At 33.2% G+C, this 144,179-nt stretch overlaps 2 protein-coding genes and 1 long non-coding RNA gene across 3 annotated transcripts; 2 read left to right on the top strand and 1 right to left on the bottom strand.

Moving 5' to 3' along the window:
• Positions 1–31,371: 31,371 nt before the first annotated feature.
• LOC123656647 (protein singed wings 2) lies at positions 31,372–84,445 on the top strand. The gene is given in 10 exon segments (XM_045592313.1): positions 31,372–31,399; positions 36,076–36,155; positions 38,314–38,471; positions 39,279–39,438; positions 48,661–48,823; positions 52,710–52,867; positions 55,504–55,677; positions 71,564–71,722; positions 72,526–72,726; positions 84,260–84,445. Coding segments are annotated over 10 exon segments (1,467 nt in total).
• A 13,922-nt stretch (positions 84,446–98,367) lies between these two features.
• Positions 98,368–99,024, top strand: LOC123656646 (autophagy-related protein 101-like). Its single transcript, XM_045592312.1, has one exon. The coding sequence runs from the start codon at positions 98,368–98,370 to the stop codon at positions 99,022–99,024; it is 657 nt and encodes a 218-aa protein (XP_045448268.1).
• A 3,357-nt stretch (positions 99,025–102,381) lies between these two features.
• On the bottom strand, positions 102,382–117,554 carry LOC123656651. The gene is made up of 2 exons (XR_006743569.1): positions 117,485–117,554; positions 102,382–102,490 (listed from the first exon to the last, which is right to left on the bottom strand). It is a non-coding gene; the product is annotated as an uncharacterized LOC123656651 (long non-coding RNA).
• Positions 117,555–144,179: the final 26,625 nt, after the last annotated feature.

Below are 144,179 nucleotides of genomic sequence, written 5' to 3'. Positions count from 1 at the left end.
AGTAATGGGGGTATCCTCTATCTCATAGCGAACATTACCGATAATTTTTGAGATTCGAAATGGCCCTACACATTTAGACAATAATTTGCGACTCTGTCCCGGATCTGAACGGATATCTCTCTCGACTCTTACTAAATCTCCTAATTTATATTGTGTTGGTTTTTTGTGAGACCTATCAAAACGTTCTTTCTGTTTTTGCTGATTAATTTGAATTCGGGACTCTGCATCAGACCTAATCTTAACTCGATCTAACGCGGAATGAGAATCCGCGACTATAGGGTTCATGATGCCGTCCGAAACGCCTGTTGTTTGAACACCAAACAACATCTCAGAAGGAGTGCGATTGGTGCTTTTGTTAATACTATTGTTTAGTGACCATTGAATTTGTGGTAAGCATAAATCCCATTCATTTTCAGGTTTACCGTGATTAGCAGCAGTTATGGCATCGACTATAGTCCGGTTGTACCTTTCAACCTGACCATTTGCCCTGGGAGAGGCAACAGCATTCAAAATATCCTTGATACCTCTACCATTAATAAAGTTTGAAAACTCTTTGCTAGTGAAACTTGTACCACGATCTGATATTATACGGCGTGGTACTCCAAACAGCGAGAAATATTCTGTAAATACTTGAATAGTGGTGCTACTCTTAGTATTTTTAACTGGTTTTATGTATATAAATTTCGTAAAGGCATCAATGATTACTAAAATGTGACAATTTTTCTTTTTACTTATAGGAAATGGACCGCAATGGTCAGTGTGGAGCGTATCAAATGGTTTGCTAATTTTAGGTATAGGATGGAGCTCCCCTTCTTTAGCACCGGCCGGTAGTTTGTTATATGCGCAGCTTAAGCAAGAATTGCAATACTTTTTAATAAATCGTCGCATTTTCTTAAACCAATAAATTTGATTAACTCTACTGTAAGTTTTTTCAAAACCGAAATGACCAACATCGTCGTGATTCATACGAACTACCTGCCATCTTACCGATTTCGGAACTACCCACTTTAAATTGACTTCATTATTTTTATCAATTACTACTCTATATAAACGATCATTTTTTATTGTATAGTTCTTATGAATATCGTCTATATCTTTAGTGTCTGGATCATTTAGGATGCTAATTATTCTTTGTATCTCTGAGTCCTGTTCCTGCACTGTACTCAGCCACGCATCATCATCTATTGCTAAAACATCGACAACGTCTACCACGACCTTCGATTCAGACGTACTGGGATTGCGCGATAAGGCATCAACATGACTCATTTTAGCCCCATCTCTATGCTCTACTGTGAAATCGTATTCTTGCATAGTTAAGTACCAGCGAGCTACTCTAGGAATCAAATCCTTTTTAGTCATTGTGCTACGTATAGCGGCACAGTCCGTAACAACTTTAAACGTTTTTCCTAAAACATAGACTCTGAATCGAATTAAAGCACAAACTACTGCCAGAGTCTCTAACTCATACGAGTGTAGTTTGCTTTCATCTGATGTGGTCTGACGACTGTAATATGCTATAGGGTGGAAAGTCTCTAAATTTATACGTTGCATTAATATGGCGCCTATACCGATTTTACTAGCATCTGTATGAATTTCTAATTCGGCCTGGGGGTCATATAATGCTAAAACGGGTCTGGTGGTTAATTTAGATTTTAATTCATTGAAAGCCTTTATCTGTGGCTCATCAAAACACCACACAGCATTCCTTTTTGTAAGATTCGTCAGAGGTTTTGCTATCACTGAAAAATTGTGAATAAAACGTCGGAAATAGCTAGTGAGCCCAACAAACTGTCGAACCTCGTGAACGTTTTTAGGTATGGGAAAATCAATTACCGCCTGAATTTTAGCTACCCCAGGGCGTATACCGTCTGCACTGATCTCATACCCCAAATAGTTTATTCGAGTCTGAAAGAAATCGCACTTTTTTATATTTAACTTAAGTTGAGCTGATCTTAACAATTGAAAAACTCTTTCTAACTTGTCTAAGCCTTCTTCTATTGTTTGTGATGTCACTAAAAGATCATCCATATATGCTAATGCTAGGTTTTGTTTACCTTTCAGCATAGAGTTAATGATTCGCTGGAAAACGCTAGGTGCATTAGCAAGCCCGAATGGCATTCTCTCAAACTCAAACAAACCATCCGGTGTTGCAAATGCAGTATACCGTTTACTGTTTTCACACATGGGCACCTGGTAATACCCTGATGTTAGATCAAGGCTTGTAAAGAATTGATTACCCCCTAACCTATCTAATTGATCCTCAATGCGAGGCAAAGGATATTTATCTTTAAGTGTCTTTCTATTTAAGGCTCTATAATCGACACATAGGCGTTTATCGCCATTTTTCTTACTGACTAAAATAACTGGACTTGAATAATCAGAAGTGCTTTCACGTATGATACCATTGGAAAGTAAATCTTCTATAATCTTATTTAGGTATTCACGTTCACTCTGGGAAACTCTATATGGATTATATACTACAGGTCTATTGTCAGTTAGGTTAATTTCCATTTCAGTTAGATTTGTTTTACCTAATTCTCCTAAATTCATTGCAAAGCAATCTCTGTATTTTTCGATTAATTTAAACAATTTTTGTTTCTGATCCTCGGCCACTATTGTACTTATTTTTACATCCGCTAAAGGTAAAGGTTCATACTGTTTGGTTTCTGTAGTTATACCTACATATTCTTTATTTATTTCGTGGTATTGCTGTCCCCGAGCTAACAAAGCTCCTTTAGTAATTTTTAAATCATTAAGTGACAAGTTGGCTAGCATTAGATACCCTTTACCTGCTTTGAACTGAAATATACCAGGTAGAACAATATATTCGTTGTTAGGTAAAGTTCGAAGATTATATTGAACAAATAACCCTTCCGAGTATTTACTATTTGTAGTGACATCAATGGGCATAGTAGTTTTTGGTTCAATAACGTAATCACTTTCTGCATACACTTTAATTTTTAAATCACTATTAATCACATCTGGGGTTTGTATAAAAACTAAATCATCATTTGTTTTCAAAAGTATTACATTAGGTTTTTCCGTAAATGACTGCCCAACCAGAATTGATGTTTTTAAATAATGATTTTCTACGACTAGAATTTCCGTTTCAGCCTTAACGGCGCCTATTTGTAAAGTGACTACTACTTTACCAATTGGTTTTACAGAAGAATTGCCAAAACCCTGCAAAATCGGTAAGTTATCAGTAGCCCAAGTATCATGCAAGAGTTTTGCGTCAGATTCTCGTATAAGAGTACACTTACTACCTAGGTCAACGTATCCTCGCAATGTTATATCACCCACTTTGACGTCTTTGTAAAATTTTGCATTATCGGACTCACTATTGGTAATACTCATGACACCCTTAGTTCGTTCCGTCGAACTGTTATTTTTATTAGCTTCGCCAGTATTATTACTGTTCTTGCGACAATCTTTAGTTTCGTGGCCTAATTTTAAACAAAAGTTACACCTTTTTATTGGTTTATTACATTTTAAACTTATGTGTCCCATTTCATTACAATTGAAACATCTAACTGTATCTGTGCTATTATTGCCTTTAATTTGTTCATTTGTTACCTTATTAAACTGTCTGGATTGTTGATGACTATTCCGGTTGCGATTATTGATGGATGGCGTGTTGGTTTCATGTTGAGATACCGTGCGCAAGTAGTTAAGGACCTGTTCTGGTTCCTCAAACATACAGGCACCTGCTCCCATTCGTACAAACTTGTCATCGATACCATGTATAAGGCAACCGACTGCCTTTTTACCAGTTATATCACATTTATTTATAAGCGCAATTTTGTCATAGTAATAATGTTCTAGAGGTTGGCCAAACCTACACCTAAGTTTTAACATTGTTGTTAATAAATCACCGTAGTTTTCGTTTGAAGGAAATGCTAATTTTAATTTTTGTGTCCACTCATCCCAATTATATAGGACTGAGGATAAACCCTGATACCACTTTTGGCTAAACCACTTAATTTAGGAAGAGCATAATGACATATTTGGCGGTCATTCCAAGAATAAATCTGCGCACATTCGTTAACCTTGTTTATCCAATTTTCTATTGTTTGACTATTTTCACTAGGATCAAATTCTGGAACAACACTGAACGCCACCGGAAAATTGTTTTGAGCCCAAAAATTTGAAGTTACTGGCGCAGAATTACTGTTAGGGTTATTTAATCTAGTAACATTATTTATTGCGCTGTTATTGTTCGACAAACAAAGATCAGTTTGATCATTAACTGCAATGGGTATATTTAACCTATTTAATCGAATCGGCGATGTCAACGGGGGAGTTTTAGTCGACCCCCGGTTAACATTCCTACTGAGAGATTTATGTCTGCGACGCTCAGAATGCGCTTGTTTTTTACCATGTCTTTTATGGCTATGCTTACGACCTCGATTAAGTTTCGTTCTACGTCGTGACCTACGTTCATAATCATCACTATCACTAAAACTAGAATCTGTAGAAGTACTATCTACGCTCGATTCCCGCCGTTTTCGCTTAGATTTTCCCATTATCTCCACTAGTGATGCAATGAGTAAATGATTCAAGATATACTTGAACAACAAATACAAAATTTTATATATATAACAAAACTAAATATATACTATCACAATATTAAACACAGCATTAATAGACACCGGCAGTAAATCCGGAAACAGCGGCAATAAGTAGGTACATGGAACCTCAATTAAGATATATACACACCAATAACTATATAGTTTAAATTAATAATAATAAAAAAAGTCATATAAGATTAATAATAACAGTTTAAAAACAAAGATCAACGATAATTGTACATTTCTATTTCGAAACACATCGCGTAGTCTACGTGTAGGTACTTCAAAAGAAAAAATAAAAAATAATAATAACAGCTTAAATAGTTTTCACTTGTAAATTAAAAAAAAGAACACCAACGCTGACCTGATTATTATAGTTTAGGTATTAAATAGATCACTTTCACTAAACTTCCAAAAACATGTGTGCAGTTTGTTGTTTACCGCTCGCGTACCTTCTGCATATGAGATATGCGAATGAGATAATCAGGAGCAATTTAAATTTTGAAGGACTTCGCAGTAGCTCGCTAGTAGAATTTTCCTCGCTTTGGTTCGATATCGATTTTGAGGCGGCAAATGTTAACGTAGCCACGTGAAAGTCAAATAACACTTTAAGATCTGACCTTAACATCCAAGATCGAGGAGACCGCAGCATCGGGCACGTAGATTAACTTTGTCACTTCTGACTGTTAGAAAAACTAAATATGCACTATTATAAAGTTTATTAATTAAGACATCAGTACTTAACGCCACTAAGTAGTATCGAGACCGCCTTTTACGTCTGATCCGTAGTCAGTATATATTCTCTCTGCTTTTGATCTACCACCGCCAAAGCTAAATAAAATAATTCCCCGTCAACGTCCATTCCCCTTTTAAGTGTCAACTGTGTTGCCATGACAAACGAGCTATCAAAGGCCTGGCAATTAACCGATTTTACTGATATTAAAATGATAGTGTTGCTAAACCTTAAAATAAATGTTTTGATAATTGATCCATATTTTTAATACTCTAACACTACGTTACTCAAGTTTAATCATGTCATGACATGAATGATCCGACGCCGCGCCACCAGTGAATTGATAGGTACCTACAGACATACGATTTGTGAATGTTTAATTGTAAGAGTTGTATGAATTATAAAATTAGACGAAATCGGTTATACCTACTTCCTATTATTGAAAACTATTACTTGTAATTATTAGACTGATAAGGTACTACTGAGAAATGAAAAGGCGAGGTTCATTCAGTATAGTTATAGTTCAGTATAAGAATACTTAATTTAATTAAATACACACTAATAAATCGATCGATGTTTTATTTGCTCACAGAAAATGTTGAATATTTTCATTGAGTATAATATATTTCATTGAGTAGTAGGTAAGTATTAATTTGTAAAAAATATCCTGTTTTTTATCAAACCATCAACTAAATATTCATTAAAATTTCATAGTTTTTTAGAGACTAATTTTTTTTATTCAAAATACAATAAGCTAAAATGAAATATTATATAGAAATCAACAAAGAAATATAAATTACCGACTTATAACAGAACGTCACTAGTGCAGGTGATTCGAGAACGCCATCACCGTAATATTACGTGCAGCTCAAGATTAACTAGTCATATTTTGAATAAACGTCGGTTGCGCTAGCGCCGCACAGTGGGACAGAACCGTGCGTACCGTCTCAAAAATCTGTAACTTTTTTGTTGATTGAAATAAATCGCTGAAATTTGGTATGTAGTGTCTCCAGAGTACATACAATCCAAAAATGAATGTATCATTGTCAAATGTTTAATAAATAATATAAAATAAAATAAAAGAAAATAAAAATGTATTATTTTAATGTTAAACCATGGTTTGGTTAACTTATTGAATTATAATTTTACAGTTTTATGATATTAATAAACCTATTTTATGTTATTTTATATAAAATATGAATCTTACATTTAAATAAATGACAAATATATAATAACCCACTCCAAAAGTATGTTTTACAAATAATGTACGAAATTATTTCGATTTTAATAGCTAGAGAAAGATCTTAGCTTCCTCCAACAATTTCTTGGATATAGTGAAATGATGGTTTTCTGATACTTGATATATAAGGATCTGACGTAAATAGAAGACCATGAAATACGTCTTCGTTTGTTGCGGACCTAGAGCATTTTCTAGCACGATGCAATCTGAATTTTTTGTAATCTTTATTACGCGATTCTTGGGCATTCTCAGATAAATGACCAATGGGCAGAACAGCAAAATGTCTTATTATACTTTCACCATGTATTAAGATTTTATGTACTGAAGAAAGCATATTATAACACATATATTTTGTTACGTACAGTTGTGCGGTTGCACGAGTATATTCACCAATTTTTTCTGGATTTACAGCAATACCGGATGCCATGGTTTGCAGAATAACATAGAACCTTTTAATAAGTTCCTCGTAATTCTCTGTAATTTCTGAAGCGCAGTAGTAGTTCTCAAAAAAACGCCGAGCTGTATTGCCGTCATTACTGTTTCCACTTCCTTGTCGGGGCTTATTAACGTGCAATCCCATCCGGCTTCGAAACAAACTTTGTACAAGCTTTTTCTTGTCTTCTTTACTTTTTTTATCTTCCGAAGTTCTCGCAGCCCATTTTTGAAATGAAAGGTTATATGAAACATGTAAAATTAGCTCCATGCACCTGATCCACACGTATAACGTAGATAAACCGTATTCGTAAGCATTTATATTATCTGGCTTTGATGCAATCTTCTCCAAATTATTCATTTCACTTGGCTTTGCCCCACACACTGTACATACAGCTCCAGAACTTGTGTCAGTAAGAACTTGTGTAACTTTTCCATCCACCATAGTTAGAAATAGATCGTGACTTATTTCAATTACCTGCGTCTCCTTGTGTATCTTTGATGTTTGCAAATTATTAATTTGACCCCGAATATCACCAACCACTGATCGGGTTTTCTCGGGCGTTTCTTTTGCAAGTTCCTTCAGGATTGGTCGGCAATAACGAATAGAAGAACAAGCCGGATTTTGCCAAATTATCTCATGTGTTTCTGTGTCAGTCAGCTTTATTGGTACCAAAGACGCTATAAATAAGTTTGTATCTGAGACAGTCACTCTCATTTGTTAAAACTTGTTTATATTCGCTTTGCCCTGATGAACCATCACATCCCCACTTAGTAAACAATTTAAGAGATTTTCTTCTTGGGTTGTAAACATTTTCAATCTTTAAGATGCAAGCACAAGTGTGATCCAGCAAATCTTGTAGATTTACTTTAGCACTTATATCGGTTGTTTGAATGCTGGATAGTGGAGGATAACACAGTTCTTTGGCGTTCGTCAGTATATTATATGATGGCAATATGTCGAAGTTTTTGTTAATCAAACTTGCTCGAAGAAATCCGTATTGTGATTTCGAAAGATCTAAATCTGCAAACATACTTAAAGCTTCATCCACCGTAAAATCTGTTCCATTGCGACTTTCATGCAATAATTTTTCCTTCATGATCCTTTTTTCATTTCTTTCACAATTCCGCATCATTGAAACAATAGTAGCTTCTTCGATTTCTCCTTCAGCCCGCAATCCTTGAACGTGCATACGTTACGTTAATTATGCATATACTCGAGTCCATATTCTTGTACCAATTCCATATTCTTTCTTTTTTTCGATTTCTCTGATAGATCCTCATAAGACTTTGGTGGACGTCCACGTTCTTCAGATGTTGTAGGTGTAATATCCATCGGTGCTTCTTCGAATTGTACCTTAAATTCACCGTCTAACCACGATATATTATTACTAAAGAAACGTTCTTTAGCTCGGTTAGATTTGGTCCACCGATCGTTAAACGCTGTTATAAGCGTTTTTTGAATACGTTTCACAATTAATTCACTTTTTCCAGACGACAAATGGTGGTGTCGTTCTAAGTATTTTTGAATATCTTCTGATTTTGTTTCATGGCCAATAAAAATTCGCATAATACTCGTCGAGGCACAACAAATTCACTCATTTTGTTTTTATTTTTAACTACTTTTTTTTACCGAGGTTGGTGAAGACTATATTATGTTAAAGCACACTAAAGTACTGGTAAATGACAACGTAAATCAATAACTTTTATACTGAAATTTCGTGTGAAAAAATATTACTATCTGGTGTCATTATCAAGTTTCTAACCACTATCTATGAAGGTGGTTAGTAGTAGGTAGGTACTGATAATGTACACTAACAACTATAACTAGATACCTCTTGCTCCCTTTTTCTTCACCGCGATAGAGAAATACATAAAATATATGAGAAACATGTAATTCACACAGTGATAACAAAACATTAACCACATCTGACCGCACGATAAAAAAAATATACTACATACTAATACATTACCCAAAACTCTCACTTTACCTAAAGATTTAGTAAATAGATAATATTGTTTAAGAAAAAAAGGTCAAAAGTGATCTAAATATCCAAAAATGTCATTAATCATAACTAAAATAATTTTTGGAATATTTTGTATTTTCTCCCCATTAGCCATTTTTCTTTTCATTTCAAGGGGGGCAGATTCGGGCACTCAATTTTTTTGCCCTGATTTTTACATTAGCTGCTTTATACGATGCTACCAAAATTACGACAAGAGCAGACACCGCTAACTGTCAAAAGTCTATGTAAAGTTTCTAATAAGGATAGAACATTAGGTCCTGAAATAAAAATTCTTTACCTCCCCAGGTTTCACATAATGGTTCACTTAAATTATTTTTAAATAGAGTACTTCATCACCATTCTAACCATATATCACACTCACAAATTTGCTGGTAAAGTAATGCAAATATGACCATGTAAACTGGTGGAATTGTGTTCTACATAATTGAGATAATTTTGAGCGTCAACTTGCAAGCCTTATTCTAATACAAAAAATGAGAAATAGTGTATTTCAACTGCTATATAATATGCATTGAACATTCAGTTAGACATATGCATTAACAAAATATTCAATATAGAACATTACGAAAAGCTATTTTTGAGACTATACGCACGGTTCTGTCCCACTGTGCGCCGTCGCCGTGATAACTCGTGCATACTTTATGATTAGTTCTTTGCTAGTGTCTAGTAGTTGTTGATGATGTTCTACGACGACGAAGAACTAATAAATATAGGTTTAAAGAACTTAATATTCACTTAAAATGAGATATATTTCAAAAATCAAGCAATGTGATTTATAGCAGTGGCAATTCAACGGAGAGTGATATTGAATCGGTAGGTTATTTTTTTTCCATGTCTGTCATAGGTGTAGGTATATGAACATCATTTTAATACGTAATGTTCGTGCAAAAGACGCCCGTGTCCATCTCCAGATTATTAATTTTTTTATGAAGTTAACGTATGTTTGCAGATTAATTTATGTGCGGTACTATACTTAATAAAGAAATTAAACCTTTGTTTAAAATTTTGTAATTTTCATTTATTTCATTACTTTGTTTATCGATAACTAAACTTTACCACACTATGCAAAATTGCACCTAAAGGTTGCTGGCGCTACAGGCATTTTACGCGAATTATGACATGGCGGTTAAAGGGTTAAATGACAACCAGCAGCGTGACGTCTTGTATCGAAGTATATTTATAATGTAGACTTATAGAGACAGCTTTGGGCTCACTACTATTAGCGTAGTTACTGAAGTAACGGAATCTTGCGAAGGACTAACTTTACATTGGGGTGGAGTATTATTATAAATTAGAACAATGAAGAATAAAAACAATGAACAACATTAATTTCTACTTACTATTACATAATATTATTTAGTTGTTCTTGACTGGTGATTTGATAGCTACTAAGTGTTGTTTATTTTCAAACTTAATATGAAAGTACAATCGTATACAAAATATGATGTATTAAAAGATGTGCATTCAGCTCCATAAATATGTAGATATTACAAAGCAACTACACACCAAAACATTCATTCGTGTTTCGTACCTACGTACTCGGCGAATACGTGCTGCGTCGGCAAGCTCAAAATATGACGTCACACGCTGGAGTGCCGCGTGTAACAAAACTATTTCAACTTGTAAGCGCTACTTTAAAGTCCCATAACTTTCTAATTTCCTAAGATATTTAATCGATTATTTCACGTGTTTGTTTTATTTTACTTAATTTTATATTATGCATATATTAATACGCGAAGCAAAAACTTTCTAATCCTTTTTACGAAAACTGCGCGGCCGGAGGAGTATAAAATTTCACGCACTTATAGTTCATAAGGAGAAGGAGTGCGGAATCCTAACATTTTTTTTTAAATATCGAGGAGTATGAAATATCGGGCACTAATCACTACATAGTATAAAACAAAGTCGCTTTCTCTGTCCCTGCACATGTATGTACGCTTAGATCTTTAAAACTACGCAACGGATTTTGATGCGGTTTTTTTTAATAGATAGATTGATTCAAGAGGAAGGTTTATATGTATAATAACATCCATTAAATAGTGGAAAAATACTGTTATTTTTGAGTTTTCTAATGTTATGTCGTAAATAATAATTTTTTTTTTCGCTTAAATTGCAAACGCAGCCTGAACCCTACGAGATTTATCAAAATAATGTACTAAGTATTGTACACATTGAAAAGGTCTACACAAAACTCCGCGATGGTATATACCTATCTCTTATGGATATCCCACAATAACATTTTTTTGTCATTTACTTTTTACGACAAATAATGGCTAATTTTCGAAGCGATTTTAACCAATACAGCATTAATCCTTATCCAATTAAATACCTTAAATATGTTTTTTATCTAATATAGATCTATATGGCCTTTTACAGCATATGATTTAAATGAATATTTTCGAAGATATTACAGATTTAAAAATCGCGGTACGTAGCGTTTGCGGCAGTTCCAGCCGGCTTTTACTCTAAGTTAACGCGTGCGGGCCACGGGCAGTAATGAATAAATCAAAACTACTGGATCGATTTTAATCATTTTTTCAGTGAATGACATAGGCTATAATTATATTTTATACCCGTGCGAAGCCGGAGCGGGTCGCTAGTAGTTTATATAGAGAAGAAGTGCAGAATACTAATATATTTTTTTAAATTATGTATAATAACTGTGTTTGCTAGGCAACGAAAAAAAACGTCGACACGGTACGTCGGAGACGCGGGTTCGAACCCCGCTGGAGCGGTCAATTTTTGATATGATATTCAAAAATGTTTAGAATTCCTAATGTGGGTAACACAAAAATAAAATCTTAGATATTAAAAATAGCACGGTGTCGTCTCCTGTCAAAGATTTTCATTGTAATATGAAACTTTGAATAGTTACGGGTTTCTGTAAAGAGCTCACTATAGACGGCGTCACGGTTCGCTTAAACCGTAATTTAAAATTATCATATCGAAAGTTTCGCTCGGGCGGGTGTATCGTTCCATAGCTTAATTGGCTAGAGCGCCGACACGGTACGTCGGAGACGCGGGTTCGAACCCCGCTGGAGCGGTCAATTTTTGATATGATATTCAAAAATGTTTAGAATTCCTAATGTGGGTAACACAAAAATAAAATCTTAGATATTAAAAATAGCACGGTGTCGTCTCCTGTCAAAGATTTTCATTGTAATATGAAACTTTGAATAGTTACGGGTTTCTGTAAAGAGCTCACTATAGACGGCGTCACGGTTCGCTTAAACCGTAATTTAAAATTATCATATCGAAAGTTTCGCTCGGGCGGGTGTATCGTTCCATAGCTTAATTGGCTAGAGCACCGACACGGTACGTCGGAGACGCGGGTTCGAACCCCGCTGGAGCGGTCAATTTTTGATATGATATTCAAAAATGTTTAGAATTCCTAATGTGGGTAACACAAAAATAAAATCTTAGATAACGAAAAAAAAAACCGACTTCCATTACATCGACAAGTAATACAACGTAAGTAGACGAAAAAAATTAACAAATGCAGTAGTCGTCACTACGATTTTCGAGCGTTTCCCTCGATTTCTCTGGGATTCAATTATCAGATCCTGGTTTCCTTATCATGGTACCACCCTTGGGATTTTTCCTTTCCAATAAAAAAAATAAGAATTATCAAAATCGGTTCATAAACGACGAAGTTATCCCCGAACATAAATATATATACGGTCGAATTGAGTAACCTCCTCCTTTTTTGAAGTCGTTTAAATTTTTTATTAAACCAATAAAAAAACATTACACACACACGCATTTATATATTATTGTGTTTAATAATGTTCAAACTTATAATTTAATTTAATTATGGTCGAATTTAGACCACTGGGCGACCACTAACTAGTATTTATAATTTATCCATAAAAAATGGAAACGTCTTCATTGTTTATGTTTGCAAACGAAAAAAAAACCGACTTTCAATTACATCAACTAATATAAATGAACGAAAAAATAGTCAACTAAATACGCATTATTACATACTTATAACACAAAAAGTACTTGTTAGATCTCAATAACAATTAAATGGGACCCCATGACACGCGACACCTTTAGTTTAAAATAAATCATCAAAATCGGTCCACCGAATCAGTCAAGAGTTCTAGGGTAAAATACATAAAAAACAAAAAAATAAAACAATCGAATTGAGAACCTCCTTCTTTTTTAGAAGTCAGTTAAAAAGTGCATATCTCAGTTTTATAATATTACTTACTAGCTGATCTGGCGAACTTCGGACCGCTACATTTTTTTTTAATTTTGGAATAAAAATATTAATTAAAATGCACGCCGAGAGTAAAACATATTTTATGTAATATAAACCCGTCGATGTTGTGAAATATTCTTTTCTTTTTATACGCTTCAGCCTGTAATATCCCACAACTGGGCATAGGCCTCTTTCCCCATGTAGGAGAAGGATCAAAGCTTAATCCACCACGCTGCTCCAATGCGGGTTGGCTTTTTTTTTTAACCTATATTAAATATGGCCTATATTTTAAGTTCGACAAATTACATATCTGTGCAATTTTTTTATTAAAATTGATCAAGTAGTTTCGGAGATTAGCGTAGACAAACATCGTGATACGAGATTAGTATAATGTAAAAAATAGAATGATAAAAACATACCTGTATATTTTGACACAAAAATTCTTAGTGTTACATTATTTTTATTTTTAACACATATTCCTTAAACAAGCTGACGATAAAAAACTGAAAACAAATTGATTTTACTGACTTATAATACAAAAACATTCTCATCTGCTTGCCGGCCGGCAGAGAACTGACGGACACCAGCAGGCTGTATAATCTATGCCAGCAGGCCTAGCATGCGTACAGTGTTGCCAACCCCAGCATAGAGTTAAACTGTAGATATGCCAGAAAAAAACTGTAGAAAACTGTAAATATCAAATTAAAAAACAGTAAATCTACAGCTTTGTCTTTTTATTACCCGACTGCCAAGGAAGGGTTATGTTTTTCGCGCGTATCTTGTATGTATGTATGTAATATTCTTTACTACCTCATATTTCCAGAACCACTGAACGGATTTACATAATTGAGGTATCGTTAAGTTCGTCTTAGCTGCCCAAGTGTTCTTAGATAGGTGACATTAAAAAAAAAAATCAAACATGGCGGCTGCGCGAAGCCATTAATGAAAAAAAAATTTTTTCTCGAATACTACAATATGGGTATCAAATTGAAGGGCACAATACAAGCATTTTAAAAAGGTATATCATGATTATTATTACCGTAATACTAATAAAGAAATACAATATTAAAGTTTAAAAAATGTGGACTTTGCTCTTTCCCACGCCTATGCCATGCCAAACTCGCCTCGTAGGCGACGATCAACTTCGGGGTGCCTTTCCAATAAAATACAATGGTTAAAAAAAAAACATACAATTAAAATTACAAATAAAAATTAATAAATCACACCAATTTACAATTACATTAATAAAATCAATAACAAATACATAATACCAAATACAAACAAATAATTTTCATAATAATTTCATTATATTAAAACTAATAGTTGTTGACTTAAACAGTCACCTATTTGCTAAAGGTCAGGCTTACGTTGCTTTGAGCAGAGTGAGATCTTTCTCCGGGCTTGTTATCAGTTCTCTTGACCCTAAAAAATTACTTAATCAACCACATGATATAAACTGTTTTAATGAATTTAACCGATTACGTAATTTGTCTGACTAAAAAGACATAAATAAAATAATAATTAAAAAAAAAAAACAAAAAACCCGCCTGCGTGAAGAACAACTAATAGAAAATCAACTGAAAAAGCTGGAACAAGATAAAAATTCAATATGCACACAAAGTCAGCGAAATAAATAGAAACAATATCAAACATTTTGTGCTGTACATTTAAAATATATTAATACGATAGTCCTTCGAAACTTTATGCAACGTCGTAGATAATATGCAGTCGGAGGCATGAAATTGAAGGATAAGTCAAATCATTCTCTCTTCGCGCATTTACGATCACAGTCGCATGCAGAGCAATAAAAATAAGTGTTGCCTTTTTTACTTTTTGCAAGCCATCCGCTAAACTTTTTATCGTTGAGCCAAGAGTCAATAAATTTTTGCTCGTATCTCACTGTTTTCTTCTTTCTTGCTGGGGATTTGTCAACATCTGACTCACTATCACTACTACAGCTATGCATATTCGTAAATTTTTGCTCAACTCACAACGTTAACCGAACAATCAGACGAATGACTGAATACACGGTCAAGTACATATATCTCGACAGTCAAAGCATTCGTGGGGATTTCCCAGTAAGAAAAACAAAATGTCGGTAAAACTAACATCGACCGAAACAATCTAAGGCTGTCTACTAATAACGCCATCTATTAAATTGATTGATGACCATTACCTCCGGTTCGATGATAGTAGGTTTTACTTAAGCTGACTTAGTGCACGAACTACTACGTAGCAAACAAAATGGATGGCGCTAGCATCTTAAGCAAAAAACTGTAGATTTTAAGGCCTAAACTAAAAACTGAGAGAATTTCCAAAAAACTATAGATCTACAGTTAAAACTGTAAGGTTGGCTACACAGCATGCGTACCATAGATTATACACTTATGCGTACAACGAGATATCTCTTGATGAGAGAGAGAGATAATGTCTACATCGAGTATTTTCTCGATTACCCTAACATGCGCACTACGAGAGACAAATTTCTCTTCCGACTTACTTTTACTTCGCCTTGTCGAGTAGAGAAACTTGTGCTGCCCTTACAAAAAAATATACCATTTTTTTATAATGCAACACTGGTATCATTCTAAATTTACACTACGTATAATTATATTTAATTTTTTATTGAGTACTTTGATTGAGTATTAATTGACACTTGTCAGCATTAGACGTGGGTTATAACAGGTGAAACATGTTACCTGTTATATCTGTTACTGTTATAGAAAAATAACAGATATCAATACCTGTTATAAAATAACAACCTGTTATTTAAGTTTATGCGGATAACGAATTTTGTTCTTGTAAATTGTAAACTAAACAATTCCCTTCATCAACCGACTTCAAAAAAAGGAGGAGGTTCTCAATTCGAGTGTATTTTTTTTAATGTGAATGATTCCAATGTTTCACTTACTTTTTTATTATATTATATATTTTATTGCACTCAAAAAATAGATATAAAACATACAATAATAGAAAGGTTTATGGCAAAGGTGGACTTATCTCTGAAAGAGATTTCTTCCAGTCAACCCATGGTCATGAGTAAGTGTTTCATATAGCGAGGCAAACAGTGCAAGAAGTATTCATTCAGAAGAAAATAAAAAATAAATAATAAATATTAAAAAAAAAACACCAAAGAAAAAAATAAATAAAATAAAAGAATAAAATTTATATATATATACAAAAATGTAACATACTACACATTAACAAATACATATAAAGATACATACCAAAATATAAATATACTTATACATATACATAAACATATACATACTATAATATATAAGTAAATACATACATATTCTATAATATACAGATGATTACACATTAGCTAGTGAAAGCAAGTGTTTCTTTAATTTATATTTAAAGGAAACAAGGGAAGGACTAGTTTGAATGACTCTTGGGAGTTTGTTCCATAGTATGGAAGCGCGTACCGAATAAGAATTTAACTTAAATTTTGTATTACATTTTGGTATGTCTAGCTTAGCTGTAATGCCGGAGCGCCTGGAACGAGTAGGAGAGGGCAGTAGGTGAAATCGGGATCGAAGATACGATGGAGCATTTGGATCGTGAAGGATATTAAAGAGAGTGGAAAGGATGTGCATATCACGCCGAAGACGAATGGGGAGCCATTTTAACTGAGCACGAAATTGAGAGATGCGATCAAATTTTCGCAGGCCAAAAATGAATCTTATGGCAAGATTTTGGAGACGCTCTAACTTTGTAAGTAGCTCCTCAGTCACATCCAGATAGCATACATCAGCATAATCAAGGATAGGCAGTAGAAGGGTTTGCGCAAGCATAATTTTGGTTTGGAAAGGAAGAAAATATTGGAGACGCTTGAGAGAGTGAAATGTGTAGTGTATTCTTCTGCTGACCTCGCTGACATGAGCTGACCATGACAAATTGCAATCCATAATAAGCCCTAAATTCCTAACTTTATCACAGTAAGGAATTGGGACCCCAGAGTACGAGATTTTAGGAACCAATTCCCAGTCAAGTCTGCTTCTCAATCGACTACTTCCAATAATGATAGCTTGTGATTTAGCAGGATTGACCACCAGACCAAAAGACCTAGCCCAGTCCTGAACTGCGACAAGGTCACTATTTAAATTTTCAACAGCCTCATGTAACTCAGTCAACTGAAAGTGTCTGTATATTTGTAAGTCATCTGCATACAAATGGAAGGGAGAAGTGATAACACGAGAAACATTGTTAATGAACACAGAAAATAGCAATGGAGATAAGACGCCACCTTGTGGAACACCAGCAGTAAGTTCCATCCAATCTGACGTATTGCCGTTGAAAGTAACGCACTGCTGGCGTCCAGAAAGATAGGAGTGAAACCAGTCAATAACTGCAGGTGAAATGTTAACCGCACGCAGAGTACCAAGAAGAATGTCGTAATCAACTGAGTTAAAAGCACTGCTAAAGTCTAGCAGGATCATGGCAGTGAGCTTGGTTTGATCCATTGCACACCGCACATCCTCTGCCACATTCAGCAGTGCTCCAACAGTGCTGTGGGAGGGACGGAAACCGGATTGATAAGGAGATATAAAATTGTAAGAGGAGAGATGAGTATAAATTTGATTATGAACAACGGATTCTAGGACTTTGGAGAGTATGGGAAGAATGGATATGGGTCGAAATTGAGAAGGGATAGTAGGATTAGAGGTTTTAGGTAAGGGTATGACAAGAGCTTTCTTCCATAGCGATGGAAAGACATTGCATGTAAGTGAAAAATTTATTATATGAGTAATTACAGGTGCAATGTCCTCCAACACCGGAAGAATCATGTCGAGGCTGAGGCTATCGTTACCAATTGCTTTAGTTGATATAGAACGTACATGCTTCTTAATATCCTCCTGCGAGACTGTTTCAAATGAAAAACTAGGTAGGTCAGGTGAGACAAAAGTGGATAAAAAAGAAAGCGTTGCAGCCCTAGTATTAGAATCCACAGTTACAGGTGGAGTAATAAAATGTGTGTTCAGAGAATTTAGATTCACGGAACTTTGACAGGTTACCGTGGATTTGCCCACCCCTAGCGACCTAAGGAATCTCCAAACTTGGGATTGGCAGAGACCCTGAATTGACGAGTGGATGTAACGGCGCTTAGCGTCCCTACACATTCTATTGCAGATGTTACGTAGTTTTTTGTATATGTTTAAGTTTTCTTGGGTTGGATTTTGTTTGTTTTTTGTTTTAGCTGTGTCGCGCTTTGCCATTGTTCTTTTGATTACAGGTGTTAGCCAGGGAGCGGGAGCGTGTTTGATTCGCACAGGTTTTACAGGTGCGTGTGTATGATACATTTTAATCACTTCAGCAGTAAATGAGACGACCATTTCATCGATGTTGTCCGCCGCGAGTACAGTTGACCAGTCTGTGTTTCTTATATCCTCTCTCAAGCGTTCTACGTCCATATGCTTAAAGTCACGCTGAAAAAGAACTTTACCCCTAACCCTAGGTGGGCGTACTTTGTAAGCAAGAAAAATGAGGTCATGATGTGAAAATGGAGCTGTCATTTGCCCATGAGAGATCGCAAGGTTAGGGTTAGAGACAAAGATAAGGTCAATAAGTGAAGGTCTACAGTTGGGAAAGTAGTGCGTTGGAGAAGGGAAAGGAATGGTGTACAGATCGAATGATGAAAGGATGGAATTTAAAGTATGAGCCCTCACATCCTGTTTAAGTAGGCATGTGTTTAGATCACTCATGCAAATTACATGATCGACAGTGGGTACAAGTCTCTCTAGAACATCTTCCAGTTCGTCAAAATAATTTATTTTGTCGTTTGGGCAGTAAAGAACACCAAGCAATATTTTTTTGTGACGGATTACCAGTTCTAAGAACAGATATTCAAGAGTACCAGTTACCTGAGGGCTAGAGTGGCAAACAACACTGGCGGGAATGTGGCTGCGTAGGTAAATGCCGACACCTCCACCTCCCCGATCAGCGCGATCATTTCGATATAACTGAAAACCAGGCAGAGAACAGCAAGTGGATGGGATTGAGGGTTTAAGCCAGGTTTCCGATACAAGGATACCGTCGATTGTGCCAGTGCTGAAGGATGTGAGAAGATCCGAGTAGTGAGCCAAAATGCTCTGCGCGTTGATATGCACAAAGGAAAGAGAGTTGAGGTTATCAGGAAGTACTTTTGACAATTTATCTTCGAGTAAGTCCGAATCAGATGGGGAAGAGTCAAAACTATTTTCGGCGCTTGCGTAATCGTCTGAGGAACAAGTTATATAATCATCACAAAACATAATATATATTAAAAGGCTACACTAAACTATATATATATGATTATTATACTAATAAATAAATAAATAATGCACAAAAAAAAATATAATTTATAAAAATAGGAATATATATATATATATATATATATATATATATATATATATATATATATATATATATATAAAAATAGAAAACTAAAAATTTTATAAAAAAAAAAACAAAAAACAACACTTGCGCATGCATAAGCTGACTAATCACTCTATACATATTAAAAAGTCCAATTTTCACACTAAAAGAAAAAGTTTACAAAGAAATGGATAAAAGAACAAAAATAAATCAAGTTTAAAGTAGTAACGAAACGCAATTTCAGTAACGTTAACTAATCTGTTGTGACAGTTGACAGGTGATAGTAAACAATGTAAAGTTTGCTATGAATATGTACGGTGAATCTAAATATTAGTGAAATATAGTAAAACAACAAAGAAAAAACAACAAGAAACAAAAAAAAAACAAAAAGTTAGGATTACCCAACAATAGAATTACCAAAGGTTGTATGAGTAATAATGAACTGAATGAATAATGCAATTAAGGTAATCACTTATTGTCAGAAGACTCACTTCACTTCACTTTTTGGATGTTGTGATATTATTTGTTTTAGCTCCGACATCGTGGTAACTTTCCTTCGGGACTTGTCCGGAAGTAGAATCACAATAATCCCATCAGCTGTCCAGCATTTTTTCATGCCGAAATAATTACGGGCTGTCATAAAGATATCTTGCCGGGACTTAGTTAAAAACTCGGATATTGTGATTTTAGTACCTTTCAAATTTGTTTTAGCTTTCCAAGCCTTAGAACGAAGCTGCACGTCAGCAAAACGCACAAGTATGGGTCGAGCAGTGTCTTTTTTAGTACCAAGTCTGTGGCAAGAACTAAGATGTTCTTCCTTTATGTCAGATATCTTCATTTCATTAGATAGCACTGCAAGGATACTTTTTTGCACATCCTCATCCTTGTCTTCCCTTATGCCATGGAAAAGGAGAAGTTTCCTGCGGGATTGTGTCTCTATTCGATCCATGCCTTGAGCCAACAATTCGATTTGGGACTTGAGCAAGCCAAGAGTTGTCCATACCAGGGATTTAAAGGCATAGAAGTCTGCTGCCAAGGACTTAACAGTAGGAGTTGCTGTACTGGATGTCGAAAGATTCTTTTCAAAATCACCCATCCTGCAGGCAACCATTGAAGACAGTTCCTCCATATTTTTCTGAAGATGCTCGATTGAGGTGTTCATCTTGGCACTTTGTTGTTTCAAATTAGTGTGAAAGGTGTGGAGAGAGTCAACTTACACTGTGGTAACTTAAATTTTGCACATATATGTATATAACAAATTATAATTAAAAATAAGTAAGAGCACTAAAAAAATACGTCTTTACACTTTCGTGTCTACCCGCCGAAAAGACATAAAAATAGGTAAAAATTGTACACCTAAACCTAAGTCCTAACAAATAATAAGAAAACAAACTAACTATACACTATTTTTAATCGAAATCTAAACTATATATACAATGAATATAAACACTAACTATAATATAACTAAATATTACTAACTAACAACACTAACTAACTATTAAACTAATTTAAAACGGCGTGAACTCATGTGTTTTGCCCATCGGCCATCGGTTCTTCGAGCTATGTGCCCTGCCCATTGCCACTTTAGCTGTGCGATCCTTTGAGCAATGTCGGTTACCTTTCTTCTACGGATACCCTCATTTCTGACTCTATCACGTAGATAGGATTACGGAAATAGCGATCATTGTCAGTTTGATTGATTGATTAAAGTATTACTCGTATTTTAATATGGAACGACTGAAAAAAAACTGGTATGACAGCAAACATTCACAAAACGTTTGAGACGGTCTGCATAATATAAAAAAGGTGATTACCTGGAACAAAGCGGTACTTCATCGAAACACAATAATAAACAATAAAATTTCTAAAGCATTAGTCACTATCAATTCATCAGATCGGGCCCCTTTTCTTATCTGTTTCAAAGCAAATGAATATGAGTGTCCATTTTGTTCAAAGCATCCCTCTTCACAATAAACTCTCATTTACATAACGTATTCATTGAGTTTCAATGGCTGGACTTCATAATGAATTTTATGACAGTAAAATATATAATATTGACGCAGGAGATCCGAAAAAAGTTAACAAAAGAACAGTTGAAAACTGTGGTGTGTGTGTGTGTGTGTGTGTGTGTGTGTGTGTGTGTGTGTGTGTGTGTGTGTGTGTGTGTGTGTGTGTGTGTGTGTGGTGTGTTTTGTGTGGTGGGGGGCACTTTGTGCCGCCAACAGCTGTTTTTGCGAGCTCCGCAATAATAGTGAAAAATAAAAATAGTAAATGCTGATAAGATCTACAAATATAATAATTAGGACGAATAGTGCTGCAAAACAACTTAACTAAATATAAATTAGTGAAAAACAATAAATACCCGGCCGAACAACAAAAACAAGTGACAGTAAACAGGAAATAAAATAGTGTGAAGTATCGGAAAGAAACAAGAATTTTACCAAAACTAATACAATAAGAACAAAAAACAATTACAACAAAACCTGAGGCAACACGAAATAATACGGAAAACCAAATTTTTGTCAACACACCCTAAATTTAATAGTAGGTAGTCATACAACAACATAACTGACAATAAAACGTCAAAGTCAGCGCCATCCAGTATTGAGCAACGAAAGCGCATACAATCAAGATAAGAACCACCACTAAATTTAAAACATTTAGAAAATCAGCGACATCTACTGGCAAATAGCGAGCAACATGCAGGACATAATGAAAATGTTAAAAACAATACAAATCGATATAGCGGAATAAAAAAAGAAAGAGATTCTCTTCAAATGGATACGGAAGGATAGAAACAGACTACAGTAAAAAAGGCCTTTTTTACTGTAGTCTGTGGGATAGAAACTACAAAGGTTGTTAAATTAATATCGATAGGTTTACATTGCAAACTAATACTAGGTGCTAGAACGAAACCAATAATAGGCGCTAGAATGAAAAATCTAAAACTTTAGATTTTTTTAATTAGTTTGTCAAAGAACTTTCACTTCTGACATGTGTATTTTGTACGCACGCAATTTTTTTCAAGTGAAACTTCTTTAGGCGCAATTTTTACGGATAAAACGCGTCACGATATTTAAACTTCCATTTTTTTTTTATATCACTAGGTCGGCAAACAAGTGTTCGGCTCACCTGATGGTAAGAGATTATCGTAGCTTATAGACGCCTACAATACCAGAAGCATCGAAAGCGCGTTGCCGACCCAATCCCCAATCCCCCCCAGGAGCTCTGGTCACCTTACTCACCAACAGGAACACAATACTACTTGAAAATAGTATTATTTAGCTGTGGTCTTCTGTAAGGTCGAGGTACTACCCTAGTCGGGCTGCTCCATATTTTGAGCAGGAAATTCCTGCTGTGCCCTACCATAGTTAAAATATCCATATCACGTTAAATACACCGGTTCTCGTCCGATCACCGAAGCTAAGCAACGTTGGGCGCGGTCAGGGGTGACCGCCTGGGAACAGCGCGTGACATTGGATTTTTGTTTTTTTTTTCAATTCGTTTTTTTAATTCATCACATCATCATCATTATCACAGCAGCCTTAGGTTTAAAGAATATTTATTTTCTCATTGAAAACACACAGTCACATGAGAAACTATCAACATATTATGTGGGTAAAAATACAAAAATTGTCCAGCAGTTCACAGATACATTACGATTTGTTTTACACTTTAACTACAACGAATTTCTATCACCAAAACATTTTACATACCAAAATTAGACCATTCCTCAACTTATATGCATTATTATCTATCCATTACCTATTACCTATCTTGCATTCAAAATAAGTAGTGCAGAGGCGCGCGCGCGGAGAGCGCGGCCGGCAAAGTAAAGTACTCGTACTAAGACGGTACTGTCACAGTCGCCGGTCGCAAACCGGTCGGCCGGTCGAGGCTACGTCCGCATAGGGACGCAAGTAAAACTTCACTTTATTTAAAATGAATGCAAGACATGTTGTTTAAGTCCATTCTTAAATATTTTTAATGATTTGCAGTTTTTTAATGCGTTTGGTAATTTATTATATAATTGCGCTCCCTCAAATCCCAAGGTCCTTTGTCCGTATTTAGTTCTAGTTTTTGAAATTAGCAAAGTTTTTTCAGGTCTTCGTTGACTATATTTTGGTAATTCATTGTTTAGTGTAAATTTTATTTTTGAATCAATTTTTTTTTATGTATAATTTTATAAATAAGTATAGTTCGCGTCATGTAAAAAGAACGCTGGCCTTGAAGCTGCGCAGAAGCGATTTATCGGTCTATTTGGTGGTACGGGGTAGGGGGACGAGAGTGTTTATCACTGTCGCATGCTTGCCGGTGTGCTATTGGTTGACAGCGGTTGACAGTTCGACGTCGACTCAAATTATTATCGCGCACAAAAGTTTTAAATTACAAAATTCTCCATTTACTATTTATTTCACTAAAAAACAATTATCAATTTATCATTTTAAACACATAAAAACTATTAAGATACGAATATCGAGAGTACAGATAATTATTATTTTTGAATACGACATTTCAATAACTAAAAAATTTGTTATTGCTTTTGTTTAAAAAAAAAAAGTGATAATGTAAAGTGATAATTATTATACTTATTTAGTCCGAATTATTCGCACTTGTATTTCTAGTATTTTTTAATGTACCTACCAATAACCATTATACGAAGCCGCGAGTGAAAGCCTAATTAAAAAATAAAACAGTAGTACTTGTGCGCGAGTATACCCATGCGCAAACGCACCCCCTCCAGTTTCTTTCAGCGTTCTTTTTACATGACGCGAACTATAATAGTGTATGAAAGTGGTATAATTGATTAATATTCATAATTTTCGTTTCCTTATAAATTTTTTCCGTATTAGTTCTATAGTTATAATTAAATAATGTTTTTATAATTTTGTTTTGTAAGGTTTGTAGTTCATTTAATTTTGTTTTTGATGCTGTTCCCCATAATTTGATAAGGTATGTCAAATGTGATTTAATGTATGAGTTATATAGCATGAACTTAACTTTGCGGGGAAAACAACCAATATTATGTCGAATTGCACCGAGAAACGAGGTAAGCTTAATTTTGATGTAGTTTATTTGAGAAATCCACATTAGATTGTGGTCAATTCTTAAGCCGAGATATTTTTCTTCTTTTTTTTCTATTAAAACTTTACCATCAATAGTTAATTTTTTATAGTTTCCAATTTTTTTATTTTTTGGCTTAAAAATACAGTAGGAGGTTTTGGATACATTTATCGTGAGTAAGTTATAACGAAACCAATCAAAAACAATGTTTAAATCCTCCTGCGCCTGTGTCGCAATCACGTCCTTGGAGTCCCCAAAGTAAAATAGGCAAGTGTCATCGGCATAAAGTGTTAATTTACCGTGTAGCTTAATTTTGGAAATATTGTTGACGTAAACTAGAAACTTTAGCGGTCCTAGGATTGACCCCTGTGGTACACCACATGTGATGGGTTGCGGGTCACTTTGAATATCGTTAATCTTTGTCACCTGATACCTATCAATAAGGTAAGATTTCAACATCTGAAGAGCTGTATCAGTTATGCCGATGCTTTCAAACTTGTTAAGTAACAATTTATGACTGACGGTGTCAAAGGCTTTTTGTAGGTCGATAAAGACTCCTAAAGCAATTTTTTTGCTATCTAAATTAGTTTTGATTTTTAAATTCATCACATCATCATCATTATCACAGCAGCCTTTCGCAGTCCACTACTGGATATAGGCCTCCACAAGTTCAAACTCAAGTGTTTTGCCCATACTCACCACGCTGGGCAGGCGGGTTGATACCGCAGGGCTGGCTTTGTCGCACCGAAGACGCTCGACCTGTGTATTTCAAAGCCAGCAGTTGGATGGTTATCCCGCCATCGGTCGGATTTTTAAGTTCCAAGGTAGTAGTGGAACTGTGTTTTTTTTTAAATTAGTCTTTTAGTTTGCCAAAGAAGTTTCAATTATGATATGTGTACTTTTTACGCACGCAAGTTTTATCTTGCATGTAACCAACTTAATTGAGAATATTGATAACAAACTTCAAATTGATTGACTTCTCCAAGCCCTTTGACAGGACAAATCACGCATTACTTATAGATAAACTGGGAACATTTGGTGTGGGTGGGATTTTGTTAAACTGGTGTGCATCATACCTTCAAAGTAGATCTTCATCCGTGGTGATGAATGGATACGTTTTGCAGCCTTATATTGCCTACTTCGATGTACCACAACGCTCTATTTTGGGACCATTATTTTTTTACATCTATATAAATGACATTGCTTCGATATTTCAACACGCAAACGTGTATCTGTATCCTATATGCTGATGATTTCAAATTGGTTAAAGCCATCAGAAACATCTCTGACTTTGAACTATTGCAACAAGATCTCAACCGACTATCCTAGTGGTGCAATAACAACCATATGTTTCTCAATGCCAAAAATGTAATTTCTTCAGATTTACCAGAAAACATAACTTTGTTCAAAATGTATCAACACCATATTGATGCTGAAGAACTAGCTGCGGTTCGATCGGTACGTGATTTGGGCGTCATAGTAGACGGCGAATTAAAATTTACCGAACATATCGATAGCATAATCACCTTAGTTACAAAGTCACTGGGTTTTGTATTGAGGAATCCCAAAGACTTCAGAAAGCCAGCTACTACAATTAAACTTTATAGTAGTCTGGTCAGAAGTAAACTAGAATACTGCAGTTAAATTTGGAGTTCTCACTACAAAGACTATACGATTCGAATAGAAAGAATACAAAAGCGACTGCTGCGTCATCTCGCGTACCGCTCGAACGGCAGTCAAAGTACTAATTCATACGGAGGACAGGTAGTTCAACATAATATGTCGTCACTTCAATGGCGCAGAATTATTTCCGACATGATATTTCTGCACAAAACACTGAATAACAACATTGATTGTCCACCAGTACTTCAATTATTCCATAATAATATACCAACCAAATTACACAGGGAACCGCACATCTTGTTAAATGTATCCCTCTACAGATCAAACTTGGGCAAGTATTCCCCTTTAGCCCGACTGGCACGTTCCTATAGCGATCTGTCGTCAAAAATTTCTGACTTCGACGTTGTTTTTGACAGCTTGCACGCCTTTAGATTTAAATTGATCACTTTCTTTGCTAATTTAAAAATAGGTTAACGTTCATTGATATTGTTTCAATTTTTAACTTTCATAATGACATGTATTTTTATACCTATTTATTTATAATATTCTCAAATAATTATATTTCTTTTTAAAAATCTATATCAATTTATCTGATTATATGCTTCAGTTTTAAATTTTATTTTTCATATTTACTGTTTGATTATAACATTTTGTTATTACCTTTAAAAAGAAATTTAATTAAACTTCTTTAATCTATTATTTAAAATATATATTCTTTTTGTATTATAACGACAAGTTTTTATATTATTATATTAATTAGGTATGTAATTACTTTTTAAGTAACCTAGATAGTAAAAGTTTTAAAGTAATTTTTTTTCGTATTAGTGCATTCAAATAAAAGCTAATTTTATAAAAAGGTTTTTTACTTTTAATTTATTTTTGTTTATTATAATCCGTTTCTTTCCAGGTAATCACTTTTTTATATTACGCAGACCGTCTTAAACATTTCGTGAACGTTTGCCGTCATATCAGTTTTTTTCAGTCGTTCCATATTGAAATACGAGAAATACTTTAATCGTACTTCTGCGTGCTCCCAGTACTTTGGCTACAAAATGTCGCAACGATCATCGTGTATGTTTTATATACTAGAAACCGCATATTTGCATCGTTATTTCATCGTTATTTCAATTTAAAATGACACGTTGCGCAAAAAGCAAACTTAACAACATATAGCCTCAGCTGCAGCTATCTACCAATCAACTTAACGAACAAAATAAAAAAAACAGCGTTAAACTACCTCAGTTTATTCAATAAAAAAATAAACAAGCAAAAGTAATAAAAGACCAATTTATTAAATATATAAGATATTTAAAAAAAAGTTCTGTTTGAAACAGTAAACATTTACTTACACGCACTAAAATACGTACAAACATTCATACATTTCTCGCTAACAAAAACAACGTTGAGACAGAAACCTTGTTGGCTTTTTCTTTCTTTCTGCTATTTTTTTTGTTTGTTACCTATCCTTTTGTTTATTGTACTCTTTTATGTTTATATTATTATTATATTATTTTTTTTGCTACTTAATTTTTATAAATCTTATAGAAATAAAAATAAATGTTGCTAAGCATATAACTCGAGAATAGTTCGACCAATTCGGCTAATTTATTTTTTGAATGTTCCTTCAGGCCCGTGGAACGATTTAATAGTTAAAAAATAAAAATAAACATTGTTACTATTAACTATTTACAGAACGAAGTCTGTCCGGACAGCTAGTTTTAAATGAAAAAAAGGCTAATAAATATTTCGTATTACATTTACCTAAGTAGACTTAAATGGCACCTACTTCAAAATTATAAAATATTTATTTCATCATTTCTGATTAACCAAATCAAAATACGAATTACTTTGTACTTAGTAAATTTATTTTTCACTTTTTAGTTTCCTTTTTGAAGTCGGTTTTTTTTGTTAAAAATTATTTTATTTTACAATTTTTAGTGATGGGTAGATCTAACAAGGATGCTTTTTCTCTTATGTCGGGGGTTCGGAAACATATACAATACACAAGCACAAACACCCAGATCATGACAAACATCTATATGGCCAATACAAATGTCTGTCGTGCGTGGGGATTGAACCCACTAACGCCAGCGCAACAGCCGGTGCTGTGACCGCTGCGCTAACGGGTCGACATACTATGAGTAAAGTTCGCTATCAGCAGGCCTAGCATGCACGCCACGACAAAATTTTGTCTACCCCTTTTCTCGTATTATCTCTCTATGTCTACAGTAGCTAGCATGCGTGCATGTGATACTCTTCTCGTTACGTCAATAGAAGAGATAATCATTAAATTTTAGTGATCTGTGATATTTATCTCTACGGAAGCTAACATGACATCGTAATTTTGTCGAATTTTGCCGTTTTAGGAAGAGAAACTTCTCGTCTTCAATATTATCGACGAGAAAGACGATAAATAAAAAATAAATAAAACCGGGTGCCTATTTTTTGTATACCATAGCGTTTCCCTATTATAATTATATAATTTCGGTAATTTCTTCTTATTCTAAATAATAATAATAATAATACTTTATTTCAGACCAAAGTATAAGTCCATATTGGGTTAGTACAACAAGACAAGACAACATTCAGAATAAAAAACAAAACAAAATTATATTAAAAAAATCTATAAGTAAAAATAAAATAAAATAGAATAAAAGTAAAATCAATAATCAAAAAAAAAAAAAAAAAAAAATTCAAAAATTCAAAAAATTTAAAAAATTAAAAAAAAAAAAACAATGCGTGATAGAATTACAATTATCTAATGTGCGACAAGATATAAAGCACAACACGAGCATATTGTTTTACATATATAATTAAATTCATTTACTTACGCCGTTTTATTTTCCATATTAGATTTTTTAAATTAGATATACACTTTTTATCTTAGCCAAAAGGCCGAGAACATTGTTAAATAAAACATGTGTCACTCGTTTGAAATTATACAAACGTGCGTTGGCTCATCCCGGTTTGGCACGATTGGTCAATAACCTTGTAAATTCAACTTTACGACATAAGAAATAAGAATGATATTCAGTTGTGATTATGGTTGATAATGTTTCTCTACTCGACAAGGCGAAGTCTTCGGAAGAGAATTTTGTCTCTCGTAGTGCGCATGTTAGGGTAATCGAGAAAATACTCGATGTAGACATTATCTCTCTCTCTCGTCAAGAGATATCTCGTTGTATGCATGCTAGGCCGGCAGGTGTACGTAATAACAACCGGGACTGACAGCCTAGCGTGTTCTCCGAGGCTAGGTTGGGAGAACCACAAGGATTAATAACTAGACCGAAAATAAATATTTGTATAAACATAAATATCCACTCCGAGCGGGAATAGAACCCGCGACCGTCGGTGTTTAGGTGCCGCCGACACGGCACATTCAACATTATATGAAAGAGGTCGTCAAACAGCATAAGGTAACTGCTGTAAATTGTTGAGAAATTCCCTCGAGTGTTTATGGGCTCCATCATCAAACCTGGTCCTGTGACACAGATGATCACACAGCAGGTAATTGCTATAAATCGTTGAAAATTTCCCTCGACTATCTTTCGTCTCCATCATCAGACTGTAATGGCACTTGTAACTCATATAGGTGCAAAGCTCTCATCAATAGAAACGAATTAAGTTCAAACAGCAGGTAATTGCTATAAGTCGTTGAAGAGTTCCCTCGACTATCTTTCGTTTCCATCATCAGACTGAAATGGCACTTATAACTCATATATATGCAAAGTTCTCATCAATAGAAACGAATTAAGATCAAACAGCAGGTAATTGCTATAAAGCGTTAAAGAGTTCCCTCGACTATCTTTTGTCTCCATCATCAGACTATAATGGTACTTATAACTCATACAGGTGTAAAGTTCTCATCAATAGAAACGAATTAAGTTAAAAAACCAGGTAATTGCTATAAATTGTTGAAGAGTTCCCTCGACTATCTTTTGTCTCCATCATCAGATCGACTCCAGACCTTTATTAAATAGTAGTGCTTTATAGTACTTAATGAAAACATGATTAAATTTACTAGTCACCCTTACGATTTTTGAAAGTTTTCCTCGATTTCTCTGGGATCCCATCATCAGATCCTGGTTTCCTTGTCATGGTACCAAACTATGGATATCTCCTTTCCAACGAAAAAAGAATTATCAAAATCGGTTCATAAACGAAGAAGTTATCTCCGAACATACATAAAATATATATATATATATATATATATATATATATATATATACGGTCGAATTGAGTAACCTCCTCCTTTTTTTGAAGTCGGTTAATAAAGCTTTCTTTAGTATCGATGAAAAGCGGCCTAAAAATTGCATTACGCAAATGTTATATCGATTTCAAATAGTTAAAAAATATACTGCTGAAAAAAGTAGAAAAAATTAGTTAGGGTTAATTAGGCCTAGGCATCTTTCTCAGTGTAAAATTGTAGCTTAATCCACAATGCTGCTCCACTTCGGGTTGGCGAATATGTTCCCTACTGTAAGTAATAATCGCTATCAGATATTTATGATAACAGCCGGGACCGACGGCTTAACGTGCTCTCCGAGGCACTGTGTGGAGACCACAAGGACAGACATTCAAACTGGAAAGAAATATTTGTACATCCTGATCGGGAATCGAACCCGCAAACCGTCGATGTTTTAAGCGACTACTTGCACCACTACACCGGCGCCGTTGTTATATTTGTTAATTAAGATTTATTAAATTGGTATATTTTCTTTTATAATATTCTCTTTATGACGTTCTTACTTAGCATCAAAGGTAATAACAGAGTATTAAGACTAAATTACAATAGAAATAACATGAAGATTTTGCACCGAAATGTATAAATAAACAATATTTGCTTTTCCGTTATATCCGTTTCAGATTTTCAGTCATGGCTTGATCGCCGGACGCGCTCTACGCAATCGCTACGAAGTCGTGAAAATTTACGTCATCACGTTTGTTAATTTACGTTATTACGCTATAACTTTAGTTAGTGAAACCTATTGTAAAAAAAATACGTCGTTATAGACGATTTTTTTGGAATAATTGTACTTAAAAATAAACAACATTTAATTTATGAGTTTTATAATATTTTATGTAATAAGTGGTAGTCAATTATAGTCATAACGATGTTCTACCAGGCTATGTCGTTTCCAGGTAAGAGTTTAGATTTAAATCTATTTTGATTCAAATTAAAATTGTAAATAGTTTATAAGCCGATGCAAAAATGGTAAATAGTCGTCAATTACTACAACGTATTACCAGCAAAAACTTAATTTTACTCAACTGCTGAAAAAAATTGAATTTTTTTTTTGTAGTTAAGTCACAGGTTGTGGAATATTGCTTATCTCTTGTATTGTTTCGTAAATAACTTAAGATAAACCAATATACGCAACAAAACTAACGCGTCCAACTCTATCCATTAATGATATATCGACTTCGTTTACGGTATTACATACGGATACTGAAATGAAAAGAGTATTTTTTTCTTGATTCTCAGCCTTTCCACTGGCACTACACAAAAACTACAGAGTGCATTTTAATTAAACTGAATAAAAACGACACGATTTGAGTATATGCTACGAGGTAGGACAAACTAAACTGAATACTTTTTACCCCTGAAATGTTTACTTTGTTGTACTTTGTTATCACGCTGTCGGATTTCATTTATTCTTTATTTTTCCAAATTACTAATAGATTTTCCCATAGAGTCCAAACAACTCGGAACTCTGAATATGTATTCGGTTCATATTAAGCTGGTGTCAACATCCAACCAAGCAACTTTGCTTGGGTAACTAATTGGAATATTTACGACAGATAAGTAACTTTGCATTTGTAATACAAGTAAAGTTATTAGGTAATTAAAATATTTAACTATCCCAAAAATAGTATATTAATACGTATAACATGTTATATATATGTATAGACTACTACAGAGCACTCGTTATTTTATTATAACTTAAAATAGATTTGTTATTTGTTTTTCATATTAACAGCCTTGTAAAAGTTAGCAAGATCGTCCAGGTTGTATAAACACACAAGGTTTTATGGCAATGATTTTCTATAAATTACTTTGTCACGACGCACCACTTATGAAAAACGTTTTTGTAACATTAAGTCGCTAATAATAACTTCCATTTCAATTCAATGTTTGTCTTTGCTTTATTTAAGGTACATTTTTTTAAAAATATTTTTACATTTATTTTAATATTTCTTTCTATACACAGTTTTTCTATTCGATTGATTGTGATATTATTGTGTTTGCGCGCAAATGAAAAAAAAAACGACTTTAATTACATTGACAAGTAACACAACGTAGGTAGACGAAAAAATAGTTAATTAAATACGCGTTATCAAAATCATCTAATTTAAATGGGACCATAAGACTAGCATCGTCTTTTGATTAAAACAAGAATCATCAAATCGGTACACCCAGTGAAAAGTAATGCAACTTAAGTCAACGAAAAAATAATTAAGTAAATACGAATTATTAGATATAGCTCGAAAAGTGGTTGTTAGGTCTCAATAAAATTTAAACGGGGCCATATAACACACACCACCTTCACGGTCTATGCAGTCAACAGTTTTGAGGTAAAATAAAAAAAAAACAGCCGAATTGAGAATCTCCTTCCGTTTTTGGAAGTCGGCTAAAAGGTATTAAAAAATAATTTTGCTATAGATCGTTGTTACACAACAGCACGTTGTACTTTATTTGTACCGACTTGTTTTGTACGTGTCATTTCGTAGCTGCATTAAGGTTTTATAAGTGTTGAGGGTCGATTAGTATGAACTAAACGTATTATACTATTATTTGTTTTATTAATAAACTATGTTCGTAATGGAAATAGACACATAAAATTCGTAAACAAATAGCTAAATATATTACTTTGTAATAAAACGTTTATAAAAATACACAAGTAAGCGTTTCAACGAAAAAAAAAAAAAAAATTGGATAGTATTTATAAATTCTGTCTATTAATTATTATGCCGTCATTGTAAAGTGTAGCAAATATATTTTGCAGGAAAAAATATTAGATATTACCGTTTTTGCTATGAAATTTATCGTTTATAACCCTACGAACGTCATGTTCGTCTAAAAATAATGTAAAGATAAAGAAAGAAGTAAATGCGAATAAGCCTTTTATTTTGGGCAATAGCAGTTGTAATCGTTTTATTGTATGTGTTACTATAAATGACCGAACCAAGGTGTATTTAAGATTAACAGGTTTCTTAAGATTTAACAATGTCATGGCGCACATCAGAGATTTTATGAATCTCGTACACGTCTGCGAATATTTTTATTATCTGGTATGATCTTGCATGACGCAATGCAGCGTGGGACGTCCTCCGGCCCGCTGGACCGGATGAGGATTGTGGAAAACATCCGGATGTCTGGCGCGAACTTGGGGAGTCCTATGTCCAGCAGTGGAATGCGATAGGCTGAATTGACTGATAATTTCAAAAAGCGTTTTAGTGTGCATCTGTTATTAAGTTATGAAAACTTAAGTATATTAAGTTAAGAATACTGATTGACCCCTATGTGCTATTAGCATGATTTTGCTTTCCGCACAGGTGTAGTATTTATATAGGTATGTATGATGTCTTTTTATATTTTAGTTCGTTATCACATGACAAATGAAATTGTCCACCATAACACTTGAATTAGACAGATTTCGAGAAAATAGGACGCACCCATAGTTTGTTCTATGACAGTCGAGCCAAATGTGTTTGTCTTTTATTGGATTGTTTACATATTCTTTGAGTAGAACACTTCAATTTCAAAATTGATTGTATTGTCAGTACAAGAATATTTACTTTTATTTGAGTTATCTATTAAATTGCAAGAATTGTAAAAGCATTGTACTAGCCTGTAAAGCTACTATTAAGAAGGATTTTCACGAGGAATTCAACTCGAACATTAGTATAACTTAGACATGATGCTGTATCAGCAATCTACTATATTTTTTCCTATCATGTGGCATGAAAAAGAAATATTATTTCCTACTTGTCACCAATAAGAAATAGATAAATAAGTACTCTAATATTCACACTCGGTCATTTCTTCCCCAGACAGGCAACTTAACGCCTATTTTATACTAAGCAGCCGAGTGATAGAGCAACATAATGCTATAAATATCCTAATAAATACATATATTATAGTCAGACTCAGGGTGGTAATCAAATCCACATACCACTGGAACAGAAAGCAGATCAACTAAAAAGTGCGGCATCGAGCCAATGGAATCATTTAAAAACGCTTTCGTGTCAGCCTAGCTTATTATTATTTATTTTCGATTTGTTACATTGTGGACATTAGGTAAATTCATTAAAGAAATAGGTACATAGAAAAACCACTAAATAGGTATAAAGTGTAAACTTATTTTCTTAGGGATAGATACAAATCTGTCTATATATAATTTTTACATAGGTATAGTCAGTGTATATAGTCACATGTATATATAGTCTCGGGTAAAACCAATCTTGATACTATGAAACGTGGTAACAGGAAAACTAAATAAACGTTAAATGTAATTTCTTTTTAGATTTAGATGGATACAGTTTTATGTGTTAATATTAATTTTCAACAACCAACTGCAAACGATAAAAGTTCACTTTTATCTTTTTCAGTTGGTTGTGTATATTTGTTATGTTCGTCCGGTGCTAGATCATTGATTACCTTTCATTCGGTAATAATATACGTTTGATTCTCTTTCGACTTTGATGCAGAATGTAATGAAAAGAACGAATAAGTAACAAGTTTCAGATCAGTCGGAAAGTTGGTTACTTAAAAAAAAAAAAAAAAAAATACGGAAAAAAAATTATTAATATCGATATGTACTTGTTTTCCTTAGCTCTGCACTAGGGGTAAGGACGGCAATGCGCTCGCAGTAATTCAGGTTTTTTGGCGTCTATAAGATATGATAATCACTTACCATTAGATGAGTCGTACGCTTGTTTGTCGATCTAGTTGTATAAAAAATATATTTTATATAATATTATACATGTTTATATAATATATAAAATAATCGATACGTTTTGATTAGATTGTAACTACGTTAGAAGAGTTATCTCAAAACTGACGATAATAGTCTGTTAGATAGATAGTGTAGTAATTTCATGGCTAATGCCGTCACATATTTTGAGGCAAACAAAGTACTACGCTAGAACGTCAGAAATATTACGCAAAAGAGTAAAACTCTTGTTTCATTACGTTTTACTGTTATGTAGAATACGATTTAATTTAGCTATAATGTAATATACTTTATGAAACATGTTAAACTAATTGTAACGCATAGATACGTTAATTATTCAAGTAATTATTTCAAATTGTAAATCAATTTAACTTCAACGAGGCATTTTTAGCACCTTGTAAAAATGTGTTATTTATCTGTTATTTTTTTTTAGGGCTGGATATAAAAGAAACTATAATCTTACAATTGTATTACCATATTCAAGAATACTATTTTATATTAAATTAATTTTTTATTGTATTTCTTTTAAATAACAATAGTTTATTAAACATTATACATATTTACAATTCACAACTTAAGAAAATAAATAATTACAGATAATTTTGAATCTTTACAGATAATTTTGAATATTTACAGATAGTTTTGGTATAAATCATGTCCGCGTGGAATTGTGACAAGAATGCTGGCAGTATTTCCCCGTTGAATCGCTATGCATCTCTGGACAAAAAATGCACCAGCCCTCTTGTCACAAGTGGAGGCAATAAGGCGAGGAGTTATCTCATTTAAATTTTGTTTAGCACTGCTACTCCAAGGTCCAAGTGTTTCGACTGTAAACGGCACAAAGATGTAATTTGGAATTAGTGACGAATATTTGTGTCGTTTAGTTATTTCAGCTTTTTTCGCTGCTGCTCCCGCTTTTAAGGCTGTTTCCCTGACATGAGACGGAGCAAGTGTGTCAACACACGTTGCGTCCCACAAAAGCGCCCGTCCCCTCTCCCAGGGAACCAACGTCAATCCATGAGGTCTCTTGCCATCATTGCAACTAATTCCAGTAGGTTCGAAAACAGTTGGAACGTTGATGGTGGCAAGAGCTCTTTTTATGGTATCGTTTAGGGAACCGTTTTTTCACTGAGGTAGGGCACAGCAGGAATTTCCTGCTTAAAATATGGAGCAGCGCGACTGGGGTCATACCTCGACCTTACAAAAGACCACAGCTAATACTGTTTTCAAGCAGTATTGTGTTCCTGTTGGTGAGTACGGTGACCAGAGCTCCTGGGGGGATTGGGGATTGGGTCGGCAACGCGCTTGCGATGCTTCTGGTATTGTAGGCGTCTATAAGCTACGGTAATCTCTTACCATCAGGTAAGGGTAGTGATATATCACTAGGTCGGTAAAAAAAAATGGAAGTTTAAATATCGTGACGCGTTTTATCCGTAAAAATTGCGCCTAAATGAGTTTGGTGTTGCAGGTGTCTATAAGCTACGGTAATCGCTTACTATCAGGTGAGCCGTACGCTTGTTTGCCGACCTAGTGACATAAAAAAAAAACCGTGGCGGGAAAACCTACCTGAACTCTTGGCATAGGAAAGGCCGAGTAGAATCAAATGTACAAATTAAATCGTTTGCAAGTTAGTAAAGTGTTTTAAATTGCGGATCATACCGCTGTAAGCAATGTAATAGAATCAAGAAGGAACAAATATAGTTAAATTGATATTAAATTTGCTACTTTATTAAGAGCGTAGTTCGTTATTAGTTTCAACATAATTGTCATATATTGTCGCTTCATATATTACGAGATGCGAAATTTCTAATTTCTAGCACATATTAAGGTATAATATTAATGATTAAGAATTGCTTAATTTACATGTTTAACGAAAGTTAAAGGGATGTAAATGGTCTCGTTAACGTTTAAGATTAATTATTTCCAGAAAGTATCGGGTGTCAAAGCACAAATATATGTATAGGTATTACAAATACTTGAATGTCGTTACAATAGATTTTCGGTATTATATGACGTCCTGGTATTGAAATTAAAAAAAATTAGACTAGATCAAATAAACAAATCCCTGTGAAAGAGAAACATGTGGAGCTAAATTTGATTAATAGCTAATAATCAATAGAAATATGTTAAAAATCCTACGATTTAGTCAGTGATGTTACAGATTTTTGTGCTGAATAAATCTATTAAAAAAATAAGAAAAAGATAATAATAATAAGACAATAAAAATAATAGTTTAACAATTAAGGGACAAGTTGATTGAATTTTTAACTAGTTATTTCTATACAAAATTAGTTTTATTTATTTATTTTTAAATGGGAAAAGGACATAAAAAAAAGTCTATAAGGCAGCTCCGACACACGACAACCGAAAACCGACTTCAATTACATCGACAAGTAATACAACGTAGATAGACGAAAATAGAGTAAAAACTCATTAATAGAGATGATTCAAAAAGTACTCGTCAGATTTCAATCAAATTTAAATGAGAAAAAAGATCGGAGGTGACATATATGTATAAAGAATACAGTCGAATTCTGAACCTCTTTTTTTTTAAGTCGCTTAAAAATGAAAATTGTACATTGAAGTAACGAAATGTGGCCCACAGTTTCACCCGCGGTAAAACATACTGGAATAAAGAAAGTTTTTGAACTTGTATATTTCTAAAAAATATTTGTGTTAAAGGTTTTAAAAAGAAACATTGGTGTATTTGATTCAATCTGCTTTCGATTACATAATAATAATAAACGTTTCATAGCGGTCTTCCGGTAGACGTGGATCCTGTGTCGGAGGTCCTGTGTGTTTTTTTTTCTTTATTTATAAGAGCTTCATAGTGACACCACTCTGGCTATTGAAGGGCTTAAAGGTTTTAAAATTATGTTATGGTGAATTTGAAAATTTTTTAAACATTTTTCGAACACTAAAATGTTTACTTGATCTAATACCTAAAAACTTTCTTTCTAGATTATAAAAGAGTTTTGGTTTATTAACACCTTAATTAGTATTTCCTTTCTTTTAAAAATCGTTACTGTCTAAACTATTTATTAAAACATTTTATTTGTTACAGTGTTCAAATCACTTCTATTACTGAGTCTCGTACAGGCATCGACCTCAGGTAACAAGGGCCACTACAACACAACGGATCACTTTGAGAAGCCGTGTTCGTTATTTGACTACACGAATAAGGGATATTGTAAAATATTTAGTGAAAATCTGACCTGCTCTAATGGATTAACTGACAAATGGTTAATTAATATCAGGTAATTCAATACCTTAAGATAATTTGGCTTACATAATTATAGTAAATAACAATAAAACATTACAACAAACTAGATATTGTTATGTATTTATTGGTCTCGCTTGTCAATTATTGACAATGTTAAATATTACCTTATTTTTTATGAATAGTAATTTCTCGATTTCAACATACAAATTTCTCCTTTTATACATACGTTGACAATGCTTTAAGCACTAAGCCATTTTTAGGCATTTGAGTAATGCATTGTGCAGTAAAGCATTAATAAACTAATAATAAATAGTACAGTATAACGAATAATTTTATTTAAATTTTGAAACTGTTTACCACTATGCTGGAGGATGTCTTTAAGACCTTGGATCGGGGAGAACGAGGCATTAACGTCATTGTCTGTGTCTGGGTGTTTGTGCAGTCCTTGTGGGTCTCCCTACCGTGCCTCGGAGAGCACGTTAAGCCGTCGGTCCCGGTTGTTATCATGTACACCTGATAGCGATCGTTACTCATAGTAGGGAATATATCCGCCAACCCGCATTGGAGCAGCGTGGTGAATTAAGCTCTGATCCTTCTCCTACATAGGGAAAGAGGCCTATGCCCAGTAGTGGGATATTACAGGCTGAAGCGTAGGCATTAACGTCAATGGTGAATTTATCTCTCATCTTTTGAGATGTCTCTTTGCCAAAAAAAAAAAATTTAAAATAGGTTCATAAATGACGAAGCTATCCGCGAAAACACTAATAAAATATATATGGTCGAATTGGGAACTTTCCTCCTTTTTTGAGTTGGTTAATAAATAACAATTTTCTTGTTATAGATACGACATATCTCACCTGACATTACTGGAATGGCCGGGTGAGTGTATTAACGTGGGTCGCCTCCAGAAACATTTCCCTCAACTGAGATCTTTGAATATAAGTAACAGCACTAATCTCAGACGTTTCAAGGGTTATTTCGATGGTCTTAGTAAAATTCAGGTAAAGTAACATTGTTAGGGCGTAAATAAAATCGCCGGTTTTGATTACTATAATATTTGCTTTTAATATTTAATACATATAGACGATCTTATCGCGGCTAGTGACATCAAGTGACAACTCTAATATTATTTTAAAAAACACATAACAATTACTCTGTCAATAAATAACATATAAAACCTAGCTCACGGAACTTCGTATATCTTAACACCTCCCCTCGAAGTCGTGAGCGTATCGTACTTATTTCTTTATCATTCCTAGCTTACCTAAACATTGATAATATTTCGCTGCACTCAAACCTTTAGTAAAAACATCTGCAGGCATGGCATTCTCTCTGTACACAAATATTTTTAATGATAATTTCCTGTCAAAAATCCTCCCCTTGCCGTCGAGTGCAACCTTTAGCAACTAGCCGAACTTTCTCTTATATTTGACCTAGATATTCATCTTCTAGCGCTTTTTTCCAATTAATCGAATTACTCGTTATTTTAGCTTTCTGCCAAGACATTGGATTTATTGTTGCTGTTAACATTTGTGCTTCAGATTCTTCATCTTCGGTATCACCTTCTGTCCGTTCTTTATCATCCTGCTGAAACTGATATTCCTTTCGGGGTCATCCTGCCATCCCTGTGCGTATAAGTCTCGGTCTTCCTCTTCCTCTTTTTGCAGGTTCTATCAGTTTTTCCCATTGCACAGTTATATATTTATTTTTTGTTGATTTATCATTTGATTCTGTTTCCAAATGTTCATGTGCACTATCAAGCGATTTTCTCGCCCTAGATCTACTTCTTGTAGCATCTACGTATGATTCCTTCTCTTTCTCCTTATCTTGGTTTTGTTCATTTAAATCTATACATATCTTTTTATCGTCTTCATTTTCACTATCAAGAATCTCTTCATATTGCTTATCAAATGCACTTTCTTTCATAAAATTTACATCTCGTGTTGTAATAATTCTTTTGGTTTTAGGATCGTGAATTCTATAAGCTTTAGATTCTTTATCATAACCCATAAAGATCCCAACTTCCGAATTAGAGTTAAATTTACCTTTTTGGTTCCCCTTATCTTTATAGTAAAGTTTAGATCCAAAAACTTTAGAACACTGGAAACTTAGATCACTGTTGGTTTCTTTCCTGTCCAAACAGTGTATGGTATATTTCCGTTTAAAGCAGTTGTAGGACACCGATTTCGTATAAAATTAGCGGTATTTACAACTTCTGCCCAAAAACTTGGAGGGCTTCCAGCTTGACGCATCATGCATCGTGCCATCTCAAGTAATGTTCTATTCTTCCTTTCGGAAACACCGTTCTGTTGGGGTGTGTACGGTACAGTCAATCTCCGTCTAATTCCTTCTTTCTTCAAGAAATCATCAAACTCTGTATTTATATATTCTCTTCCATTATCTGACTGTAAATTCTTTATCTTCTTTCCTGTTAAGTTTTCCACGTACGCTTTATACTCTTTAAATACTTTAAAGACGTCGCTTTTGTTAGCTATAAAATAAACTTCGCACCAGCGAGATTTGTCGTCAATAAAAGTGACAAAATATTTTTTATGACCAAACGACTGGTGCTTCATAGGACCACATACATCTGTGTGTACTACCTCTAACAAATCATTTGTGCGACCTTCACTAGATTTAGGGAATGGCTTAGATGTCAGTTTTTGACTTAAACATACCTCACATTCTGATAACTTTTCATTAACATCGAATCTCAAACCATGTACTAAATTATTCTTAGCCATAGCCTTGAGATCACGTTCATTAAGGTGTCCCAAGCGCTCATGCCACATGTCAATTGGCTTCTTCGCCACCTCAACATTATTGGAGTACTGTTGACCCAATCTCACATGGTACAAATTACCCACACGGTCTGCTCTAATATGAACCTTTTTGTTCTCATCAATAACTACAGCGTTATTCTTTGAAAAATGAACTTCAAAACCATGATCAGTCATTTTTGATACTGATAAAAGGCTTGTTCGTAAGTCTGGGACGTAAAATGGCGCTTCAAAATGGCTCTCATGTGAATCTTCCACGTATCATAGTTATCTGCAGTTAACGGGTGAATTTTAATAGAAGCAGCCATGATAATTTTTTTCAACAATACCTATAATCTTTAAAATTGAATACGACGTAAAAATGTCAAATAACTCAGACGTAGATTCATCCGTTGTCGTATTTCGCTTGTATACTTTACCACAGTTTTCGCTGTATTTACTGGTATGAAATCAATTGTATATAGTTCACTGGGCCCATAACCTGTTAGGGCGTAAATAAAATCGCCGGTTTTGATTACTATAATATTTGCTTTTAATATTTAATACATATAGACGATCTTATCGCGGCTAGTGACATCAAGTGACAACTCTAATATTATTTTAAAAAACACATAACAATTACTCTGTCAATAAATAACATATAAAACCTAGCTCACGGAACTTCGTATATCTTAACAAACATTGGTTTATATTCATCATTATATATTTTTAGGAACTTGAAGTGGTAAATATTAAGAACGAGTCAAATAAATAAATAAATATCTTATAACGTACACACACGGTCGACTGTTCCTACGCTAAGCAGCTTAATTCTTGTGTTATAGGTAACAGCCGGCTGATATAAATAAATGCTTTTTTTTACAAATATAGATAGACCCCAGACTCAGGCGGGACTCGAACCCGCAACAGTAATAAAATATATACATAACAAGTTAAGTCATTATCAAAAGTTGACAATGTACTTATTACTTTAAATTTTGATTACGGTGAACCCAAAAAAAGTATCCAAAAGATCTGTTCAACAGCTTTTTTAGCCACTTCAGTAAGTAGTTAGTTTGTACCAGTTCTGGCTCACAACCCAGAACCAGCACGAAAACAAAAAAACAATAGAATAAACACTTACGTCCATGACCATCAAAGCGTTGAAGTAACACAAACGTAGTATTGGATCCACTGCGGTCAAACTTCCATACACTGACTGCATGACTGTAGCTGCTCGGTCTTATATAGCACTAGTAACTTATATCTAATCTAAGGCATTTCCGCAGCGAAACTGATAGTAACTTTATGAGTCAACAAGCTTATCTCGTATTGCGACTTGCGCTACACCGATGACTCCTACAAATCATCACGAAAGAATGCGATTTAATATTTACAAATCACTATAATTGATCATTCCTATGTTAATCATTGAATAGATTGGTACAGTAGTAATCTACTAATAGTAGTTATATCATGGATACACTAGATGTACAACAACATCTGAAAAAGATTCAGATTCACCCCAGTCTAGAAAATAATGTTTATGCTGCTAATAGACTGCCCATGTATACCCACGTACGAACGTAAATAATGTCCAGGCTCACATTGGATAGCTTTATATATCGATAAAAATGGCATCGGTTAATATTTGGATTCATATGGACGATAACCTGCACGATATCATCTAGAGTTTTTAAAAATGGGACTGCAATGTTGATATGATTCAGAATGGGTGGACGAACGATGAATCATAATACAGTAGCACTGATAAGCAGGGCATACAAATGAGTAATAGATAAGAGTGGCAAAGACGGGGCGGTGTTCGAGGAACAATAGATAAGAGGAAAGGCTGAACAATGGAACGTTAATGAGGGTGTGATTAAGGGTAGTGGAGTTTGCAAATGTAGAAACTTAAGTTGTGAACCGTTACAGTTAACGCAAAATGGATGCGTGCATCGATTTAGATGACCCAAAAACCTTTTTTTAAAGATCAGTCGATGATAGCCGAGGACGGCGAGACGTTACGACGACGTACAAACTAACTACTGCGCCATAATTTAGAGGTTGTAAAGAATTACCGTTAATTCTATTTTATGTATTATAAGAATACCGTTTCCGTACGCAACTTCCCTAATTATGAAGATGTCCATGGGTCGGTTTTCTACCTGGTCTAATCACTTAACTCTAGGTGTAGCAATCTGCTCTTTCATTCTTTTTTGTCAATTGGAGATTAAAGATTGTCTATTTACTTACATATTTACTTTTCTTTCCCCCTTCTATACGCATATTTTTACCGGAAGCCTTTTAATTTCTTCTGTTGTATATATATACTTTTTAAATTATGATAAAGAAGTTGAAAAAAGTTTTTTTTTATACATAGATAGGCTGGCGTTTGACCGCTGTTTTACCTGATGATAAGTGAAAATGCGGTCTAAGATGGAGCACGCTTACCTAGAAGTAACCTATTTACTCGCGACTTAAAGATCCCCAGGTCATAGCTTTCGGGAAACACAGACGCTGGTAGAGAGTTCCATTCTTTGGCCGTACAGATCAAGAATGTGCTAGCGAATCGCTTAGGGCGTATAGAGGAAAAGTTAACCATATAAGGGTGACGTAACGCAGAGCGTCTGGTTGTACGATGATGGAAGGGGGAGGGGGGAATCAGGTCATGGAGTTCTTGCGCACACTCTCCGAAGCGTATCCGATAAAAAACCGACAGGCTGGCCACCCTACACCGATGATGCAAGCTTTGCAGCTTTGCGGTGATCAGTGCATCATCACCGATGAGCCTCCTGGCTCATCTCTCAATTGACTCAAGAAGTTCCAGCTGGTACTTGGCTGAGCCATCCCAAAGATGAGAGCAGTACTCCATGCATGATCGAACTTGTGCTTGGTATAAATTCAGAAGCTGTTCCGGAGTGAAGTACCGTCTCACCTTCCAGTTTTTTGGTGTTTGAGCCTTTGCCTCTATGTATGAGCCAAAATTGAGGGTGGATGATAAAGTAACGCCACGAAGCTCCAGGTGGCCGGATGTAGGCACGGGCAAACCTCGAAAAGAGGAAGTCAGTTGGAAAGGACCCCGTTTTGCCGAAAACAGACACGCCTGGGTCTTTGAGGCATTGAACTTGACCAGGTTTGCGTCACCCCAATCAGAGACAGCTTTAAGGGACGAGTTCAGTCGCTGTCGCTTCCCTCAGCGACTGGATCTCAGACCCACTCGGTCGTGCGTCGGACATGTAACGCTCGACAACGGTGCTGTCATCTGCATACCCAAAGGTCCCGAGTTTGAGCAGGTCGTTGATGTGCAGCAAGAATAGCGTTGCCGAGAGTACAGACCCCTGAGGGACCCCGGCATTGATGACCAAACGATCGGACTCGCAACCGTCTATAACCACGCGAATCGATCGATCTCCTAGGAAGTCAGATATCCAAACACAGAGAGAAGCGGGTATGCCGTATGAAGGAAGTTTGCTAATAAGGCCGTCATGCCAGACCCTGTCAAATGCCTTCGAGATATCGAGCGAGACCGCTACGGCTTTCCCGTGTTTCTCGATAGCCTCACTCCAAATGTGGGTGGCATACGCGAGAAGATCACCCGTGGACCGATTGCGGCGAAAATCGAACTGTCGGTCGCTAAGAAGATCGTTCTCCTCAAGGTGTGCCAGGAGTTAGTTATTCAGTATACATTCCATACTCTTACAGACTATGGACGTTATGGAAATAGGTCTGTAATTGACAGGGTCAGCTCGACTGCCTTTTTTGGGCACAGGCTGCACGTTAGCTTTCTTCCAGGCTTTCGGCACTTGTTCTGTCGTTAGAGAGAGACGAAACAGACGTGTCAGGATTGGAGACAACTCAACAACAAGTTAAATCGAACAATGAGTCTAACAATGTAAGCTTCAGTGATATTACGTATATTCGTACGTAGATATACGATAAAATGTCTAGAGATATAGAAAAGTAAAATTTAATTTTATTTGCTTGTCTTCATTTCAAAATAAGGTATCTGAATAAATAACTTTATATAAAGCTATGCGTAGTAGAATTGAGGATAATTCATTCAATAAAAAATTCTATTGGGACTATTCGATAAAAATATGTGTCACTTAATATATGACGCATCTTTTATTTTACATTATGTATACAACTATACATAGTACATAACAATGTTATATAATACGCTTATATAAATACACGCTTTCATTGAAATTGAGAACAATTTGAAAATTTTTCGTCGGTTCAAAAGTTCTGAAAATATAATATAATGTTTGTTATCCTACCCCATATACATAATTGTTGTTTCTTTAGATTTTTGAGTTGTATTCCTTTATTTAATATTGAGAACAACTGTGACTTAAAGATTGTAGCACACAGAAATATTTTAATATATTTCTTTTCCTATTGTAAGTTTTAAAATTTAGAACTTAAAATGTAAATATGGCAAGTCAAAGCCAATAAAGGCTTAATGGTATTGTTAGTGTTGAAATAAAATATGTATTTATATAAATAAATAAATATTATATGTCATATAATTAAGGTAATGCCTTACATAAGAGGATATTATCAACATTTTCGCGTCATCGTAATTCTCGACTTTGCGTCTCAAGTATCCGAGTAGAAGTTTTTTCGTCTTCCTTAGAAGGACCGGACCAGGCATGCCTGATCAAGACTAGATAAGGCATGTAACGCAGATGATTGGTCTGGACCTCATCAGGATGAGATGAGATTTCCTGATCGGGTCCAGATCAGGAAATCTCATCTCATCCTAATCAGCCGGTTCGGTCCGGTCCTTTTAAAAAACACGAATGTATATTCTTGAAAAAAATGCTTAAAAAAAAAAGCGAATTGATATTATAAATATGTTACTTAATATAATTATGATGATATTTATTTCCGTTTATTTTTTCCAATGTATTATTTATTTATGTTTTTACTTTAAATAATAATTATTTTTATTTATTTTTATGTTATTAATTAATTACTATTATTAATTAAATTTTGTTTATTAACTTCTAATAATTAACTACTAATAAACTATTTCCTATTACTTACGACTGCTCTACTGTGTAGAAATGGACTCTCTGCTAGACTGTCCTGATAACTGTATATATACTAAGTGCGCTTAAAAACATTAATAGCGCGATTCAGGCTCAGGTCGCGTAATTTCTTTCAGGCTATCCTGATCTGGACCGGACCGGGTCCTGATTCAGTATGCCTTACTATACTTGATTATATTTTACATCAGGCTATCTTTGTCTGGACCAGATCTGGTCCTGATAGAGCTTGCCGGATCTGGCATGCCTCATTCTATCCTGATCCGGTCCAGATACATGATCTGGTTGAGCCCTACCTTTTTTCTAGTCGGGTACCTTATGAAACTAAGATTATAACTGCTAATAATACACTCAGATTTAAATAAAAAAGACTTCTGAGCTTAAATTTATATCATGTAAAAATATCCGTGACCTTAAAACTTCTGAAAGTCAATCAAAGTAAAAAGATGTTATTTTCGAAATATTTTAATGAAAATATTTGTAATTCAAGTTAAAAGTTTTGCGTTCAGATTGTTGGTATAGTGTCGAGTAAACTTCCCACTGAAGGGCAAAGGGCAGATCTCATGCTTAGATCTATTTGCAAGAGTGCTTAACGGGTTGAAAAAACAAATGATATCGACTAACAATCCTCAACTTTTGCGCGTTAAACGGAAAAAGGGTAGAATAGAAGAGATGATGTAATATTGATAGTGGTAATGAATGTTTGCGTACGATTTATACAGTGGATGTAAGAATAATTTTCAGTACGAGTTACGTAAACAGGAATTTTGAGTTTACGATAGAGTCGTATAGCTTGGACCAAATAGTTCAACCTAAATAGTTTTGCACTATTTTGATAAGTAAATATTACGATTTAGTCAGCAATATCCCAGTGCATAGGCCTCTTTATCTTTTTTTACGGATTGTCTAATGCTGTTGGCCCTATCAGCCTCGACAGCATCACCGGGTGGGATGGCCGGGTACTGAGACACAGCTGTGAAAGAAAAAGGACATGTCTCTCGTTTTTCTAGTTTTCCTTTACCTACGTATTTGCAAGCCCCTGCTATAAGAAGATTAGTGTGAATGCGCGCCTTCTCAAAATACGCCGTAGCGAAAATTGATCCTAAGGTTGCAATGTAAGTCGACATTACGCACGTAGCACGGCGAGTCCGTGGCGGTGCATAGAAACTTATTTTGAATCATCTGAAGGCTGTATATTTAAGTAGGCTTGACGTGAGCGAAGACAGGGCACGCGTGTGTAGGTCGTTAGGACGTACGCAGGCTTTGTATAACGTCGTCTCATTTCTAAGAGACATTCTACTCCTCCTCCATAGCATCGCGTATAATCGATCTAGGACGAACGCTGCTCTGTTTCGGACCCGGTTGATGTGGGGCTTGAACGTGAGTTACTGTCGAATATGACGCTTAAGTACTTCGTTTCCTTTTGTCAAGGAATCAGAGTAACGAATAGGGTGATAGTCCGGTGACGACCTTGCGCCCAGAAGACGTGATTAATGTGTTTGACGAAGTGCCGGCGGCACTCTTTTCGGGATTTACTTCGATTCTCCATTTCCTAAACCACGCGCCGAGAGCGGTGAGCTCGGATTGGAGTCGAGAAGTTATGGCCTTGATGGTTCTACCTGGTGTGTAGATTGCCGGGTCGCCAGCAAATAGGGCTAGTTTTGTGTATTTGTTTTTCGGTAAGGGAATGTCATGTCATTCGTGTATAACGAATAGAGAAGCGGTGAGAGCACCGAGCCCTGGGGACTCCCGCGTAGATTGGACGGGGCGAGGATAGAGTGCCGTCGACCCGATATCTGAAAGTGCGATTTGATAAGAATTCTCGTATGATGCCCACGAGTGTATATGATAGTTCTAGCTGGTAGAGCTTGTATATCAAGTCAAGGCACTATTGGGAGACCGACAAGGACATACATCTAAATCGAAAATAAATATTTGTACACAAATACAAATATCTATGCCGTTGCGGGAATACTGTGTTTAACATTATTGTTTAATATTAATCTGTTATATCTACACGAGAAGTAAACGAGTCAATTTATTTCATCCGTGCATTTGAAAAACACTTAGTTAACAGATGTTGACAGAAATCTCCAAAATGTTTACGACGACAGATCTTTAAGGATACACAAGAGCTTACTGTAATTTTCGCACTCGAAATGGTATTGTCGTAGAGCTATATAAGAAAATAGGTAAATTTGTTGGCAAAAGCTTAAGTTAGAAAATTATAATAAACAAAAAAAAAAAATAGCAATAGACTTTCTTATTTTAGAAAAATAGTAATTTGAATAATTATCTGAAAAATATATCCAATTTTGACTGTTTTTTTTAATTATTAAATGTGTATTACAAGCTATAAATCATTGCAGCGAATTAATTATCTGTTAGAAGGATTGATTTTTTTCAGAGAATAACAATGCATAACTTAACATCACTCTGGGAAGTTCCAGCAAATGTCGTTGAAAAACTTACAGAACTAAGAGTATTAGACCTACGAAGCAACATGCTCAGACACATGAAAGAAAATCTCCTGCGAGGGCCACCGCGTCTGCAGACGGTTTACCTAAGCGGTGAGTTAAATACTTGACGAGGTCAATAAGGTACGATATATTGCAGTAGTGTTACTGCAAGACAAGACACAGACAAGTTTACGACATTGTGAGTAGTCTTACAAAAATAATAATATTTATTGTTTATAATTATTTAATTTAAAACATTTAAGATTATCGTACAAAGTGCTCCAATCATGGAAAGATTAATTTCAGTTACAACATAAGATATTTCTAAATTAGAATTTTAGTTTCTTATGTCAATGAATGATTTGTGGGTCACCCATTCAAAATTCAATTTATTTATCTGAGAACCCAAATAAATCTATTGGTCCGACCACTTTAGATAACATTCAGCAGTTTTTGCCAGTTAGGGTAGCATAACTTACTTCAACACTTCATGTATCGTATTAAAATTTTGATCAGAAATTTAACTTAAGCTTTAATATTGTAGGTAATTTGAAACACTTAATACAAGGCTACAAAAGGCCAATTTATATTTATTTTATATTTTTATATTGTTTTCTATTATTTACAGAATTTTTATCATTATAATGTAACAATTTTATCGGATTTTATCGCGGTTTATTAGCCAAATCAAAATTGTATATACGACTTTGAGCGCCAAGCTCTTTTTTTCAGTAAAGGTCACGACACAACATTTATTTACGATTAAAATCGAACTAAGCTGGGGAAATTCAGTGACTAATTAGTTACAGCACTAGTGCTTAAAAATAAAGACATAGAACGTAACTGTTTTTGAAACGTTTTTTTTTATTTAAGTGATATATCCACAGGCTTATTATGCCCGTGCTTTTGTTAATTCATTTTTTTTTGTTTAAACATGCATTGGTACTTCACTGCAACTTTAGAATCCCTTAATAACTAGTCTCAAAATTTCTAAGAGTCGACGCGAGTCCAGTGATCAAGACTATACTTAGACTAGACATATTACTTTTTTTTATATAGTAATTATTTTTATTATATTTACATAAATGTACACTTATTTGCTACTAGTTATGTACTTTTTTTGTGTGCTTAGAAATCGTTTTATCCATTTAACTTTCTTTTTTTTTAATTTTTACTAATCTTAATATATATAAATCTCGTGTCACAATGTTATTATTATATTTCAGAAAAAAATAAGGTGATACGAAGTTCGCCAGGTCAGCTAGTATATTATATGACTAACCTTATCTTATTAAGTACATAAATATTTATATATAAAGCCTTATCATCATTTTTGAGACGTTTCGTAACAATTAGAAATTGCATACAGTAAGCGCGAAAAGAATACTCCCAATATATTCTACCATATTATTTAACGCGTCAAAAATGTGCGTATGTTTTAAAAACACTTTATGTTATTAATAATTCTTTTTCATTGTTTCTTACAGTTTTGTACCAAGTTACGTTCTAGGGTTTTTGTCAAATATCCAAACGGGCCTCTTATTTTGTGACGACTATAGGAGCTTTGAAATAGTTTATAAAATTTAAAGAAACTATAATCATTACATTAAAGATCGACGATTAAAATCGATCGATCGCTCTATAGATCGAAGATTTTGACGTTTTATGATATTTATAAGTATTTCTTATTCACCGACTTCCAAAAGGGGTTTTTTAATTAGGTTTGCTTTTCCTATGTATGTACACCGATTGCGCCCAGATGTCTGATCTGATTTACTTGACTCTCGCTTTGTTCGATGCGGAATAGTTGCCATTTGGTCCCATAAAAATTTTATTCAGTAGTTTTTATTTTATGAGCATTTTTGACGATGTAATTTTTATGTGTTTAAGCTCATAGCTTTATATCGGATGTTCCGATTTTAATAATTCTTTTTATAATCGAAGTCTGGTACTAGTCATTTAATCTAAAATTTAATCAAGACCTGACGAGCACTTTTTGAGTTGTATCCAAAAAATAATACATATTTCTTTGACAATTTTTTCTTCAACCTACTTTATTTGTCGATGTAATTGAAGTCAATTATTTTTCGTTTGCGACCCAAACAATTATATTACTGTACGATCATATTATTGAAAATTTTATAATTTTAATGCTCTAATGAAATCTTCGTTTTAAAGATTTCGAGCCAAATTTATAAATTTAACTAGCTGACCCCGCAAACGTTTCTTTGCCATATATGTTATTAACCCGCTTAATCCCCCCCCCCTTATAACTTAGGGGTATGAAAAATAGATGTTGGCCGATTCTCAGACCTACCCGATATGCTCACAAAATTTTATTAAAATCGGTCGAGCCGTTTCGGAGGAGTTCAATGTTTAACACCATGACACGAGAATTTTATATATTAGACTAGCTGATCCCGCAAACGGTGCTTTGCCATATATTTTACTAACCCGCTTAACCCCCCCCCCCCCCTATAACTTAGGGGTATGAAAAATACATGTTGGCCGATTCTCAGACCTACCCGATATGCCCACAAAATTTTATTAAAATCGGTTGAGCCGTTTCGGGGGAGTTCAATGTTTAACACCATGACACGAGAATTTTATATATTAGATTAGTAGGGATAAAAATAACGTTGCTCCATAACTACTTATATGAATTCGACATTTTTCTTTAAAAAGCCTTAATAGTCATTATTTGTTTTGCCGTAACCCATTAGCATATCTTTTTAATCGCACATTTAGCGTCTGTCGTCCAGGTGCCAAGGACTTACTAGAAATGGGAATGTAACTAATTCATATTCATTCTCTGGAGAAATAAAACACACATACTATTTACGTTATGTCATACTTAAATAGAGTTGTGTTCTGTAGGGAATTTGTGTTGATACCAATAATTAGTGTTTTAATTATAGTACTGTCGATATAAAATTATTTTGGTATAAAGTTGACGAATAAATTAATTACTCGCCTTTAAAAGTTGCAAGTTTCTATTTTTTCTTGATTAGACTGATCTTGAAAAGAATTAGATGGAAGAGACTGTTAACCATAAGTTTTATACATTTCAAATTAAATTACAAAACTAGAAAGATAATTAATAATGATTAATAATGACAAAAATAATAAATTACAAAATTTTATGTATGAGCAGGATTAAATGTTTTTAATATTAACGAAATGACTTGTTCGTAATTGCTTAGTATGAAACAGTGCCATACAATTAAAAACATACATAGGTCATATATGTATATAATAGGAATGAAAAGAACCTTTTCACAAGCAATATTAGAAATAGTTTCTTTCGTTTTACCCTTTTTAGTAAGGTCTCATTTGCTAGGAGTTACATACATATACATAACTCATTTCGATTGTTAGGGACGTATAAAAAATCTTACGTCGGTGTAAGACGGCTTAGATATCTACCTTTTTATCTCGTTATGAATTTTATTTGAATACAAAATAAAACCCTTAATCGTTTAATCAATTTAATATTTTTTGAGCTTACGTAGGTTGAAAAGATTATATGGATTAATGTTTAGTATTGAAAATGATTTGAATATAAACGAAAAACAATTAATGCTGTAGATATATTTTAGGGAAAGTGATTTATTGTGAGAGAGTATTAAAATTATCACTAATTAGAGTTTATGCGTTGAAGCTAGTGGGTATACAGAATATATGTAAACAAAAATTAATAACTGGACAGCGCCAAAACTGCAAAAAAAAGATTTATTAGTTTTCTACTTATTATTGTAATTAACCGGTTTTTATTAAAGGAAATATTAAAAAAGCTATATATCCAGGAAAAAACTATCGATATGAAGTTCGTCGGGTCAGCTAGATAAGTAATATATAAGTATAAAATAATAGAGCTAGATAATAAATAATAAGATTTATGTAGTGCGAGCCTTAAATCGAGGACATTTGTGTTTAAAGTATTTTTTTCGTAATATATTTAACACTTTCCATAAATAAAATAAATGCTTGATTGTAGATAACGAATGGGATTGTAGCGATGGTGGCTTAGACTGGCTGGCGATGGAGAATGAAAATGGAACAATTCGGAAGAGAATCGTAGACTATTATGATCTTGTGTGTCATCTGCACCTTTACAGAGGAAAGCCGCTACACATAGTAATGGATATTATTCGAGTAAGATTACTCATATATATATTCAAAGTAAAATGTAAATTTATAAGTAAGTAACTAGCCCATTAGCGCAGTTTGTAATGACCCTGCTTTCTGCTCCAGGGGTTCTGGGTTCGATTCCCAACCGAGTCTCGGTTTAATATATATATGTTTATTTATATATGTAAGTTTATCTAAAATAAAAAATGTAGCTATACCAGCCGTCTGTTACCTATGACATAAGCATTAAGTTGCTTACTTTAGGAACAAAGGACTCTGTGTGTTTGTTGTATATTTATCTATATATAATAAGTAAAGATAAAATATGTGGTAATAAAGCTAAGAGCATACATTTATTTAACCAAATTAATCGGACCTAATAGGACGTATTATAACTAGTTGCCGATATTAACTAAAATAATTTTAAATTTAAATTAACAGATTTAAATTTAAAAGAAAGCGATCCTGAAACCATGGAGCGAGAGAAATTGATTTTAATATTAACGTAATTTAATTTTAATTTCCCTTTAATCATAATTGTCAATAACAAAACAGTATTTGACAGTTTCTAAATTGAGTAAAACAAAAGACTGTATAAGCATGAAACAACCAAGAAGTATTCATGAATGTAAGTACCTTTATTGAGATAGGGCACGGATATATCTTGTTCGAAATTCGGCTCAGCCCTACTGGGGAAGTACGCTAACCTTACAGAAGATCACAGCTAAATAATACTACTCTCAAGTAGTGTTGTTGTAGTTTGAGTGTTCCTGTAGTGAGCAAGCTAGATTGAGCTCCTGAGGATGGTAAAAGATTAGGGTTCGGCAGTACGCTTATAATGTTGTGTAGGTTTGTTTGCCTCCTTCTTACTATAAAATAGGTATACAAATAACACGCAAGGAAAAATAGAAAATAGATAAAATGTTTGGTTTATTGTTAATACTGCCTATAATGTTATTTTTAGGGTTTCGTACATAAAGGGTAAAAACGGAGCCTATTACTAAGACTTCGCTGTCTGTACGTCCGCCCGTCCGTCCGTCCGTCCGTCGTAAATACTAAAAACAAATTAAATAAATATTTAAAGAGGAATCCCATACAACAAACGCCATTTTTTTTTTGTTCGATATCAATAATGGCAACAGGTAGGCACTTGAAATGTTCACAAAATACTCAATTGTATTTTTACTTTAATAATAAACAATAAAATTAAAAGAAAATGAATATTTAATCCCATACAAAAAACCAATTTTTTGCCTATTTTTGGTCGATATCAATAAATGGTACAAAATCAAAATCAAAAACAGCTTTATTCAAATAGGCTCCAAGAGCACTTTCAAATCGTCATTTTACAAATTAAAACTTTAAAAATAAATTATTATATTTGTAGAAGTAAAGCTACCACCTATTCGGAATGTAGATTCTGCAGAGAAGAATCGGCAAGAAACTCCGCAGATACTCTTTTAAAAATAATATACAAACTGTGTTTTAGTACAAAATTAGTAATATCTTGCATGAAATACAACGTCACTAAGTCCACACATCTTTATCAACTATGTCATCCTGCACCGAGTAATAAGCTTTATCTATTTATTTTTTTAATAATAACGTAAAATTTATGTTGAGACAATTCCAAAATTATTGGTGGGATTTTATTATACATGCGAATACCATAACCCAGAAAGGAAACGTTTACTTTGCGCAGTCGGAAACTTCGAGTTACAATTTTGTTATTCCTTCTCGTGTTTACAATGCGATTATTACTATTTATTTCAAAACAATGAATATTTTGATGAATATACATAATATTGTTATAAATGCGACGCAATTGTTAATATGTCTACCTTTTGGAAAACATCCCGTAGGGAGACTCGAGCTCCAAGATCGTAAATGCCGCGAATAGCCCTTTTTTGCAAGATAAATATAGTCTCAATATCTGCAACATTACCCCATCGTAACAGGCCGTAAGCCATAACACTATGGAAATAGCTAAAATATATTAAGCGTGCAGTTGCCACGTCTCGGTCAGTTGTTGTACTGTTGTTTACATAGTCCATGGTACGAAATCCTTCGTGCGTGATTCCGCTTTCGCGCTTGGCCGATTTTTTAATGTTGAAGAGAGCACAAGCTCTATCATATTCATTTTTACATCATATAAGTTCACAAATATAAGATGACGTAACCTATTTACTTATTTTCTGTACTCATTTTTATGAAATAAAAGTAAGATATTTTCTCTTGAACTAATAAAGAATAGTTATGAAATAGTAATATCAGAAATAATTTATTTGTAATGACGAATAAAATAAATTTTGTTATCTTGCACTAATATTTATTATATTTTATATTTATTATCAATCTGGTAATGGCCGTTAGTGCAGTTATCAGCGAAACTGCCTAGCGAAGTCTTTATGTAATATGTATGCGTCTTACTGTGTGTATACGTTAAAAATATTTACTTTTTTTATGATTAATTAAGTTTGTAACGTCCCACTGCTGGGTATAGGCCTTTTTTCCATGTAGGTGAATGGTCGGAGCCTAACCCACTACGCTGTACCACTCCAGGTTGTAAGAATTATATGTATAATATTATTATTTATAATGATAATTTTTTACTATTATATAATTTTCTTGTTACATTGGTATGAATACTCACTAAGCAGATGGTGCGAGAGACTTGTCCAGATCCCTGCGCGTGTGCAATGACTCACGTTGTCTCTGATCGCGAAGGAACTGTCATCCCGTTAATCACAGTGGACTGCTCTAAAAGAAACCTGGAACATCCTCCAACTTCCCTTCCTCCCAGTACAACAACGCTACGTCTTGAAGGAAACAAGGTAATGTTTATAATTTTATAGCGTTTTTTTTATTTGATAAGAAAACATTGTAAGCAATCTAGTAGTATGAATCCTAGTTTGTAAGAGGTCTTATATTTATACAAATCTAAAGCTTTCGATTTCCGTTCAAACGCTATCTAGTTAGTTTGCAATGTAATACTATCGATATTTATGTACCAACCTTTTTAGTTACTATATTACACGCTAGGTGGCTCTGTTGTTTAACGAAACAGTTGCACATCTTCGTGACGCTAATATTATTATTATTGCGTTTCATCCGTAAACATTTTACCCTCATGCGCCTAAAGAAGTTTCACTTTAAAAACTCAAATTAAAAAATTAAAAATTATGTCAATTTTGTTTTCAATAGTTACTTAGCGGATAACTCATTTTGTTTTGTGACGTCGAAAAATAAACATTTTTAAAGATTTAGCTAAAATTCTAAAAGTTTATACTCAATTATTTTAGACCCCGTTATTCGGAGATACAGTTTTTTACTAGTTCTGTTTAACAGGTAATAAGAACAACGCGTTTATTTTTAGTTACATATATCTATTTAAACGACTTCAATAAAGGAGGTTTCAATTTGACTGTAATTTTTTATCTATGTTACCTCAGAACTTTTTGCTGGGTGGACCCATTACGTTGGTTTTTCTTTTAATGGACAGGTGGTGCTTGTCACGTGGTCTTAATTAAATTTAATTGTAATCTGACGAGCAATTTTTGAATTATCTCTGATAATGCGTATTTACTGACCGTCACCGTGACTTTTTGTGCTACAAGATTTAAATGTGACTCAGATGTAGTTAAAAGGTACTAAAAATCCGCTAAGATCGTATTTTGTGACACGATCGGATTAAGGTGGTCCAAGAACTCGAACAAGTTTGTCTGAATGTTTTTCATTTTAGGTGCTACAAATACTACAAATTTATCGTAGTAGACGTCCAATAAGAATTTATTAAAAATATATACCGCTAAGGGCGTCAAATAGGGGTTCTAAGTTTGTATTTACCATACAATCGTCCACCCGTCATTTTGTTTAATTAGAAGCAGCAAGAAACATAATTACGCACTATTGATTAAAATTAATAAATTTATTTGATGTATTTAAGGATTAGTGGACAATCTACCCTTAAAGGGATGCAATATGGATTGAAGTTTATAAGAAATTCGTATTTTTTAGCCTAAATTATCAAAATTTTTGCTCCGGACTACTAATTAAAAATGAGTCAACACGTGTTTCGTGTGGAAATTCGTGAAATAGAGGACGTTATTCGTATGCTTGCATACGAAAAACGTCATTCTAGACTTAAAAAGTTAAAACTTTTCCCATAGGTTTTTGATCATAAAAACTATATAAATTATAGATTGCATGATTGATATGCATTAATTTGGAATATGTACTTGACGCGGGTAGATGCGAAGCAGTGAACAGCTTATATACGTCGTTGCTAAAAATTTACTGTTAAATTCGGTTTTAATTAAAATTAGAAAGCTTTTCATGAATTTTTTAATTATTTAATTACCATCACTCACCAGCAAGCAATCTTCTTCGTCCGTATTTACGATGGAGTCTCTGAGAGCAGATCTAACGACGATGACAGAAGTGTTTAAAACAAGAATGAATGACTTTCAACAGGACTTGGATAGAAATCTCTCTCCACTAACGACTACTTCACTGGCAGCAGAGTTCACAGCATTTAAAAAATTTGTGTTATTTGCTTTAACTCCACTTAAGGATCAAATCGAGTTGCTGGGCAGGGAGATGGATCGACAAGAAACGAAAACGCGGCGTAAGATCCTTCTTTTCCACGGAGTATCCGAAGAAAAATCGGAGAACACTTCTGCTCGAATTACTAATCTCGTCGCAGAGAATCTTAACTTACCTAACTTCTCGAGTGCAAGTATAAAATTATCTTACCGGTTTGGCCGCTCCTTAGGTAAGAAAACACGGCCGCTAGTAGTCAAGTTCACTGACCTGGCAGTCCGAAATCAGGTGTGGTTCGCGAAGGCAAAATTAAAGGGAACTGTTGTCACGCAGTCTGAGTTTCTGACAAGGCCCCGACATGATGCTTTTCTTGCGGCTCGGGAGCGGTTTAGTATTAATAAGTGCTGGACGCGTGACGGCTGCAGCTATGTCGTGGCTCCGAATGGAACACGTTATAAGGCTGAGAACTTAACTGACCTTGATGAAATCCCAGATGGCACGCCCGTAGAAGTAGTCAAGTCACCAGCGGTAAAGCTTTAGATTAGGAAAAACCGAATCCTTAAGTACAATAAAGAGTTTTTATTATTATTATTATTATTATTAAATTTCAGCATTTTTGAATCACTTACATTAAAATGTTTAATATTTTATATGACAGTGCGTCTTATTTTTGCAAACATCTTTATTTCTGGATTGTTTTTGTACTAATAAACATTATTTTAAAATGTATTCTTAGACCCGATTACGTATTAAATATAAATTAATAAATATATAATAATTAGTCGTCTTAATGTAATTTTACCCCTCGAAATATCTTAAATGTTTTCTGTCATATCTGAAGTAGAAATTTTAGGTCTGAAATTTTTATTTTTAGGATTTTATTGCATATAATATTAATAATAAATAATGTACTTATTTCATTTGCGGAAATTCTGTATATCAAAGTAGGGGATTAGTTCATATTACTGAAGTTACCTAAAAATGTTTTGAGGAACTTAAGGGAAGACTGTTTTTCGCATGACTGTTCCATGAAGTGATTGACATGAAGCGTGATTGACATCGAGCTTTACGAGTAGTCTGGTAGTTCTAACGCACGAAAGATGCCAAAAATATGGTACAAATATGTCATAAATTGTTGTAATATAATAATTATACACTACTTTAGCTCCTCTATGCAAATATTATCAATTTCCACGCGAGCGATGCCGCAGACAACTGCTAGTAAAGCTATAGCTATAAAATATATTTACACAAACTACGAATTTGAAGAATGTTCATTGTTATTGATGCAAGATCTAATTTAGTAGTTACGATTTTTGCAGCCGCAGATGCCAAAAAGGCAATTTACTGCAATACTTTTATTAACTAAAATTAAAATGAAAATTATATAACTAAAAAAAGCAATTCCCTACTGAAGTGAAGTATAAGAATTGTTTCCACCGGTCGGGGCCAGCGCTGTGGTGGTCGCATTCTATTGTCTCCTATCTTTCACCCGATATGATGTTGAAATCTTGCACTGTGTGCGGTACAGAAAAATACGGCTGTGGTCACACTTGGGTTCCTAATATTAAAATATATTGAGTTATTTTATCTTCGTATAAAGTTGAAGGCACACCGATACCGCGGGGTTAGGCTTGTGTAACATAAGTATAGAACAAAATATTTATTAAGTTCGCATCTCCATCTCTCAAAATATTGTTGACGTTATAGGTTATTTTATTTCTTAGTAAAATAAATTAATATATTTTTTAAATCAAGTTTTATTTCACTGCACTGAAAAGAGGAAAACAAACAAGTAGTCAAACAACAACACAACATAACGTTTCATCAAAATACTTATCGCAAGATTTTCCAGATTTGATTTACCCAGATTCATTTTAAAATTTATTCTCTCTCACTCTCTCTATTTATCAATTGTTTTAAATATTATTTATGTTAATTAAACCATTATTGTTACATGGTCGCTTGCATGCAAGTTTATTATAATTCAGTTCTTTGATAAATAAACATTCATAGTCCATTTCATTCGATACGCATATCGGGAGGGTTTTACAAAAATACGGAATCCGCCATTTTGTGATGGCGGGTTTGATAGTATATAGTAATCTAAAAATTAAGCCCTTTTATTTTATGACATGTAAGTAGAGTTATATTAAATATTCCGTCATTGAAATTCGTCAGTTGTAACAAATATTGATTATTTGTAAAAATGCATTGTCATCAGAACTTAAGGTACATTCCAAATTCTCATTCGGATACTGAGAAGTGGATCAAATTCAGCTTGCAAGATTAAACACCAATATACCACACCTAAACATAAGTATTTTACAAACATAGTAATTTGAGTAAGAGCTCTTAAAGTTATAAGAACCCTTGTAATAACAAACATAGGTTTTTTTTACACAGCCACTTCGTCGCTCTACTAACTAAATTAATAACTTCTCTTCAAATAAGTTTTGAAAATATTTCTAGCTTCTTACATATCTAATGAACATCAGTAATTGAATGAAATCCTATTTTTGCTAAATAAATCTTATTGCAAATACATACACAAATAAATAAATAATAATAAATAAATATCTACACAATACACACACGGTCGTCTGTTCCTAAAGTAAGCAACTTAATGCTTGTGTTATAGGTAACAGCCGACTGGTATACAGCTACATATTTTTTTTCGATAAACATACTTATAAATAATACACATACGAATATATAAATAAATATTTATATTACACCCAGACTCGGGGTGGGAATCGAACCTACAACCCTCGTCGCAGAAAGCAGGGTCACTACAAACAGCGCCAACGGGCTAGTCAAATCAAACTTATATTTCAAAAGGTGGAAAAAAATTTAAATTATTACAAAATTATTTATTTTAGTTAACGCACATTTAAAAAGAAGAATTGCAATTAAAATATTTATTGAAATCGTAATATTTCTTTAATGAATTTTTGTTGATATTTGATTTAATTTTATTCAGCTTAATTGTAATTATTATTATTTCTATGGTAGTACGACGTGACAATTCGATTACGTGTCACACTACAATGATACACTACACGATTTCATTTGTAACGTAATGAATTTTATACTTACGTACCTAATCAGCAAAATAAAATGACGTTTAAGTGCCAAATGTAATTAGTAGAATACGATCACAATCGCTTTTATACTCGCATATAATTACGTAAACGTAAAATGCTTTTTTTAACCGACTTCAAAAAAGGAGGAGGTTACTCATTTCGACCGTATATATATATATATGTTCGGGAATAACTCCGTCGTTTATGAACCGATTTTGATAATTCTTTTTTTGTTGAAAAGGAGAAATCCCTAGTTTGGTACCATGATAAGGAAACCAGGATCTGATGATGAGATTAATGATAATGTAATGCGATAAAATGATAATGCGTATTTACTTGACTATTTTTTCGTCTACCTACGTTGTATTACTTGTTAATATAGGTAACTGAAGTCGGTTTTTCTTCGTTTGCCTGCAAACACAATTATCTATATTCGAGAGTTCCTTTTTTTTATAATATTTAATTTTTGAAGTGAAACTTGTTTAGGCGCATGAGGGTAAATGTTTTACGAATGAAGGAAAGCAATAATAATATTAGCGTCACGAAGATGTGCAACGTTTTGTCGAACAACAAAGCCACCTAGCGTGTACTATAGAAACTACAAAGTTCGCTAATAGAATATCGATAGTACCTATTACATTGCAAACTAACTAGATAGCGTTTGAATGGAACTCTAGAGACTCTTTAGATTTGTATAAATATAAACGAGACTAAAAAATTAGTTTGCCAAAGAAGTTTCACTTCTGACATGTGTACTTTGTACCCACTCACTTTTTTTTAAATACAGCCAATTTGTTTGAAGGTTAGTTTGCTTTATTTATAACTTCTTTTAACTGGTTTGACTGAAACTTATTTCTATACGTCTTTAGAAATATTTCAATTATTGTTTAAAATAGCTTTATTAAATTTAATTGTGACTTGATTTTCATAAATTACCTGCTTTCTATAAATATTATAAAATAATAAAAGAAAATATATAAATACATATAGGTACTTACAGAAAATGTTTGAAACAGACTTCATCCAAAAATAAATTCAGCCTTTATTCGGTTTTACTCTTAGTAATATTTGTACGAATGAAAAGCAGTATTCGTGGACGACGAAATGAATGCCTGCTTCATATGTTTACATTGTTTTATTCGCTTATCTCAAACGTAAATTCTAGTAATCGTGGCACTCAAATAGCACGTGTGAAACAAACACGTAACAAGATCAAATTACTTTCATTGCGAAATCGTCTTGATGACATGCACAATCTTATATTTCATTGCTTTCGGTGACATCAATTATGCAGTTTGAATTTCAACTATTTAAAGAAATATAATTTATAATTCCTAGAATATGAAGTTTCTTATTTCTTAAAAATACACATGTAAAAGAACTCTTTGGGCATATTTATTTTGTAATAATTTTCCATTATCGTACAAGAAACACTGTAAAAGTCTTCTTATATTTAATTCAAATGTACTGACCTAAACTTATTGACGTAAACCAAAGATAGTATGTACCTACAATATTTTTATGAACGCTTATTGTGTTGTAAATACATTATATTAAAAAAAAAACAAAAAAAAAACACGCTTTTATAGCTAATCGAACTAAAAAGTAGAAAATAATTTTTAATTACAAAGAGTTTATATTACAGTAGTAGAAGATCGAAAAATCAATCATCATTAATTACTTCAAAATAAAATTATAATAAAACTAGCTGTGCCCGCGGCTTCGCCCGCTTTGAAATTAGTGTGTCATAAAGTTTTCCCGGCAAACTTCAATTGAAACTCGCATCGAAATCGGCTTAGCCGTTCCGTAAACCTTCCTGTTGCAAATGGTGGAGCCCTCTCTCCAATGGTGAAACCGCATGAAAATCTGTTCAGTAGATTTCATGCGGTAGAATCGATCACATACACTTTTGGGGACTTTATTTTATAATACACTGACTGTAGCCCACGACTACGTCCGCGTGGTTAGGAAGATTATTTATTTCAGTCACTTGAAATGCTTATCAAACTGAGTAACTTTTTAAAAGGCAGAATTTAGTATAATTTAATAGTTATTTTTATAAAACCTCTCTATACAACACATTTTTAGTTTTATTTTCAGGCTGTATATGTTTCATACAAACTATTAACCCAAATTAAACCCCCATAGTGGTGGAATATCGTAAAATCCGTTCTTAGCGGACATCTGCTAACTATAATTTACCTCTCTGCCAAATTTTATCTTTGTCCAACCTGGATGGATACAGCGGTTTTTGAGTTCTCGTGATGAGTGAGTTAGTGACCTTTCTCTTTTTAACCGACTTCCAAAAAAGGAGGAGGTTCTCAATTCGACTGTAGTTTTTTTTTTTTTTTTTTTTTTTTTTTTATGTATGTTACATCAGAACTTTTGACCGGGTGGACCGATTTCGACAAATTTTGTTTTAATCGAAAGGTGGTGTGTGCCAATTGATCCCATTTAAATTTATTTGAGATCTAACAACTACTTTTCGAGTTATATCTAATAATGCGTTTTTACTTGACGCTTTTTTCGTCGACCTACGTTGTATTATACCGCATAACTTTCTACTGGATGTACCGATTTTGATAATTTTTAATTTAATCGAAAGCTGATGTTTATCATGTGGTCACATATAAATTTTATCGAGATCTGATAACTACTTTTTGAGTAATCTTTGATAACGCGTAGTTTCTTGAGTATTTTTTCGTCGATCTACGTTGTATTACTCGTCGATGCAATTGAAGTCGGTTTTTTTTTCGTTTGCGAGCAAACACAATTATATATATATAGATTATGATGCATTATTTGGACACCTCCTCACCATCTATACAGCATATATTTTAAAATTGAAGTCTCTTACTTAAAAAATATAAGACTTTCATACAAACTTCCGACCCCCGTTTTATCCCCTTAGGGGTCGAGTTTCGTAAAAATCAGTTCTTAGCGGATGTCTACGCCCTATAAGGAACCTACCTACTAAATTTCAAGTTTGTAGGTGTTATAGTTCCGGAGATTTCGTGATGAGTGAGTCAATCAACCATCCCCCGTTTTAACCCCAAAAGGGAGTTGCTTTCTAAAGATACATTATTTGGACACCTTCTCACTATCTATAAAGCATAAATTTTAAATTTCAAGTCTCTTACTTCAAAAACATAGGACTTTCATACAAACTTCCAACCCCCGTTTTACCCCCTTAAGGGTCGAGTTTCGTAAAACCCGTTCTTAGCGGATGTTTACGCTCTATAAGAAGCTTATCTGCCAAATTTCAAGTTTATAAGTATTACAGTTTCGGAGATTTCGTGATGAGTGAGTAAACCTACCATCCCCCGTTTTAACCCCAAAAGGGAGTTGATTTCTAAAGATACATTATTCGGACACCTTCTCATCATCTATAGAGCATACATTTTAAATTTCAAGTCTCTTACTTCAAAAACATAGGACTTTCATACAAACTTGCAACCCCCGTTTTACCCCTTTAGGGGTCGAGTTTCGTAAAATCCGTTCTTAGCGGATGTCTACGTCCTATAAAGAGCCTACCTGCCAAATTTCAAGTTTGTAGGTGTTATAGTTTCGGAGATTTCGTGATGAGTGAGTGACCTTTTGCTTTTATATATATTATAGATTATAGATTTAAGTTCTTAAGGGTCAACAAGTCGACGGCGCGAACTCGTTGGTAGGCGAGGCCTAAATGAATGCTATTTCACCTGACATAGTGTGCGAACGGGAAAGACTCCGAGAAGAGCAGTGAGAAAATATCGCGCGCGTGCATGTGACAAGCTAGCAAATGCGTTTACGATCTCATTGACGACCTCCGTAGCGCAGTGGCTAAACCGCCACCACTATGAGTCTCGTGAGTTCCGAGTCTGGGAATCCCATCTGGGATCCATCTGGGAGTTAATATGTAGATTTTTTATTATTATTAGTATATAACTGAAAAAAAAAATTGCGTGTACATACAATTTGGCATTTCATTTTTATTTATATAAAGATATCATAATATAAATAAATGAAATGAAATAAATTAGTACGTATTATCATAGAGAAATAAATAATCAATACCTAATAATAACATTACTGAAATAATCTCAATTCAATCTCAAAAAACATCAAACAACCAGTCACATTATTAGCATTAAATCGCTACATGGTAACCCATAACAAGACTGCTTACTTTAGATGTTTTTTTTTTATTTTATTTTTTGAACACCAATGACAATAAAATAAAAAACATAAAATAAATAATTTGGGGCGCAACGGTAGGTAGATGCGCGCGTCGGCATCGGCGCGGCTCATTTTTTAGATTACTTACTTACCTATTTCTTTTCAAGATATTTTTGAGATATGAGCTATCACTTTCACAGTAGGTATACAACAATGTCGCTTCGCGCTCTCTGTTTGTCCCTATGTATACTTAGATCTTTAAAACTACGCAACGGATTTTGATGCGATTTTTTTACTACATAGGGTGATTCAAGAGGATGGTTTATATGTATAATACATGCATAATATAGTAGAGAAACACTGATAATTTTAGAGGTTTCTAATGTGATGTCGTTAATAAACACATTTTTTTGCGCTTACATTGCAAACGCTCGCGCTGGCTGAAGAACCCTACGAGATGGATCAAAATATTGTACCACAGTATTGTAGATCTTAAAAAGATCTACAAAAAAGTCCTCGATGGTATATGTCTATCTCTTAGGGATAACCCACAATAAACCATTTTTTATCCTTTACTTTTTACGAGAAATAATGTCTTATTTACGAAGCAATTTTAAGCAATACAGCATTAATTCTTGTCCCATTAAGTATCTTCAATACACTGTGCATTTAATATAGATCAATATAGCTCTTTACAGCATGTAATTTAAATGAATATTTTCGAAGATATTACAAATTTAAATTGCAAGGACATAACGGTTGCGGCGGTACTACGGCCGGACAGCCGGCGGCGCGTGCCTAAATAAGTAATAATAAAAACAATAGCAAAGACATTCTGTAGTACATTTAGTATCAGCATTGCACCCGTGCGAAGCCGGGGCGGGTCGCTAGTAATGTATAAAATATTACTTACCTATTAATTGGTGATAGTTGAAGTTGATTTATATGATTTGAGGAGTAGGAAAAAACAAAGGAAATAATTTTTGTACAACGTAATCTGTATTAGTATTATTTATCTTTATTGGTCTTATCCCTGTCCTGTGAATTATCTGTTTTACTTAGTTTGCAATAAAGATTAATTGTATTGTAGGTATTGTATTTATCAGATCTGATAGGTAGATTTCGAGATTTCAGTTCCAGCCGAACTACTGATATTATGCTATACTTGTACCAAGTATAGTATAATATTATGAAGATATTCCTGTGCTTCATTTAGTCTCAAAGTGTCAAAATTTTCGGAAGTAGTGAGACTACTAACTATACTAAAATAAAGAATAACCTCCCCAAACAATAAAAGAAAACTTTAGATTATGCTCACAAATCCCCATAAATCGACGGTCCATAATCTAAAGTTTTTAGCCTAATTTTTTTTTTTTTGTTGCGCCGTGCGGGATCGAACCTGTGGCTTCACGAGTCCCTCAGCTGGCGACTTAGCCACCGCGCTACGGAGGTTGTCAGATGTATGTAGCTAGTAAATAAATTAAAGCTACATAGGTACGCTGCGGTAGGTACGCATTGTCTACAGGATCCTACAAGGATTACAAATTAGGTACAACTAAAGGGAAAGGGAATTTACCGCAATTGTAAACTATTTTCTATAAATCACGATAAAAACAAAATTTCGATTAAATTGTTTTATTTTTCGTAGTATTAGGGAAAGCGATGATTTATATAAAACCCTAAATCTCTTTTTCCCAAGTGCCCCAAATATATCATTTAGATAAATAGTATAACCAATAAATATAGTTTTTAGAATAATTAACTTCAGATTACTTTCTAGTTTATTTCCTTGTAGAAAAAAAAACACAAAATATTTTTCACACTACTTATAAATTTCGCGCTAACACGAACAATCAACCGCTGCAATGAATAAGAGCATTCATGTTTACGTAAATACGTCTGTCTAACTTTGATGTACCTACTGCCGCGACACGCGACAACGACGCGACTGTTGCCTATTTCTTGTCAAAAAAATATTGTGAACGGTTTAGCAAGGACCACCAATTGTCAGCGTATACCTATATCAGATTCGCATTCGAGGCTGTGTTCACAGAATTCATAAAAATTTGCGAGTCTTTTAAACCTATTTAGTTATTGTGTAAAATGTTGCTGGCAGGTTACTAAGAACTTAGTAAGCGACTAGAAAAGGTATTTTACTTATTGACAACATTGATATGTAAATAATTGTGTTTGCTCGCAAACGAAAAAAAAAACCGACTTCAATTACATCGACGAGTAATACAACGTAGATCGACGAAAAAATAGTCAAGTAACTACGCGTTATCAAAGATTACTCAAAAAGTAGTTATCAGATCTCGATAAAATTTATATGTGACCACATGATAAATATCAGCTTTCGATTAAATTAAAAATTATCAAAATCGGTACACCCAGTAAAAAGTTATGCGGATTTTTGAGAGTTTCCCTCGGTTTCTCTGGGATCCCATCATCAGATCCTGGTTTTCTTACCATGGTACCAAACTAAGGATATCCCCTTTCCAACAAAAAAAGAATTATCAAAATCGGTACATTCAGTAGAAAGTTATGCGGTATAATACAACGTAGGTCGACGAAAAAAGCATCAAGTAAAAACGCATTATTAGATATAACTCGAAAAGTAGTTGTTAGATCTCAAATAAATTTAAATGGGACCAATTGACACACACCACCTTTCGATTAAAAAAAATTGTCGAAATCGGTCCACCCGGTCAAAAGTTCTGATGTAAAATACATAAAAAAAATACAGTCGAATTGAGAACCTCCTCCTTTTTTGGAAGTCGGTTAAAAACTATAGATCAATGATTGACAAGCATTAATTCCGCCGATAATCTGTCACGCAGTTTGGTGGATTATAAAATTGTACAGTATTTGGTCAAATAAAGAATTTATTATAATAATAATAATAATTATTATTATTATTGATTGTTTTATAGAGAAACAATATACAAGTCACTTCCCTTCACTGTACTAATAATAGCGATTAGCGAGACAAAGTCAAAATTCAAACGCAACGTATGTTTCACTCAAAATGGGAATTCAAAGTAATAATAAGACAGGCAGCAGAACAAGACATTGTTTAATAATAATGTAAAGCCGCGCGCGCGGATGGCGCGGCGCTTGCCTTCCCTCCCACTCCCCGCGCGTAGGTTGAAAGGCACATAGATTCATAACTAAAACGACCGCGTAAAAAAATGTGAATAGACTTTTAGCATAACAGTTATTATAGAAAAACTACTAAATGTATCTTTTCGAAATAAATTTATTTCCGCTTTTGAATAACTAAACTATATCGGTATGGGCTTTATTTTAGAGTTTTCTTTCTCCGTATACTATTTATTTTCGCCCAAAGTTGGGCTAAAATCAGTGTTGAAATACGAAAGTTTAGAAGCTTGTATTTTTTAAATATACACTTTTTTTACGGTTTTGAGTACATACATACATAGATAATGATGAGATCAATTGATATTATCCTTAATTTTGAATGGTCAACGTCGAACATTGTAGTAGTTACTGTTATACGTTTGTATGGAAAGACGAGCGACTTGTTTAACCTTAAGAGAATAATTCAATTCAGAGTAAAAAACGTGGTAAGTATTTATGATCAAATTTCGACCACTGGGTGACCATTAGTTCATCAATACAGCCTAATACAGTCCACTGCTGGACATAGGCCTCCACAAGTTTGGGCCAAAAATGGCGTAAACTCGTGTCTTTTGTCCATAGTCACCACGCTGGGCAGGCGGGTTGGTGACAACTGGTTAAATGAGTTGAATAGTGTAATGACATTATTATCAAGCAATGTTACTCTATCAATTTATTATTAATTAAATTAATGTTGTTAACGGCGATAAGGGTTGTTTATTGCTTATTAGGTTTAAGCACAGTAAAACGACGCGTGGACTCTTTGACTGTTTATTTGTAACTGAAGTTTGAAAATTTGGAGATGCAGTGGACTGCATACTTATATATAACTAGTGACCCGCTTTTGTCCTCTCAAACCACGGTGTGATGAGGAAGATAGATAGCTGTAGGCTTATCAATTTCTAAATGGTCAACCTCTACCACGTGCTTTTAATTAATATATTCATTCATTACCTTGTAGTATTCTTCTCTTTAGGAGTTTTAGATAATTTTGTAACAGAGCTTATTTTTCTTTTCATTCTCTTGTCTTTCTTTCGTAGGCATATCGGCGAATATTTTATATTGATAAATATAATGCTGGCACAGAGTTCACATTTAATTTCACACTCTTTTCCCTCCTTGGCAACATTCGCGTGAAAAGTTTTAGGCTTAGCTGCTAGTTTCGGTTGTGAAGTTTTTGATTTACTAGTTTCGACCATCTTTAAAGATCTAAACCTAGAGTCCAGAAAATTTCTCAAATCTCGCCAAGTAGGTAGTTCGCTTTTGTTAGCACTCAACTGTTGTTCCCACAGTCTTAGTGATTCTGGATCTAACTTGGACACGGTTAAATACTTAATGATTAAGTCTCACTTATCGGTTTCAACGTCTAAGTTCTTTAACGCCTTTAAGCGTGTCGAAGTTGTGTCCAACAGATGTCTTATACAATTCGCTGACTCCGTATATATATAGTTCTGCGTAAAAAGAACTATTAAAATAGCGCTACAGTTATAACGCTTGTTGTTATAACGTTGTATTAACTCGTTCCAAGCATCGGCGTAGTTTGCAGCCGTCGTAGTATACGAGTAATTGCGTAAGATCACTTCTGGTTCTCCTGTTAAATTGTTTTTTAAATAATGTAATTTTTGTTCTGGAGATAGTTTTGTATTTTTATTAATGAGAGAGTTTTAAATAAGTCACAAAATATTTGCTTCATATTTTTCGCTGAATGTTAGTATTTAAATTTTTGGCATTACTGATCGAGGAAGAGGAGGGTGACCGTTGAACTTCAGAAGTACCTACTAGGTATTGGAAGTTGTCGTGCAGCATCCAGGAACGGTTGAAGAGCCTTTTTCAAACCATAAATTGCACGTACAGTTCTTGAAACACTTCGTATGACTTTTTTATAAAGTACGGATTTTTTCTGTGTTCGTCACTGGTAATGGATAAAATAATATTTTTGTGTCCGTTTTTAAAGCTCTTCAAGCATTTCTAGCCTCGTTTCCAAATAAGGTCTCTTTAATCTATCCTTCGGTGTCTTTTTATAGTTCTTCACTGCATTCTTTAAGTTGTTTAGTTCATTTTGATAAACCAGAAGATCTTCCATCATAATATTCGTATTATAACTTCACACGGTAAAACTACAAAGTTTTTTATTTATAATATTTGGAATGTTCACAAGGGTCGGTTGAGTTACAACTCTGTTAAGTAGCACTTATAGTTAGTTTTTTACCTCTAATGCGGTCATGCACTGAATATTATAAGCACTTCGTTAACGTTCTTGTTTTTGTAGCTGTTAATATGTTAAACTAAGTCTCAACTCCAGCCACTTATATAACAAACAACGAACGCCTTTTAATTTTTTATCGCTATTTTTTGTGCTCGGGACGCGCTAGCCTGCCGCAGGTATGCAACAAAAATCCGAATCGAAATAGTACCAAATGTTGATGGCGATAAGGGTTGTTTATTGCTTGTTAGGTTTAGGCACAGTAAAATCATGTGTGGAATCTTTGACTGTTTATTATTTCTAGTTTGATGCTATTTAACACATTTAAACATATATAGGATAATTATTCTTAAATCGCTTTCTTCTGTGTATTTTTCTTCGTTGTTTGTAGTCTAATATTGTAAGCATGAAGAATATTTATTATATTAAATACACTTTTATGACTTTTTTGATATCGTTTTATTATTTTTTGGTTATAAATTTTTTTGATTATAAATTTTTGCTTTCCTTTTCTATATAAACTATAGGTGTGCGTAATTTCATACTCCTCCGTCCGCACAATTTTCATAAAAAGGGGTACAAAGTTTTTGCTTCACTTTTAATATATAGATATTCCAAAATTTTATATTTTTGGTAAAGGAGCGATAAAATAAAATAAATAACCACACTAAATCTTTTTAAATTAATAATTTAGGATATGCAAATACAAAACTGACGTATGCTAAGGTCGCTTTATCGCTTAGAGTAATTTAATCCGGACAACAGCACAATGAGAACGGACCGCAACAAAATGGTATTTGAAAGGATAGTGTAGCGTACAGTATGCATACGAAACTTATTCCCTTGTTAGTAAATTGAGTGTAATAAAACTACTATTACTTCAGGCCTATCAGTTTTACTGCAAAATAAATAACCTAATATTTACTTAGCATAATCTTTTTTACTATTCCTATTTTCTAGGTCTTTTGTTAGTCTAGAGTTTATTATTACTACATATTTCTTTTACTATATAAGTCTATACATATAAATAAAATTGAAGTGTCTATCTGTGAATTCAAAATAACTGTGGTCTTTTCAAGTGCAAATACTTATTACTCGATACTAAAACACACACAAACGATTTTTAAACCTTTCTGTCTGTCTGGTTGTCTGTCATTCTGTTTATTTGTGCTGATTTTCGCAAAGACTGTACCGATTTTTGTGAGACTATTTTTGGAAGATACAGGAGATTGTGGAGCCTATAATATAATATATAATATATATATATAATATATGCTACTTTTATCCCGGGATTCTCACGAAATCTGCATTTACAAGAGAAAAAAACTATATTATTTTTTATAAAAATTGATAGCGAAAAAACATGGTACATTTGTAGTTCCTTATCAAGAGATACCATTCTAATAAATTGGTTACTTATAATTATTACTTTTATACCGAAATTTCAACGGGATTGAAATTGAAGTAAATATAATCATGAATATGCAAGTATTACGTATAATAGATATAAAAATGTGATATTAACTACTGTAACTTGGAACAATTTTTTCAACATCGGAGAAAACTTAAACGGTATTTCATTGTTTTCAGCTAAATAGCATTAGGCAGCTGGTGCAGAATCCTCAGTATAAGAAAATTGTAGACTTATACCTAGATAATAACAGTATCGAAACTGTTAAAGAATTAGAAGGATCAGAGTGGTTTACAACATTTAGAGTTTTAAGTCTTCGTGGGAATATGTTGAAGCAGGTAAATAATTCGCTTTAAAAGAAACGGAACCTGAGAAGACTTGATTTTAAAGCTCGCTCCAGCGAGTGTTACTGTAACGTGATAACTAAAATAACGGAATTTTTTTCCCTATGACTAAGGTGGCAAACAAGCGTAGGGTCCCTCTAAAGGTAAGTGAATACCATAGCTTATGGACAAATGCAGCAGGAGCATTGCCAGCGTGTTGTCGATACTCCACAGAAGCTCTGGCTACTTTATCACCGGAACATATCACAACACTACCTCACTTCATCATCATCATCACTTCAGCCTATCGCATTCCACTGCTGGACATAGGCCTCCTCAAGTTAGTACCAGACGCAATGGCGCGAACTCATGTATAAAATTGTGGACTCATGGTAGAAACTTGTGGAGGTCTATGTCCAGCGCGTGTGTGTATGCACCACGCTGGGCAGGTCGGTTGGTGACCGCAGAGCGGGCTTTGTCGCACCGAAGACGCTGCTGCCCGTCTTCGACCTGTGTATTTCAAGGCCAGCAGTTGGATTGTTATCCCACCATCGGTCAGCTTTTTAAGTTCCAAGGTGGTAGTGGAACTGTGTCATTTCTTAGTCGCCTCTGACGACAGCCACGGGAAGGAAGAGGGGTTGCTATATCCTTTACTGCCGTAGCGACACAGCAGCCATTATACACTACCTGATATTAGTATTATTTGGCTGTAATCATCTATAAGGCACCAGTCGGGTTGCTCTAAATTTTGACCAAGATATTTGCTGTTGTCTTCTACCTTAGTAAATATTATCTTACATTTAACATGCTATTTACAGATACCAGTATATGCGTTCGATAAGGCCTTTCAAGGTAACAACAATATAATGCACGTGTTTTTGGGTCATAATCCTTGGAGGTGCGACTGTCATTTCATACCACGGTTTCAAGGGCTGCTTTTGAAGTACAAAAGGGTGATACGGGACTTGACAGACATAAGGTGTGCGAAGTCTGATGACAAATCTATATCACAAGTTCAGGTAAGAAGAAATTAGAAATTCTTTGACCCCTTTTGAATCATTTAAGAATATCAAACGAATTCTAAAACAATAAGTATTTCTTAAAATATGGATATCTCGCTCTCTCATGATAATAATCTGATGTAAGCGTTGATATGACAAGAAATACACAAATATAATGTATGTGACACTACGGTACTGTACCACAGCGCGGAAGTCTGGCGTAGAGCCCTATTATAACATGCTATTCGGAAAATTCCAAAGCTACGTTTTAACATCAAACGTTTACATCAAACGGTTATAGTCTTTAACGTTAGACAAAAAAAGAATAATTAATGAAGTTGATATTCTTTACAAATGGTAATGTATATAAAAAGTTTGAGGAATCGTGAAGTAAAAGTATGGAAAAGTTGTTAGACTAATAACTTGAAAAAGGAAAAAAATAATAATGTATTGACCGTAACTGACAGTTCTATTATTTATAATTCCGTTATTCCTAAAACTAAACAATCAAAATAAAGTTATGTGGTAAAATATTTTCTAGTTTTTATCATTTTCAACATGTTATTCTACACCTTTTGAAGTAATTGGGAACATACATAACAGAGGGAATTTTATATTTTTAAAATTTCGTGTAGGCTAATTCTCATTAAGACAACCTTTCAAATAATTAAAATAATTGGAATAGACAATTATAAATAAGTACTTTGTTTTGTATCTATTAAATATTAATAAAAATTCTTAAAAGAATTTAATTACGTTAAGGAATTTAGGCATATGGCAGTCAAACCCCTATGGTCAAAAGTGGATAATAGATTTTAGATTGAAAAAGTTTTTATATTCATTACTTAATTAATAGTTTTGTGGTTAAATTATGTAACAACATGTTCTAACAATAACAGTAATATAATACAAGCCGCCGTTGTATCTTTGGGTGGTCGCGTATCGTTACCCAATATGCTAATGAGAAGTATAAAATAATATTATTCCTTTTTAATGTTATTTTAATTACGGCGCTCGAGATCTAATTTGTTAGACTTAAGTAGTCTAATTAATTTACGTATTATCGTAATAGAAAAATCTCTTCGTAATTTGTTTTAATATAATTTTGCATTTATTCATAATAGAACTTTAATGATTTAATAAAATAATTATAATTCAGCATATTATAAATTCTTTTTAGAAACTAGTCTCTCGCTCTTTCTGTTTTGACTGCTTGTATTGACTACTTTGTTGACGTCTATTTGTGAACATTTCATTAAGGTAGGACAGAATAGGAATTTATGTCTCTTACGCCGAGTTGCGCGAAACAAAATTAAAATTTAAGCAGTGATTAAACTAATTTAATCACAAGAATTTCATACAATTCTTGCGATTAAATTAGTTTAATCACTACTTAAATTTTAATTTCTTTTCGTGCAACTCGGCGTTAAATTTGTAGTAGCCCAACTGGGGAAGCGCGTCAAGATTACAGAAGATCGTAGATCTAAATAGCTCTGCTCTCGAGCAATATTCCTGTGGTGAGAGAGGTGACCAGAGCTTCTAGAGACCATCGGGGACAGAGTTGGCAATGCGCTAGCAATGCTCTTGATATCGTTGACGTCCATAATAAGCTAGCTTTTAGAATAAATCAATTTATGTTTGTATATATTTGCGTCTTACTTTTTTTGTTCTTATCTTTAGTGTATAAACAAGTATTTCGTTCTACATTTATTCATTACAATATTTAAATTAGCTCTACCTCGTATTTCACGCTCGTTAATTTGAGAAAAAAAAATCTTAAATAATACATGTATAGACAAACTCAACAATACATAATATATGCGCACTAGGGTGGAGCGATTTTCTTTTTTATTTATTTTTGCTTCAGAATACCTGGTAAAAGTTGCTATGTTAGGTCATCACTTAACACAATAAAACTCAATTTGTTTACGCTATGTTTAGAGGTGCCCCCATCATCATAAAGTTTTGAATAATTTAGGCAAATCTCATGAAATCGCAAACATTCTATAAACGCTGAATGACGTTCTAAGTGATGCTTTATTAGTGTAAAATAAAAAAAGGTTGAACTTGAAACGTGCACGTTCATATTGGTAGGTAAATGGGGTGCGAGGGAGGGGTATTTTACATTTCGCTCTCTAAACTCGCGCGCGTACAAGAGTTCACTTTTTTGTCGTGCACCTAGGTACTTGACGCATCGAATTTTACGCCTGGGAACGAAATATTTAAAGTAAGTAATATTTCTCATCTTTATTACTCACAGTTTCGTTCATAACTTTTGTACTATTGTATGTATTCTTTGTCTTGATTACAGAAATATGTCTCAAATTAAAACACGACAAATGACGAGCTGTCCTGTGTTTGGTTTGCCAGAAAAGTTACCTGTTTCTCAGTTACCAACTTATAACGACGTTATGAAAAATTATCTTTTTATCAAACATGAATTAAAGCCTGATAAAACCACAAAAGAGCCAACAGTTCATGAAATATCCGGAAGATTGGCCCAAGAAGTTTTAGAAATGTGGCAAAAATCGTCACTGCCTACTGTAAGTTTAAAAAAGAATTCTACAATTGATTCGCTCTTATCACGACAAATACAGACGCTTAATGAAACCATATCAAGGCCGTCAAATGAACATTAAATACCAAGAAAAGATTAATAAATTTATATCAGAATCTCATAGCTTGTTTGATATTTGCAGCTGCAAGTGCAAAGTTATCTCGAATTGTAGCTGTGTTAAAGGTAGTCGTGTTCCCAAGGAGGAAGTAAATTTCTTACTGGATCAAAGAACGACCAGAAAAATGATGATAGGCGGTGTGGATATGGTTGTAACTATAAAAAATAAGAAAAAACAAGAGAGAAATGAAAAAAGTTTATCGCGTTACAGAGATGTAAACTATGTTGATAAACCTTGTTGTTCTCGTTCTTTAACTGATGACTCGCCAATCGAAAGCAGCAGCTCATGCGATAGTTTAATTATGCCATCTTCTAGTCCGCAATGTGAAAACCCAAAACAGTTGAAATACAAAGCTTCGCCACCTCAAAAAAAAAGAAGATTGAATTTACCATCATTAGCCCTTGCGTGTGATCGTACTGGAGTTTCGGATAGAGCCGCTGCCATTATAGCTTCTTCTGTCTTAAAGGATGTTGGTATTATTTCATCAAACGATGCAAGTCTTGTTATTGATCGTTCAAAGTTGCGCCGTGAAAGAACTAAAGTCAGATCGACTTTACAAGAAGCTGACTGCAACAAAGTTCTTCGTGGTATGTATTTTGATGGGAGAAAGGATAAAACTTTAGTTCGTATTGAGAAAGAAGGGAAATTTTACAGAAAACGGGTCTTAGAAAATCATTATGTGATATTATCGGAACCAGGAAGCAACTATTTTGGGCACGTCACGTGTGAGTCGGGAACTGCTAAAGGTATAAAAGATACTATAATAAATTACTTGAAATCTAAGTCCGTAAAACTGAGTGAAATGGCTGTAATTAGCTGCGATGGAACAGTGGTGAATACAGGTTTCAAAGGTGGTGTTATCCATCTTATGGAAACAGAACTAAACAGACCATTACAGTGGTTTATTTGCCAATTGCATTCTAATGAATTACCACTGCGACACTTGTTGTTACATTTAGATGGCAAAACTACAGGGCCCAAATGCTTTTCAGGTGCCATCGGATCTCAATTACAAAATTGTCAAACAATACCGATAGTCAAATTCACCGTTATACCCACAATATTACCCGAAATCACAAAGAGAGACCTTAGTACCGACCAAAAATATCTTTATGATGTAATGAATGCTATCAGTACTGGTATATTTCCTTCTGATTTGGCTAATATGGAACCTGGACAACTTAACCATTCCAGATGGCTAACAACAGCTAATCGAATTCTAAGATTGTATGCCACTAAAACTGACCCAGAAGAAAAGTTAGTAGTATTAGCCACGTACGTGATGAGGGTTTGTGGACCGATGTGGTTTACAATAAAATGTAATTCTTCGTGCATTAACGGAGCCAAGCACCTATGGCAAACAATTAGTCTTAATCGTTATTTGAACGCCAATATGAAGACAATTATTGACAAGGTAATCCAGCGAAATGGATATTTCGGTCACCCAGAAAATCTTCTCCTGGCTATGCTTGGCGATGACAGAGAGGTTATAAGGGATCTTGCATACCGAAGAATTATGAAAGTAAGATCAGAAAATGCTCGAGGACTTCGAAAGTTTACGGTGCCTGTATTTAATTTCGATGCCAAAGATTATACTGACATTATTATGTGGCGAGATTGTGGGATAACAGAACCACCTCTTACTTTAAATATGTCTGATGAAACCTTGAAAGACATAGTCAAAAATGGTCTCGGCATGTATCAGAATATAATTGATTTTCCATGCCACGCACAAGCCGTAGAGCGCTGCATCAAGTTGGTGATAGAAGCATCAAATGCAGTTTGTGGGGAAAATAAACGAGATGGTTTCATTAGAGCAAGACTACTTTCGCGTAAACGAATGCCTAGTTTTAATACAAAAAAAAAAACAATTTGATATTTAAATTTGTTTTTTTTAATGTTTCTAACTAATTTTTACAATAAATGAGAAAAAGAGAGAAAAAGTTATTTTTGTTCAATATTCAGCTGTTCTGGGGCACCTCTAAACGTTATGACTGGTGGGTGAAATTTTGTACTTTAATTTTATATATTACAAGAAAACTTTTTATCGCTAAGCCATTGAAATAAAAATTTTTTTTTAAAACCCCATACATTATCGCTCCACCCTAATGCGCACATCTATACAAATAAATTAAATTGGAGTCTCTTTGTAATATTACATTTATAAAAAAAGCGGTTATTTTAACCGCTTTTAATAAATGCATATGGATGTATACACGGTACATAGACCAAAATAACATTTTTTACAATTTTTATCTGCCTGTCTATCTGTCTGTCTGTCTGCCTGTCTGTCTGTTTGTTCCGGCTAATCTCTGAAACGGATGCACCGATTTTGACGTGACTTTCACTGGCAGATAGCTGATATATTAAGGAGTAACATAGGCTACTTTTATTTTAGAAATTTATTTATTTTATAACTCTGCGAGCTGAACAATACTTTACTACTTTTTTGTTAAATTCCACGCGGACAAAGGCGTGGGCACAGTTAGTTTTTAAACATATTTATGGGCTATTTATTTAGGGGCTTTTTATACAAATCATGTAAATTACAGTCCTATACTAATCTAATTTATATAACAATGACTGTGCACCGTGATTTAATCCGTGTTAATTTTAAAAAAAAGCTACTAATGTACTATAAAGCCAATGGCCTACGTAAAAGGATTATCCAACACAAAAATAATTTTTCGAAACGAACCAGTGATTACTGCAATCACACCGTTAAAGCAAACAAACAAACAAACTCTTCACCTTTATTGCATTAGTATGGATTCGTATTTTTTTCCTTTTCTATAACAGTTTGAATCATAGCTAGTTTTTTTAGGTCGACAAAGAGAGATTGTATATAATATGTTGTATATAAATTTATAACCATTTCACAAAGGACATTTACGGTTTTCGTACCTTTTAGAAGTTGTTTGCAAATACATTCTAAAGTTATATATGATATTATAATGTTCTATTGTGTAAATTATATTGTTCTGGGAGTTATATTTGAATCGTCCTTTGTTAATGGCTCTGATTATACCTTTCATAACAATATAAATGTTACTTAACGATAGGTTTATGGAGTTTTTGGTAAACTAACGTTGATTTTATTTCACAATCAACTTTTCCGTCAGTAGGTATAACAAATAAATAATAAATAATTAAATTTCATATAACATAAACACATAGTCGTCTGTTCCTAAAGTAAACAATTTAATATTTGTGTTATAGGTAACTGGCTGATATAGCTAAATATATTTTTTTATAAATATACACATGGGAAAATAATACAATATGGACACAAATATTACTCCCGGACCTAGGCGGGAATGGAACCCACAACCCGCGGAGCAGAAAACACATTGCAGTGGCCCTACAAACTGCGCTGTCATGTCGGGCTAGTCAAGTCTATAATATTACTTTTGGTTTAACATTGTTCTTCAAAACATTGCGTGACTTCTATAATAAATAATTGTCGAATTTACTACACTGTAATTGTCACTTTCTCGCAAGCATCCCTACTAATATTATAAATGTGAATATTGTAAGTTTGTTTGTTACGCTTTTACGCGAAAACTACTTAATCGATCATCGTGGAACTTTGTACATATATTCTTAGAGGTATTAAAAGTAACATAGCATACTTTTACTAAAAAAAAAACAATGCGGGCGAATCCGCTGGTAAAAGCTAGTATAACTATAAATCGGTATTGAGAATTTCAATTCACATTCTAAATATGCAAATTTTTTGTATGTACATGAATGAAAATCTATACTTACATTGCTAAAATCAAAATATGTAGTGTACGATATATTAAGAGCGTATAGAATAAATAGATATTTGATATATTTACTCCTCATTAATATAGAGGCATTACGAGTAGGTTACCTATTCTTTGTATAACGTTTCTACGGTTTTATGTTGACATAATATCGACCTATTTGCGTTGATAGGCTAAACATTGAAAAAGGGACTCATTTAATTAAATGTCGTTGCCTTACCAATACTATCGACCTAATACCTGTCACTATTACTCTCTTTGTTAGTCATGTAAACAATTATCTTAATGAAGATATCCTTTTCCCTTTCAAGTAATTGTGGATAGGGGAGTAACATTCCACTGCTGGGGATAGGCCACTTTCTCCACGTAGGAAAAGGATCAGAGCTTAATCCACCACGCTGTTCCAATGCGGGTTGGCGGACATATTCCCTTCCGTACTATGAGTAATGATCGCTATCAGGTGTACATGATAACAACCGGGACTGACAGCTTAACGTGCTCTTCCAGGCATGGTGGGGAGACCCACAAGGACTAACAATCAGACCGGAATAAATATTTGCATAAACACAAATATCCACTCCGAGCGGGAATCGAACCCGCGACTGTCGGTATTTAGGCGCCGCCGACACGGAAAACGCACAATTACACCAGAGCGGTTGTCTTCAATATATATAATATAATTGTTACATGTGCTATGGTTTTACATTTCCTCGGTCAAAACCACCAAAACGGTTGTCTTCAATATATATAATACTAGCTATGCCCGCGGCTTCGCCCGCGTAGAAATCAGTGCGTCACAAAGTTTTCCCGGCAAATTTCCAGTGAAACTATTATCGAAATCGGCTTAGCCGTTCCGTAAACCTTTCTCTCCAAGCCCTCTCTCCATTGGTGAAATCGCATGAAAATCCGTTCAGTAGATTTTGAAGGAATCCATCACATATACTTTTGGGGACTTTGTTTTATAATACACTAACTGTCGCCTGCGACTACGTCCGCGTGGTTATGAAGATATGCATTACTATTAAGATGTTTAACGCAAATATTTTTTTTATTTCAGTCACTTGAAATGCTTATCAAACTGAGTAACTTTTTAAAAGGCACAATTTAGTATAATTTAATAGTTATTTTTATAAAACCTCTCTATACACCACATTTTTAGTTTTATTTTCAGGCTGTATATGTTTTATACAAACTATCAACCCTAATTAAACCCTCTTAGCGGTGGAATATCGCAAAATCCGTTCTTAGCGGACGTCAACTAACTATAATCTACCTCCCTGCCTCATCTTTGACCATCCTGGATGGATGGACCATCCAGCGGTTATTAAGTTCTCGTGATGAGTGAGTCAGTGACCTTTCTCTTTTATATATATATAGATTACGGTGCATTATTTGGACACCTTCTCGCTATCTATAGAGCATACATTTTAAATTTCAAGTCTTTTACTTCTAAAACATAGAACTTTCATACGAACTTCCAACCCCCGGTTTTACCCCCTTAGGGGTCGAGTTTCGCAAAATCCGTTCTTAGCGGATCTCTACACCCTATAAGGAGCCTTCCTGCCAAATTTCAAGTTTGTAGGTGTTATAGTTTCGGAGATTTCGTGATCAGTGAGTCAACCTACCATCCCCCGTTTTAACCCCAAAAAGGGGTCGATTTCTAAAGATATATTATTTGGACGCCTTTTCATCATCTATAGAGCATGCATTTTAAATTTCAGGTCTCTTACTTCAAAAACATAGCACTTTCATACAAACTTCCAACCCCCGTTTTACCCCCTTAGGGGTCGAGTTTCGCAAAATCCGTTCTTAGAGGATCTCTACGCCTTATAAGGAGCCTTCTTGCTAAATTTCAAGTTTGTAGGTGTTATAGTTTCGGAGATTTCGTGATCAGTGAGTCAACCTACCTACCCCCGTTTTAACCCCAAAAAGGGGTTGATTTCTAAAGATACATTATTTGGACGCCTTTTCGTTGTCTATAGAGCATACATTTTAAATTTCAGGTCTCTTACTTCAAAAACATAGGACTTTCATACAAACTTCCAACCCCCGTTTAACCCCCTTAGGGGTCGAGTTTCGTAAAATCCGTTCTTAGTGGATGTTTACGCCCTATAAGGAGCTTTCCTGCCAAATTTCAAGTTTGTAGGTGTTATAGTTTCGGAGATTTCGTGATCAGTGAGTCAACCTACCATCCCCCGTTTTAACCCCAAAAAGGGGTTGATTTCTAAAGATACATTATTTGAACGCCTTTTTATCGTCTATAGAGCATACATTTTAAATTTCAGGTCTCTTACTTCAAAAACATAGGACTTTCATACAAACCTCCAACCCCCCGTTTTACCCTCTTAGGGGTCGAGTTTCGCAAAATCCTTTCTTAGAGGATCTCTACGCCCTATAAGGAGCCTTCCTGCCAAATTTCAAGTTTGTAGGTATTATAGTTTCGGAGATTTCGTGATCAGTGAGTCAACCTACCATCCCCCGTTTTAACCCCAAAAAGGGGTTAATTTCTAAAGATACATTATTTGGACGTCTTCTCATCATCTATAGAGCATACATTTAAAATTTCAGGGCTCTTACTTCAAAAACATAGGACTTTCATACAAACTTGCAACCCCCGTTTTACCCTCTTAGGGGTCGAGTTTCATAAAATCCGTTCTTAGCGGATGTCTACGCTCTATAAGGAGCCTACCTGCCAAATTTCAAGTTTGTAGGTGTTATAGTTTCGGAGATTTCGTGATGAGTGAGTGACCTTTCGCTTTTATATATATTATAGATTATAGATTATAGATTATAGATTATAGATAATTGTTACATGTGCTATGGTTTTACATTTCCTCGGCAACAACAAAAGCTATGTGAGTCTTTTACTAAACGACTTTCAAAAAAGGAGGAGCTTTTCAATTTGATTATATTTTTTTTAATATTTTTTATTTATGTATAAAAAAAATATCCTCAGAACTTTGTCGGTGGACCGTATTCGATGATTTTTTTTTGATTGAAAGGTGTTGCGTTTAATTGAGACTGACAAGCCAACCCGCCTGCCCAGCGTGGTGACTATGGCAAAACACATGAGTTCACGTTATTTTTGGCGTGAACTTGTGGAGGCCTAGCAGTGGACTGTATAGGCTGTAATGTATGTATGTATGTATGAGAATGACAAGTGCTTTTCGAGTAATATCTAATAACGCGTATTTACTTGACTATTTTTTCGTCGACCTACGTTGTTATTGAACAGCATAACTTTTCACTGAGTTTACCGATTTTGATGATTCTTACTTTCATCGAAAGCTGATGCTTGTCATGTAGTCTCATTTACTTTTTAAGTAATTTTTGATAGCGCATATTTACTTGACTATTTTTTCGTCTACTCAGGTTGTATTACTTGTCAATGTAATTGAATACAATTATTCTTTTAACGTCAGTCAATTTTGAAAGTATTGAGTTTATGTAACAGTAACTAATGTAATAATTAGCAAGACTCATTGTATTAACAAATGACACTAATAAAGTTAAATCACCACACGTATTCTTGCATTTTCTTAAAACTTAAGCATCTTTAACTGAAACTAAAAGACAATCCGAAATAATCTAATACTTGTAATTATAATCAATATATTATTTCACAAATATTCATCTTCATATTCGTAACCGAAACATTACGTCCACCTTAACCGTAAAATCTCTGGTTTAATGTTAATAATTAAATGTATTATATATCAATGTTAAAGAAAAAAAAAACATGCGACTAGAACTGAAAAAAAAATCTAATATTTTAACCAAATAATGACTCCATCGAACGAAACTCGTAAAAGAAAAAGCGGAGAAGATCTACAATCACACAAAATTCGATAAATGTAGAAGCTGAGAAATCCTTTACAGCTACAATAGAAGTCGATTTAAATATGAATTCTTTCGACTATCATCAGAGTTGTTTGTCATTTTCTAATGGGCATATATTTTCGGGTACGAGGACTGTGTGTGTCTTATATTGTTGTAGACCTAGAAGAGATATTTTCAGTATAGGTATAGTATATAATTCTGACAAACTAAGGTTGTTTTTTTTCACGAAAATCTGCACTAGGCAGAATCAGATGACAGACCCTTGCCATTGAAACCCTTAATTTGATTTATAACCAATTGCTTAGGTTTAAGTGGATGCACGCCGGTCGCGTGTTTTGAAATAGGAGACAAGTTTAAAAACTAAAGTTTTAAAAGTAAAAAAAAAAAAAAAACTATTAACGACATTTATTTATTTAATTCTATATGATTTTTCTGGGATATTTCTATTTCTTTGTTACTGGTTTTGTAAAATTAAACTACTTCTTCACTACGTTTCACATTTCGTTGTTAACCGACTTCCAAAAAAGGAGGAGGTTCTCAATTCGACTGTATTTTTTATTTTATTTTTTATTTTTATGTATGTGACATCAGAACTTTTGACTGGGTGGAGCGATTTCGACAAATTTTCTTTTAATCGAAAGGTGGTGTGCGCCAATTGGTCCCATTTAAATTTATTTAAGATCTAACAACTACTTTTCGAGCTATATCTAATAATGCGTTTTTACTTGACGCTTTTTTCGTCGACCTACGTTGTATTATACCGCATAACTTTCTACTGGATGTACCGATTTTGATAATTTTTTTTTTGTTGGAAAGGGGATATCCCTAGTTTGGTACCATGATAAGGAAACTAGGATCTGATGATGGAATCCCAGAGAAATCGAGGGAAACTTTCGAAAATTTGCAATAACTTTTTACTGGGTGTACCGATTTTGATAATTTATAATTTTATCAAAAGCTGATGTTTATCATGTGGTCACATTTAAATTTTATCGAGATTTGATAGCTACTTTTTGAGTAATCTTTGATAACGCGTAGTTACTTGACTATTTTTTCGTCGATCTACGTTGTATTACTTGTCGATGTAATTGAAGTCGGTTTTTTTTTCGTTTGTCTGCAAACACAATTATAATACTCATGACCGATCTCCTTGCGATGTGACCCAACGCGATTTTTTCTGATTAAATAAAGATAAATTGTTGTATAAAGTATTATTAAATTGTTTAATTAGTGTACAATTTTAATTTGAATCATTTTCTCTTACAGATAAGTACAATGTCATTAGGAAACGTGTGCAGGAGCAATGAAGTGAAAATGCCAATAAGTACGATTAATATAGTAAATTTAGTACTTTTAGCTCTTATAATATCGATTATTGGCAAGTTTCTATACGATTGGCACAGCTTCAGGACCACGGGGAAGTTGCCTTGGATGTCGTCAGTTCTACCATAATAGAAAACTATTAGTTTAATAATTTTAGTTAAACTATGTAACATTGGCGTAAAGGTTATTAAATTGAAAGTGGCAGAAGTTTTAGAAAACATCGTGCAATCCTATCCTACTAATTATATAAACATAAAAGTTTGTGAGGATGGATGTATGTTGAAACTTAGTACGTAGATAGCTGGAGATCTAAAGAAGTATAGAAGCTACTTTTTATGCCGACATTGCACGGGATCGGAAATTACGTGGGTGAAATCGCGTGGCGCAGCTTGTATCTTTATAATTACTATATTTAAAAGGGAACAAGGAAAATGAAAAGATAAGAGATATACCGTACGAGAAAAACAATTGCAAATATGCTTATGACTACGAATTATAAAAAACTCTTTGTGTCCTCATCCCTTTTTATATTTTTAGTACCCTTTGGACTCTTTACACACACACACACACACATATATATATATATATATATGTATATATATATATCTCAAAAATGTAGTTAAGCTCTGCACCATTAACTCTTGCAGTCCTTTATTATGCTTATGTGTAGTAAAAAGCTTTAAAGTTTTACAATTATTATACCAATATGAACATAACTTATTAGGTTTATTAAGTTAGAAACTTGTACTCAATTATTATCCTGTATTTAGTTTAGCTAATATCACAAATATCGTTGCTTTAATGATGTTATGGACTTTTATTTTGTTTTAAGTTATTTGTGACTAAAGATTGTCAAGAATCATATAAATAAATAAATAAATTTGTATCTGTAAATATACCATCTAGTATATAGGTACAATACAAGTAAGATGTATACGCTTTTTAGTTATAATTTTATGTTATTGTCTTATTGTTACAAATAAAAAATTAGAAAAATTATATTTGTTAATGTAGACGTAAAAGCGTATAAAATTAGTATAGTCGCTATAAGACCGCCTTTAGTACTTGTTTATATTTTCCTTTCAATGTAAAAATTTTCTCTGTAGTGTACAATAAAGATAAGATATTTGTATAGTTAGTTCTTATAAATAATTTATTTTTTTAATATATCAGTAGCATGAAATCGCAAGCGACTGTTTTTATTGTATTCATTTTGGAAACTAATCTTAAAAAAAAAACTAACAGTACTTTTGAAAAACAGTATTTTTACTACAATGAAATTGTATTAATTGCACAAAATGATTAAGTCAAATTTATTCAAAAAACGGGATATTTATCATGATTTTTTATTTCATTTGGCGGCACTCGATATTTCGACATTATCTACGATTGTTTTGTCCACGACACTGAAGTTTGCGGATAGATTTTGACGGCATTAGAAGTGTCCATACCGGACTACCTCCTTTCTCATACGTTCGCTGCGTAAACACTGATCACCACTACCATTGTCACTTTCATTCCTACTATTGTCCATCGCTCTGCGTACACTCGACCACTCAATCCCGTATTCTACAGACGAAACTCACCGTATCGATTCGCGAATTGTTTATATAATTCGAGGGCCGACGTTTAATACGTACTTATCAACAATGTATTTGATATCAAGTTTTGTTGTTTTAACGTTTAAATTCAAATTAACGTGTATTTTGTGAACGTCATATGACACGAATTGCTTATTAATAATGCTTTAGGACAACTGTATTTTAATTTAAACATTAGGTGCATAGGAATTATATTATATGTATTTTCAAGTATGGCCGTACGGGGTCGTCCATTATACACGTCGATTAAATACGACGAAAATCATGAAATATCAAGGAGGAGGTGGTGTAATAAATATCTTATATGCGGCGTGTAGTGTGATCTTGATGAAGGCATGTTGAAGAAAGTCTTGCTAATCCGTGGTCCGAGGGCAATGTTCATTAAATTTGTTTATGTCCTAGTACAATATATGTATATTTTTTGCATGATTAGATGATTTCCTTAAAATTATTTTTATGCCAGTCAAAAACAACCTCGAACCTTCTTCTGTTTAGACATTTTTATCATGATCCTTAATTTCAGAAAAAAAAAATATTAATAAAGATAAGATAATGTATAATGATATATATACTCTATACGTATATGTATACAAAGATAATATTCTAAAAAATTTAAGATTCTTTGTAGGTACTAAAAATACACGTGATGTGGGGGTGGTGGGGAGGGGTGTTTAAGCCTCGCCAAGTATCACCAAGGGGGAGGGGGAGTTAAAAATGCTAAAAAATCCATCACGTGGTTAATGGACGGCCCGTGTGGTCGACGATTCAGGACTGATGTTCTCAGTCGTTTGGAAAATAAATTTAATGTTGTCTCTAACCGATTATGGTTTGATCTTTATTATGAGCTACAAACAATTTCCAGACCAATCAATTTTATTAAAAGGTTTTTTAGGATTTCGGACTGCTCCTTATAGGAATAATCCCCGTAACCTAAAAGCTGTACTTTTCAGTATGTATAATTATGTAATATTTTACATAGCGTAATGAAATGTTGTTCTGATGTGTATAGATAATAAGAAATAAGCACTGGATATTATAATACGAATGACACTTGAATTTGTGAAACGTAAAGTAACATTTATAGGAAGGAAAGTTAGAATTTGACTTTCTGTTTTTATTCCACAATTATTTCGAATGAAATATTTAAGGAGGTTTTATAAATTTTTTTTTTTTTTAATAGCAACAAAAAGGCCCTTTTTTTATTAAATAATTGAGTTGATAAAATGACTATGTCAACATTATGATCGAACTACGTATTCGGTATTCACATAAAAATTTTAACATCTATATATTAATTCTCGAAGCAAAAACTTTGTACCCCTTTCCACAAAAATTGCGCGGACGGAGGAGTATCAAATTACGTACACTTATAGTTTATATAGAAAAGGAGTGTAGAATGCTAATTTTTTTAAATTATGCACTAAAATACATTAAATCTATAAAAAAAAAACACTACCCACACTACCATGTATTTGACACACACACGCACATTATTTTGTTGATTGTCAAAGTCTGTAGTCAATTTGATAAAAATTAAAAAAGGTTCTTTATTTACTTTTTTTTTTAATTTAAATTTTTAATTATGGTCGAATTTCGACTAGTATAAATTATTATAGAACCTAGTAACCAACCGTATATCCATAAAAATGTTATTTATAACCGACTTTAAAAAAAGAATGAGGTTCTCAATTAGACTATTTTTTAAATGTATGTTAGAACCTCAGAACTCTTTACTAAGTGCTCCGACTTCGATGATTTTTTTTAATCGAAAGATGACGCGTGTGAAATGGTTCCATTTAAATTTAATAGAAATCTAACAACTACTTTTCAAGTTATGTCTAATAATGCGTATTTGCTTGACTATTTTTCTTCGACCTACCTTGTATTATACTGTATAAATTTTCACTGGGATTTTGATTATTCTTGTTGTAATCAAAAGTTGATGCTTGTCTTGTGGTCCCATTGAAGTTTGATTGAGATCCGATGATTACTTTCTGAGTATTTTTTATTATTATATTAAATAGATACCAACCTGTCTGTCCAGCGTGGTGACTATGGGCAAAACACACGAGTTCACTTCATTTTGTGTGTCCAGCAGTGGACTGTAATAGGCTGAAATGATGATGATTAAATAGAAGTTCAGTCAAAATAAAAACAGATTTATAGAGAAATTGACAAAACACATATAATTCGAAATGTTCTAGTTAGATCGCAATTAAATTTAAATGGTGCCAGATAACACGCGCCGCTTTTCGATAAAAAAAACACACCTAAAAAGGGGCTACCCACTCAAAAGTTCTGTGGTAATATTAAGCAAAAAATTTGAGATCGAATTGAGAATCTCCTCCTTTTTTGGATGTCGGTTAAAAAAAGGGAGTTGTATACGTGAATCTAAAAGAGTTCCTACATGAATTTAAGTAAGTATCGAACATTATAACAAACAAGCATATAATAATAACGTACACATACGTCATTAAATATTTATATAACCTTAATACTTGACAAAACAAACACTAAAAATATCAGAATAGAAATATGAAATATTTTTAAAAAAACTCAATAATTTAATGGTCTCGAAATAATGGTTAGGTACGATTTTACATTTAACTTCGGACAAAAGTGTCCATATCTGTGACTGTCAACACCATTGAAACAAAACTATGTATAGAGATTACGTAGTCGTTTATAAGTTTTATCTGTAAAATTCCTTTTATATCACTTCATATTTCTCCTAGTTATAAAACGTATTACTGTTATGTTGTTCCCAGTTCGCTTTATCCCGATTTCTATGTTAATAACATAACTATGTATATGTGACATATTTTAAACTATTATAACAGATAAATTAGAATTTAAACAGTAGGTAATGTAATTACATTCATATACGTATACATCGAATACCTACATCATTATAATGCATTCTGTTACAGATTTTTTTATATTCTATTTTAATTTTTATATAACTAATTCGACAAAGAAGCGTACAGCTCACCTAATGGTAAGCGATTACCGTAGCCTATATAGACCAGCAACAACAGAAGCATCCAAAGCGCGTTGCCGACTCTATCCCGAATTCCCTCCAGGAGGTTTGTTTATGTATGATGCAGAAAAAAAAATTAGAAGTTAAATAATCTAAGCAAAATAAATAAATAAATTACCTGAAAAATATTGCGAGACAGTCCAATTTGAGTCTGAGGATTTACTTCTTTGTCAATATCCATTTGACAACACACATTTTTCTCTATTTATATTCAACCTGTTTACTATAAGGGACATGAAGTAAATCCCTACTAATATTATAAATGTGAATGTAAGTTTGTTTGTTACACTTTCACGCGAAAACTACTCAACCGATCATCATGAAACTTTGTACACATATTCTTGGAGGTATTAGAAGTAACATAGGATACTTTTGATGAAAAATATATATATATTATCTAGTTCTTGATTTTTTTTAAATTTTGTTTTTGGTCTTTTATATTAGGTTTTTTGTAAAGGTTTTATTTTATATTATGAATATTTCTGAATATCAATTTCACCCTGAACATTTTTAACGCTTTCCCATTTAATATAAAATAACTTTGCCTTTTTATAAAGATTCTCGATTATTTATTTATTTCTTTCGTAATTCTGTACCTCTAATAATTATTAACAAAAACATTCAATATACTCGTACTAGCATGTTTTGAAATAATTTCAACAATATTTGAATATAAAATGAATCTTACTCTCCATCTATGGCTATCTAATTTTCTGTGGTCGACTTCCGTACTTACGCCATATTTGTTTACTATTTAGGAGACTTCCAAAAAAAAAAGGAATATACAAATAGACTCTGCACCCCAACAATAGCTATTCTAATTCATTATTTTACCAAAAAAAGGCCATATATTTATAGCGTTAATGTTAAATGAGTGCGGTTTTACATACCTACGTCATATTTATACAGTTGTGTGACTGATATTACGTCACTGCCGTTATATGTTTTTCTTACGGTTTTAGTCTCACATTTTTTCAGTCTAGCCAAATGTCAAGCCTGTCATAAGGAACTTCGTTCCAAAAATCGTTTGTCAAAAAATCTCAAAATCTACCTTCTTCAACGCCATCTAGCAGTCCAGTAATGAAGTTACAACCTTGAGTACTGTAATACCGTTGCACTGTATTATCGTCGGTCACGTCAATATCCAATCTAATCGACTATAGTTTCAGCTGTTTGGAATTTTTCTATATTTATTGTTATTATTTTCTGTCATTATATAATTATATAATATTATAAATTATAAATGTGAATTTAAGTTTGTTTGCTACGATTTCACGCGAAAACTACTTAACCGATCATCATAAAACTTTGTTCACATATTCTTGGAAGTATTAGAATTAACATAGGATACTTTTTATTAAAAAAAATTCAATGCGAGTGAAGCAGCGGGTAAAAGCTAGTTTATTAATAAATTTAAAGGTATAATAGGTATAAGCTAAATTTTCTTAATTTTATTTTATTTAATAACAGGTAACGCTGTCTAGTGACCAAAATTGGTACAAATCACAACAACATTACGACCCTGACCAATCGGTGTCGTTAGTTTCTAAACAATGTTTAGATTTGTCTATTATGTGGAAGTTTGTCAGTTTCATTCACTCGTCCCATTTCATCGTCGACCTCTGCAGAAGCTGCTTCGTTGTTCTCGTTCTCAGCGCATCTAGTATCTGCACTCGTATATCTCCAAGAAGGTCAGTGTTTGGATTTTTAAAACGAAAAAGTATATAGTTAATCATTTTAATTTTGTCACGTTTTAAATTTTTCTTTTCACTTTTATATTAAAATTTTGAATAATAACATTCAAATTGTATAAAATTTTATGTGATTTTTTTTTAACTTTAATGTTATAGTTTTCATTCATTCAGCTTAATGGCTTCCAACAGTGCCAAACTAGCACAGATGATTTCGCCAATGTCACGTAGAATGGAGAAGACACGAAGGAGATTAATCGGTGCGGTTGAGAATACGGCATCAATAGACTATTGAAGGTCGTAGTAATAGTAGGTATTTAATAGTTAGCCCGTAACCTAAAACGACACAAACATACAGAGTACAACAAACACATCCAAACATTGTTAGTAATCTATGTATAGTTAAGTAATGTTAGAACCATCAACAAAAATTTACAGTTTAATTTTATTTCGTTTAATATATTTACATAAGAAGGGACAGAAAGGACTAAACACGAGCATTAGCAGACATTCAATATTTACAGGACGGGGGATTTTGCAAGGAAGGACATCATAGATGGGACAAACGAGTTTTGGACAGTTGAAAAGGATATGGGATGGTGTACCTTCGTGTAGGCCACATTCACACAGGGAATGATCACGCACCCTAATCTTAGCCAGATGAACTGGAGTGCACGAATGTCCAAGACGCAAACGGCAGATTGTAGATGTTACCCAGCGATCTGTATGTCTATGAAGAAAAAACCAAGGGCGTCTTGGAATAGAAGGTTGGATGGAGGCATAAAATTTGCCTTTAACCAATTTTGACTCAGCCCATGATGTATTCCACGATTGGTTCAGATGAGTTTGCGCCAGAGCCCGCAGGTCTAGACATGTGTTATAAAAATGGTCTAAGGAGCCAAGATGGATTGCTGATTTAGCACAAGAGTCAGCAGTCTCGTTACCTGGAATACCGGAGTGACCTGGGATCCATACTAAGACAACTTGTAAACCATTTTGATAACATGAGAGTAGAGCCTCCCTGATCTTAAAAATGATGGAAATTCTAAATTTACTACGGAAAGGGTTATTTTTAATTGCTAACAAACAACTTAAGGAATCACTGCAAATAATTGTTTTCAAAATGTTATGAGAAAGCGTGTAACGAATTGCTTCTAATAAAGCAACGGCTTCTCCTGTGAATACCGAGGTTAGAGGGGGACATTTGTACGAAAGTATAATTTTATATTTAGGTATCCAGCAGGCAGCACCGACACAGCTATCTGGGGAGAGCTTAGATGCATCTGTATAGATGTGGAGGAAGTCTGACCAATTTTGATGGACCACATGTTGGAAGTTTATTTTTGTTTCAGATGCACCTTTGACTAGACCAAGATCTGTGATAACAGGAGGGATGTAAACTAGGGCTTGGAAAGGAGTGCAGAAAAGAGGATTTAAAGGGAATGATGTTAAGGGATGGGGAAGACTGGTGAATTTAAGAAAGCTGTCTAAAAGGAGGGAAGGGGATCTTTTCGTGCGTTTGGGGCAAAGAGAGGATAATTCGATAAGACGGGACCACAGAGGATGGGACGACAACTGCAGAGCTTTTATGACAAAACGATCGCATAACATTCTTCTTCTGAGATGTAAAGGAGGGTCAACGCACTCTACCTGTAAGGCATTTGTGGGTGTGGACCTCATAGCACCAAGAATAATTCTAAGGCATTTATATTGGATTTTATTTAATTTCTCTGAAAATTTCTTAATGAGGGGTTCTAATATGAATAAACCATAGTCGAAATGGCTCCGTACGATGGCATTGTATATTAATTTTAGTGTGTAAGGGTGTGCTCCCCACCAAACACCTGAAACGGCTCTGAGAGCATTTATATTTTTTTCGCATTTTTTGGCAATGTAATCTATATGAGAAAATCCGCTCAGTTTGTTATCGAGGAAAATGCCTAAGAATTTTGCCTTATCAGTGAGGTGAATGCGTTGATCCCCCAATAACAAATCAAAAGGAGGAGCACTTCTCTTTCTTGTGAACACAACCGCTTGGCTTTTAGGGACTGATAAGGATAGGCCATGGTTAGAAAGCCACTGGTCAAGATAGTGCAAAGCAGAATTTAGTTGAGTACTAATAATAGTCGGAGAATTTGATTTACAGTACAGAACGATATCGTCCGCATACTGTAGGACATTACAAAAACTGACGACAGACAATTCGAGATCATGTGTGTAAACACTGTAGAGAAGAGGGCTAAGAATTGAGCCTTGGGGGAGACCTTTCCAAACAAGTCTTGGAGGGAGAGAGTGATGTAGGTGTTTAACCACTATGGATCTACAAAATAACAGATTGCAAATGAAATGAACCAACCTCGGAGGTATACTCAGATGGAGCATTTTCTGCCTGAGTAACGGAAGAAGGACATTGTCATAAGCGGATCTGATATCGAGAAATACCCCCACCAGGAACTCGCCCTTAGCAAAAGCTATACGAATGTCTGTGGACAGAATACCCAAGCTATCCATGGTGCTCAAACCCTTTCGAAAGCCAAACTGAGAGGGCGAGAGGATATTTCTGCTTTCCACTATCCATTCCAGGCGGTTTTTAATAAGGTGTTCAGCAATTTTGGCTAACGTAGATGACAAAGCAATAGGTCTGTAAGAATTTGAGTCTAAGGGATCTTTGCCTGGTTTCAGTATTGGGATAACTATTTGACGTTTCCATGGTTGTGGGACGATTCCTGAAGTGAAACAGGCGTTTATAATATTTAAAAAAAATAATTTTGCTTTATCATTTAGGTTAACAATGAAAGAATAGGGGACGCCATCTTCCCCGGGAGATGAGTCCTTAAGGCCATTTAGGGCACAAAGTAATTCTGAAAAAGAAAAGGGGGCATCCATCTCATCAGAACTAGATGATGGCGTTGAAGTTACAAAGCTGTCCTGGGAAGGAGCATAAGGAGGAGCAAGTTTATCGGCAAAATCGTTAAGCCATACAGCTGGATCATTGGATGTAGGATTTTCACAATGGAGAGACCGACGAAATTTCTTAAGATTCGACCAGACTAGATATGCAGGAGAGTTGGGACTAAGGGATTCACAGAACCTAGTCCAGGCATTTTGTTTCTTCTTACTGAATACCCTTTTTATTTTTGCTTCAATATGTCGATATTTGATAAAATTTTCACTTGTCATAGATAGTGTGTAAGTTTGCTCAGCTTTCTTTCTCTCTTTTATAAGGGAACTGCATTCCTCGTCCCACCAAGGATTATAAATGAATAATTTTTTTTGCAATTTAATTTTTTTGAAATATTTATTTGCAGAAGAAATGATCGCGTTATAAAATTTGCTGTAGTAAATAAGAACATTTCCATCATCTACAAAACCAGGGAGGTGATCTAATATGTTGTCAACAAATGTAGCATAGGCATGCCAATCTGGGTCACAGAGCTTGTATTGTTTAAGAGAAGGGTTAGGGATAATACGTGGGGAGAGGCTTTGGGTTATGGACAAGAGGATAGGAAAGTGGTCACTGCCACAGGAAGATGATAGGACTTTCCAGGATATTAGAGAAGAGAGAGAAGCAGAGGAAAGAGAGAGATCAACTACCGATTTGGGATTCTGGTGAGGGTGAACTCTCCGCGTCGGCGAGCCATCATTGAGGATGCATAGGTTAACATCATCAATGATGTCCACCAAAACAGGAGCAAAGCCATCACAAAAATGGCTACCCCACACTGTATGGTGAGTGTTGAAATCTCCCATAACAACGATAGGACTGGGAAGGGAAGAAATAATGGACCGCAGTTCGGGACCGAGGCAGGTACGTGGGTGAGGGATATAGAGAGAAAGAAAAGAAATGTTAAAAGCTCTAATAGCAACAGCGTTGATACTAGAACTCAAGGAGGGAAGAGGAATATGGGAAAAGGGAATGGAGTACCGGACAAGAATGGCACTGCCAGCATAGCCGTCACTTCTGTCATCCCTGAAACAGGCAAAACCCGGGAACCGAAAACGGGAGCCCGGGATCAACCATGTTTCAGAAATGGCAATAATAACGGGATTATGGAGATTAATTAATGAGAGGAGTTCATGTTTCTTGGGACGTAGGCTCTGACAATTCCATTGAAGGAGATTGATTTGAGACATTATTGAGGGCATTTAAAAGTTGACATATAGGGGAGGCAACGTTGGTCGGTAAAGTAGAGTCAGTATGTGTGCTAAAGAAAGTAACAAGGGATAGGATTAAATTTTGAAAGAGACTGGGATTATTAGATAAAGGGATGGGATTATTGTTGATGTTGAGGGCACAGCCATTAGGTTGAGAAGAGGGGCAGTTACCAATGATGGCTTTATGGGCCTGGATATCATACCCTTTGCTTAAAGAAGCTTGGGGACGATGAGTTCGGACCGTTGTTTTTCGATAGGACCTATATGGTGAAGAGATCGGGATAATAGGAGAGGATGATATAGTTTTAGGGGGAATATTAGAGGAGTATATAATAGGAGTAAACATGTCTTTTGCTACCTCTGCGTAGGATCTGTTAGCAGCGGGGATGCGGGAAGATGCTTCCAGGTAAGAGATGCTTTCCTGAGACATAATAATTTTGATGGACTGCTGGCGAGAGAACTCAGGACATGATTTGTGTGTTGTGAAGTGTTTACCTGAGCAATGAAGACATGTGGCATTGTCTTCAGCAACATCACATGACTCACCTGTGTGGGGTTGTGCACATTTGTAACATCTAGGCTTCGACCTACACTGTGTTTTGATATGGCCATACCTACAGCAGTTCAGGCATTGGATTGTAGGGAACTTGTAGGTTTCTACAGGAAGGGAGGTGTGGTAGGAAAAAACTTTTTCCGGGAGCATTTGCCCCCTGAAAGTCAAGACGACAGATTGAGTTGCAACCCAGGTTATCAAACCTTCATTATTAACTTTTCTATTTAGGCGTCTGGCCTTCATGACCTGACCACAACCAGAAGGAAGCTCCAGAGATTCGACTAGTTCCTCCATAGACCAGTCTACTGGTACGCCTTTAACCAAGCCCATTCTTGTGATATTGTACGTCGGTACAGTAGTTTTATACTTGCACATTTCTAAAATCGGATTTGACATAAAAGAGTTTGCTGCCTGAGCTGATGAAAACTCGACAGATATTTTATTTCGCCCAATGTTCTTAACTCCATCGTTGATGATGGATTTAATTTTGTGCGTATGTAGGAATTGTCCAAATTTAATGGCTCGGATGGTAGTTCCTGCAGCCGGGTCTGAGGCTTCTCTCGAGACGTGGACTAAAAAGGGGCCTTTGTCGTCATCTGAGTAGCTCTTAGGAGCTTCGGAGAAAGAGGGATGCACATAAATAGTTTGAATAGACGGGATAGCGGTAGATGGATCATTCACGGTGATTTTGGGTGAGGGATTAGTTATGGATAGGTCATCAACTGCCAGACGCTTACGCGAGGGATGTGGTCCATCAGGATCCGGGGGATCCGGAGGGCGATCTAAATCCATCTCAAGAATGAATAATAAAGAAATATAAAATAAAAAAAAAAAAAAAAACTTAGTTTACAAAATAATTATAACCTAATATATATAATAATGAAAAATAAAAATAAAAAACTTACCAAACCTTATAAATATTAGTAACAGCTATTAAAAAAAACAAAATACCAACTATTTCCACTGACAAACAAATAAAACCGAATTGAAAATACAAAATAAACAATTAGATCTCTCTAACACGTGTGTTAACCACAGCTAACCTAATGTTATAGTTATTATACACAAGTTTCAGAAAGTTTGTTGAATGGCTTAAAGTTTTATAAGCATACCTATTAGTGTTAGTAGTTTTGCTTTGAGAGTTAGGTTCCATTACGGTTTCAACCAATTGGACTTACTTATTTCCTATAAATATTTAATGTACTTTAACGTTTAGGTATTTGAAATTGTAAGTTCTTACTGAAGCTTTTGTTTTTTGTGTGAGGGTAGCTTATGATTTTTTACTATGCGCTTTAATTAAAATTTAGAAACACCAAAAATGGTAGTCTTTGTGCTTTCAAAACGTTTTTTAATTGGTTTTAAGACAAAGCTACCACGTGGTGATGATAGTGTTAAAATATTTTAAAATTAGTAAAAAAAAAAAAAAAAACTCCAAACTGACTTCAGTTACATAATACATTTCATGCACATAACGATATTATTATTTCCAGCATATAATTTAAATAAATATCTTAGGACTAATCGCAAAACAAAAACTACACGTGCGAAAATATATCCAACCACGTGTTTCATACCGGTGACCGACTCGCTAGATGCGATTTATTATATTATTGGGAACTAGCTGACCCGGCGAACTTCGTATCGCCAAACACAAACTTTATCGTATGGTATTAAAGTTCAAATTGACTTTTAAGTATTATCACAAATCTTTTGTATGGGAGTATAGAAAAGTGTTGTTTTTAGACTTTTTTCAGGAAATTTAATTTTTTTTTTTAGAATTTTTCTCTCCGTAAGAACCATCCTCGTACTTCAAGGAATATTTTAAAAAAAGAATTAGCGAAATCGGTCCAACCGTTCTCGAGTTTTGCGCTTAGCAACACATTCAGCGACTCATTTTTATATTATAGATAATGGCTTTCAGTTGCCAGAGGGCACTGTCGATGTCGCCAGTGTCACGTGAGATAGAAAAGACACGAAGGATAATGATTAGTGTGGTTAAGATTGTAAGCTACAGATTGATTATTGCGGACAGAAAAAAAAATTGTCAGGTTTATGTTGTTAAACCACAACCTGAAACAACAGACAATAACATTTAAAGTATTTCTAATATTTTAATTATATTATATATTATACCTAGATGCGACTACCCCAGCGCCGCGTCACTCGATATTCGTTTGCATACTATGAGACTAAATGTTTATTGATAAGCAAATATTTCTTCTTTCAAAGTTTCGGAATAACTAATAATACCTACTATTGTTTGTAGTCTATCGTTGTTTCGTTGTTTTGTAAGATACTACTGACAACCCAAAACAAAGAATCCGGTCAACAATTGCGTTTGCTTACTCTCCAGGGACAAAACTTTGGACCTCCATTAGCTTATCAGTTAGATTTACATTGTTTAAATCAATACTCATTAGGAGCCTGCCGTACGTCAATTCCATATATAATAATCAAGTACTTTAATACTTTTGTTAAACTTATAACAAAAATGTAAGTAAGATATGTTTGTATCACTTATTCATCTTAATTTAAACAATTCAAAATAAATTAATCAAGGCTTAATAGATTAACAGTAAATAGAAAAAATATTCATGTCTAATTAGCACTAAATATGTAATTATCATTTCACTGAGGTAGGGCACAGCAGGAATTTCCTGCTCGAAATATGGAGCAGCCCGACTGGGGTAGTACCTCGACCTTACAGAAGATCACAGCAAAATAATACTGTTTTCAAGCAGTATTGTGTTCCTGTTGGTGAGTAAGTTGACCAGAGCTCCTGGGGGATTGGGGGTTGGGCCGGCAACGCACTTGCGATGCTTCTGGTGTTGCAGGAGCTACGGTAATCGCTTACCATCAGGTGAGTCGTACGCTTGTTTGCCGACCTAGTGACATAAAAAAAATATAGTTTCCCAAGTTAACGATGTATGGCGGATGCATCAATACATAAAAATAAGTAAAACACTTTACACTACGCCTAAATAATGTTTGGTTTTCACAATCCAGATAAGATGAATTCACGTAACGTAACATTCGACGTGTCAGCGGAGAGCTGGCAAGTGGACGAGGTGGTCTCCAGCATTTTCCACACGGTGTTATTCCTCCGGTCAACTGGGAAATTCATCTTCAAGAGTGAGGAGGATTATTTCATCAAGACAGTCGACTACGCAGAAGTCGAGTGTGATTTCTTGGATTTTGCTTATGTGCGTTGCCAATCGGAGGCGCTGAACCACGCTGTAAATGGGCAAATCTCGGCATTTTCGCGACTTTTGCGCAGTGTGGAAGCTTCGCCTCCTTGTGGAGTGATAACTCTGGAATTCTACCACAAGGAGCGTGCGACGTGGCCATTTCAGCCCAAATGCGTAGCCTGGGAGACTTGGACCGTGCGCTGCGAAGTCGCTGAATCACGGAATGAGCGGGATAATACGCATTTAAAGCGTCAAAGCGTTGAAGAGATGTTACAGGAGAAAGTAGAGTACGTGACAGACATAGTCAACCGTCACGAGTACGTCCCCAAGATGCCAAGGCGCTCCGACCTTGACCTGGTTTTTGACACGTCATATGCTGATATTCAGCCGTACTTGTTTGAAATCAGGCACAATGTGTCGGGCGCCCCGCTCACTCCTGCCGGCAATGCACTGACAAAGATGTTCTGGGGATTGTTTTAGTGATGTACGTATGACTCTTTTGGCCTTCCAAAATTATATTTTATATTCGTTAGTCTATACGAGGTCTGTATGAAGGAGGAGAGTTTGTGTCTAATTAGTCATATCACTCCACTGCGGATGGCAAATATATATGAAGTTAAATTACTTCTGAAATATATAACAAACAATATGTTTATAAAAAGTGATGTACATGAATTCGTATATCATCAGTACATTGCATTTAAAATAGTTGACTTAGGTGTGTAAACTTGTATAACGAACATTATACATTTAGCATTTTCGCAAACCACGTAATAGACTAGCTGTTACCATCAAAGATTCATATTTGGTGTTTTTTAATGGATATTTTAGTAATGCCGCAAGGGGCGCTTTGAGCTCCTCTTCAATTTAGTCTATTTATTAATATTTTTACGTAAGCTTTCCGTTTAATAAGCATTGTTTTTGTTTACAATATATTTCAAATAATATTCCAGATTAGAACGAGCGGCTGTTGTAAAGTGTGGTGTTATTGCCCACGGGTTATACAAGTTGGGGCGGCGGCCATTAACTGTTATAAAGAGCTGAGATTCTCAGTCCTAACGTCGTTACTGATGATAGAGTGGTAGCCAGGATGAAAGTTGGCAGTTTTGTTTTTAGTGACAAGGTAATGTATTGAAATACTTAATTAAAATACTGACATTTATTGTCTTGACGTTAATAATTAAAATACTGACATTTCATCACATTAATAGATAATCAATTGTAAACTAATTACTTCCTTATCATAAATTCAATAAAATGTCTTGAGAAATTTTAATTATATTCACATTTTATGCTTACTAATAATTAATTACTTATAATTAATACTTAGAATAAATTAGTTTAATATTTTGTAATTGTTTATCAGAATGACTTGATGAACATTTCTATTAAGTCAATAGATGGTAAATTATAGTCTACTTTTCAAATCAAAGACGTATAATAATAGAAAAACCTTTTAATTTCACGTAATTTATTTTATATGGTTATAATAATGTTATTGCTTGTTTAAAAAAATCAATAAATTTTAGCATAAAGGACTTTCTGGGCAAGCTTGTTTAACAAACCTAATAGAATATAATATAGTGATGGAAACGCTAGAAATTATGTATCACAATTATTGGATCACTTAAAAGAATACAGGTTTAAAACACATCCCACTTCACTTACCATCGAGTTCGAAAGAAAAATAATAAAGTAAAAAGTAATTTGAATTGGATATTTTTACAAAATTAAATGAGATATATTTCTCATTTACAACAACGTAAAAGAATTTGTAATGCAGATAGCCGACATGTACCTACTTACTTAAATATTTTGGTTGAGGCAGTTAAAGAAACTCAAAATATTTGTATAGATGTCCTTGAAGACACGCTCTGCCATCTAGTTATAAGCTGTAAATGTACAACCGAGTAAGGTGTTACTTCTTAGATTTTATTTTATCATATTATTCAGTCATATAAAGTTGTTAGAAATTATTATTAAAAATTGTGTTTTAAAATGTATTAAACTACGAGAGAACATCATAATGTTTTGTTCGGCCAGGCCATCAAAAGCTTACAAGAATGAAATACTGGGACGAAATATATCAGCGGCATGAACGTATACCCGTCTAACACAGAGTTAGTTGATGTAGTCAATCTTGTATTTATTTCGTGTTCAAGCTACGATCGTGACATATATAAAATGTCAAGTTTGAACCAAAAATTATTAAAATTTAATTCAGTGTACATCAATAGTTAACATAACGTAATATTTATAATAAATAAGTTAACGATTTTTTTAAATCTTTATTATTTATGGAGGGTTTCGTCAGTCTGACGGTGCCACCCTCATTGGTCTTACAAAAATATTTAATACTATCTACGCTTAAGAGCTACTTTCACAATTTTATACAGCATTCTGGCTTCCTCAGATAGCGGGTAAGCCAGAATAAGTTAACGATGTATGGCAGATGCATCTATACTTGAAAATAAGTAAAATACTACACTAGGTACTCCTTATTAATATTTGGCTTTCACAATGCAGATAAGATGAATTCACGCAACGTGAACTTCGACGTATCATTGGAGAGCTGTCAAGTGGATGAGATGGTCGCCAGCAGCCTCCACACGGTACTATTTTTGCGATCGACTTGTAAATTCATCTTCGAGAGTGAGGGTTATTCTATCAAGACGGTCAACTACGCAAAAGTCGAGTGCTATTTTTTTAATTTTGCCTCCTCGTGGAACGATAATTCTGGATTTATACCACAAGAAACGACGAGATATGGCCATTCTAACCTGATTGCGTGGCCTGGAAGACTTGGTCCGTGCTCTTCGAAGTCGCTGCATCACAGACTGAGCAGGATATTATGTGTTAAAAGCGCTGTGGAAATGTTACAGGAGAAAGTATAGAGATAATAATAATATTCTATTCTATAAACTTCATTAAAAAATTAAGCTATCTTGGTAGTTTTTTTCTGTGCCAACTCTGTGTTTAGCCCGTTTTGAAGCTATAATTAACATAAAAATGAAAAATTTTGTGACTCAAACTACTTATAAAATATCAATTAAGATTAAAAACTTACATTAAGCAAAGATTTGATAAAAATTAGGAGACTACAAATTCAAGCAAATGTGGTAGAAGCGTTTTTCGATCAATGCAAGCGTAATGAGTATCTATGTGCAAGAAGCGGGTAGGTACTGAATTCCATGAGGTCAATATACGCTCATGTCAAGTCTTAAACTTGTAGATACCCTCACTTCTGTATTATTTATTTATTTACACTATTGTACACCACAACTACATTTTAAATAATAAACACATTAAAAAAACATTTACAGACTGTGAAGTACAATGGGCGGACTTATGGCTATTTAACCATTTCTTCGAGACAACCCAAACAACTTCTGTATATTATTTTAAAATATATTGACAAAAAAAATTAAATTTTATATGTATACTAACACTATTAAAAAATAGGGGTTGTTGGTAGAAGGGTGAAAATTTAGGGTTGTATGTATTTTTCAATGCAAAATCATAATAAAATAAAACTATAAACTTTTGTCAAAAATATAAAAAATACAAAAATATATAGGGTCACCCTTATCATTTAGAGGTATAAAAAATAGATTTTAGCCGAATCTCACACCTACCCAATATGCACACAAAATTTCATAAAAATCGGTCCAGCTGTTTCGGAGGAGTTTGGCAACAAACACGGCCACACTAGAATTTTATATACATACTAGCTAACTCGGCAAACGCTGTCTTGCCGCTAAACGCTATTTAAAAATAGGGGTTGGTGATAGAAGGGTGAAAATTTAAGGTTGTATGTATTTTTCAACGCCAAATCATAATAAAATAAAAAATAAATAATTTATCTAAAAATTAAAAAAACAATTTAGTAGTGGACTACCCTTAGCATTTAGGTGGATGAAAAATAGATGTTGTTCGATTCTCAGACCTACCCGATATGCACACAAAATTTCATGAGAATCGGTCAAGCCGTTTCGGAGGAGTATAACTACAAAACCGCGACACGAGAATTTTATATAATACTCATTATAAGTATATAAATATTATAATAGTCCGAAAAAAAAAAATTAGATATTACTTACATAATACATAACATATACAATATTATATATCTAACATATATTTTTATGCAAGTTATTCTACTACGTAAAATTCAATCATCACTACAGAGTATAAAACAAAGTTGCTTCCCGCTGTCTGTATGCTTAGATCTTTAAAACTACGCAACGCATTTTGATGCAATTTTCTTTAGTAAATAGAGTGATTCTAGAAGAAGTTTTTAGGTATAATACATGCATAATATAATAGAGGAACACTAATAGTTTTAGAATTTCGTAATGTGATGTCGTAAATAAACACATTTTTTTTGCATTGCAAATATTTATTATATTTTATTTTTATATTTTATATTTAGTATCAGCATTGCACCCGTGCGAAGTCGGGGGGGATCGCTATCGAATTTTTATTTTTAAATAAATTATTATTATTAGTATTAATATTAAAGACTATTAATTTTCAATCAACTTATACATTCATTTAACACCAGTTATCGCAATTATATATTATTATACTTATATATTTTTATGGATACTTTTATCATAATGACCTCCAGTTTGTTCCATACACTAATTAGTGAAGTTGTAACTAATTAGTATAAGTACCTATTAACGATTTTACTAAAACTAAAAGTCGGAAAAAATTAAGCGATTTAAATAACTTATAACTATTTCAAATTATTGTGTAAGTAATCTATACTCTATACACATAAATAAAGTTGGAGTGTCTGTTTGTAATATTAAATTAACCGCTTTTTACTAAATTCATATGTAATATACACGGTACTTAAGCTTAAAATATCTGTAATAATTTTAATGAATCCAATGCTTGTTCAAAAGCAAAACTGACAGCGAATGATCTCTTCACGACTCACAGGTACATACATACATACCTATATACATAATTTACGCTATCCGTCGTAGTTTCGATTGTCGAACATAAGACATTTTTGTATAAGTCGTACAGATGTTAATTATCCTAGTCTAGACGTTTGTGATTGTTTTGCATGTTTCCTGACCCCTGAAACAAGATTAGGTCAAATTTGTTTGAAGCTTTTATTGATTTATATTAAAGGATAAAGAAAAGAAGGAGCAAATTAATATTTGTTTTTCTAGTTACGAGACGTAAGAAAATAATAGTTGCGCTATCTTTTAATTTGACTTGATGTTGTTTAGTAAAATTTTCGTAGACATAGTTCCCTTTACTCATAATAGATGGCGCTGATTTCTAAATGTTTTTATTCAAATAGTGCCATCTATGGATTATACTCAAAATCATAATGAATCTTTATACTTTCCTTTGAGATTGTACTAAAAACATATAGATAGCAGACTATTACTTAAAACTAAGTGATAGATATATATGTTTATATATAAAAATGTTGTGTCACGATGTAATATGGGCTAATCTCTGAAATTACGGGACCGATTTTAATGAAATTTTGCATAGATATGTAACTTTGTCCAACTTAAAATATGGCTATATTCTATTGCGATTAATGACCATGATATTTTCATTGTCAAATAAAAAAAATAAGGTTGTACGAAGTTTGTCAGGTCAGCTGATTTAAATATATATTGCTGAACATCTTAAGCGTTATTGCCAAATAAAAAGAACACCAGTGTACTTAGACCACGCGACTGAAGTAAAACTTACGAAACGTAACTCTCTCTTTCTATCTTCACTAATTTATATCTCCCTCTCAGTTGCTTTTCGCCTCACCCAATCACACATTTCGTAACGCTCTCGTTACACATTTACCAGCTTACTTTCAAAGTCAGGCGTGTATAAAGAAGTTTTACTTACAAAAAGCGTGCGAAAATAAGCCTAACTAAGACTAAGATGGGCACTAGCTGGATGTGATTACCTTCCGAAGCCTTAGTTTAGAAGTTCACATTTTTCCGTAGTTTGTCCTTACGTCCGTAGGTAGCTACAATGAGCTAGAAATGCCTGGAATGTATTCAGCTTAACAGTAATTTTTTAAAATATCTACGTTTTTTGGTTAAGTATGTATAATAGTAGAGCTTAAGCAATTTATTTCAAAACTAGCTTCGCCAGCGGCTTCGTCCGCGTTGAATTAAAAAAAATATTGTTCAACTCGCAGCGTTACAAAATAAAAATATTTCTACAACTAAAGTAGCCTAAGGAACTCCTTATTACATCAGCTATCTGCTAGTGAAAGTCCTGTCAAAATCAGTCCAGCCGTTTCAGAGATTAGCCGGAACAAACCGACAGACAGACAGACAGACAAAGTTGTAAAAAATGTCATTTTGGTATGTACCGTATATACATCCATTTGCATTGAGTACAAATAACAAACAGACACTCTAGTTTTATTTATTTGCATTTTGCATAGATGAACATTAAGAATTACATTCAACATGTCTAACAACGGCTTAGTTATAAAAGTATTACGCTATAACTAGTTCAGATAAAACAACGTATACACACGAAAAGAAAAAAAAAAACCAAATAAAGTTAAAGAAAGTATATTTATCTATATTTTCTCTCTCACAATAAAATAATGAGACAACGTAAAACTAAAGCATGTATATGTATACTAAAACATAATGGTTTTAAATATTAAAATATTTGCACACGCTCATATATGTAAAAATATATAGTTATACCTACGTTTATTTTACTGTTTATTCTCAGGAGCCTGATGTGGTGGATTAAGCTTCAAACTTTCTTGTTTTTAGGAAAACAGACTTTTACAAACAGTGGAATATTAACAATACTGCGAAGCACTTTATTATTATAAAGTTTATATATTTAATAAAGAAAGAAAATGTCGATATAACTTTTAAACTTAGTTATATCTTAGTGAAATAATGTACAGAATAATAAAACTCGAGCGAGAACTTTGGTCCTACGATGCAGTGAATTCGTGAGGGATATAACTAAACAATCACTAAGAACGAAAATTGAAGTTATGCGAGCTGAATACGAAAGAGCCAACGATAAGGGAAATTTTAAATTTTCTCGTCTCCTGAAGGTTGGGGCGGAAGCTAATGCGGAAGAAAATCGTGCCACAGAAAATTCTTAGACAATGTAGAATCAATAATGAGATGTTTTAACAATGAACTGGATTTTATAGAACGAAAGAAGTTATTAAAAATAATACAAGTCATAAAAAATAATGAGAATAACAAAAATAATTGTTTTCCTACATTAAAATGGAAGCTAGCAAAACGAAATCATGTTCATGCCAATGAAATTGTTTCACTGGTTTTTGTAGTGTATGAAAAAATAAGTATTTTTTAGAAATTAATTGTATGAAAGGATTGTCATATATCATAGCAATACGGAATTCCTTTCCGTATTTTGTGGAGGTATGGAATTTTTTCCTTCTCGGAATTCAGTCTGGGAGTGGAAGTGGGAGACTTAGTTAGTCTTTAAACGTTATTTCGGGTTGTTATGGGGTACTAAAATAATGTTGTGTAATAGTCCTTACAACATGTGTTGCTGACATATATATACCTACAATATACGTAATACCAGCGTTATTGTCATGTACCTAATAAAAATATTAATATGATGAATATAATTATGTCTGCGCGAAACACTCCGTCTCACTTCGTTATCAAAAACCGGTTTCGACGAATTGTTTTTAATTCATAATTGTACTGGGGCAACATTACATTCTTGTCTAAACAGTTGATATCGGTTTGATTATTACGTTAGCGCAAGATCATATTTTTATGGTTCGAAAACGCTTAAGAGGTGTAATATGAGACGATATTTCCATTTATTGTTCGTTACAGTGAACTACAGCACAAGACGATACGTCTTGTATATGTGGTTAGGTGTGGTTAGGTAAAAGGCTTTAATTATAGTGCGACAATCGCGCTGGCGCCTGGCATTATTCTTATTCGAGTCGTCGGATTGTTAACATTACTATATTGTTCTATTAGCATACGAGATTGTCTTTATTTCACTATTGTTATCAAGTGTAGTGAAAATTAAAGTTATTGCTTTGTATTGGAAATAGTTTTATTACCTACGAAACGAATTATCACGACATACAACATGGACATGATCATATATAAGATAGACACGTCGTATTGCTGTTACTTTATTACGAAACCTATATACTCTAAAGAATTTTCTTCGTTATAATTATATAATAAGAAAAATTATATAGTGCAATGCGTTCTCAATTCTTATCCTGGTAGTAAAAAGGCGTTGTTACGAAATTTCTAGTATAGCAACGGAAATCTCTAAGAGTGTATCCGGGATGAGTACAAATAAGCTGAACTTGTTTCCGTCATTTGGGTCGAGTCATTTCCTATTTCCGAACATTCTATTCTTGTTCGAAATTTATTGTCTTGCGATTTTTTTCTGATCAAAATTCGAATGTATTATTTTCGGTTAAAATATATCAATTTATCTTAATCTAAATCGGCAATAAGTTGGAATATATTATCCGATATATGTCAATTAAGTGAATGCTCCATCGAAGCTAATAAATCTCGCACAATGATATAAATCGTAGCAAATGGCAGGCACTTTGATCTCTGTCGACGAGTGCTGACTCGGCGATTAGTTGGGAAACGTCAGCTTGATAACTATGGACGCGGTAGGTGTGTTATGTTAATATTTAGCGGTTTATCTATATACAATGTGTTATGAATTTATAATACGATTTATGCCGTCGTGATAGTATTTTCTTTCATATTCCATGTGTTCACAATTAAAAGGCACAGTATAACGTACCTTAATATAAATTTTTTAACACACCTAAGAATCCTGTGTTTTAAGTAACGGTCAACAAATCTACATATTTTCGTAATAAGATATACTTATACAATAATTTAAGAATATAAATAAAACTATGACTATAAACGATGTCACAGCTCTTAAGTAAAAAGCAGGACTGCGCTAACAGGCAAATCAAATAATTTTGATTTTAAAATATAATCTTAAACAAAACTATTCCACTGTTGCTGACGCTAACAATAGTTATATCTAACAGTATTGGAACATCTATTAAATTCAGCTTTGTAATTGAATCTGTTCCTCTGCCAATAAATTGTTCTATAAGTGATTTATCTTGCAGTCTGACAGGCACTTCGCTGCGTATTCGAAACGCCCACGGCTAGACATGGTAAAAGTAGTAAAGCTTATTAAACAAACTTGATTAAATTGAATAACTTTGAAACATCATTTGTAAATTAAGTTAACAAACGTTGTATTCAAAAATCACTTAGATATTTACATAATATTTTTATTTTCTAAAGTCGTGTAAATTATATATCATCATTTTTTGCTTTATACCATGTCTTGTATTTTAATTGCTATTTTATTAATAGCTGGTTACTACTTACTGATTATTATCTACTATTTTATAGATAGTTGATATTTCGACTCTGTAGATTTTTTTAAGTCATAAGCTTTTTTTGCTTAAGTAGTTAATTAGTTACTCCCTAACCCATTACCTCTGTTTGTGTTGTTTTATAAATAAGCTGATGAAATAACAGATTGACAGACGAAGATATATAACATTTTAAAAACAAGTTTTTTTGTATGGGTACTTTTCAATTTATTTTTTTTCGTTTGGACATAAGAAATATTATACACTTAAATTTTTTTGTACGTAAATTTACATAAGAAATTGTCAGATATAATTATAATTGTAGTCAAGATAACTTGTAAATCTGGCAATCTATAATTATAATTTTTGCATCGGTGGTCTACTTTAACTGAGGTAGGGCACAGCAGGAAATTTTCTGCTCGAAATATGGATCAGCCCGACTGGGGTAGTACTCGACCTTAAAGAAGATCACAGCTAAATTATATTATATTTTCAAGCAGTGTTGTCTTCCTGTTGGTGACTAAGGAGACCCCAGAGCTCCTGGGAGGAATTGGGGATGGGGTCGACAACGCACTTGCGATGCTTTTGGTTTTGCAGATGTCTATAAGCTTAAGCTGCGGTAATCGCTTACCGTCAGGTGAGCCGTGAGCTTGTTTGCCGATCTAGTTATTTATTTGAAAAAATAAAATAAAAAAAATAGTAGGAAATATATAAATAGAAGGCAAAGCGATATTTTATATTCTTGTTACATTAAAAACGACGTTTAAAATAATGATTTCAAAATTAAAAAGCAAAAAATTACTTAATAAAGCTTTAATTTAAAACATTTTTTATGCAAACCTCTCTAAATTATTTTTAATAAAATACTATTGTTTACTTATGCTACCTACCGGTAGGTTTCAAGCCGGTGCCAGGCCCTAAACAAAATAATACGTAATATTATAAACAGCTTCAATTAATACTAGCAAACTGCTGTAATTAAATTCCTACTACGCTTGGGTTGTTTTGATCTAGACGAAGTCACGGTGAGTGACTACATTTGGCTTGAAGTCGATTATTTCAAGCGTAGTATTTTTGTTTTTTACTTTTTAGTGTCTATAATGGGTTGTTTTGTAAACCACTGAGGACTTTACTACATTAGATCAGGTAGATTTCGTTGTTTTCTCCTAAAAAAAGCCGTACATAAAGTATCATAAAAATTACATCCTTCATGTGAAAAAAAATGCTCATAAAATGAAAAGTAGTGGATCAAAGTAAATCACATTTTATAGAACCAAATGGCAACTATTTTGTAACGAATAAAAAATTAAAAAGAATTACGCAGATCGTAACTGAAATTTGTAAGTAATCGGTATACATATAAACAAAATATCGTGAAAATGACATCGTCAAAGTTAACAAAAATAATCATAACTTAAAAAAAAAAACTACTGACCCAAACTGAATGAATTCCTATGAGACTAAATGGCAACTATACCGCATCGAACAAAAATAGAAATACGTAAATTGGATCAGAAATCTCGGCGTAATCGGTGTACATATATTCATTTAAAGTTTGTTTGAGTTCAATTCGTTTGAGTGCGTCTTAGTTGTCTTCAAGTATAAGTACCTCGTTCTCTAGGTAAAAAAAAACGATTTTTTTTTTTTTGTAAAACTTTTATGGCAAAAATATTATGAAGCTCGCCTTACGTGACTCTCTCATTACTTTTTGAAGTTTTCGTTTGTATTACAACATTTGTGACTGACAAAAATCAAGCTGCCAAAGAACCTTGCATTAGGGTGTTGAGTCGTCAAACAAGTACAAACAATCCTCTTTTATTTTATTTCGTATTTAATATAAATAACAACATTCACAAAATTGAATTATAATTTTCTAGCAGTTTTTCGGTTTAATTTTTGGCAAATTCGTTAAAGTGAGGTTTAATTGCGGCCGTGCTAACGAAGTACTATACTTCAGTGGCAAAATGCCAATAAATCATGGTTTAGTAATAACGTATTATATCAGCGGGCTAAAGCTGAGAGTTGCACATAATGACGTCATTCGCCGACGGGCTCACAATGCCTTCATTATACCCTCAGCGTGCTTAGCATTGTGTGACGTCTGCTAGCAACTTCAAATAGAATGCTGAAGTTTCCAAAACGCTTATTTAGTTGGAATTGTTTATTTTTAGTAATTGATGTTTGTTTAAGTTGTTTCATGTTTATTAATGTTAGTAAATTTCTTAGCAATGTGGCTTGAAGAAAATATAAATAATTCATGTATATTTATTCGTGTATTGACTTAATAACATACTTTTAAAAATAATTCATAAAATTACGTAACTGTTGTAACATTATGTCCGCATGGAAATGTCGCTTATTTTTATATTAATTGGTGTAACCACGTTGATTATGCAGTTAAGTAACACAATGATCATTCATAAAAAGACGACTCAAAGTAATCGTATCTTTAGATCTGTGTCCATATTCTTTAAAAGCGGAAGAGTTTGATGGATCGTTCTACGGGGTCTGTATGAAACGTTATTTTTGTGTTAGGATTTTACCTATTACACTTCAGAGAGCACTCTGGTATGGACTATTAAAGAATATTATCTAATAACTCAGTGATGGATTAAATAAAGTCTGAGTTTTCTCTTGTAGAAGAATTCAGCTTTTTTCCAGTAGTGGAATAAATGTGGGCAGGTTAAGTAATCATGAAGAGATACATAAATATTTTAATTGGAATAATTAGTCAATAAAATTAAACTCAGATGTTTACGGTGTTTATTTAAACGGGCTAGTATTTATTATTTTATAAATGATTTTTGCGTCAGAAAACCTGTGTGGATGTACTTGAAATAAACCAACAACTCAACGGCGGGCGTAGGCTGTTTTTTTTAATTATATAGCAAGGTCGGCCAACAACGGTGGTGCAACGGTGACAGCACTGATTTGTTGCTTTTGCACTGGCGGTTGAAGTTCGATCCCCGCACATGACAAACATTTGTATTGGCCATGATATGTGATGCAGATGTGTGCACAGATGTATGCCGTGTTCTGGGTGTTTGTGCAATCCTTGTGGGTCTCCCCACCTTGCCTTGGTGAGCATGTTAAGCCTCCCGTCTGGGTTGCTATCTTGTACACCTGATAGCGATTGTTACTCATAAGGGAATATATCCGCCAACCCGAATTGGAGCAGCGTGGTGTATTAAGCTCTGATTTTTCCCCTACATGGGGAAAGAGGCATATGCCCAGCAGCGGGATATTACAGGCTGAAGCGTATTGCAAGCCCGTTGCTGGCTCTATTTTCGATTCCCTCCAGGAGCTCTGGTCACCTTAATCACCAGCAGGAAGACAACACTGCTTGAAAAGTGTTATTTAGCTGTGATATTCTATGAGGTCGAGACCCCGGTCGGACTGCTCCATAATTTGGGCAGGAAATTTCCTTCTGTGCCAGTCGTAGTAGTAGCTGACACGTCGATAACGACTATAACTATAATTCTATATATCATAATAAAAGCTTCGCCCTAAGGAAACAGCAAAGTACGCCGTCAATTCGTCTAACATAGTAAAACATTTTTCATAAATTACAATATCCTAAGACCAAAACTGACAGTATTAAAATTCTCACTTAAGTTTCCAGGTGGAAGTTATAATGCACTTTCAGTTAACTTCGAAGATAGTTCAAAGAGTGTTCATGAGTTTAACGTCAAAGGTTTAAATATTATGATATCGGTTCCGGGTTAGCAACATTTTAATTATATTATAGAAAATTGGTTGTATTTTTATATAGAAATTGATAAAAAGAGATATGAGATGTAGTGTTTTAGGTAATCAATAAATTTAATATTAAATACAAACTTAAAACCTACTATTTAAATTAATTATTCCTATTAGGTACATTTTTAGAAACCGGAAAATGAAAAAAATAAATAAATAAAAAATAAAAAGCCACCAACATAATTATTTTTACAATTTTGTACATATATATTCATCCGATACGGGTGAGGGCAATTAGTTTGCTTCGATGCAGAGGCGGGCGTCTCACCTATTTATTACACGAGTAATCATAATTGCAAACTTAGACACACGGGACTCGTGCCGATCACTGTCTTCAGTTACGTATGTTATTTAGATGTAGTTTTGTATGTTATTTGGATGTAGTTTTAGATTTTTAACAAATGTCGGGGATAAATAGTACACGTTAAAGTTTTACTATAAACCTTTGTTGTACCTTAAAATGATAATTATGTACCAACATTGTAATTATTCAATAATACAAAAAAATATATAACATTATCAAGCGGTAAGTACATAATATAATAATAATATAGAATTATTACAAAAATCTTTATGTACATATGTAGTTTAGCTTCTTTTTGACAATGAGGTTGCTCTGAGGAAAAAAACATTTATTTAAAAGGATAAGTAGGATGATAATTACATACTATGCGTTGACGATGCGTTGATGCAGCGGTTACAGCACCACTTCCGATTTCCGTGTTTGACAAATATTTGTGTAGGCCATATATATGTCTGGCTTGTCGGAGCGTTCATCTTTGTAGTCTCATTGTGTGTGTTTAGATCCCTGACATAGATGTAAATCTGTATATACTTTACGCGGCTTGCCTAAATATTACAGTGAAATATATATTATGCTCAAATAAGATATACCTAAATTATATCTAGAATTCATGTTATGACCAGTAACCTTACTATATTTATAGCTCACCTTGGACAAAGAGTAAATAAATGGTCACTATATTCTACGTGCTTAAACCCAAGTGAAACGGGTCGACGAATTTTGAAAACCCCGTTTCGTATAAAGTGCATACAAAAGATCGTATATTTCGGTTGTACAGATGTGTTGGGGTGAGAGATATAGCACTAACAGGTTGACTGCAAAAAATATCCGTCAGTGCATGCATATTCATAGTCGCCTCAAAAACAGTGACGAAATAGTGTCAATAGCACGCTACTTTCACGTTTCTTCCAAGCCCATAACACTTTTACGCTTTTGTAATAATGTTCACATATATATTTAGTAACACGTATACCAAATTAAATCTAAGATTTTCATCTACATAAATCAAATAATATTAGGTTTAACTGTTTTTTTAGGCGTGGAAACAATTGCAAGTTTCCTTAGGAGCATACCCATACTTTTTACTACTCTCCATATAGCGCTGAATAATAAACATCAACAAGAAAACTAATCAAACTAAACGAATTAGAATTTTCGCTGTGCTTATAAGCAATATTGGAAACGTGTGAGTCGCGTAGTTTCGGAACATTAATTAAAGGAAGCTGTCAGCGCAAGAAGGCGCGACTAGATCACTACATAGCCAAAATAAAATGGTCCCGCTCTCGTAGAACGAATGTTATCTATTTAGTATGCTTCATCACAAGATGTTAACTATCTGCAGGCCAACTTACAGTGGATATTCTAGCACACACGTGCCTGATACGTTACTTTCATTATAATATTATGCTCTTTATAAAAGCAGACTAAGTAATTTTTCAAATATAACGCTTATATTTAATTAATTATACGCTCAAACGAATTTGTTATATATAGCATATATTAATCTGTACAAATAAATAAAATTGGAGTGTCTGTTTGTAATTTTAAAATAACCGCTTTTTACTAAATACATTTTACTGGATGTATACTCCGTAGATATACCAATATAGCATTTTTTACAATTTTTGTCTGTCTGTTCTGGCTAATCTTTGAAACTTTTTCTAATATAATTATGTAACTAAAGTATGGTTAATACATTGCATTGAAAATTTGATAAATTTGATAATTGACATTGAAAATTATAATAAAATCTAAAAAATAAAATTCATAATTTTTTTTTTTTATTTTATAATTTTTCAAAATTTATTAATTTTTAAAGATTTATTGTAAAAATTAAATTCAAAACTTCAAAAAAAACCAAATTCAAAATTTCTAAATTATATCTACTTATTTAGTTAATGCATTCATGCAAGAACCCCTCTTAATCGAGGGTGAAGGCCTCCCCCAGACTTAATAGTTGTCATATTAATGGATTGATGTGCCTACACGTCGGACCGCCGATGCGAAATGCCGATTATGTCATATTCTGTATTTTCCAAAAAGTTCATTCTATCAGACGGCTTGATAAACTCACGTTATATGTTGCTATGTGTAATAGATAATTTTTAGAATGTCTGTTACTGGTAAGTTTTTCTGGGGGGTTATGGTCGGACTCTCCCGCGGTGACCAACCGTAATGGGAGACGTGGAGTTGGAGGGGAAACGGCCTGACCGATTTTCACGGGACTTTCACAGGTAGATAGCTGATGTAATAATGAGTAACTTAGGCTACTATTATTTTAGAAATTTATTTATTTTATAACACTGTAAACTGAACAATAACTTTTTGACAAAATCCACGCAGACAAAGTCGCGGGCACAGCTAGTTTTTAATAAACTTTAATGAATTAGTTTTATTTCATGTTAGTTTATATTTTCATTGAAATATATAATTTTTAATAGATTTTGGTCAATATAGAACGGGATACGTAAATAAAAATAAATGAGACACCCTTCGATAGTGACGTCAACCGGTATTTCGCTGTAACATAGTGTTTCATAAACGTATTTTGGGTTACCAAAATGTACATATCAGTCGATAGTAATCGATCAATTCCCATTAAGTACTAACTTGACAGATATGGATGAATTCATGAAATATTTTATCTGAGTTGATGTATTTTCTATTATGTTGAAATAGTAACAGTAAAATACAAAGGAAATAATTGAATAAGGAAAACTACTGCGACGAAACAATTGTTCATTTACAAATAAAAATAATAACTATTATCTTTAGCATACACACATGGTCGTTCGTTTTTAAAGTAAGCTACTTAAAGCTTGTGTTATAGATACCACCGACTAATACAGCTACATATTTTTTAAAGAATATAAATAAATAAAAATGAATGTTGCTAAGCGCATAACACGAGAATGACTATACCGATTCGGCAAATTATTTTTTTGTATATTCTTTAAGGCTTACGGAAGGTTTTAATACTAAAAAAAATAAAAAAAACTATTTTTTTACTATTAACTTTTGACACAACGAAGTCTGTCTGGGCAGCTAGTATATTTACAAATAAGTATTATATTACACCCAGAATAAGAGGTGGTAATCGAACCTACAAGTATTATGGAGCTCGATTATGAATTTTACATAAATTAAATTAAGAATTCTGTTGATACGAATTGAAACCTTGTCAACATCACATCTATGTTATGTTATTAAATACCAAAAGAACCATTTCAAGAGTTTTTACTGAATAATTGTTCATAAACAATATTAAGAATTCAATGTTATAATTAGGTACGGTATATGTTACTATTTTTATTAAGTGTAAAATAATGCATGCAACTGTACAGGGTACAAGTAATACCTATTAAATTAAACCTCGTAGACTACACATTAATTCTATGCTATACAGAGGAAAATTAGTTAAATAGAAGCCATTGTTTAGGTGTAACGTGTTTTAACAACTAAAATTAAAAACATAACCCTTAAAGTCATTAGATTTAATTTATTACATTACACTACAAGAGTTAATTTTATTGTAGTTTATACTTTAATAAAACCTACATTCATAACCTTTTGCTAATAAAATATGAAATAGCGTTATAATAATATCTTCTAATTCAATAAACTTTAGCTAAAAGTTCGTTTACACTCTGGACCTTTCAAAATATTTTAAATAAAAATAAAATAAAAAGAAATAGTTGTATAGAAGCACTGCGCATAGATATAGCGACCTATTGAAAGGAAAGCTCTGGCCAAAGCTAGTAGCATATAAATAGAGATTTTATTCATACTTTAAAAACGTCGTTTCTCCAAAGTGCCTATACATTTAACACGTAAGGCGTGGCCAGTATGCAAGCGACAAGCGATAAAAGTAAAACTTGGAAAATTACATTATTGCATGTCTCGAGGAAGCCTCCTCGAGTGCTTTACTCGCACAAGACTGTGCTGTGCTTTACTCTTAAACCTCCTTACATACATATAACCTTACTCCAAACTACATATATTTTTATTATAATACAATATATAGATATGCTATAAATACACTATTATACAGAATGCTATAAATTGAATATATATATATATATATATATATATATATATATATATATATATATATATATATATATATATATATATATATTTGTGAATACTAAAAATAAGTGCTGTTTGGCTACGGCACTAAAGAATTTAGCCACCCCCTCTCTTCCCGTGGGTGTCGTAAGAGGCGACTAAGGGATAACAAGGTTCCACAACCACCTTGGAACTTAAGAAGCCGACCGATGGCGGGATAACCATCCAACTGCTGGCTTTGAAATACACAGGCCAAAGACGCAGCAGCGTCTTCGGTGCGACAAAGCCAGTACTGCGGTCACCAACCCGCTTGCCTAGCGTGGTGACTATGGGCAAAACACATGAGTTCACGTTATTTTTGGCGTAAACTTGTGGAGGCCTATGTCCAGCAGTGGACTGTATAGGCTGTAATGATTGATGATGATGAAAAATAATCGATTTAATAAATATGATATTGGACGTCAAAATTTTGGATGTACGGATGATAGAAAAATAACACAAGAACTACTTGACGAAATAAACTGTTTTTTTATGATGTCAGGAAACTATTAACTAAGAATACTATTAAATTTGAAGGCTAAAATTCTTAAATTTTTTTGCAATAAATATTTTTAGTTTCTACCATAATAATATAATGAATTAGAGCTATCTGTGATTATCTACAAAAACCAAATCAACTAATCGAACTCATAATCTTTGTACAGTCGATCGTTATTTTCTAAACAAGCTACTGGAGGATGTGCACTTTTGAGTTTTCCAAATATACATTTATAATTTTACACAATGAAACCAACTTTTATATAATATATTTATTGAAGGATGAAAGACTGAGACTGAAAAAATGTAGATTCCTATTTTTATGTGTTTTAAAATTGTACGTCATTGTATTTTAAAATTATTTTTGTAAATGCAAAATTCTTTCTGTAACATTGAACCTACAAATATTAAATTTAATGTCTAAGACTTTCAGTAGGCTTAAATATTTAGTATAGGTTATGTCTACATATATATAATAAGTATATTCAAGTAGTTCGAAAAAAAGGTTTTTTTTTTAAATTTTGTTTCTACAAAAAAATTAGGTCTTATTTTTATTAGGTCGTTATTAGTGAGGACCTAGGTTTATCGTCAGTGAGCCCAGTTCACCTCAAGCCGGCGGTCCATAACGGATGCATTACCAGTTTGCTTCGGCTTACACAAATGCGGTCGGTGTTATAGTGGCACTTGAGTTTAATATGAGATTAAAGCCCTACTATACAATACACAGTGAAGCTAATTTAATTTCAAAGGCTATACTATCCTGAAATTTCAAGATATTATCTATTTATGTATTAATAAATTTATATACCTTTTAGCTGACCAAGCATCCCCCCCCCCCCTGTAACTTAGGGGTATGAAAAATAGCCGGCCGATTCCCAGACCTACCAGATATGCACACAAAATTTCATAAAAATCGGTCCAGCTGTTGCGGAGGAGTATGGTAACTAACATTGTGACAAGAGAATTTTTTTATATATAAGATTATATCCTATTTGTACATTTTAAAATATTTTACTACATATTTTTTACTCCATGTCCTTGGCTCTTAGCAACAATAACTACATTGCTTTTTGTACATTCGTATTTGTATTTTCTTATTTTTATTATTATTTTTGGGGTTCAATAAAGAATATTCATATTTGTATTTATCCTAATTATTTAAAATATGTAATAAATCGTGATAGCTATGAATCATAAAGTACAACAATACAATACAAAATAGACTAGCGTTTATTTATAATTATAGAATCATGAACTGTTGTGGTACGTAAGTGATCTAGACTAAAATACTATTCTCTCAAAAGTCGTTCATAAGGTAAAACATTTACTACTTCTATACGTATCACATACTCAAAGTAGGAATATAGATGTCTAAAATATAGATGACAGCGCCACGGTCGCTTAGATCGAATATAAAAAAATCATCATATCAAAACTTTCGATCTAGCGGGTACATCGTTCCCATAGCTTAATTGGCTAGAACAGCGACATGGTCAGTCGGAGATGCAGGTTCGATCCCCGCTGGAACATTCGATTTTTGATATGATATTAAAAAATATTTAGAATTTCCTAATGTGTGGGTAACACAAATACAAAATCGTAAAAACTAAATATAGATGTCTATCAAGAAAAGTAAACGAGTTAAATAATATAAGGCGGGTATATCGAAACCTCCAGAGTAAAAGCTATAAAGAATTTTTTTATCTAGTTCTAAAAGCAAAATTCAAAAAAAAAGCCTAAGTTCAAGCATATTTGTATTTTTACTGAAATCGGTCGAGAAATTCTGTGGAAGAAGTGGTTATCGGTGGTCTAAAAGCGCCAGTTAGACGTACTTAATCCCTATACCATTGCCGGCGGCCTGCACCTATCCACCGGGTTTAGGGCTACCACGTCCTCGATATATCTGTAAAGAGAAATTTAAATTCTCTAACGGAAAGAACCGTAAATTACGGCGTACTCTTAGTACTTAGTCAAGCAAAATACCTATTTGAAGAGAAAAACAATTTCTGTTTAAAAACTTTAAAACAAGTTCTAACTTCGTTTAAATTTATTACCAAAAATAAATAAAATAAAAGTCACAATTGTTTCTTTTACGTACCTACATATATGTACAATTAAAACATTTAAGTAAATTATGTAATTATTTGTCGTCTCTTGTTTCATTAATTAATTATTTATTTACAATGTATGCTTGTATAAATTTAATAGACGTTTCATTTATCTTACATATGAAAATTAATCCCTATTTCCCTTGGTCACGCTATCACGCGTGAACGACTGGTCCGATTTCCCTAATTCTTTTTTGTAGTTATTCTTATAGTCAGGAGAAGGTTTTTATGAAAGAAAAAATAATAAGGAAATTGCGCGGAAAATTAGAAAATTTAAGAATACTTAACCACCATATAAAATTAATTCTATAATACTTTTACGTATAAACTTTTTTAATCTAATCTTATGACATTTGACATAAAATTGACAGAAGATTGGTTATAACACCTTTTTTATAATATTTAGTTTGAATTCAATATTCGTAATTAATACTTAATAACTTCGTCGTTTATGAACCGATTTTTATAATTCTTTTTTTGTTGGAAAGGAGATATCCTAAGTGTAATCGAGGGCAACTCTCGAAAATCCGCATAACTTTTTACTGGGTGTACCGATTTTGATGATTTTTAATTTAATCGAATGCCGATGTTTATCATGTGGTCACATTTAAATTTCATCGAGATCTGGTTACAACTTTTGAAGTAATCTTTGATAATGCGTTATTACTTGACTATTTTTTCGTCTAACTACGTTGTATTACTTGTCGATGTATTCGTAACTGAAGTCGGCTTTTTTTCGTTTGCTAGCAAACACAATTATTTAAATACAATAAATGTTAGAGCCCTGCATCAGAGCTTAGGTGCATGATGGCGATCCTACTGAGCCCTAATACCCAAGTGTATGAGGATCGAAGATAACAAAGCTGTATGGAAATAGCCGTCTGAAGGTCCAGATAAATGAAATACTCCTAAATACGGTGCGGACGTAAAAACATAAGCCGATTTTGTGTTGCTTGGGTTTACGTGTGTATATGAACACAGGATCCGAATTACATTATTGGCATTTACCCAGTATGTACAAATACAAGTTTTATTTACTATAATTTTATTGGAAAATCGAATGTAACAGTATTATAAATATTTAAAATGTCTCCCCAAATTATTTAACGAGAATTAAGAAAACTATGAGTTTGTATCAGAAAGTCAATTTTCATAGTAATCCAAACTTATTTTGATTAGTTTATGGCTTGAACAAAACTGTTTTTAATCTTTTTTTGTATATTATAAAAATGATCTATATTGTGAATAGGTTCATATCTCACATCAGTATTTCAATTAATAAGAAAATATAATAAAAAAAAGTTGTTTTTCTAAAATATCGCGCCTCCATTGGGAACGAATGCTTATTAATCCTTTTCAAATGCTTCTAAGCTAAGTGAGTAGATGAACGACTAATTTGTAAATAAATAATAAAGACGAGAAATTCTCTTAATAAAATATAACAAGATATTTTTTTATACCACTAGGGTGACAAGTGAATATACGGCCAGTTTTATGGTAAGCGAATACAGTACGCCTGCAACACCCGGAGGTTGCAAGAGCGTTACTGACTGACCTTTCGTCTAATTTCAGGAACTTATTCATTGAAAGCAGTATTTTTCTTCTGTGAGCTACTGTAAAGTTGAGGTACTTCCTTAGTGGGGCTGCTCCAAACATTTGCTACTGTGCTCTACTTGAATAAAAAATAAGATGGGGATCTGGGGAAATGGGGATGGCTAATACACGAAGAGCCATTACGTGAAAACTTCATTCATATATTATTAAGAGTATGAGACTACATAGGGTACAGGCTGAAGCTTGATATTTTATTAGTAAATTCCATATGCTACCGCTACCTCGTATTGATGTGCCACTGTTCATGTCTGTGTAGTAAAAAAACTGACTTGACTATCATTCATTAAAGAGAGACTCCTAAATAACGATTGAAAGCGTGACGGGCAAACTCTTTGGAATCATTTAAACCAAATAATTGTGTTTGTTTGTAAAAGAAAAGGAAAATAGAATTCAAATTACACTGACAAGCAATACAACGTAGGACGTAGTCGAAGAAATAGTTAATTAAATACGCATTATTAGGTATACGTACTCAAGTATTACTTGTCAGACCCCAAAAAATTGCAAAAATTGGCACCTCACGAAAAGTAAGCACTTTAAAAAAGTATTAAAGTGCTTTCGATTATTATCTTTAATTGTAATTATGGCAGTTTAACACACAACACCAGAAGAATCGTAAAATCATTTCCGACAACTACCACTAACTCTAATCCCCCCGAGGAACTCTGGTCGCCTTACTCACCTCAGGAATATAACGATACTAAAGTAACGATAACACAATATGAATAACAGGTTCAGGGCATGAAGTATTTTCCGGTTGCAATTCTATAAACTAAAAAATATAGCATAATCCACTTAACACTGCAAAAGTTAAATCATATGGGATGTTTTGTAATTATTATTGTATCATTTTGTCAAACCGAATGTATTTCGGTTTGACAAAATGATACAATGTCATAAACACAACATTATAAAGGAGATTCTCCTTCTTTATCCTGCCTACTTATATAATGTTTTACAATTACTATTTAATTAAGTTCGATTTCAAAAATTATTATTGGCCGTAAATAAATAAGTTGAACAAGTTATAGAGCTTACATAGAGAGCTATATTCAAATGTTAATTTAATAAGTCATAAATCTTATATTACAAGATACAACACTATTCTCAACTGTGTAATTAAATATTAAACCATGTGATTGATTGCCATAAACACCGGTCTCCGTCCATAACGACTGAGCATTTTGCTATGGTACATTTAAAAGTTGAAGTTTCGCCCGTTTATTTAATTTCTTGACTACTTCGCTTTACAAGTCAAATGATGGATGCGGATCGCTTTGATGTTAAAATATTAATTGATTTTATAAATATAAATCACGGTAAATGTCGAGGAAAATTCGGCTTCAGCGCTTTACTCCTAATTTGCATAGTAATTAATTAGACGTCTAATGGAAGCGGGCGACTTTAGTTTTGAAACTGATTTACTTAAAAATGTATTTTTACATTAGCTTTCGTTAGGGATATAAACAAACATCTCATAATATGGAGATTTTGTATATTAACCTGCTGAATTTTGCAGACCTAATCGAGGAGAAAAACGGCACGTACTAGAAGTAGATTAATTTAATAAGTTAACGGTGCAAATATTTTAGCTTGTGATAAATAAATAATTGTACCGTTTTAAATCAAAACAATTTAATAACCAACTTTAAGACATGTTTATACCCCAAAACATGACTCTACATCATAGCAGCTTTGTAATGAATATACGTGCATATATTATGAAAAATTATTAAAATAACTGCACTAAAAATTCATAATCTTAAAACTTAATTCTTAGTAATTAATTTAGATAAGATGGCTTAAATGAAATAGTTATGTTGTAACTATTTCAAGGGTTTTTCAGATTAGCTAAAATGTATTCTACTTTAGATTCCTTATATAAGACGACAGTCATTGTACATATTTTCATTTTTAAATTTTTGTATTTTTTTTTTTTTTTTTTTATCACTTTCAATTATATTAATTTTCGCGAACATTCTTTTTTATTATAGCTAACAAATTCCAAGCTTAAAAATAACGTCTTAATTTTAATTAAATTAAAATAAATTTACCTTATTTTATAAACGTAATATTAAAACAAGTTTTCCCTTCGCCTTAATAAAAGTTAATTGACTGCAATCTCTTAAAAAAGAGAGAAATATATACAAATTAGTATTAACGACATATTATTTTTCACTTTCCTATTTAAACATGGAAATAACGTTATTTTTCCTCATTTATGAAACAAAAACAAAATGAGTGTAATTTTAAATGAAAAATGGTATACCATACGTTTTCTCGGTCGCCTCTGCTCCGTATAATTGACTTACCCTTAATGAAACGTCACTCCGTCAAACACGGGGCTTGAGCGCGTTTAGCGGTGTCTACCTCCGCTTAACGTTGAATGAAACAAGGATAATACAAGAATTCTCATTTCAAATAACAATCACATCTGTAGAATATAATTATCCTAATCAATTTAAATAAAGCGTAATAAAGTAAAACAGTGTATCGAGAATGAAAGTAAATAACATTAAATTATATTGAAGAAAACCGTCTGCGTAATATATTACTTATGTACATTTAATTTTGGAAGCCATTAATAATACAATGAACACATATATTTATTGTGCTTAGTATCAAACTTCAATTAAGTGGAATGTAATGAATAAATCCTCATGTTACGTTAGTTATCAAAACCGTTGAGACTGTTAAATATTGAATTAAATTATTCGTACTCTGCATGACTGACGCGATTGTACCTGTATTATTATAAGTTTTACAAGTTTCATAACGGTTAATGAGTCTGATTTGTATTTCACTTTCAATCCGATGCAACGAACAATAGATTTTAAAGAATAATTAAAATCGAACTGGTGTATATTTCATTAAAACATATACAAATCACAATTTATTAGTTATTTTAATACTTTTACGGAACTTACCGTGATTTTTATTTTGAAGCTTTTAATATTTCGGTGATGTTGTACATCGTCTATGTAATCATCGTCCATAGTCATTTCAAAATGACAAAAAATAAGTATCGGAAACAAAAGTATTGATAAATTACGGTTTATAATTAAAAACTCGTCTATTCATTTTAATTAATAGCGTTTATTTAACTTGCGATGTATCTATCTATGTATGTTTGTTAGAGTGGAATCTTGTAACTCAATTTTGTAGTATATATCTTTAACCAACTGAACCAAAATTTTGTATTACCGTTTAGTTTGGATGACAATGCGTGGTTTGCTGAGTGACGTTATTCTAAATTCAGCATGGTCTGTCTACATAGGTTAATCTCGCTTCAAGCTTTTATGTCATATAAATTGTATAATGAGGTTATTTTTTTTTTATTTTATTGTATTACATACACCTCTGTCACGTCAAATCTGTTCCTATAGTAATCAACTTAACGCTTTTATTATAGTTAAGAGTTCGACTGTTATAACAATCTTTTTTTGATAAATATACTTAAAAGTAATATTATATAATATACATATATACAAAAACAAATATTACAGCCAGACTCAGGCGGAAATCGAACCAGCAACCCGCACAACAGAAAGCATAAAAGAAAAAAAAAGCATAAATGATACAAACTGTATCAACGAGCTAGTCAATAAGTTATATGTTGATATTAAGAATATTAAAGGATAAGTATTGTTAGCGCATTTAAATAAACGCTTGTTTCTTAAAAAGTTTTTTTTCTTTTTTTTTATTCCTTTACGATAACCACTAAATCGTAAAGCTGTATATTGTGTTTATCGTTACCACCTCATATATTATAATTTATAAAGCTGAACTGACTTAAAAGCTGAACAGACTGACTGAACTGAAGTTCGAACATATAGACATACATTGTATGCAATAACAATTACCCATCATTTGATATGTCGTATTTATTTGAGTAATATCACCAAAATGTGTTATCATTCCTGTCTCCTGTTCTTTAACCTTTATTGTTAAAGTTTATTTAACAAAATATATCTGAAAACCTTGGAAAAGTTGCAAAATAATTTACGAATGACAAAGACATTGCGTTTACAAACACTCAAAAAATACAGTCAAATGGCTCTTTTTGCACATGACGCTCCTCGTACTGGTCGTCCAAAGAATATTCAATACAAAAACAAATAAAAAATCGTATTTAGTGAAAACGTTCCAGTATCTATATAAATAATTTAAAAATAACGAGATTCCGTTTAAAGACAAAGTTTACGATAATGCTCCCGGACATTACGGACCACTCAAACGAAACAGTAAAGAAAAAGTAGTATCGTTAAAAGTACATTAAAATATACCGTTTTAAAAATCTCACTCCGGTTTTTAGTAATAATAACAAAGGAGCAGGTGAGAGCTAATAACCGGCCGGCTTTGTTCTACTAATGAGCTTTACGGAAAGACTTAGCATGCAAATATAAATAAAGCATCTGCTTTTGTAACATCCTCGCTGCATGAGACTCGCCTACGTCACTGGCGTAGAAGTGACCCGTAGCGTCGCTCTTATTTATACGTTTCACATATAATATATGAATATATCCTGTATTAGTTCATTTTACTTATTTATTCGTGTTTATATTCTAGCTAAACAATACAAATTTCTCTTTTTTACTATTTAGATATTTTTTGAATACGAATATATTTAGAAAATAATAATACGGGGTCATCACGATTTATAAAATAGCTTGGTTAGTAGGGACAACGATAAAAATAGCTATACGCTTCAACGTGTGAACTATCGTCATCCCCACGATAACGGCGGGATTAAAAAAAGGAAATGAACCATAACTCACCACGCACAGCCATTATGTGTTTTCTGATACCATATCAGATAGACACTTCTTGAGAATATAAGTAATCTTTGACAATATTCAAAAAGAAAAATTATTAAAACCTAGAAAAGGCTACCTTTTTTATTGCTTGGTGTTAAAAATAAACATAATTACTTAAAAGTAATAATGAAATTTGAACATTTTTGTTAACTTTTCCAAATGATAAAATACCAAAGTTTTACTGTCACAACTTTTATACTTAAGAAACTTCTTTTAGACTTTTTCACAAATGTCGCTCTTTTTTGGTTCAATGGAACAATAGAAATACATCTTTAAAAAAAATCATTTGTTTTGGTCCCTTTTTTTGTTTATCGCAAAAATATTAAGCAATAAAAAGCAATAAAATTTATAATAAAGAACTTTATTATACAAATAAAAAACTCGTGTTATTTGTATAAAAAAATTTCAAACCATTGTTTGTGTTATTTATAAAATATAGACTTATTTTTTATTCAAGTAGAGCACAGTAGCAAATGTTTGGAGCAGCCCCACTAAGGAAGTACCTCAACTTTACAGTAGCTCACAGAAGAAAAATACTGCTTTCAATGAATAAGTTCCTGAAATTAGACGAAAGGTCAGTCAGTAACGCTCTTGCAACCTCCGGGTGTTGCAGGCGTACTGTATTCGCTTACCATAAAACTGGCCGTATATTCACTTGTCACCCTAGTGGTATAAAAAAATATCTTGTTATATTTTATTAAGAGAATTTCTCGTCTTTATTATTTATTTACAAATTAGTCGTTCATCTACTCACTTAGCTTAGAAGCATTTGAAAAGGATTAATAAGCATTCGTTCCCAATGGAGGCGCGATATTTTAGAAAAACAACTTTTTTTTATTATATTTTCTTATTAATTGAAATACTGATGTGAGATATGAACCTATTCACAATATAGATCATTTTTATAATATACAAAAAAAGATTAAAAACAGTTTTGTTCAAGCCATAAACTAATCAAAATAAGTTTGGATTACTATGAAAATTGACTTTCTGATACAAACTCATAGTTTTCTTAATTCTCGTTAAATAATTTGGGGAGACATTTTAAATATTTATAATACTGTTACATTCGATTTTCCAATAAAATTATAGTAAATAAAACTTGTATTTGTACATACTGGGTAAATGCCAATAATGTAATTCGGATCCTGTGTTCATATACACACGTAAACCCAAGCAACACAAAATCGGCTTATGTTTTTACGTCCGCACCGTATTTAGGAGTATTTCATTTATCTGGACCTTCAGACGGCTATTTCCATACAGCTTTGTTATCTTCGATCCTCATACACTTGGGTATTAGGGCTCAGTAGGATCGCCATCATGCACCTAAGCTCTGATGCAGGGCTCTAACATTTATTGTATTTAAATAATTGTGTTTGCTAGCAAACGAAAAAAAGCCGACTTCAGTTACGAATACATCGACAAGTAATACAACGTAGTTAGACGAAAAAATAGTCAAGTAATAACGCATTATCAAAGATTACTTCAAAAGTTGTAACCAGATCTCGATGAAATTTAAATGTGACCACATGATAAACATCGGCATTCGATTAAATTAAAAATCATCAAAATCGGTACACCCAGTAAAAAGTTATGCGGATTTTCGAGAGTTGCCCTCGATTACACTTAGGATATCTCCTTTCCAACAAAAAAAGAATTATAAAAATCGGTTCATAAACGACGAAGTTATTAAGTATTAATTACGAATATTGAATTCAAACTAAATATTATAAAAAAGGTGTTATAACCAATCTTCTGTCAATTTTATGTCAAATGTCATAAGATTAGATTAAAAAAGTTTATACGTAAAAGTATTATAGAATTAATTTTATATGGTGGTTAAGTATTCTTAAATTTTCTAATTTTCCGCGCAATTTCCTTATTATTTTTTCTTTCATAAAAACCTTCTCCTGACTATAAGAATAACTACAAAAAAGAATTAGGGAAATCGGACCAGTCGTTCACGCGTGATAGCGTGACCAAGGGAAATAGGGATTAATTTTCATATGTAAGATAAATGAAACGTCTATTAAATTTATACAAGCATACATTGTAAATAAATAATTAATTAATGAAACAAGAGACGACAAATAATTACATAATTTACTTAAATGTTTTAATTGTACATATATGTAGGTACGTAAAAGAAACAATTGTGACTTTTATTTTATTTATTTTTGGTAATAAATTTAAACGAAGTTAGAACTTGTTTTAAAGTTTTTAAACAGAAATTGTTTTTCTCTTCAAATAGGTATTTTGCTTGACTAAGTACTAAGAGTACGCCGTAATTTACGGTTCTTTCCGTTAGAGAATTTAAATTTCTCTTTACAGATATATCGAGGACGTGGTAGCCCTAAACCCGGTGGATAGGTGCAGGCCGCCGGCAATGGTATAGGGATTAAGTACGTCTAACTGGCGCTTTTAGACCACCGATAACCACTTCTTCCACAGAATTTCTCGACCGATTTCAGTAAAAATACAAATATGCTTGAACTTAGGCTTTTTTTTTGAATTTTGCTTTTAGAACTAGATAAAAAAATTCTTTATAGCTTTTACTCTGGAGGTTTCGATATACCCGCCTTATATTATTTAACTCGTTTACTTTTCTTGATAGACATCTATATTTAGTTTTTACGATTTTGTATTTGTGTTACCCACACATTAGGAAATTCTAAATATTTTTTAATATCATATCAAAAATCGAATGTTCCAGCGGGGATCGAACCTGCATCTCCGACTGACCATGTCGCTGTTCTAGCCAATTAAGCTATGGGAACGATGTACCCGCTAGATCGAAAGTTTTGATATGATGATTTTTTTATATTCGATCTAAGCGACCGTGGCGCTGTCATCTATATTTTAGACATCTATATTCCTACTTTGAGTATGTGATACGTATAGAAGTAGTAAATGTTTTACCTTATGAACGACTTTTGAGAGAATAGTATTTTAGTCTAGATCACTTACGTACCACAACAGTTCATGATTCTATAATTATAAATAAACGCTAGTCTATTTTGTATTGTATTGTTGTACTTTATGATTCATAGCTATCACGATTTATTACATATTTTAAATAATTAGGATAAATACAAATATGAATATTCTTTATTGAACCCCAAAAATAATAATAAAAATAAGAAAATACAAATACGAATGTACAAAAAGCAATGTAGTTATTGTTGCTAAGAGCCAAGGACATGGAGTAAAAAATATGTAGTAAAATATTTTAAAATGTACAAATAGGATATAATCTTATATATAAAAAAATTCTCTTGTCACAATGTTAGTTACCATACTCCTCCGCAACAGCTGGACCGATTTTTATGAAATTTTGTGTGCATATCTGGTAGGTCTGGGAATCGGCCGGCTATTTTTCATACCCCTAAGTTACAGGGGGGGGGGGGGGGGCTTGGTCAGCTAAAAGGTATATAAATTTATTAATACATAAATAGATAATATCTTGAAATTTCAGGATAGTATAGCCTTTGAAATTAAATTAGCTTCACTGTGTATTGTATAGTAGGGCTTTAATCTCATATTAAACTCAAGTGCCACTATAACACCGACCGCATTTGTGTAAGCCGAAGCAAACTGGTAATGCATCCGTTATGGACCGCCGGCTTGAGGTGAACTGGGCTCACTGACGATAAACCTAGGTCCTCACTAATAACGACCTAATAAAAATAAGACCTAATTTTTTTGTAGAAACAAAATTTAAAAAAAAAACCTTTTTTTCGAACTACTTGAATATACTTATTATATATATGTAGACATAACCTATACTAAATATTTAAGCCTACTGAAAGTCTTAGACATTAAATTTAATATTTGTAGGTTCAATGTTACAGAAAGAATTTTGCATTTACAAAAATAATTTTAAAATACAATGACGTACAATTTTAAAACACATAAAAATAGGAATCTACATTTTTTCAGTCTCAGTCTTTCATCCTTCAATAAATATATTATATAAAAGTTGGTTTCATTGTGTAAAATTATAAATGTATATTTGGAAAACTCAAAAGTGCACATCCTCCAGTAGCTTGTTTAGAAAATAACGATCGACTGTACAAAGATTATGAGTTCGATTAGTTGATTTGGTTTTTGTAGATAATCACAGATAGCTCTAATTCATTATATTATTATGGTAGAAACTAAAAATATTTATTGCAAAAAAATTTAAGAATTTTAGCCTTCAAATTTAATAGTATTCTTAGTTAATAGTTTCCTGACATCATAAAAAAACAGTTTATTTCGTCAAGTAGTTCTTGTGTTATTTTTCTATCATCCGTACATCCAAAATTTTGACGTCCAATATCATATTTATTAAATCGATTATTTTTCATCATCATCAATCATTACAGCCTATACAGTCCACTGCTGGACATAGGCCTCCACAAGTTTACGCCAAAAATAACGTGAACTCATGTGTTTTGCCCATAGTCACCACGCTAGGCAAGCGGGTTGGTGACCGCAGTACTGGCTTTGTCGCACCGAAGACGCTGCATTCCAACAAGGATTTCACTCAATTAAAAATTCTGCTTAAAGGTAAAGGAAATGTCCACATTTAAGGAACGATAATTGAAAATATGCTGTTGTAAGCATATTAATAAACAAAGTAACCGTAGCACAAAAACTGAAAGTCATAGGTTTAAGTTTACAAGCACTGTTGAATTTAAAATCTTAGTTACTTTAGTTTCAAATTCATCATCTCGTCCTGTGCATAAAGGTAAACTTCGTAAGACTTACATGTTTATGTAATAAATTAATTTTAATCCGTGCATAATTATAGCAATTTGATATTTCTTTTTACACATTAGGATTTTAAATATCTGAACCAAATATATAAAAACTTGTTCTTAAATCTTACTACTATTATAAACCTCAAAGTTAGAATGAATGTTTGTTACTCATTAAGAAAACAAACACCAGAAAAGATAAATTGATCAGATGTAATTTACGGCAAAATAGTACAAGGCTTCTGTTCTAGAAATTAAACATATGTGACATAGCATTACAGCCGTAGGATAACTGTTGCGATAATTGCAGACAAAGTCGCTGGTAGTATCTTGTATATTATATTGTACTCACTTCACTCACTCACTTCAGCCTATCGCAGTCTACTACTGGACATAGGCCTCCAGAAGTTCACGCCATTTTTGGCGCGAACTTCTGGATTTCATGTGTTTTGCCCATAGTCACTACGCTGGGCAGGCGGTTTGGTGACCACAGAGCTGGCTTTGTCGCACCGAAGACGCTGCTGCCCATCTTCGACCTGTGTATTTCAAAGCCAGCAGTTGGATGGTTATGCCACCATCGGTCAGTTTTTTGTTTTTTTATTATTATATTGTACCATCAAGAAAATTTTACTAAAAATATAAATGCTTACCTTTCATAATAATGATATGAATATACATATTATGTTAATGCACTTCTGTATACTCATGCAAAATGTGCTACATTACAAAAACTCTTAATAAGCTACCTCACATACAGAAGAGATGAGTCATAAGTGTATAAATATTAATAGGCAATCGATCATCGTACGCTGCACTATCACTGAATAACTTGTTTTTTTTTTTTAATTGTAATTATTTTTCTTTCTTCCCAATAGTTTCCATAGAATAGTCAAGAACTAATGAAACTCGTCAAGTATCTAGGTCTGTTGTTGTTTCAATTATGTGACAATTACAATCAGTGGATTACGATTGTAACAATATCCTAGTAACAAAAATTAAAGATATGTACTAGTCATGAACTACGTTTGTCCTTACGTTAATTAAGTAATTCTGTCAAAATATAAAAAGGATTTTGCTATACAATCATTACAATTGTAATTAGTTCACTTTTGCACCAGTAAGAAAATATGTTTGAATCGATTTCATTAACAACATAAAATCTATTTTGTGTACTTTTTATTTATAATGTGCTAAGTGCCTTTACTTACTGGTGGTAGATCTTCTACGTGATACTACTTTACGTTTTTATAGTTATTATTTATACGTTACGAACATACAAATAATAATTATAATAATAATAATAATGTTATTTATTACTTTTAATAATAAAAATAATAATTTTTATTTATTAAAAAGGTTCCTACAAAAATCTTCTCACTTGTAGATTTTTGTAAGAACCAATACGATTCAACTATGTTTTCTTGGAGCTTCCTTTTAAGCATGTTGTTGCCTTTACCAAGAGACTCCGCTCTTCCATTAGCATAATAGTAAAAAATAATCATAATAAAAAGAACAATAGAAACTTATTAGTTTTACAAAATAATTACAATTATTTTTGTTCTTTTGTCTAAATGTAGTGATGTGTGAGGTGAGTTGTGTAGCGTGAGTTGAGGTGGATGCATGCAAATTATTAAAGTCAAGTAAAAATCACTAGTATATTATATACTAAATTATACTAGTGTTTTGACGACGCGTTGGCGCAGCGGTCACAGCACTCGCTGTTGCGCTTACGGTCGCAGGTTCGATCCGCGCTTACGACAGACATTTGTATTGGCCATACAGATGTTTGTCGTGGTCTGGGCATTTTTCATTGTGTATTATGTATGTTAGGAGGAGGAGGGTAGATTACAATACCACGGTTGTCATTGTTCTCGTATTTTGATTTGCATTATTAAATAAATAAGCAGTTATAAAGGTGTAAAAAGTGCAAAATATATACGATCAGTGCAAATACAGACTGAACTATATGTAGTACTCGGTGAATAAACTTAAAAAACTGTGTAATAGTGAAAGGTTATGTGTCATTGAAAGTAGCTTCAAAAATAAATTGTAAAGTTAACTCAGTGCAAAATATTACTGTCTTTTGTATTAAAATAAAGATATAAATCGAACAAAACATAAAAAAGTGTCTACAAAGACAATTATTTAAGTAATAGGACGTTATTACAGTCATAACAGTACTGGCCAAGACATCTATTGCCGTTAGTAGCAATTATAACTCCGGGCTACATATCGAGGGCGCTAGAGGGTGCTACATATAGCATAAAAACATGGAAGAAATAAAAATGATGTTAATCAATATGCAGCAAGAAAATAGGGAAACAAAATCTGAGATGTTGGCAATGAAAGAAGATATAACAACAACCATTATAAATAATTTAAATGAAAAATTTACATATTTAGAGACAAAACAGAATCTTTTGGAAACTAAACTTCAACAACAAAATACAGCAATAAAGAACTTCGACAGATATTTGCGACGAAAAAATCTGATTTTGTTTGGTGTAGAGGAACAGGAAAAATCATACCATGACTTAGAAAAGACAGTTATCGAACTTATAAATGAATACTTTAACCTACAGTATAATAATTGCAGTATAGAAGATGTCAGAAGATTGGGAAAAAAGAAAGACGCGATTAGACCCATAAAAATTACTTTCACTACAATGGGTTTAAAAATAAACATCTTGAGAAATAAGAAACTTCTGAAAAATACGCCATTCTACTTCAAAGAAGACTACCCATTAGATATCCTAAATAAGCGTAAAGAGTTATTAGTTCAATTAAAAAAAGAAAAACAACTTGGCCATAAGGCCTACATCAGATATGACAAACTAATTGTATTAAAGAATAAAGATCAACAAGTCCTTCATAGACAACCAAATAAAAGATATCTATCTGAATCTCCGGAGACAATACATGTTAAAAACAAATTGCAAAATCAAAAGAAAAAAGAAACAAATAAAAACAATAAAGTCTCAAGCATTAAAGATTTTATTATTCAGAAGCCAAATCAAGTTTATAATCACGTCATCAACCCTCAAGATCAGCATGAGAACGTCACACAAGTCAATAAGCAATGAAAATTACAAAATTCCCCTCCAACTCCACGTCTCCCATTACGGTTGGTCACCGCGGGAGAGTCCGACCATAACCCCCCAGAAAAACTTACCAGTAACAGACATTCTAAAAATTATCTATTACACATAGCAACATATAACGTGAGTTTATCAAGCCGTCTGATAGAATGAACTTTTTGGAAAATACAGAATATGACATAATCGGCATTTCGCATCGGCGGTCCGACGTGTAGGCACATCAATCCATTAATATGACAACTATTAAGTCTGGGGGAGGCCTTCACCCTCGATTAAGAGGGGTTCTTGCATGAATGCATTAACTAAATAAGTAGATATAATTTAGAAATTTTGAATTTGGTTTTTTTTGAAGTTTTGAATTTAATTTTTACAATAAATCTTTAAAAATTAATAAATTTTGAAAAATTATAAAATAAAAAAAAAAAATTATGAATTTTATTTTTTAGATTTTATTATAATTTTCAATGTCAATTATCAAATTTATCAAATTTTCAATGCAATGTATTAACCATACTTTAGTTACATAATTATATTACAAATGGGAAATGATTTTGGTAAATAATATGTTTTAAATATGATTTATTAATTATTACTGTTTTTAATATTTCAAATTGTTTTTACATTAATTTAATTTTCACATGAAATTTTTTAATTTCATTTGATTTTATTGATTTTGTTGATTGTTTTTGTTTTATATTGAAATACATTGAAATACATTGAAATACATTGAAATTGTGTAGCTAACATTTATTTGATTTAATTGAATAATTTCACTTGATTTAATTAGATTTAATTATTTTTTTTATTTGATATTTGTACTTGGGTATATTACTGTTTGATTTAATTTCAATTAATAGTGTGTTATAATTCTTATTTTTACTTGCATAAAAAAAAAAAAAAAAAAAAAAAGAAAAATAAAGGTTTCTAGGTTTTGTGAAATCAAATATATATATGTTTAAATTTATTGTATTTGCGTCTAAAATTCGCAAGAAATAAAAGGCTTTTTTATTTTATTTTATTATGTATGTTTCCGGACCCCCGATACAGGAGGAAATCCTACTGGGGGCCGTTGAATGTGTTTATTTATTTATTTATTATTAACAACTACGTGCGAGGATGAGTGTGCGATTAACCTTAATGAAAAAAAATCAGAATTAAAATTACGAAATTCAGTTTCGACATGGGCAACACACGCGTTTTCCCAATGATTTATACTAATAATAACAGTAGCCAGTATTTAAAAGCATTTATCAATCATATCAGCTTTACACTGCTATGTAGTGAATTCCCAGGTATTGAGCTAACTCAAAAACACGAAGAACAAAGCTTCATATCACATCACATCAAAGCAAGGAAGCTTATTATTATACATCCAATAAATTATGTTTAGTTAATGTATTGTACTATATTGTACTGTACTGTATAGTGTATAAAGTTTTCTTAGAGCATGTATAGTTTCTGACGTCACTACGTGACACTCGTCCATAAATGTATTGTTATATGTATGTGATAGATAATTTGTATTTAAAACATTACAAAATATTAATAATAATTAATCGAGGGTGAAGGCCTCCCCCAGACTTAATAGTTGTCATATTAATGGATTGATGTGCCTACACGTCGGACCGCCGATGCGAAATGCCGATTATGTCATATTCTGTATTTTCCAAAAAGTTCATTCTATCAGACGGCTTGATAAACTCACGTTATATGTTGCTATGTGTAATAGATAATTTTTAGAATGTCTGTTACTGGTAAGTTTTTCTGGGGGGTTATGGTCGGACTCTCCCGCGGTGACCAACCGTAATGGGAGACGTGGAGTTGGAGGGGAATTTTGTAATTTTCATTGCTTATTGACTTGTGTGACGTTCTCATGCTGATCTTGAGGGTTGATGACGTGATTATAAACTTGATTTGGCTTCTGAATAATAAAATCTTTAATGCTTGAGACTTTATTGTTTTTATTTGTTTCTTTTTTCTTTTGATTTTGCAATTTGTTTTTAACATGTATTGTCTCCGGAGATTCAGATAGATATCTTTTATTTGGTTGTCTATGAAGGACTTGTTGATCTTTATTCTTTAATACAATTAGTTTGTCATATCTGATGTAGGCCTTATGGCCAAGTTGTTTTTCTTTTTTTAATTGAACTAATAACTCTTTACGCTTATTTAGGATATCTAATGGGTAGTCTTCTTTGAAGTAGAATGGCGTATTTTTCAGAAGTTTCTTATTTCTCAAGATGTTTATTTTTAAACCCATTGTAGTGAAAGTAATTTTTATGGGTCTAATCGCGTCTTTCTTTTTTCCCAATCTTCTGACATCTTCTATACTGCAATTATTATACTGTAGGTTAAAGTATTCATTTATAAGTTCGATAACTGTCTTTTCTAAGTCATGGTATGATTTTTCCTGTTCCTCTACACCAAACAAAATCAGATTTTTTCGTCGCAAATATCTGTCGAAGTTCTTTATTGCTGTATTTTGTTGTTGAAGTTTAGTTTCCAAAAGATTCTGTTTTGTCTCTAAATATGTAAATTTTTCATTTAAATTATTTATAATGGTTGTTGTTATATCTTCTTTCATTGCCAACATCTCAGATTTTGTTTCCCTATTTTCTTGCTGCATATTGATTAACATCATTTTTATTTCTTCCATGTTTTTATGCTATATGTAGCACCCTCTAGCGCCCTCGATATGTAGCCCGGAGTTATAATTGCTACTAACGGCAATAGATGTCTTGGCCAGTACTGTTATGACTGTAATAACGTCCTATTACTTAAATAATTGTCTTTGTAGACACTTTTTTATGTTTTGTTCGATTTATATCTTTATTTTAATACAAAAGACAGTAATATTTTGCACTGAGTTAACTTTACAATTTATTTTTGAAGCTACTTTCAATGACACATAACCTTTCACTATTACACAGTTTTTTAAGTTTATTCACCGAGTACTACATATAGTTCAGTCTGTATTTGCACTGATCGTATATATTTTGCACTTTTTACACCTTTATAACTGCTTATTTATTTAATAATGCAAATCAAAATACGAGAACAATGACAACCGTGGTATTGTAATCTACCCTCCTCCTCCTAACATACATAATACACAATGAAAAATGCCCAGACCACGACAAACATCTGTATGGCCAATACAAATGTCTGTCGTAAGCGCGGATCGAACCTGCGACCGTAAGCGCAACAGCGAGTGCTGTGACCGCTGCGCCAACGCGTCGTCAAAACACTAGTATAATTTAGTATATAATATACTAGTGATTTTTACTTGACTTTAATAATTTGCATGCATCCACCTCAACTCACGCTACACAACTCACCTCACACATCACTACATTTAGACAAAAGAACAAAAATAATTGTAATTATTTTGTAAAACTAATAAGTTTCTATTGTTCTTTTTATTATGATTATTTTTTACTATTATGCTAATGGAAGAGCGGAGTCTCTTGGTAAAGGCAACAACATGCTTAAAAGGAAGCTCCAAGAAAACATAGTTGAATCGTATTGGTTCTTACAAAAATCTACAAGTGAGAAGATTTTTGTAGGAACCTTTTTAATAAATAAAAATTATTATTTTTATTATTAAAAGTAATAAATAACATTATTATTATTATTATAATTATTATTTGTATGTTCGTAACGTATAAATAATAACTATAAAAACGTAAAGTAGTATCACGTAGAAGATCTACCACCAGTAAGTAAAGGCACTTAGCACATTATAAATAAAAAGTACACAAAATAGATTTTATGTTGTTAATGAAATCGATTCAAACATATTTTCTTACTGGTGCAAAAGTGAACTAATTACAATTGTAATGATTGTATAGCAAAATCCTTTTTATATTTTGACAGAATTACTTAATTAACGTAAGGACAAACGTAGTTCATGACTAGTACATATCTTTAATTTTTGTTACTAGGATATTGTTACAATCGTAATCCACTGATTGTAATTGTCACATAATTGAAACAACAACAGACCTAGATACTTGACGAGTTTCATTAGTTCTTGACTATTCTATGGAAACTATTGGGAAGAAAGAAAAATAATTACAATTAAAAAAAAAAAACAAGTTATTCAGTGATAGTGCAGCGTACGATGATCGATTGCCTATTAATATTTATACACTTATGACTCATCTCTTCTGTATGTGAGGTAGCTTATTAAGAGTTTTTGTAATGTAGCACATTTTGCATGAGTATACAGAAGTGCATTAACATAATATGTATATTCATATCATTATTATGAAAGGTAAGCATTTATATTTTTAGTAAAATTTTCTTGATGGTACAATATAATAATAAAAAAACAAAAAACTGACCGATGGTGGCATAACCATCCAACTGCTGGCTTTGAAATACACAGGTCGAAGATGGGCAGCAGCGTCTTCGGTGCGACAAAGCCAGCTCTGTGGTCACCAAACCGCCTGCCCAGCGTAGTGACTATGGGCAAAACACATGAAATCCAGAAGTTCGCGCCAAAAATGGCGTGAACTTCTGGAGGCCTATGTCCAGTAGTAGACTGCGATAGGCTGAAGTGAGTGAGTGAAGTGAGTACAATATAATATACAAGATACTACCAGCGACTTTGTCTGCAATTATCGCAACAGTTATCCTACGGCTGTAATGCTATGTCACATATGTTTAATTTCTAGAACAGAAGCCTTGTACTATTTTGCCGTAAATTACATCTGATCAATTTATCTTTTCTGGTGTTTGTTTTCTTAATGAGTAACAAACATTCATTCTAACTTTGAGGTTTATAATAGTAGTAAGATTTAAGAACAAGTTTTTATATATTTGGTTCAGATATTTAAAATCCTAATGTGTAAAAAGAAATATCAAATTGCTATAATTATGCACGGATTAAAATTAATTTATTACATAAACATGTAAGTCTTACGAAGTTTACCTTTATGCACAGGACGAGATGATGAATTTGAAACTAAAGTAACTAAGATTTTAAATTCAACAGTGCTTGTAAACTTAAACCTATGACTTTCAGTTTTTGTGCTACGGTTACTTTGTTTATTAATATGCTTACAACAGCATATTTTCAATTATCGTTCCTTAAATGTGGACATTTCCTTTACCTTTAAGCAGAATTTTTAATTGAGTGAAATCCTTGTTGGAATGGAAATGAGATTGCAACGTGCTGTATGACCGCATGGTGAGATCACACCAACAATAACGCCTCGTCTCAAATCGTGACTCCCTCGCAGTTAAGTATTGATGTAAACTAATAAATTACTTCAGAACTCCAGCCATATAGCCACTTAAGCTGGCCGTACTAGTAAGGTTTTAGTGAAGTACGATGCTAGCACACAAAGTTGTGTATCAACGCTACAATACACCGCGTATAAATATATCGTGTTCAATTTCATAGCCGTGATAAATATGTTTTACGTACAAAATTTTATATGTATATATTTCTTGGCTATGGAAAGTTTTCTATAGTCAGCGAAAAGAAAATGCCGTCTCACATTCCATTATGGAAAATAAATAAAGCGTAAAGCTGAAAATATTTCAACTCTTAAATGAAGGTAGCCTTCGTGAATCGGCTACTCATGGATTTACGTATTTTAACAATAGTTACAGTCCCATTTTTATCGATAGACTGACGTTATATTATTGGAATTCGTTTGTATAAGAAATAATTTAATTATACGCCACTTTCAATATGTATTTAGTTAAAAGGGTTAATGATAAATATAAAGTTCCCATTGTCTGTAATTCTAGAATGAATCATCGGGTACGAAGTGTACTTCTCTATTTTTTTTTTATAGGAAATGTTTATGCGTCTAAGTGATCGGCCTATTTGAATTAAATTTTACGCTATGACATCGAAATCAGTTAATAAACTTTCCTTTTCTCTATTTAAATGGAAAATAATAGTTTTTTTTCAAAGATTTTTTAAGTTATAGTTGTAAAATTGTAGTATAAGATGCATGATTTTTATTTAGAATTTCATTAATTTTGTGATTGTTTACGTATAGATATTATACACCGGTATACAATTTAATAATGTATCATTACTAATTACAAGGTTATTTTAAATAGAATTTCTTGAAATGTTATAAGAATAGTAAAAAACACAATTCATGTTTATCATATTTTATTTTTAAAATTAAAAAACTCATTTTGTGATTTTAATGTTAAGTGTAAAACATGAAATTTTTGTTGTTGTCAACACAATGAACTTTTATATAAGTTGTTTTAGCACCTATAAAAAATAGTTTATTTCATTTTAATTGGGGAGTTAGAGGGACAATGTCCGTTTGTTTTCTTTTTGCTGGTTAGTTTTATTGGATTCACTACAGGATTAATCGCTAAAAGTTTTACTATTTGATTTGAAAGTTTACAGTGAATGTTAACAAAGGTTGTTGCTTATAAAAAATTGTGGTCACGTTCACAAGGGTGTACACAGTAACTATATAAATTAATTCAGGCGAAACTGCATGATATTTATAGTAAGATAGTGCGAATACAAATAAATAATATGCGTATGTTAATACCAAAATAAATGTTTACGTGAGTATAAACCTTTGTCAGTCTTCAGAAGTACAGACTAAGCTCTTCCCAAACGTCTTAAGCCTTTAAGCCTAAAAGTTAGTCTGCGCTTTGTTAGTGTAATGAGATATTGCGTTGTGACAAACGCAAACTTTACTCAACAGATTTATTAATAATCCATTCGACTTATAAATTTTATTAGCAAAATTACGTTTCAATTGTAACTGGTAGCCTCAGTTATTGTTTTATCTGAACTCTCCGTGTTTACGAGTTACTTGTATTCGTATGTATGTAATTTGTTTTCAAGCCTACGTCCTTCCGTCGATAGGCATTTAAATTAAAGTTTTTATAATTATTTTTCTTAAATTTATTTATAGAAATTTTCCCTGATTACGTTAATAAATTTAGATCATACTTCAACAAACAATGTCTAATAATGGATTAATAAAATTGACGATTTATTTTATCTAACTTCTTTTTATTAATCATTTAATAATTGATCCAAAACGTTAAAGCACATTAGATTGAGCGTAAGAGGTTCAATCCTTTAAGGATAGACGAATTTCATTTAATTTTCCACATACGAAAAGCGACCATCGAATTTACAAAGCAAAAAACGGTCTAAAATTTATTCCAGGCCGGCGCGGGCATCACTAATCGGCGTCATCAATCAGCGAGCTGCGATCGGATCAACTGACGGACATCCCCCTGCCCACCCTTCCTGTACCTACACGCATGGAAGTTTCAAATTAATTAGACTGAGCAGACCGACTAGAATTGAACTTTCTTTCATGTCTCTATTTTGTGATGAGTTTTTTAAATTCAAATATCGAAGTCTGTCAGGGCAAACGATATTCAGTTATATGTATTACTTGTTTATTTGCTTACTGGTTAATTACCGCTGAAAATGTTAGCAATATATTATTGCATGTATTTCTATTAAGTATAGTTCTTTCCATTGTCATTTAATGGTTGTTATATAGATACTGCATGTATATACTTATATGTTTTAACACAAAATCAAGTTTTTATAAAAATAAGTTCCCTTTTATCGGTTAAATCATATGATCATGAATACACAAATGCTTGAAATATCATCGGCATAATATTGTCAAAGCATATTTACTCTGGTCACAGGGCCGGCCTCGATGTTTTCTGTGACAATAGCGATCTCCCCACGGGTGTCCCCGAGCATGTGTTGAAATATTGTCTGCGTTCCAAAATTTATGTCGTTTAGATAGGGTTCAAATCAATTTAATGTGAAACAATCCTATGTTCCGTGTCCTAGCTCGCGGTGCTGACGTGGGTAATGTTTGCGCTTTCTGAATTGATTTACCCTAATCCGTAAATGTCACACTTTTACGAATCTCAGTACGGCCTGATAAAGGTACCGACAACTAGGAATAATAAATTAAGGTCACGTATGTATCGATATATCTCTCTACCTTTCATATGTTATAAAAGCATTTATCAAATATTTTCAATAAATTTAATCACTACCTTCTTCAAAGGTTTACTTACCGATTATAATGATGTGATACACTGATGTTATATTTAGTTTACTACACGTATAACAAAGTTTACGATTATTATTTCTGTTGTAAGTTAAATAAGAAAGAGTGAATTTTTTTTAAATAATATTTGTTTATTAATCTGGCTTTAATTTTCATTAAGTGTTGTTTTTATTATCATCATCATTACAGCCTATACAGTCCACTGCTGGACACAGGCCTCGACAAGTCCACGCCAAAAATAACGTGAACTCATGTGTTTTGCCCATAGTCACCACGCTGGGCAGGCGGGTTGGTGACCGCAGTACTGGCTTTGTCGCACCGAAGACGCTGCTGCCCGTCTCGGCCTGTGTATTTCAAAGCCAGCAGTTGGATGGCTATCCCGCCATCGGTCGGCTTCTTAAGTTCCAAGGTGGTTGTGGAACCTTGTTATCCCTTAGTCGCCTCTTACGACACCCACGGGAAGAGAGGGGGTGGCTAAATTCTTTAGTGCCGTAGCCACACAGCACACAGTTTTTATTATAGTTAGGTATTATTGAGGAAATCTGTAAAATCTAAATAAAATACTGCCATTTTGCATATTGTAGAAAGAAACCGGTCGCCAACCCGCCTGCCCAGCGTGGTGACTATGAGCAAAACACATGAGTTCACACCATTTTTGGCGTGAGCTTGTGGAGGCCTATGTCCAGTATTGGACTGCGAGTGGCTGCTGTGATGAAAGAAGAAGTAGCTATACAACATAAAGCAATACCATAGGTACTAGAATTTAAGATCATAGAAACTTAAATAATTATGTAATTAAATAAATACGTTATGTAAAACATTAAATAATTTATGTTATTTACATAAGAATATAAAAAAACGCTTTTACTTTATTTTTTATTATATTTCAAAAAAGAATTGCAAGAACAACAAAGTTATTCTTGTATAACAAAGTAAAATAAAAAAATTATGTTACAAATTGTTATTTCATTCGCTAAAAAGCAAATTCAACACTAGTAGAAAAAATAAATAAATTATTCTACGCTCGCGAGTTTTGTTTTATGATTGTTCTTGGAAATGCTTTTGTCAAGGAAAGATAGAAAGCAAATCGGCCGAACATAACGCAGCTTAAGTTTATGTCGGCGGGTCGGCCAAATGAGGAGAATGTCGGGGAAATGACATGGCCGAAATAACGGAAGCGGTTGCGAAATGTTGCTAGTTTGTATTTTTGTCGAGAAAATGTTGACAGTTTCTACCTAAATAATGATTGCTTTTATCATACTTAATTATTATAAGTTTTATTAGTTTTTACTTTATTAACCGACTTCCAAAAAAGGAGGAGGTTCTCAATTCGACTGTATTTTTTTTAATGTATGTGACTTCAGAACTTTTGACTGGGTGGGCCGATTACCGACTGACCGACCGAATTTGGTATGTGTCATTTGGTCCCATTTAAATTTATTTGAGGTCTAACAACTAAGTTATATCTAATAATGCGTTTTTACTTGACGCTTTTTTCGTCGACCTACGTTGTATTTATACCACATAAATTTTTACTGAATGTACCGATTTTGATAATTCTTTTTTTGTTGGAAAGGAGATATCCCTAGTTTAGTACCATGATAAGGAAAGGATTCGTTGATGCGATACCAGAGAAATCGAGGGAAACTCTCGAAAATCCGTATAACTTTTTACTGTGTGTACCGTGTGTATTTTGATAATTTTTAATTTAATCGAAAGCTGATGTTTATCATGTGGTCACTTTGAAATTTTATCGAGATATGATAACTACTTTTTAAGTAATCTTTGATAACGCGCAGTTACTTGACTATTTTTTCGTCGATCTACGTTGTATTACTTGTCGATGTAATTGAAGTCGAAGTTTTTCGTTTGCGATCAAATACAATTATAATAAAAATGATATATTAAACTACACTAAATATTTAACTCATTAATACAAAAATATATTTTAATTACTATCATATAATATAGTCTTGTTTCATTATTTACTATTACGTATAACCTGTAACATATGTACGAGGTTTATTTGCAACGTTTATTAAATATACGCGACGCGTTGGCGCAACGGTCACAGGCCTGGTTTGTGGCTGTTATGCTGGCGGTTGCGGGTTCGATCCCCGCACATGACAAAAATTTGTATTGGCCATACAGGTGTTTGCCGTGGTCTGGGTGTTTGTGCAGTCCTTGTGGATCTCCCCACCATGCCTCGGAGAGCGCTTTAAGCCGCCGGTCCCAGCCGTTATCATGCACACTTGATAGCGATCATTACTCATAGTATCTCCTATATCCTCCTATATACTCATATATCCTCCAACCCGCATTGGGGCAGTGTGGTGGATTAAGCTCTGATCCTTCTCCTACACGGGGAAAGAGGTCTATGCCCAGCAGTGGGATATCAGTGGTTGAAGCTTTATCAAATATATACAAAATATACAAACAAAAACTAAAAAGTTCTTGGACCTTTGTTTATTCTCTTTGGCTTAAATTTATTTCAAAGGTTTGGATAAATATTTAATCCAGTAAATAACACCCTAAATTACAAGTTAATTACCGTTTAAACTACTGTATACTAGGACTACGGTTTTGTAAACAAGGCTTTATTATCTTAATAAACTCGGAATAATAAATGAAACTTCTAATTTTACTAGCGTATAACGTTTAATTTGTTTTGTATGAATTTTGTATGTGTTAAATGTTTTGTCCATTTGCGTTAACCAGGTTCGGTAAAACTTAAACAATTGTATTATATTAATTATTTCATTTTTGAATAAGTAGTTTTAATTTTTTTTATTTTTTTTTATTTATTGTTAAAGAACACAAACAGTTAAAAATAAACACATACAACTAAATTTATAAAAATAAAACATAAACCAAAATTGTGTCCACAAATAAATATGTTAATTAGAGATAAAATAATTTTCAGTTTTAATCGATTTCTCATACTAAGTAGCTGGATTGAATTTTAATCCGTTGCTCCTCTTCTCACATTTAAGGGGTTCCTATATCTTTATTACAGTTGTATATTAGAGCACATTCTCACCTTTTTTTGCATTTCTTAATACAGGAAACGTGATTGATTAGTATAGGAACTATTGTTCGCAATATCTTTGGAATATTAAAAACTGAATTCTTGCACTAGACAGAAC

Source organism: Melitaea cinxia, chromosome 9 (genome assembly GCF_905220565.1).
Source record: "Melitaea cinxia chromosome 9, ilMelCinx1.1, whole genome shotgun sequence".
Classification (NCBI taxonomy): Eukaryota; Metazoa; Arthropoda; class Insecta; order Lepidoptera; family Nymphalidae; genus Melitaea; species Melitaea cinxia.
Note: the sequence above shows the minus strand (reverse complement) of the source record. Positions and strands in the feature narration are given on the sequence as shown.

Bases quoted from the DNA above. Each gene is read 5' to 3' on its own strand.
- LOC123656646 (XM_045592312.1), top strand. From the start codon at position 98,368: ATGAATTCACGTAACGTAACATTCGACGTGTCAGCGGAGAGCTGGCAA.